The sequence below is a fragment of the Balaenoptera ricei genome, chromosome 3 (assembly GCF_028023285.1).
Source record: "Balaenoptera ricei isolate mBalRic1 chromosome 3, mBalRic1.hap2, whole genome shotgun sequence".
NCBI lineage: Eukaryota > Metazoa > Chordata > Mammalia > Artiodactyla > Balaenopteridae > Balaenoptera > Balaenoptera ricei.
The window spans coordinates 167,332,582-167,476,760 of record NC_082641.1 but is presented as its reverse complement, the minus strand read 5'-3'; the positions used below and the strand labels follow the sequence as shown (position 1 = coordinate 167,476,760).

Below are 144,179 nucleotides of genomic sequence, written 5' to 3'. Positions count from 1 at the left end.
GAATCAGATTTTCAGGGAACATGACCTGCAACAGTATGGACAGTGTCCCATGAGAGCTTATTTGTGATGCCTGGGGGTCTGGAGTTGGGAAGGGCTTCCCTTAGGAAGTGGCAGCTAAACTGAGGGCAAATTCAATGTTTTTTCCTTCCTTCCTTCCTTTCTTCCCTCCTTCTTTCCTTCAGAGGGATGACATAGATGTTTTACACAGTATATCTTTTAAAAACTTTTGCATGTGAACCCTGAACTTATTCATGACAAATAATTGATTATTTTAAGCAGGGTATTAGGGCTCAAATTATTAATATCATAGAACCATTATAGTGACAACTTGGATTGGAAACAATTAATTAGGAAAAATATGGAAGCTTTTTTAATAACAACTTTGATAAATAAAAAAGTTGAGAAATCAGAGTGTATAGGCAGAATCTCGGTTACTTGGGAAATTGTATCATAAAATGGATGGGCTCCACAAATTCTTCCATTTACTTGAAGAAAAGAGTGCTAAGTCAGTTTGGGCCGCTGTCACAAAGTACCACAAATGGGGCGGGGTGGGGGCTTGTAAACAACAAAAATGTATTCTCAGTCCTGGAGGCTGGAAGTCTGAGATCTAGGTGCTGGGATCATCACCTTCTGGTGAGGATTCTCTTCCGGGTTGCAGACTGTCCGCTTCTCATTGTGTCCTCACAGGGCAGAGAGCAGAGAGAAAAAGCCAGCTCTCTCATGACCCTCACAAGGGTAAGAATCTCATCATGAGGGCTCCATCCCGATGACCTCATCAAATCCTAATCACCTCCCAAAAGACCCACCTTCTAATACCATCACATTGGAGGTAGGGTGTCAACATGTGAATGTTGGGGGGACCCAAATATTCAATCTATAATAAGTACTAATGGGGAAATGAGAGCTTCTCTTGAGGATGTTAAGGGCTGCTACAAAGATCAACGGTACGTGTGTTTCCAGACAGAACTACAATATAGAATAAGTTCTATAAGGCGTGCGCAGAATAGATTCATCTTTCTTCCCCAAAACAATCCTTGGTATCCAGGGACCCATTCCTGGAAATTGACTTTTGCTCAAGGAAATCCATCCTCTCATTAAAAAAAAATCTTATGAAGCTACATGAATGACACAAAGGACTTTTCCCAGCTCTAAGATTCTGTGTGTAAAACCTGTTAGTCTAAATTTATTGCCAAAAGATAGACCCTCCGCGGGGTCTGCTCCTGCGGGGATGGTGGGACCCGCGCTTGTGCCGTGGCCCCCCAGGTGTGGCTTCCTCAAGTTTGGGGTGAAGCCCCAGCCCCCTTGGGCTCTGCAGCGCTGCGGTGGGCTCGGGGGAAGGAGCACGGTCTCTGGGGTTTCTCGGCAGGAGATGCCGGGCTGCCGCGCAGGAACCCAGCGGCCCTGGGTGGGGCGCAGACTCGCCAGGCCTGGGTGTCCCTGCTGCGCGGCTGCTGAGAACAGGGTCCGCCATGAAGCTCTGCCTGGCAAACGGGGGCTGTGGGCGGCTCCATCCTCCCCGTCCGTCGGCACAGCCCCATCGCAGCCCTCCCTTCCGACAGGCAAAGCCTGTGACGTGCGGCCGGACGGCTCCACACCCTCAGGCCCCGGTGCTCGCCCCACGCCGGGAACAGGCACAACCCCTGGGCCGGCCTCTCCGGACGGCTCGAGTAGGACGGCTTCTTCGGCGCGCCCGTCGCCCACCCCGAGCCCAGGGGCCGGCACGGAGGTCTGAGGGCCGCTCTGGGCGGGGCGGAGGCACGGGCTTCGCGGCTGGGCCGGCCCCCCTCGCCGCCTCCTGCCTCTGCGCCCCGGCCCGGCGCGGGCTTCCCGTGGCCCCGCCTCCTTCCCACCCCCGTCGCGCCTCTTGCCGCCTGGGCCGCGGGCTCCACCCGGAGCAGCACCGCGTCGTGAGGGTGCGGGAGGGCGCCCGCCCTCGGGGCTTCCCCGACACGTACCGGCTGTTCGGCCACGTCCCGGACGGGCAGCGGCAGGTCAGTGGAGCGGAGTCGGCCCGGGTCTCCTCCCCCCTGAGGAGGGGCGACCGGCACCGCGCACGAAGCGGCCCTGGCCGGGGGGAGACCAGGGGGGAGGGGGTCGGTGGGGAGCTTGACTCGCAGTCACTTCCGAGGGGACGCTGAGCCCCCAGAGCTGGGGGCTGACTGGCCTCAGCACTCCCACGAGGGGGTGGTCAGGAAGGAGGGACCCTGTCCCTGGGGCCCAGGGCGCTCCCGGGTCAGCCGGAGTCGCCAAGTGTGTCGGGTGCCCTGGACAGCTGAGGCACTTTTCGCCCAAAGGAAGGTTCCAGCGCATTGCAGAGAGCAGACGAAATACAAGGTGGTGAAAACTCACTGTTGCTAAGGGTTGAAACGAACCAATAATTCCTCCTGTTTCTCAGGGTGTTCCGTTTGGCTGTTCATGAAATGTATTTCCAAGGAAGGCAGGCATGTGGCTGAAAAGGCCAGCAGTGCCTCGGGGTCACAGCGAGACCCTCCCATCTCGCCCCCCTCGGCCATCCTGTGCTCTGGGAGCAGAGCTCTGAGCCAGAAGTGAAACATAGTGGCTTCCATATCCGGATTCTAAGATTTTCTAAAGCCCTTTCAAGGCCCCCTTCTCTGAGTGGTGCTTGACCTGCTGGTGTTTGGGGCGGGAGGGTGGGCTGGGTGGAGAGTCTGAGCGCCAGCCTGAGGGAAGGGCTTTGGAGGCCTGTGTGCACCTGAGACCGGGGGCTCAGTGCCCGTGTCCGAGGGGAGGCTAGCGCTGACTCCAGCCGTGCCGAGCCAGACGTCGCCCTCCTTCCCGACAAGCCAGCAAAGCCTGTCGCTCACCTTCCTGGCTGTGCTGCTTACACGTGCCCTCTGGGAAGGCCAGCCTGGCAGAGCTCTGTTCCTGCCCTCTGGGCTGCTGGTAACTGAGTACCTAGCCTGGGTGCTGGAGGGGAGGATCCATAGATGGTGGAGGCCCAGTGCCTGCCCAGGGTGCTACCCCTCTGCTGAGGGACGCTCGCCCAGCTGGTTACACCTGTTCGCACCCAACTGCCCACAGTCAGCACCCAGGCTAGGAACAGCAGCCTCCCCATTTCCTCGGTGTCTTCTAGTTTTGTTCCTTTCTTCTTTTCGCTGCCTTCCTCCCCAAAGAGGCAAGATACTCATCTTCAAGAACCAAATCAGGCCATGATTTTTCAGCTAAACTCATGACAGTTCTGCACTTCTGAATGACTGGGTACAAACATTTGCAAGGATGAGCTCTTGGGTGAGGCGCCAGCCAACTTTTCTAGCTTCATCTCTCTTGTGTGTGGGCACCGCCTGCTGCCCCAGATGCCTTGACTCCTCCATTTTCGTATATTCCTCCTCAGAATGCTGCCACCACCCCATCCTGGCCTTTGGGGATGTTAGCTGGCTGTTCCCCACAGCATCCTGTCACCCTGGTCCACTCTTTCTAACCTCTGTATGCCCTTCTATGAAATCTTGTCAGGTCCAACTGGAGGAAGACCACCTATGGGTCAATTAGCTTGGGAAGGAACCCAACTGTGTGACCTGCTTCCCCTTTCCCAGTGTCTTTAAAATAACGTTAAAAAAAAAAAGAAAGAAAGAATGTTGTTCTAGAGCTCCTATATCATCTCTTACCACCATCAGAAAACCACCCCCCAAAAGGGGGACCTCATTCATATAGAAAATAACTTCTTAACGTGCAGGCATTACAGTAGGTCATTCTAGACACTGGGGGAGGGAAAAACCATTGTACTTTTTTCTAACATTCATGTTGAACTTATTTCCAAAGTTCTTTAAACTGCGGTATTCTTACAGGTAGACAGTGTTGCTGAACAAGTGTCTGTTTCTTCCCTTTTCTTCCCCCAGGCTCAAAGATTTGGAAAGAGAGAGTTAACAGAAAAGGTAAGGTAATCTCCACCTTAACAAAATATACGATCAAATGTGACCATTTGACAGATACTATGTAGTTCATAAAAACAAATTTAAGTGGAATTGGCTCTCTTTTCCCTAAAGTTGAGGATAACGTGGATGTTTCTGTCTAACGTGCTGGACTAATAGGCTATTATGGGTTAGCTTTTGGTAACTCATCGAGTTTCCCAGTCTGGGTTCCGTACCATCAAGTCTGGATTATAACTTGTCCTGGTCACACTGTTTTTCAAAATCAGTTTTGTTCTAGTACTCTATTATGTGTCTGTTTCACCTCTAATCTTTCCATTTTTCACCACTCTGGAGATGGTGTGATACGATCTTAACGGAAACATCACGAACACGTCTTGTGAATATTTAGTTTTCTTTTTGGCCGACTCAGCATTGCCTGCCATTCAGTCATTGTTATGTGACCAGGCAGTGTAACTATTTGTGTATTAGTCCATTGGTTCCTACCTTGGGAATGTGGAGACTTGTAAACCTATATCCTTCCCTTAGGAATGCATGAAGGAGCAATGGAATCTCTTGCATGAATTTCTGCAGACAGAAATAAAGAATCAGTTATGTGACTTGGAAACCAAATTACATAAAGAAGAATTATCAGAGGTAAGTCGTCAGCATCCCGGCGGCTAGAAAACGTTTCCTCCCATGTAACTTGTCTGTGACCAGGGAGGCAGAATAATCCCACCTCTCCCTGTTACTTTATAGTTATAAAGGAAGCGCATGTGTTTCCTTATTCTCTCATGGCCCCTTGTTGACATTCACTGCTACTTAAATTATCCTTTCCTGCTGTAGCAGGGCTACCTGGCTAAAATCAGATCCCTTTTAAATAAAGATTTGTCCTTGGAGAACGGAGCTCATGCTTTCAGTCGGGAAGTGAATGACTGTCTAGAAAACGGGAGCCAGACAAGTGGTGAGGAGCGCAGAGTGGAAATAGCAGAGAAAAAGAAGTCCCCCAAACCTGTTTCCAAACTTTGCATGCCCAGGAGAAGCAAGTCTGATGGAGAAACACTGTAAGAGCGCTTGATTCGTTTGACCTCGTTGGAATCTGGTACCACCTAAGGGGAGGACAGACTTGGCGCCATAGGGTCTGTCTGTTCCCCCCACACACAGCCCCTCCACTGACAGTACTTGTTTTTTGTGTATCTTTTTTTTGGGGGTGTGTGGCTGTGTTGCTCGGCTTGTGCGATCTTAGTTCTCCGACCAGGGATCGAACCCCGACCCTCGGCAATGAGAGTGCCGAGTCTTAACCACTGGACCGCCATGAAATTCCCTCTTGTGTATACTTCTAACTAGCTTAGATATATACTTTAAATTTTTGTCTTCAACCAAGTTATAGAGCATTAGATCCCCAAATGCGGTTGAATTTATGAGGTATAAGATAACAGGAGCTGCTGATAATTATGACTTCTAAGTTACATTCCTGTTTAAGCTAAACATTTATTCTTAGACTCCTTCCCCACTTGTAGTCAGAGTAACTCTTCTGGAATTTTTTTAAAAAGAGCATGGGACTTGAGCTCAGGTCAGGTGCTTGGCCACTTCATCTTCTGATGAAATAAACGGAGGCTCTGTTTCCTTGTGCGTCTCGGAGTTGGGCCCCTCATACAAGAGCTTGTGTTAAAATGGCCCAGCAAACTGGCAGGTGCTAATTTGATGAGTTTATCAAGATGGTGGTTGCTTAGAATAAGAAGAGAAGGTTACTTAATCCTCAGAACCTGGTCTCTGCACCAGCTTGGTGATGCTGAAGAACTGTACCTTGGCTGTGAACTTTTTATTCATAGTGGCTTTTTTGTTTCTTTTTCTTTAAGCAGCTGAAGTCTCATCTAGCCCCAGGATTAGAAGGCAAACTACCAGGCAGACCACCATCACATCTCATTTCACAAGGGGGTCAGTATATAGTGAATGGACAGCCCCCATTTTAGGGGCCAACTGTTTTTGGTAAAACACATATAAATTAGTAGGATGTAACTTAGTAATTCTGACTTCCACATTGCTTAGGTTTTCCTTTTGATATTCTGTTATTAGACATTCATGAACAGCATTTCTGAAGATCTCATCCATTTTTACTCTTAACATAGGAAACTTCAAATGTACATACACAAAATACCAAGGATAGTAAAATGAACCCCTGTGTACCTATCACCCAGTATCAACAGTTAACAGCTCCTGGCTGTTGTTTCATCTATACCCCCATATGCTCCACGTGAAAATTATTCCAAATGGATTACAACTCCATACACACCCATATCCTCCCAGTTGGATTACTTTGAAACAAATCGGACATGTCATCTTATCCACACATACTATATTTCTAGATGACAAGGTCTCTTTCTCTGACAAGTTTTTTATTCATATTTTGCTATAATTGCTAACATCTAGCAAACAGTCTTTTGAAGAAGACAAAACATGCCTTATAAAGTGTAACAGTTCCTTACTAACAAATATATAGCAGTGTTCATTCTTCCCCTTGTGTAACAGAGTTTGGTTGATTTGCTCCTTAAGCCTTTCAAGTGATAGATTCCTTATTTTCTTGCCATTTATTTAAAGAAAATAGGTCTTTTTTCTAATAGCTTCTAGGTCTGGCTGACTGCATCGTTTTGGTGGTTAATGTGTTCCCTTGCCTCCAGTTTTCTGTAAACTGGTAGTTAGGTCTAGAGTCTTGATCAGATTCCAGCTTTATTTTGTGAGACTTCATTGACGGCATGGGGCTGTCGATCAGAGGCATGTAATGTCTCTTCGGTGATTCGAGCAGCCATTGATCAAAGTCTAGATCCATTATTTCTTAAGGTTTGCAAAATGGTGGTATTCTAAACCTGTCATCCAATGAAACATTAAGCTCGAAGCTTCTTTTAATGTCCTGGCAAAAAGGGCTTCTCATAGGGAAGAGGGGACCATGCCCTGAATCTTTCCAAAGAGAGGGTACTCTTGGTAGGGAGGAATATGAGTTGTTTCGTGCCCACTGGAGGTCTAGGGCCTGGTGAGCTAACAGTTGGCTTTACTGTGTGTGACAGCCCTGCCAAACGGAAACCTGAGGAAGACCCTGAAAAAAGCAAAATCAGATGATTCTGTCGATGAAGAAGAAAAAACCAGGTAGGGCTCGCATTTAAGTTTCTTAACTCTGCCTTTTTTTGGTACACTTGCTGGTAATTGTGAATTTATACTTGGTCTGCTATGGACCGTAAGTGACTGAGAGGGTGTTACAACACATCCCTGGACACAGGGCAGTACGAAGTGTATTATGGTTAGACCCGAGGACTCAGCAGGCCCATAACTTTGGTCTGTTCTCTCCTGTCTACCTTCCTACGTCTACAGCTGTCAAGATTTGACAGTCGAACCAGCAGATGTGATGTGTTCAAAGCATTTGCTTCTGATGTCACATAAGCTCCTTTCCCACATCTAATTTCTCTATAAAAGCAGAATTGTCGTGTTATTATGTGTATTGTAATAATGCTGCTTAGACTTTTTAGGTTAGAAAACTGGTGGCTTGCCAGAGACCTCCAATATAGAAAATGTCAGTCTCTAGCACTGTCCCATGTGACTTGAGGGGCAAACCTAGATAATACCAGATGGTCACATGCTATCTATTTCATTGTTGCCACAGGATTAGCTGTGTAAGTCAGGAAGTCTGTAGATTTACAGGTGGGTAGTAAATGCCCTGTTACCTGCTAAAGATGAGTATCCGTGGTTTGCTCTAAGGCAGGGTTTCTCAACCAAGGCATTGACTTTTGGGGCCAGATAAACCTTTGCTGTGGTGTGTGAGTCCTGTGCATCGTAGAGTGTTTAGCAAGGTCCCGACCTCTACTCACTAGGTGCCCGTAACATTCCCTCTCTCTCCTCCCAGTTGTGACAAACAAAATCACCTTTAGACTTTCCCAGATGTCCCCTGGGAGGCACAACTGCACTCAGTGAGAAGCAATGGACTCAAGGCTACCGATATCTTTGAGGTGGACTTGACGTCCTGTTGTAAAAGACATACTCATTCTCCTATTTTTATTTTGGAAATTAGATGCCACTGTTCATGATCCTTATTCAGATGTCTGTAATTAAGTTTAGTCAGACTACCCACTCACAGGTGGGACACTGAGACAGAGCGAAACAGCTTGTCCAAGTCACATGGCCACATCCCTTGCCTCCTAAGAAAACGTGTCACAAGTGAAAGCAAGCTGGCTCTTGTAATATTGACAAGTCTTTTTTTTTAAACAAATGTGCCAGTTTTAGAGTTGTTCTTTGCCCTTTAACCTTTTGGAGGGCTTACATAGCCTTCAAGCTTCTAAAGAAACGAACTGGGGCACTCTTTCCCAAGCAGGAAGCAGTTTCACTGGCAGTGTGTGAGAGGCCTTGGGGACTTGGAGGATGAACACTTGTCGAAACACGGTTTATCCCAATATGCTAGAGTAAGGCTCAGTGCACCACACCGGTGTTATCAGGTGGTGTTGGTCAAATAGGTAGTACTACGGAGAGAATCTTACTTTAGTCAATTTAAAGTTTTGAGATCTCACTATGTTTTTTAAAACAGGTATTAAATACATGCATTTGGTAAAACAGTACAAAAGGCTGTTTGGTACATAGCAGCCAAAGAAAAACAATGTGGCTATTCCGTGCTGAGCTATGCTGTGAGCGTTATCAGATAGATACTGGATTCTGAGGCCTTTGTTCAGGGACAAAAAAGAATATAAAATATCTCATTACCACAACTAAGGAGCTGGCCCGTGGAAACTAAGACCCGGCACAATTAACTAACTGACTAACTAACTGACTATTTTTAAAAATCTCATTAATAGGTATTTAATATGATTTTTAAAAATTTATTTATTTATTTTATTTATTTATTTTTGGCTGCGTTGGGTCTTCCTTGCTGCGTGCGTGCTTTCTCCAGTTGCGGTGAGTGGGGGCTACTCTTCGTTGCGGTGCGTGGGCTTCTCATTGCAGTGGCTTCTCTTGTTGCGGAGCACGGGCTCTAGGCGCGCGGGCTTCAGTAGTTGGGGCACAAGGACTCAGTAGTTGTGGCTTTTGGGCTCTAGAGCGCAGGCTCAGTAGCTGTGGCGCACGGGCTTCATTGCTCCGTGGCATGTGGGAACTTCCCGGACCAGGGCTTGAACCCTTGTCCCCTGCATTGGCAGGCGGATTCTTAACCACTGCGCCACCAGGGAAACCCGAGCTCTAACCTTTTAAAAAATGTGTTCCTTCCACCTTCATGGAGCAGGCGTAGGGGACGGGGAGGAGTGAGAACCCGGTTGGCAGGGGTCCGGTCGCAACCCCGGAAGGGGACGGGGGAGGATCTAAGAGGTGGCACTGGGCCACAGTCGACCCCCAGTGACAGCTAACAGCTGCAGTGCTGCCCCTTCCTGCCCCAGGACCTGAGCTCAGGTCCCGGGGCGGCTGGAGAAACGCACTGGTTTTGGTGAGCTGCTCTTACTTACTGTGTGGAGCTGCTCCCGCTGCCCCGGCGCCCACACCCCTGCAGGCCGTGTGCCCGTCCTCCCTGCCCCCTGCCCAGGGCTCGGGGAACAGCGGTCTCCGTGGGGCCACCTGCCTCCCAGGCCTTCAGTGACCTCGGAGGAGGGGGGACGGGCTGGGCTGCCGGAGAGCCTGGGCATGCAGCACCTGAGCTCAGCCCTGGGGGCTCACGTGAGGGCAGGGGCTGGGGGCGCGGGCGGTGAGCGGAGGGGCCTCCAGCCGGCGTCAGCCTGGGCCCTGGACCCGGGGAAAGGCCTCACCCTCTCAGTCCTGACCTGCCGCTCGGGAACCCTGTGGCCCGCCAGCACGAGGCCTGTGGCGCCCGCCACGGACTGCCTGGCACACGGCTGGGGTGCCAACGCCACACCTGGATTTTGCACGGGGACCATCCGGGGGCTCGGTGCACGGGGAGACGAGCAGCCCCCAGGCCTCGACACGCCCCTTCCATGTCCATCGAGAAGTGCCAGATGGAAGGCCGGCTGTGCTCCTTTTCGAGCCCCAGGGAATTCACACGGACAGCCCTCCCGGCCACGGGGTGCCTGCCCACCAGCTCTGGGCCTGCGACCAGCCCAGAACACAGAAGGCACAGAAGTGGGTGCAGGGAGCTGAGCCGGGTCTGCAGAAGGGCAGACACCACAGCCTGGTCCACAGCCGACTGGCCCAGGGTGGGTGAGAACGGGCTCGCAGGCTGAGGGAAGGACAGAGCGTGGCACGGCCTGCCCGCCTGGACCACGGGGAGAAGGTCGGGGCGCCGCCCGCGCCCTCGCTCCGCTGCCTGGCGTCCTTTGTGGGGGCGAAGGGCCAGAGGCAGGGCTCCCGAGGAGCTCAAAGGCCAGGGAAGGACACACGGGACGGTCCAGACCCACCCTAGCGCTCCAGTGGGGCAGCACCCTCTCTGAATTCCTAGTGCCACCAAACTGCATCCCTAAGGCCTTTGGGAAGAATCGCTAGGACCCAGGAAGGCGGCCCCTTGCTGTGGTCCAGACTTCAGCAGCTGCCGATGAGCGGAGGGAGCCAGCCGGCCGGCCGTGAGCAGGAGGACAGGACTCGGGGACAGGAACAGCCACAGCCGGGCTTCCCGCAGCTGTGCCCACCGCCAGAACCGGCTGCACCCAGTCACAGCCCCCGAGATGCCAAACAGTGACGGGCGAGAGGCCGGCAGGAAACTGACACCCCCTCACTGGAGAGCCTGCCCGGTCGGGGTGCGGGGCACCATCCCCGTCTGAACTCACCCCACAGCTCAGCCGTCTCCCAGTGACCCAGACGCGTCACCACGGCCCCAGGGCTGATCCCCGACCAAGGTCAGAACTCCCCCCAGTGTGACGGCCCCCATGCCACTCCTGTGGTGGAAGGGATGGCAGGCAGAGACCAGGAGTGGAGTCTTTTTATTAATGGCTACGTTTTCAAAGAACTGTTTTGTTACCAGGAAAGCTCCCCAGGAAGACATTGCATTAGTGCAACAAGGGGGAGCCTTGACGCCAGGTTCTCCAGACACTTCCAGGTGGAGCCTTTTGGCCTAGGCCGGCCGCTGGGGACTCAGGGGCTGGGAGGACACGCGGCCCCTCCCCCGCCCCAACGGGACGCTAAGGCACCCGGCCCGCCTGGGTGGGCAAAACCCCGTGCCGTCAGCAGGCCGGCGGCTTGCAGCCCTCAACCTGCAGCCCTTTGCTCAGGAGGAAGGCGTCCTGCGTGGGGTCGCAACCCAGGAAGAGCTTCACCATGCCCTTGGCATCCTCGGAGCCCCCGGCCTCAGAATGCAGCTTCTGTAGTCCATGGCAACCTGCCGAGAGGGGGCGGGGCTGCAGGAGGGTGGAGCACCCCCTTCACTGAGGGTGTGGGTGTGGCCACCTCTGCTCTGACTCAACAAAGGGCAGGGGAGCAGGGGGTCCAGGGCAGGGCCCTCAGAGCCTGGCAGGCCCAGGCGGGCGGCACAAGCATCTAGGCCCAGGCCAAGGACCTCCGTGGTGGTCTGTGCGGCAGGCCAGCCTCTCACCTTGCCACTCAGGACGCCCTCCTGCTTGAAGCGTGTGTGGAACGTGTCCGCGGAGTACACCTTGCTGCACAGGTAGCCATAGGACTGGGCGTCGTAGCTTCCTGCCAGGCGGCCGAAGGTTGCAGGCAGGTGGGTCCCTGGGACACACGCGGAGAGGCTCCTGCCCGGCCCCCTGGCCGCTCCGTGCCCCTTCCCCAGAGCGGGGGCCTCAAAGCAGCCCTGTCTGAGTCCCCCGCCACTAGAGGGAGTATTGGCCCAACACTTGTAGAAAACGGGGACCTTGCGGGCAACTCAGTGGAGGGACACAAATCAATCTTTGCCAACTTTCTGCTGAAGCTCACGAGGGTTCACCCCTGAGCTTCTTACAAGGACAGCTGCCCGAGGCTCCGAGGGATGAGTCAGGGCTCGCCCTCCAGCACGGGGAGAGCGCGGGTGAAAGCGCTCACGAGGGAGTGAACCGCGTGTCCGCACCGACACGCACAGGCAAACCTCGTCGACGAGTTTCGTCCGGGCTATGAAGCCCTCTCCTGCCTCTTGCAGGCTCTCCAGAAAGCATGTGCTGATACGCCCACCCCACCCTCGGACTCCGCGGGCCACAGCTGGAGGGACCAGCCCAGGAACCCAGGCAGGAAGAGGCCAGGGGTCAGCGGGCCTCGGCCAAAGCCCGTCAGTCGGTCCCCCTTCACACACCACCAGAGGATCCTCTTGACCTGGGCAGTAGCTGCCAACCGACCGCTAAGGTGGGCCCGGCGTGCGCTTGGCTACCTGGCGTAGCTGGGCCCCCGAGGATCTCCTGGCAGAGGCGGGCATTCTCCTGGGCCGGGTCCGAGGGCGTCTGCGTGTGCAGGGCCTGGTCCACCTTGGCCAGGACGATCTGGCACAGGTTGAAGAGGCCTGGAGGGCGGGAGGAAGGAGACGGGGGGCTGGCACTGTGTCCAGGCCGTGCTTTCAGCCGGGCGGTCCGGGAGCCCCTTTCCTTTCCCTCGGCCCGGCCGCAGCGGGGTTGGCCAGCCGGGACTAGATGAGCTTGTCCAGCAGCTCCTGGGGGATGGCGCTGCCCATGCCCCACCGAGACTGGCAGCAGCGCCAGGGCTTCAAAGGGCGCGGCGCTCCCGGCCCCACAGCCTTCCCTCTGGTTCTCATCACCGCCTGTCACCAGACTGGCAGGCAACGTGCCTTTCTTGTCGTTTGTCTTTTTTCCAGCCCTCAGCCACGCAAAGGTGTGAAACCCTGACATTCGCTGCTACGAGGATGCACCCTGAGAACACGATGCTCAGGGAGAGAAGTCAGACACAGAAGGACACACAGGGTGTGACCCCACTGAGGGGAAACATCCAGAACAGGTAGATCCACAGAGTCAGAGTGGGTTCCTGGTTGTCAGGAGCAGGGGAGGGGAGGGAATGATAACTAAGGGCGTGAGGGACATTTCTGGGGTGAGGGAAATGTTCCAAAACAGGGCAGTAGTGATGGTTGCACAGCTCAGCAAACTGTCCCCACGCCCTCCGGTGCAGCCTGTGAGAGCATCGCTCTCAGGACGAAGCGCTGACTGCAGGAAGAGTGAACGAACACTGGGTCCCGGGCCCAGACGCTCAGCTGGGGACCCCCCCGTGGGAAAGTCACTGGGACTTGCTGAGCCTCCACCGAGACTGGCAGCAGCCCCAGGGCCTCACAGGGCGCGGCGCTCCCGGCCCCAGAGCCTACCCTCTGGTTCTCATCACCGGCTGTCACCAGTCGCAGGCAACGTGCCTTTCTTGTCGTTTGTCTTTTTTGAAGGCAACTCTTGAATACATGTATTTAACATGCAGGTAATCAGTCCTGACTCCTTGATCTGGGGCTTCCAGCCTCCAGAGTCTCGAGGACATCCACTTCTGTTGTGTAAGCGCCCAGTGAGTGGGGTTTGATGAAGGAAACTGACACCGAGGGCGTCGCCACGTGCGGGGTGACATCAGTGGAAGAATCCCGTGGCGAGGGCCTGCCTGAGGACCACGGGAGAGCCTGGGCCCTCCCCGCCCCCTGCCTGCAGCCCCGCGCCCGCACCCTCCTGGGAGCGGAGCTGGTGCATCGCTTGCCAGAACTCATGGAAGTAGGTCTCCAGCTCATCATGCTGCAACAGGGAGGGCGGGTTGGGCATAGGCTTGGTGAAGTTGGCCACCATGGCCGCGATGGCAATCCGGCACCTCCCATCCTGCTGCAGGCAGCCCGGATGCAGGCCAAAGCAGGCCATGTGCCCGGACCTCCCTTCCCTGGGGAGGGACGTGGGTGAGGCCCCGCTTCCACAGAGGAGCCCCGGCCCATGGCCGACAGGTTCCCCCACGCATGCACCGAGGGTAGAGGTCCAGGTAGAACTTGCCGATGGATGACCTTGCCCGAGGCCACGTCCCGGACCGTGTAGAGCCTCACATCTTCGTGACACATGTTGGCGCCCTTCTCCAGGTCGAAGGTCAGCCCCAGCAGCTCCTGGGAGATGCCCAGCCGCCCGCGCGTGACCCCCTGCATGGGGAAGGACTCATTGAGCAGGTACTGGTCCACGTGGTAGCGCGTCTCCTCCCCCTGGTTCATGTAGTAGCGCAGGTCCTAGACGTTGATGGGCCCATCAAAGTGCAGGCCCCGCCTCTGGCACTCGGCCTTCTTTAGCTCCAGGATCACGGCCGCTCCTGCTCCCCGAGGGGCTTCAGCTTCTGGGCCAGCTCATCTGCGGGCGGAGGGGAGAGGCTCGGCTATGTCCCTGTGGCAGCCCCCCAGCCGCCCCCCACCCCACGCCCCTCGAGGCAGAATGAAGGGTTGGGGAAGGCGACCCCCAAGGGCTGACACAGTGGGGTCTCAGGCAGCACCACGTCCAGTCAAGGTCCGCCTGACTCCCGTCCCCACTGGGACTCAGGGAGGCGGGGTTACCTAGGAAAGTGTTCACCAGCTGGCTGGTCTTGGCCATGTTCATCTCCAGCACGGAGTCGGCACGCGTGCTGAACCCCAGCAGGCGGGACTTCTTAGCCTGCAGCCTCACCAGCTCCCCGAGGATCGCGCAGTTCTCCTGGAACCCAGAGACAGCCAGCGCTGGGGACCGTGGGCTACGCCCTCCCCACGAGCCCCGGGCCAGGTCTCTGCGGGCGGCCAGGGCTCTCAGGCCACTGGCGGGCACAGCCAATCCCCCTCCCTCCTCCTCCTGGCCCGGATTTCTAGACACTGTGGTGCTGTCCTAACACGTGGTCTTTATGAACACAGGTCCTTTTGGAACCAGAAACGGCGTGAACCGTGATGAGCTCTAAGGCCAAGGGCAGGAAGAAATGCGACCAGCCTCTCCAGGAGCCACCCAGGGGCCTCCCCGGGCTCAACAGTACAAACTCGGCTGCCGTGCAGACAGCAGCTCATGCCCACGGCGCCCGAACACCCAGCCCCTGGACGGCGAGAGGCCTGTTGCTGCAGGTGGCCCGGGGCTGGCTGGTGAGGCCCGGCCCCAGGCGTACGCCACCTTCTCTGGGGCCACCTCTCCAGGTCTGCGGTGGGGTTCTCCTGGGAGCCCCCAGTCACCACAGGACCAACGTGGCCTGTCTGCAGCCCAAGAAGGTCGGGACACAGGACTGTCCCCCGTGCCCCCCGCATCACCCGCGAGGCCGAGCAAGCACCAGTGGTGTCTGCGGGGAAGATGAAGGGCTCATGCACAGCCCCCATCTACTGAAGATGCTGAAAGGGAGAAGCCCAGACTGCAGCCACACGCGGTATGGAGCAAACGCAAGTGTCCTTGCAGGAACCGATGTCTGAATGTCAAGGCTGTACCCGGCCCACAGTGAGAAGGCCCAGGCCCCACGAAAGGCACAGAGAGGGGATGGGGGGAACATCTGCGAATCTGAGCTCATCGGGCATCACCCCAGAGGGAGAGGGAGCGGGAGAGGGAGAGGGAGAGAGCCAGAAGGAGATACGGAGAGAGAGGGAGACAGAGGGAGGTACAGAGGTCTCTCCCTTCCCTGGGGGTTCTCTAGTGCAGCCAAGCCTGAAAACCACTGCATTTCGGGAGATGGGTCCTCGTGGAAAAGTTAAATAGTAGCTCATGGCATTATCGACACATATTAAAAAAGCCCCAAATGTTGGGGAGTCAGGGAGGGGAGCTGGCGGCTGCCTCGTAAAGGAGGAGAGATTGGGCGTCAGAGGAGGTGCCTGTGCAGCCCGCCGCCGCCGCCCAGGGCCCCACAGACTTCATCTCCCAGCTGTGGTCCTGGGCTGGAAGGCAGCAGGGAGGTCAGGCCGTCCAAGCATCAACGTTGACTTCAGGGCTGATCTAAAGGGCGCCTGGTGTTTGTTGAAGCAGAAAAAAGAGAAAGCAGTGGGGAGAGGATGGGAGGGGGAGGGAGCCCCCATCAGCCCTTCTCCCTGTCTCCCTCTCTGTCTCCCTGTCTCTCTCCCTCCCTCCCTCTACCTCCCTGCCTCTCACTCTCCCTCTCCCTCCATCTCTCCCTGTCCCTCTCTCCCTCCCTCTCTCCCTGTCCCTCTTGCCCTGTCCCTCTCTCCCTCCCTCCATCCCTGTCTCTCTTTCCCTGTCCCTCTCTCCCTCTCCCTCTCTCCCTGTCCCTCTCTGCCTCCCTCTCTCCCTCCCTCCACCCCTGTCCCTCTCTGCCTCCCTCTCTCCCTCGCTCCATCCCTGTCTCTCTTTCCCTGTCCCCCTCTCCCTCTGTCTCTCCCTCTCTGGGAGGGAGAGAGGGAGAGGGAGAGGGAGGGAGAATGAGAAGGAGGGAAAGTGATGGAGGGAGGGAGAGGGAGAGAGGATGAGGGAGAGAGGGAGAGAAGGAGGAGAGAGGGAGAGGGAGGGAGGAAGAGACATCTCTCTCCCTCTCTCCCCCCTCCTTCTTCCTCTCCCTCTCTCCCTCTCCTTTGTCTCTGCCTCTCCCTCCGTCTCTCCCTCTCTGGGAGGGAGTGAGGGAGATGGAGAGACGGAGGGTGAGGGAAAGGGAGGAGATTGAGGAAGGGAGAGGGATAGAGGGAGAGAGGGAGAGACATCTTTCGCTCCCTCCGTCTATCCCTCTCTCCCTCCCTTTCTCCCTCTCCCTCCCTCCCTCTCCGCCCTCTCCTCCCTCTCCCTCTCCCTCCGTCTCTCCATCTCCCTCACTCCCTCCCAGAGATGGAGAAACGGAGGAAGAGGCAGAGACAAGGGAGAGGGAGAGAGGGAGAGGGAGAGGGAGAGGGAGGGGGGAGAGAGGGAGAGAGGTCTCTTCCTCCCTCCCTTTCCCTCTCTCCTTCTTCTCTCCCTCTTCCTCCCTCTCCCTCTCCCTCCATCTGTCCCTCCTCCTTCTCTCCCTCTCCCTCGTCTCTGCCTCTTCCTCCATCTCTCCCTCTCTGGGAGGGAGTGAGGGAGAGGGAGAGATGGAGGGAGAGGGAGAGACAGAGAGGGAGAGGGAGGGAGGGAGAGGGAGAGAGGAAGAGAAAGGGCGAGGGAGGGAGAGGGAAGGAGGTCGAGACTTCTCTCCCTCTCCCTCTCCCTCCACCTCCCTCTCTCCCTCTCCCTCCCTTCCTCTTCCTCTCCTAGAGGGAGGGAAGGAGAGGGAGAGACGGAGGGAGAGGAGAGGGAGGGAGCGAAGGAGAGGGGGAGTCGGAGAAGGATGTAGGGAGTGGGAGAAGGAGAGAGGGTGCCTGCTTCCCTCTCTGTCTCCCTCCCTCCCTCTCCGTGTCCCTCTCTCCCCCCTCTCCCTCTCCCTCTGTCTCTCCCTCTCTGGGAGGGAGAGAGGGAGAGGGAGAGGGAGGGAGAGGGAGGGAGAGTGAGAAGGAGGGAAAGTGATGGAGGGAGGGAGAGGGAGAGAGGGTGAGGGAGAGAGAGAGAGAAGGAGGAGAGAGGGAGAGGGAGGGAGGAAGAGACATCTCTCTCTCTCCCTCTCTTCCCCCTCCCTCTCCGTCTCCCTCTCTCCCTCTCCCTTGTCTCTGCCTCTCCCTCCATCTCATCTCTCCCTCTCTGGGAGGGAGTGAGGGAGATGGAGAGACGGAGGGAGAGGGAAAGTTAGAGGGAGAGGGAGGGGGGAGGGAGCGGGAGAGAGGGAGGGAGAGGGAGAGAGGGAGGGAGAGAGAGATAGAGGGAGGAAGGGAGAGATGTCTTTCCCTCCCTCCCTCTATCCCTCTCTCCCTCTCCCCCCTTTCTCTCCCTCTCCCCCTCCCTCTCCTGCTCTCTCTCCCTCTCCCTCCACCTCCTTCCCTCTCCAGAGAGGGAAGGAGGTGGAGGGAGAGGGAGAGGGAGAGGGAGGGAGGGAGAGGGAAAGAGGTAGAGGCACAGCGGAACAAGGAAACAAGGATAGGGAAACAGGCACAGGGAGAGAGGGAGGGAGAGAGGGAGAGGGAGAGAGGAAAAGGAAGAGGGAGAGGAAACAGAGAGGAAACAGGGAGAGGAAACGGGGAGAGGAAAGAGGCAGAGGGAGAGAGGGAGAGGGAAGAGGGAGAGGCAGAGGGAGGAGGGAGAGGGAGAGCGAGAGGGAAGAGGGAGAGAGGGAGAGGAAAGAGAGATAGGGAGAGGGAGGGAGAGGGAGGGGGGGAGAGGGAGAGTCAGATGGAGAGAGAGAGGGAGAGGGAAAGAGGTAGAGGGAGAGCAGAACAGGGAAAGAGGGACAGGGAGAGAGGGAGGCAGAGAGGGAGGAGAGGAAGCAGGGAGAAAAGAGAGAAAGAACACACCATCTACATTTCTGTCAAATGACACCGGGGATCCTTACACAAGCAGGAGAAAATAGCACAGGGAGGCTCTTTCTCAGCTGGAACGGGAACTGCAGACGGGGCCAAACACCACCAGGCTGGCCACACATGTCCAGCCGCCGCTCCAGCCCCGTCAGCCATGAGTCCGATCACCAGGGCTCTGAGTGTCTGCTCCAGGGAGCTGGGGTTCACCTTCTCACCCGGGAGGACGGGCCAAGACAGCAGGGCCCCGGGCTGGACACATAGGGGGAAAAGCATCCCCACGGGACAACTTACGCGAGCAGATTCAGCTGCCAGATTCTAGAGGCCCGGGACCACCCTGTGGCCCGTGAAACCCAGGAGCCACGAGGGTCTTGCATCGTGATTCCTGTCCGTTGGACTGTCAAGTTTATGTAGGGAATCTTGGAAAGAGTGGTAACAAGGCTGAATCGGAACGAGCTTTAGGCTATTATGGACACTCTTATGGAAGTGTGTGGGTTGCTAAAAACCCTCCCGGCTTCGCTCTTGTTGAACGTGAAGATCCCCGAGATGCAGCCGATGCTGTCCGAGAACTGGATGGGAGAACACTATGTGGCTGCCGAGTAAGAGTGGACCTGTCGAATGGGGAAAAGAGAAGTCGAAATCGTGACCGCCTCCTTCTTGGGGTCGTCGCCCTTGAGATGATTATCGGAGGAGGAGTCCTCCACCTCCCACACATCTCCGAGATGGAGAGCCTTCTCCGTCAGCCAGAGCAGGTCCCTTTCTAGATATAGGAGAAGAGAGAGATCCCTGTCCCAGGAGAGAAATCACAAGCCGTCCCGATCTTTCTCTACGTCTCCTAGCCGATCTAGGCCAAATGAAAGGAAATAGAAGACCACTTTGCAAGAGGAGTGGTGTACAGGCAATAACTTCATTTGGCAAGAGTATGTACAGAAAATTCAAGTTTTGTTTGAGACTTGCGACGCTTGGTGCACTTTTTAAATGTTTTAGCTGTTCACATTTGTTTGTCTCTTGACCCAGTGACACATAAAGGTGTCAATCTCTCTGGTTTGAAATGGGTCAACTCTAACTCCTGCCCACCTAAAGTGTGATGTTTACTATTATGGAAACATTGAAAAGACTTTCTGTAGCTGGGATATGGTATGCAGATGTAGTTAAGCAAGCAGTCTTTAAAAGGTGCTGTGAACACAAGCCAGCAGGTAAAAATGAAAGCCGCACCCTTACCCTATATTAGAGGTTTAGAAATTCCACTAGTCTTCACACTGGACAAGAGGTTGTCCAGGGAGTTTAGAATCTAAGAAGTTTCAAGGAAGTTGGTTTACCTTTGAGTTAGGTCATAAGTCCCCTCTGTGATTGCTGTACATGAATACATAGCTCTTTGTAATATTTTTTGGAAATTTGAGATTATCAGGATACCAATGTCCTGCCAGATTAAGAGTATATTGTAGAGCTGAACTTTGAGTTACTGTGCAATTTTTTTTTTCATGCTGTCATTTGTAATATGTTTTGTGAGAATCCTTGGGATTAAAGTTTTGGTTGCAAAAGAACAAAAGAAAACAAAAGAATCCGCCTGCCAATGCAGGGGACACAGGTTCAAGCCCTGGTCCGGGAAGATCCCAGGTGCCGCAGATCAACTAAGCCCGTGGGCCACAACTACTGAGCCTGCGCTCTAGATCCTGGGAGCCAGAACTACTGAGCCCCCGTGCCACAACTACAGAAGTCCGCACGCAACGAAGACCCAACGCAGCAAAAAAAAAAAAAGACGATACTGGCCATGTGATCAAGGGTAAAATCGTTTGTCATAAGTCCCGTTGATGGTGTGTATCCTTGATGTGACCTGAGGAGAATGGCATTTTTATCTCTGTCTGGATCTTCCACCCCAAACCCCATAACTCCAGACCAACCATAAGAAAACATCAGAAAACGAACAGACAAACAAATTGAGGGACAAAATACCTGACCAGTCCTCCTCAAAACTTTCAAGGTATCAAAACCCAGGGACGTCTGAGAAATGTCACAGCCCAGAGGAGACTGGGACAGAAAAAGGATGTTAGGGGAAAACTAGGGAAATTCTAATCAAGTGTGGACGTTAGTTAATAACAATGTATCCATCTTGGTTCCTTAGTTGGATAAACATGTCGTACTAACGTACTAACGTGTTGGAAATAGGGGAACTGGGTCAGGGCCCACGGCACTCTGTACACTCTGTACAGATCTTTGCAACTTTTTTGTAACTCTAAGCTATTCTAAAATTAAGCGAGTACTGAACAGAGATAAGAATGTTATTTCCCTGATTTGAACATGCCTGAGTTTCTTTTCATGGTCACATTTTTGCTATCTGGATGTGTCTTGGAATCAGTAGCAAAGGAGAGTTGCCAGCCCCCGGGAAGATGTGGGTGGTTTGCAGGTGGCTTGCTCTGGAGCTGAAGACCACGGTGGGAAGTCTGCAGCCTCGGGCTGCACTTAGAACCATGGGAGGGGATGGGCCAGCTCAGTTCGGGATGGAACCTATAAATAAAACTTTTTTCTTTTCCATTATGGCTTATCACAGGATATTGAATATAGTTCCCTGTGCTAGACAGTAGGACGTTGTAGTTTATCCATCCTATATTTAATAGTTTGCATCTGCTAACCCCAAACTCCCAATCCAACCCTCCCTCACTGTTTCTCCCCCTTGGCAACCACAAGTCTGTTCTCTATGTCTGTGAGTCTGTTTTTGTTTCATAGACGAGTTCATTTGTGTCGTATTTTAGATTTCACATATAAGTGAGATCATATGATATTTGTCTTTCTCGTCTGACTTACTTCACTTAGTATGATAATCTCTAGGTCCATCCACGTTGCTGCAAATAGCATTATTTCATTCTTTTTATGGCTGAATAATATTCCACTGTATATATGTACCACATCTTCTTTATCCATTCATCCATCAGTGGACATTTAGGCAACTTCCATGTCTTGGCTATTGTAAATAGTGCTGCAATGAACATTGGGGTGCATGTATCTTTTCTTTCTTTCTTCCTTTCTTTCTTTCTCTCTCTCTCTTTCTCTCTTTCTTTCTTTGTCTCTCTCTGTTTCTCTGTTTCTCTCTTTCTTTTTTCTTTCTTTCTTCTTTTATTGTCACACGGCATGTGAGATCTTAGTTCCCTGACCAGAGATGGAACCCATGCCCCCGGCACCGGAAGCACGGAGTCTTAACCACTGGACCACCAGGGAAATTCCAGGGGTGTATGTATAGTTTTGAATTCGAGTTTTCTCCGGATCTATGCCCAGGAGTGGAATTGCGGGACCCTATGGCAGCTGTATCTGTTCCTGCACGTCTCACATCAACCACCTGCACTCCAATCCTTGCTCTCAACGTCATCTTCGGGGAACCCAACCTGCGACAGGGACCTTGACAAGAAGAAATGGCTCAGGGAAAAGCTACCTGCACAGGGAGGAGATAGAGGCCATCGCCCCTGGGGTGCGGCGGGGAGAGTGGGCACAGAGATTTGTCATTTCACCCCCGATACTCATTTCAGCCCTCCTGGCTGCCCCACTCTAGGTCACCTCGGGATACAGAGGTGACCCGGTTAGAGCCCCTGCCTGTGCAGGAAGCTGGGGGCACCAGCGGGTCTGAATCATATTAGTGCAGGGCCTCCCCCGCGGCACTGGGGTTATTCGGGGCGGGTCACCCTCTGCTGAGGGCCCCTCCCGGGCACTGTGTGGGGTTTAGCAGCATCCCTGGCCGCACCCATTTGATTCCAGGGGCCCCTCCCCCCGAGTTGTGACAACCACAGATTTTCCCCACACATCACGGAAGAACTGGGTGAGGCGGGGGCAGGATGGCCCTGGGCGAGGACAGTTGTGTTGAAGCAACCAGCCTGGCCCAGGGCAAGGTCTGCCCCAATCCTGTCAGCGCCTGCATTTAGAACTGCCCCTTTCCTCTCCCACCTCCCCTGCCCTGCAGTGGTCTCCGAGACCCCTCTCTCATCCCCATGTAATAAATCACACCTTCTCAGTTTACTGTTTGCTGCCCTCGCTAGAACGTGAGCTCTTTGAGGACAGGGAGGCGGTTATGTCCCCAGCACCTAGAAGAGTGTCTGCTGTGTAGTAGATGCTTCCTAAATACTTGCTGAATAAAGGAGCTGAATAAAGGGATGAGTGGATGAATGAATGAAGGTTACAATGGAAGGAGGGGGGAGATGCCCTTTCTAGCTCTCGGGGGTTGGGAGATCAAGTGAAAGATCCGTCCTAAATAGGCTGACCAGCCTTCTGGGGTTCCCCGCGACTGAGGGTTTCCCCACAGTTCCAGCGCTCAAACCTGAGCGGTCCTGGGCAAACTGGGGGCGGGTGTTGGTCACCCTATCTAAACACAGTAACAATTCCAGCTGCAGTAGCAATGGCCAATGACCTCTACGGTCTTATTGACCATGCACAGTTCTTTACCTGGCGGGGAAGGGTGGGCCGGGATTGGAATTCTGGTGATCCAGGGCGGGTGAGGGCACACCCCGGGCTTGTGTAGGGGAGTCCAGGAAGGTTCTGGAGGAAGTGACAGTGACACAGGAGGGAGGGAGGAGTCGAAGGAAGAACGTCCCACATGACAACGTGTGCCAATGGCCCTGGGCCCAAGGTCACACCTGACCAGGGCTTGCTTTTTTTTTTCTAATTTACTTTTTCCCACATGGATATGCAATTGTCCTAATGCCATTTATTGAAAACTCCTTAATGTCCCCACTTTCTGTCATAGCAAGTTCTCATATATCTGTTTCTGGACCTTTATTCTATACCATAGAGCTATACGTCCCATCCTTGCACCACTAGGGCTGTCTCATCACTATAACTTTATTTTTTATTCATTTTTTTTTTTTTTTTGGCCGTGCCGTGCGGCATGTGGGATCTTATTTCCCTGACCAGGGATCGAACTCTCGCCCCCAGCAGTGGAAGCTCGGAGTCTTAATCACTGGACCTCCAGGGAAGTCCCCAGGGCTTGCTTTGACATCCGTCGAATGGTGGCAGGTGGGCGCGGGGAGCAGCTGTCTGTGAGCCATCCTGTGTAGAAATGCAGGGTGGAGGGGAGGACAGATGGAGCGGGAGGGGAAGAAGCAGAGGAGGGAGGGAGGGAGGGCGGGCGAGAGATAGAGAGTTTCCGGAGACTACAGCTCTGGCTGTGTCCTAGGGCATGAAAGCTGAAAATAGCTCCTAGTGCCAGAAGCCTTGGAGCCGGAGCCTGGGAGCCAGGGTGACTGGCTCTCCTCCCTGGTGTGTGTGTGTTGGGGGGTGGTGGCTCTGGGCTTCTCAGGCTGGGAATGGGGTGCACAGAGCAGGGACGGAGCGGGGACCCTTCTCTCTGGCACCTCGTGGGCCATCCTCAGCTCACAAAGCTGAGCCACTCCTGCCGTACGAGTGAGGGGCTTCTCCTCCCTGTCCCCTGGATCACACCCCCTCACACACAACTTCCCCGTGTGTGTTCCCAGCAATCAAGAGAATCTGTTTTTAAAAGATTTGGGGGAGGGGGGTAAACATACAAACAAGAGCAGAACGGATACTTTTTCAGAATGTGAATGGCTCTGTGTAAGCCCACCCCCAGGGTAACCACAGTCCTGACCTCTAACACCCTTGACGAGTCAGCCTTGGTCTGGGCTTGCGGACCCACGGAAGCTTCCTCATCCCCTCCTTCAGATCCCGTCGCTCCCTCGGCGTCTTTGTGAGAAGCACCCGGGGAAGTGGGACTGCTAGGCTGTACTGCTGCTAGAACTCCACCTGGGCTCCACCAGGCTCCAGCCCCCCGCCCTGTGCACTTCTCTGACCCTGAGGCACCTCAACTGGTAGGAGCCGCATCACCTTCCCTCCCGGGACTTGTGACACTTAAGGCAGACACCGAAAGGACAAGCCTTTGGCTCCCTGGCTGGCAAAGAGCAGCTACTCAATTGTCATAAGTGTCCGTATCAGTGAGGGTTCTCCAGACAAACAGAATCCATAGGGTGTGTGTGTGTATCTACACACACACGTACATATGTACACGCATACAAAAATATACAGCTGTGTATATATGCCGTATGCATACACACATATACACATATAGTATATACAATACACACAGACATATATACACACATATAAAATGCATAGTTTGTATATATACAGTATGTATACACACATATACACATAATAGATACAATACACACAGACATATACACTATACATACACACATATAAAATGCATAGTTTGTATATATACAGTATGTACATATACGTATAACACATGCAATATACACACCTAGGTACATATATATCATACATATATACACACATACAAAGATATTTAGGTGTGTATATAGACAGTATACATACATACACATATAATATATGCAATACATACACGTGTATATATATAGACACACATATACACCTACATATAAAAGCACATAGCATAAAAATATGTATGTACTGGATATATAAATTCATCGTATATATACATACATATATCATATATATAAGATATAGACACATACATATATACAATGTATACACACACATACACACCTATATGTAAATATGCGCATGTACATACACATATAAATACATACGCAAGTGTGTATATAATAGTATATACAGATATACATATAATACCCAGAAACATATACACATACAGGTATACAACATATATACACACCTATATATAAATATACACTGTATACATACATACATACAGTGTACATATACTGTATATATACACACACCCATAGATTAATATATGGGTGTGTGTATATATACAGCATGTTCACATTTATAATATGTATTCTATATATATACACAGACAATCATGTATACAATATATACACACAAATATATAGGCTTGTATGTATACTGTATATAGTACTTACACATATACTACAAACGCACGCACATATAAACATATGTGTATACATATATATAATATGTATACACACATATACAAATTAATAGGCTTGTATATATTCAGTATTTTTACATATATAGTTTTGTTTTAAGGAGTTGACTCATGTGACCGTGAGGCAGGCAAGTCAGGGCAGGACTCTGGGCTGGAGACACAGGCAAGAGCTGATGTCCCAAGGCCATTGGAGGAACAGTTCCCTCTTTCTACGGAACCTCATTTTTCTCTCCAGTCCTTCAACTGATGGACGAGGCCCACCCACGCCGCGGCATTGACAATCTCCTTTACGCAAAGTGGACCAATTTCAGTGTTCATCTCTTCTGAAAAATACCTTCCTGGCCACATCTGGAATAATGTTTGTGGCTGCCGGGGCCCCACGCAGTGCGCACGTGAGATTAACCATCCCCGTGGCGATGATGACACTTTATTTTCTCCCTTGACCATTGTCACTACTATTCTAATTAAAATGGCAGCGCCATGAGGGCAGAGCATTTCCTTTTTTGCCAGTACTGAGCGTCCAGGGTCTGGTGCCTAGCATAGGCGAAATACACGGCATTTTTGTGACCAGAAGCCGGGATTCCAGCTGTCATACTTAATGAGGAATTATAGTCTTATTATTGGGGGGGGGGGTGTCACGGTACGTCAAGGGCGGGAGTCGAACCCGCCACCCCAGGCCCCAAGGGGTCTCCCCGGGTCCCCACTTCGGGCCGGTGGGGGTGGCCGGGGGCAGCCGAAGACGTGCGTGCGTGCGTGAGAGGGGGCGTGTCCACGGGGCGGGCGGCGCTCGCCACGAGTGAGTGGTTCAGCTCGGCCCCGGCTCGTTGTGCTCGCCTCACACCGGCCGGAGTTGGCAGCAGCGCTGGAGGCCCCGGGCCGGTGACCACAAAGAGGCAGCCGGGGGCCGGACGGGAGCGCGGCGGCGGCGGCGGCGGCGGCGGCGGCGGCGGCTGAGGCCCAGGCCAGGCCCCCTCCCCTCAGCCTCCTGCCGGCCCGCCCGCCTGTCCCGCCCCCGCCGGCGGCGCCCCGCCCCTCCCCTAACCGCCAGACTAGCCTGGTGCGGGGGCCGCGCGCGAAGACATGGGGGAGAAGCTGAGGCTGGAGTCGCCCGTGGGGGCCGAGCCCGCCGTCTACCCGTGGCCGCTGCCGGTCTACGTGAGTGCCGCCCGTCCCCTCTTCCCGGACCCCCGCCCCTCTTCCCCCACGGCGCGCGCTGAGCCCACCGAGAAACGGAGCGACTCGAGTCGCCAGACCCTCTTTGGAGCCCCCCTTCCCGCCCCGCCGTGGTTCTCCGCGGCCGTTCCAGCCCCCGCGCGCAGAGAGGGCAGAGGGGAGCCGGGGCCGGCCGGGGGCGCAGACTCGGCCGCGGGGACCCCGTGCTTCCGAGGGGCGCCCGAGCCGGGCTGCCATTGGCTCTGTAGGGCTGGGGATCCCGGTCCCCCCGGGCCTGGACTGCCGGCGGGCTTGCCCTTCCGTACTTCATGATCTGACACGTCGGGTTACTTTTTCCTGACCAGCTTTACCAGCGTCCCCTGATAATGTGTTAGATATTCAAGTTTTAGGGCCCGGTCCCAGCCCTATGGAATCAGCAACTCTGGTGGGGCTCAGTGATCTGTGTTATAACAGGCCCTCCAGATGATTTTTATTCACCTTAAAGTTTGAAAATATCTGCATTGTCAGCTGACCAAAGCGTCCACCAGCAGGTGAAGGGGAGTGGCGCCTGCAAAAGATAGGGACTGGCCAAGGCAAGTACAGGAGCATTTGCCGTGGTAGTAATGGAGAATGCCTTTTCTCCACTGGTTGGCACAGACTAATATCTGGGAGCAGTGGCAGGGTTATTTAGGATGCTTTACATTGCAGGGTAGAGTGACCGCTGTCCTGGTTTGCCAGGGACTTCCCCTGTGTGAGCACTTAAAATCTCATCCTGGCAAACCCCTTAGCCCTGGGTGTGAAAGGCTTAGGGAATAACATGAAATTTAGGGGAAACAAGATGTAGGTTTTGGGCAAGTCACAAGTGCTAATTAAAGCTAAGCAAGTGTGGACAACATCTAGCCTTCTTTACCCCTTTGCGGGGAGGTAAATCTGATTGGGTGAAAGGACTTCTTGTTAAGAGATCTTTGTAGAAACATCCCCTTCTGCTTAGTCCGCTGGTTCTCAGTTCTGGCTAGACATTGGCATCGTCTGAGGAGATTTAAAATGATTTTATTGGTCTAGGATGACCAACCGTCGGTGTGAGGGTTTTTAAAAAGTGCTTCAGATGATTCTAATGTGCAGCCAAATTTAGGTGCCACTGCTTAAGCGTTTGAACCGCTGCTACATATTTTCACCTCATCTTCCTATGAGAATATCCAACTGTAGTTGAGGTTTGTTATTTTTCTTTTTCTTTTTTTAACTGTCTTATTATAAGATTTACTGTCTTAAATAAGATTGAATGTACAGAAAATCCTGCTAGTCCATCTGGTGTAGCTGGATACCCAGAATAATATCGTTAAGATATGTACCATTTAAGTATTGTGACTGGCCTTTTAAAAATTAACATATGCATTAAATTAGTGTTGATAGTATAGATCTCTTTCGAAGTTGTCATGTTGGGGAGCTATACCTCTAATCTGCTGCCATTGCTAAATATCTGGACACCTCTTATTAGGAATTGCTTTTAAAAATCTTTAGGGATTAAAACCAAGATTGCTGTACTATTTGTACTGGGACCACAAAAACCTCACAAAGTTCCCCCGCTGTACCTTCTACTCCCATCTCTAACCCTTGGCAACTTCTAATCTGTTCTCCATCTCCACAGTTTTGTTATTTTAAGAACAATATGTAAACATAATCATGAATTACTTCATCTTCGGAGATTGGCTTTTTAAAATTTTTCCCTCGGCATCATTCCCTTGAAGTTCATTTCAATTTTTGCATATATTAATAATTTGTTCCTTGTTGTTGCTCGGTAGTATTCTATCATAAGATTTTATCACAATTTGTTTCAACATTCACCCATTGAAAGACATTTGGGTAGTTGCCAGTTTTTGGCTATTATAAATAAAACTGCTATGAACATTTATGTGTAAGTTTCTGTGGGAACTTCATTAAGTTTTTGTTTCTTTTGGATAAATGCTCAAGAGGACAATTACTGCATTGTAGGGTGAATCTACTTTTAGGATTAAAAGAGACTGTCAAGCTGTTTCTCAGAGTGGCTAAACCATTTTATATTCCCACCAGTGATGTGATATAATTTTTCTACGTACTCGCCAGCATTTGATGTTGTCACTATACTTTAATTTTAGTTATTCTCTGATATGTCATTATGGTCTTAATTTGCATTTCCCTAATGGCTAACGACGTTGAACATCTTTTCATGTGCTTCTTTGCCATGTGTATATTCTCTTCCATGAAATGTCTGTTCCTGTCTTCTGCCTGTTTTCTAGTTGGATTTTTGTAAGTTGTTTGGAGAGTTCTTTGTATATTATAGATACAAGTCATTTGTCTCATATGGGATTTTCAAATATGTTTTCCCACTGTGTAATTTGAGTTTTCATCCACTTAAAAGGATCTTCTATGAAGCATTTTTAACTCATTTTGATGAGATCCAATTTATCAGTTTTTGCTTTTATTGATCATACTTTCGGTGTCAAGTCTAAGAATTATTCACCTAGTTCTAGATGCCAAAGATTTTCTCCTATTTTTTTTTTTCTAAAAATGTCCTGCTTTTACATTTAAGATTATGATCCACTTTGATTTAATTTTTGTGTAAGGTGTGTAAGGTTTAGGTTAAGGTTCATTTTTTGTTTGTTTGTTTTTGTCGAGGGATGTCCAACTGTTTCAGTACCATTTTTTGAAAAGTCTATTCTTCCTTGATAGCTTTTGCACTGCTGTCAAAAACAAGTTAAATGTATTTATGTCAGTCTCTTTCTGGGTTCTCTGTTCCATTCCATTGGTCTATGTATCTAGCCTCCATCATTACTGCAAAATCTTGAAATTGGGTAGATTAATTCCTCCCATTTTAATCTTCCTTTACAAATTGTTTTAGCTATTCTTCAGCCTCTTCTTACCATATAAATCTTAGAATAAGCCTGTCTATAGCCACAAAAACCTTGAGGGCATTTTAAGAGTAATTGTGTTAAGCCTCTTAACTTGGGGAGAATTGACATCTTTATTATGTTGTGTTTTCTAATCCATGAACAAGGTATGTCTCCCTATTTGTTTGGGACTTTTAAAATTTTCTTCATCAGCATTTTGTCATTTTCAGTATAGAGGTCCTGTAAATGTCTTATTGGGCTTATATTTAAGTATTTATTTAGGTCAGTTGTAAATGGCATCACATATTTTTATTTAAGCTTCTACACATTTGTTAGTAATACATAATTTGATAAAATTGTGTTGATCTTGTACTCTAAAACATTTACAAACTAATATTATTTCTCAAGCTTTTTGTGGATTCCTTGGTATTTTCTCCATTTAGATTGTCATCTCATCTTCAGATGTAGACAGTTTTACTTTTCCTTATTCAATATAATAGGATATATTACTATTCAACATTCAGTAGGATATATTCCTTCCTATTCAACATAGTAGGAATAGTCCTTTTATCTTTTAAATAAACTTTTTAAAAACTTAACTTTTGAATTTATGTATTTCTTTATTTTTGCTTTATTTTCTTACTAGAACCTCCAGGAATATATTTAATAAAAGTGGTGAGGGCAGATATCGGTGCCTTGTTTCTGATCTTACAGAGAAAGCATTCAGTCTTTCACAGTTAAATATAATGTCGGTATAGGTTGTAGATCATCTTTATGAGTTTCAGTATGTTCCTTTTCTATTCCTAGTTTGCTTGGAGTTTTCTTTCTTCTTTTTTTAAAATCATGAATGGGATTGGATTTTGTCAAATGCTTTCTCTGCATTAATGGATAGGATTACATGACTTTTCCCCCTTAATCTATTGGATATGGTGGATTACATTATTTGATTTTCAAATATTTAACCAACTTTGCATAACTGGAATAAATACCATTTGGTTATGGTATATTATTCTTTTTATATATTTCTGGATTTAATTTGCTAATATTTGGCTGAGGATTTTTACAGGCAATTTCATAAAAAATATTGGTCTGTAGTTTTCTTCTTTCTATACTATCCCTGTCTGGTTTTGGTATCAAGGTAATACTGGCTTCATAAAATTAATTAGGAACTGTTCCCTCTACTTCTATTTCTTATCAAGTCATGTAAAATTGGTGTTAATTCTTTAAGTCTTGGGTAAAAGTGAAACATCTAAGCCTGAATATTTCTTTTGGGAGTTTTTAAATGAAAAATCAGTGTTTCTAATGGTTACAGGAAAATTGAGATTATCTATTTCATCTTGGCTGAGTTTCGGTAGTTTTGGGTGTAGAAGCATGGGTCCATTTCATCTACATTTTTGAATTTATAGTGTAGACTTGTTCATAATAACTTGTCCCTTATTAACCTGCAGGATATGTCATGGTATCCCCGGTTGCATTTCTGATATCTGTGATTTGTGCCATCTCTCTTTTTATCTTGATCAGTCTTGCTACATCTTTGTTGATTAGATTGTTTATTTCAAAGAACCAGCCTTTTGTTTCATTGATTTTCCCCCCCTATTTTCCTGTTTTCAGTTTCATGGATTTTTGTTTCATCTTTATTATTTCCTTCTTTCTGCTTGTTTAGTGTTTTTTCCTCTTCCGTTTTTACTATTTTAATATAGAAAATTAGATTATTGCTTTGTAATATTTACTTTCCCAATTTAGTGCTATAAACTTCCCTTTCAGCATTGCTTTCACTTCATTCCACAAACTTTGATCTGTTATACCTCCATTTTCTTTTATTCTATGCATTTAAAATTTTTTCCTTGACTTTTTACCCATGAGTTATTTGGAATTGTGATGTTTAGTTTTCATGTGATTGAAGATTTTCCTGTCGTCTTTCTGTTATTGACTTCTAGTCTGATTCCATTATGGCTAGAGAACATACTCTCTATGATTTTAATTCTTTTAAATCTGCTAATGTTTTTTTATCACCCAGTATATGGTATATGAGTGAATGTTCCATGGACACTTGAATATGTATTCTGCTTTTATTGAGTGTGTTCTTTAAATGTCAGTTATATCCTGTTGATTGATGATGTTTTCAGTTCTTCCATATCCTTGCTGATTTTTCTCTCTGGTAGTTCTATAAATTGCTGTGTTGAAGTCTCAAATAATAATTGTAGATTTAAAATTTTCTCCTTTTACCTTTTTCAGTGTTTGCTTCATGTGTTTTGAAGTTCTTTTGTTTGGTGCACACACATTTAGTATCACTAGGTCATCTAGGTGGATTATTCCTCTTTATGTAATGACCCTCTTTGCCCCTAATAATTTCCTTTGCTCTGAAATCTACTTCATCTGATATTAATATAACCATTCCTGCTTTTTCTGATTAATGTTCATATGATATATCTTTTTCATCCTTTTACTTTGAACTACCGATATCATGATGTTTAAAGTAAGCTTCTTATAGACAGTATATAGTTGGATCATGCTTGTGATTTTTTTCATCTACTCTTCCAATCTCTGTCTTTGACTTGGTTACTTAGATCATTTGCAGTTAATGTAATTATTGCTATGTTAAAGATTAGGTCTACCATTTTATTTTTTGTTTTGTCTTTTACCTTAGTTTCTGAATCCTATGTTTCTCTTATTTTGCCTTCTTGTGGGTTACTTAAACATTTTTTAATAAGTCCATTTTAATCTAATTTACTTATAATCATTTGTGTATACTGTTTGTATAGTTTTCTTAGTGGTTGCTTTTGGCATTACACTATACATATGTAACTTATCATAGCCTACTGGAATCAGTGTTTTATTACTTCAAGTGAAGTTTCAAAATTTTACTTCCATTTAGGTCTCTTAATAGTCCCCAGTTTTAAAGTATGATTTTCTGTAGTATTTCCTTTATATACACTGAGAACCACATCAGATGGTGTCATAATTTTTGCTTTGACCATCATATAGGATTTAAGAAACTCATGAAGCTAATGATAGTCTCTTATATTTACCCCATTTGTTTTCACCCATTCCATTGTTCCCCTTTTCTTTCTGAAGTTCCCAGTCTTCTGTTATTGTTTTTTTATGTTTTCATAACAGTAGGTGATATCTGGGCTTTCCAGTGCCATTGGATATGAGTTTCAGGAAACACTGAGCCTGGCTCACTTAATGCTGCTGAGTTGGAGGGTTTGTATATGTTGGGCCTGTTGGCACAGCAGATGCTAGCAGATTAGACTAATGTTGATGGGACTAGTGCCCCAGGAGGATGCATTCCCATTCAGGCTATGCTGCTGCTACAGTTGATCCAATCCCCCTCTACCCCAAGTGTGGGGCAGTGACCTGCTGCTGTCACTGCTTCTTTATTAGGCTGCTTTTGCCTCAGGTGTGTGGTGGGATCCCTTGGAAGCTGCTGCTGCTGTCAATCACAAGGTTAAATTCATTTTAGAAATACTTAAATATAAATATGTAGCCTGGCTCTTGTAGGACCTCTGTATTTGTTTTTTATTGCTTTCATACGAATTACCACAAATTGAGTGACTCAAAACAACGTAAATTTATTACCTTACAAGTCTGACATTGGTCTCAATTGAGTCAAGTAAAAGTGTTGGCAGGATCGACAGATGAATGGACAAAGATGTGGCACATATATACAATGGGATATTACTCAGCCAGAAATGAAATTGAGTTATTTGTAGTGAGGTGGATTGACCTAGAGACTGTCATACAGAGTGAAGTAAGTCAGAGAGAGAAAAACAAATACCGTATGCTAACACATATCTATGGAATCTAAAAAAAAAAGAAAAAATGGTTATGAAGAACCTAGGGGCAGGACAGGAATAAAGACTCAGCCATAAAGAATGGACTTGAGGACACAGGGAGGGGGAAGGGTAATCTGGGATGAAGTGAGAGAGTGGCTTGGACATATATACACTACCAAATGTAAAATAGATAGCTAGTGGGAAGCAGCCACAAAGCACAGGGAGAGCAGCCCTGTGCTTTGGGTCCACCTAGAGGGGTGGGTTAGGGAAGGGAGGGTGGTAGGGAGACGCAAGAGGGAGGAGATATGGGGATATATGAATATGTATAGCTGATTCACTTTGTTATGAAGCAGAAAGTAACACACCATTGTAAAGCAATTATACTCCAATAAAGATGGTTAAAAAAAAAAACAGTGTTGGCAGAGCTACATTCTTTTCTGGAGGCTCTTAGGGGTGTTTCTGTTCCCTGGACTTTATCAGCTTCCAGCGGTCACTTGTAGTCCTTGACTCAGAGTCCCCTTTCTCCACCTACAAAACCCAAAATGTTGCATCTCTCTGATTCTGCTTCTATTAGGACATCTCTCTCTTTCTCTTTCTACAGTTGGGAATGATTTTCTGCTTTTACGGACTCATGCAATTAGATTTGTTCCATGAGGTAATCCAGGATAATCTTTCTATCTCAAGGTCTATAACTTCAGTCATATCTGCAAAGTCCTCTTTACCATGTAACGTAAGATATTAATAGGTTCTAGGGATTAGGGTGAGGGCATTTTTAGGAGCCATTATGCTGCCTACCACACCCTTAACAAGTGACCTTGAGAAAGTTACTGAGATTTTTAAAGCCTTACTTTCCTCAAACATAAAATGGAAAGAAAGATATCTAGTTAATATCATGAAAGTGAAACAGTATATATGAAATCAACTAATTCAAAAAGTAAGATTTCTTCTTTTTCTTTATGATTTACGTGATTCTCAGAGTTCAGGTACTTGAAGAGTTACTTTTTTTCAAACAGAGCTAAGGAATTTCAGGGTTCAGGTGCTGTAAGATTGCCTGAATTATCTGAGTAACAATTAGCTAAGCACAGGTGTAAAGCATTTGATTTACTCCCTGGTGTTCTTTATCTTCTCATCCCACTAAATCCATATCCCTTGTCTAGCTCCAGCCAGTAGAGTCAGAGCTTGTTTTACTGTTTAATTAAAGTTCAATTTAAATTCTCTCTACATCTCCAGATTCTCAGCCCTGGTTGCATATTACAATCACCTGGGAAGATTTCAAAAAGTACTGATGCCGAATTTCTACCTATCATGGATATTTGAGGAGGGACCTGGCATGAAGTGCTCTAGCTTATGGTTTGTGGAGCCAAATCATAGTCTACACTGAGCCAAATCATTTGCGGTATCACCTCTAAAAAGGAGTTTATCTGTGGTGACTAATGCTCTTCCTTTGTCAGTATGCTTGATTTGTCCCTCTTTGGAGGAAAAAAAAAGGGGGGGGGGGAACCCCAGCAGTTTGGCTCCCTGAATTACAACCTGATGCTGTGGAATTAGTGTTGGCTCAGAGCGCACATCTTCGGATACCCATTCTCTCTCCTGCTCCCTTGCGTGAACTTATATCCTTGGGCAGTTTTTCATCCACCACCCTCTTTTGCTTCTAATCTTAGCAAGTAAAGTCTCCCCTTAATGAAACAGCATTTCATGAGACTTGCTGGGAGCATAGGTCTGTTCCAGACCTATCATATGTTAGCTAAAGCAGATATAAGTGATGTGTTTTTGGCATTCATCCTTATGGGTTGGAGAGAGAAGACAGCATTTTATCCTTTTAGGTGTCATCTGACTGGGCAAATGGGCTCTTTCCCTCTGCTGCCTACCATGTCAAAAACTGAGGGTGTTACCTCTAGAAGGTATCTTCTAGGTATCAAAATAGTTCAGATAAGTCAAATTTCTCAGTAAAAGATGGCAAAACTATGGCTTAGGTGGTTAATTTTACATGTCAATTTGTCTGGGCCACCATGCCCAGTTATTTGGTGAAATATTTTTCTGGATATTTCTGTGATGGTGTTTTTGTGTTTTTTAAAATTTTGATTTTTATTTATTAATTTATGCTTTTGGCTGCGTTGGGTCTTTGTTGCTGCACGTGGGCTTTCTCTATTTGCAGCAAGTGAGGGCTACTCTTTGTTGTGGTGTGCGGGCTTCTCATTGCGGTGGCTTCTCTTGTTGCGGAGCATGGGCTCTAGGTGCACGGTCTCAGTAACTGTGGTGCACGGGCTTAGTTGCTCCACGGCATGTTGGATCTTCCCAGACCAGGGCTCGAACCCATGTCCCCTGTATTATAGCAGGCAGACTCTCAACCACTGCGCTACCAGGGAAGCCCAGGTTACTTTTGAACTGCAATCCCCACACTTGTAAAATGACATTAAAAACCACTCTTTCTGTGGGTTCTTAGAATTAATTAAGCAGGTTATGTGTGTAAAGTATCCTGGCACTTGAATGAGTTGTCAGAACCAAGGGCTGCTGGAGACGATGCTTATGCCCTAGGTCATCTCCCCTTCTACTGGGCGGCAAGTAAACACAGACACAGTAGTCAGTGCTCTGGAAGAAGTGAGTTCTGGTGCTGCAGAGCACAGAATCTTTTTTTTTCTTAATTTAAATTTTATTTTGTATTAGAGTATACTTGATTTACAATATTGTGTTAGTTTTAGGTTTACAGCACAGTTATTCAGTTATACATATATCCATTCTTTTTCAGATTCTTTTCCCGTGCAGGTTATTGCAGGATATGGAGTAGAGTTCCCTGTGCTATGCATTAGGTCCTTGTTGATTACCTATTTTATATATAGTCGTGTGTATATGTTAATCCCAAACTCCTAATTTATCCCTCCCCCCCCTTCCCCTTTGCAGAGCACAGAATCTTGGAAGGGAGAGTTCAGGCTTCTTGGAGGAGGTGTCATCCTTTCTAAGGATATATAGAAGCTCCTGGGGTGGCAGGAGGGAGCAGTGTGTGTCAAAGTTTGAGAAATATAAGAAAATATGGCAAAACTAAGGTACACGAGTGGAACTCAGGTTTTGGGAAAGAAATGAGAGTTGATACTGGAAACCTACTGGGGCCAAACAGAAAAGGGCCTTCTTTTGTCCTGTCAGAAGTTTTAATGTTTATCCTGAAGGCTGTGGGAAACGCTGAACAACAGTGAGATGGACTTCTGGTTTAGAGACTCACTCGGACCTCCATGTGGAAAGCACTTGATGGGGTGCAGGCCGAATTGTAATCTAAGGGTCCCACTTAAGTTGTAAAAGGTTGGACTGGATTTCGGAGATCCGAGAGGGAATGGGTGGGGCCTGGTGACCAGTTAGAAAAGGGAGGGCAGCAAGCGTGGGTGACAGTTTATAGCTGCATCTTTTTGTGAGATACACAGCACAGTAGGAAGGGATTGGGGCTGGGGAGAGGATCTTACTTCATCTTCAGTGCTTTTGAGGGGCCTGGTAGACAGGTCTGGGCCCAAGGTACAGATCTGGGCTTTTTGGGAGGACAGGTGTTTGAAGGCATGGGAGAGACTTAGGTTACCCACAAGAAGGTCCAAAGAGTCATAGGTGTGAGAGCTTTTTCAGTGGGTATATTGAGGATGCTTATAAGCTGAAAGAAAGTAGCCAGCAGAGGAAGGGTGTGAAGATCTAGGAGAGGAAATGATTGCTCATTTGTTTTCCAAAAGCTGAATACTTATTGTGTGCCTGGCCCTTTTCTAGGATCTGGGGTTCACACCGTGTGTTATCTCTTCTGCAAGGACAGTTCAACTCATCCCCTGGTGAAGAGAAGTCAGATTATTCTTTGCATCCCATTCAGGTGTAGGAACTGTTCTGTCCCTCTGAAGGGACTTTACTTAACCAGAGTAATAAGTTAGAAATCAAAAGAAATTAGAGCTGGAAGGGACCTTAAAGGCCACTGTACTTAATGTTGCCTAATATTTTACCTTGATTGTAAGAAAAATTTATTACAGAGCCCATTCTCTTCAGAGTTCCTTCACTGAACTTTCTTTGTGTTTTTCATCCAGTGGGTCTAGCTTGTAGATTTTGGCCTCCTCGTAAATTTGCTTCTTCATCCACATTCCATTTTGCCCGGACTATGGCAGAAGCTCCTGGGTGGTTTCGCGGCCCCTGGACTCAGTTCCTCTAAGTTCATCTGCCTACTCAGGTTGAGTGATCTTCTAACATGAAAAGGTACGCCTAAAATAATGCTGCTAATGACTTGCCCACACAGAGTTAGTGCGTACTAGCCGCCCAGCGTGTGCTCTGCCCAGAGGCGTGTAGTCTGAACTGTGCTTGGCCAAGCCTCCTGGGGCTCTTTGGCCCTGAGGAAGGGGAGCTTTTTGTGATCACTCCCTTTATCTAATCAGTCCTTCAGCAGCGGGGCGCCTTTTTCTAATCAGCGGAGGCACCCTTACTCAGCCTGTGGTAGCCCCAGGGCTCATCACCTGTGGGATACAAGCCATGCTCTCTCCCAGGCTTGCTTCGACCAACAGCTCTATTTTCTGTCCCTTCTCACACTTGGACCCCCCGGCGTTTAGTCATTCCCCACCTGCAGTATTTACAGTGCCCAGCAGGTGTCAGGCTTGAGTGTCTTTGCAGAGGTGCTCCCTCTGCAGTTACTGCACCTCCTCCTCCACCTCTGCAGAGCCTCAGCTTTCTCGATTGTACTTCAGGGTTATCATGAAGCCGTCACTTAGATATAACTTTTTGCCTCCATAGGAACCTCTGTGCATAAAGGTTATGGTTCTTTATCTCATGTGATTGAAATTTTGAGTTTATACATGTCCCTCCTTAACGAGGCTTTAAGGGCAGGAGTCGTTTCTAATCCTTAGCACAGAGCAGATGCTTTTTTTTCTTTTTAGATGCTTTTTAATGATGATAAAATGTACGGTTTAAATCACTCATTTTACAATAATTTTGCTTTAGGTTGTGACAGAAATAAAGTTTCCAGAAGTTGTGTTCCTGCAATAAGAAATAAAGATGTGACCTTCCAGTTGTGTAAAGCTCATGAATGCTGTGTAAGTGCGTCGGGTGCAATAAGGAACCTGGAGCTAAATGGGCTAGTTCTGAGAGAGAGAGACTTAACTATGTTAACAAAGGTAAGCCTTCATTGTGTCCTGCCAACATTTGATAGTTGCTTTTGGGGCAAACTAAACGGGTAAAATTTTAAACTGTTCTCCCCATTAAAGGGATTGAATAAATAGGCCACTTTGGTGCACCTGTGTCTTGCGAATTGTCCAATTGGAGATGGAGGTTTAGAAAGTGAGTTTCAGTCTTGTTTAAGTCTCTTCCCATCAGACTGGTCTCGTGATTTCCTACACACCATGTTACTTCCTGTCTACCTTTTCTTGGTGTTGTTCATGCCTGGATTGTCTCCTGTACCTGCTCAAACCTTGGTCCATTGTCATTTGTACCATGGAAGTTTGTCATGCTGGATGCTGTCAGAACGAATTTTACTTAAGTTTGTGTTAAGCCGCAAAGCACACATTTTGTATAATTTCTGTTTTTTGTGTTTGTTTATATTTTTATGGTTTCTCTTCAAGAAATATTATGAGAAGGGAAATAGCAAGATGTAAAGAGCAAAAAAGTCATCATTCTCTTTAAATTGTTAGAACATGTATCTGCAATCATAATTATAATGCACTGTGGTATGTGTTAAAATAGGAAATATATGTAATGTCCCGTAGGAGCAGCAGAGTCAGTGGTGTTAGTGGGGGTGTGTCACGGAAGTAATCACAAAGCAGGTGACTGTTGGTTGGGGTCCTGAAACATTAGTGTGTGTTCCCTGTGTCCAGTAGTGGTCTGGAGGGGTCAGGAAGCCTGCCTTTCAGTTTGAGGGAACAGAGGGTTTGAGGTCCTCTCTCTTCTATTGCTCCAGTATACTGCATAGCAGCTAATAAAATACTGGGTTTATAGTTGACATTTAAATCGCTGATTAATCATCAAGATTGGGATGTATCATTGGAAATGAAAATAGGAAGAGTCTTATGCTTTTTAGGTTTTTCTTTTTTTTCCTATGTCTCAGAAGGCTCTTTGACGGGAGACTTTTTATTCTCCCATACAATTCCATGAATACTTTTAGCCTGGCACTTATTTTAATGGCATTTTCAATTTATAAATGTCTTTGAAACACATATTGTAAACTATTTGAGGGTAATGACCATGGCCATTGGTGGCACATCTTAAATGTGCATCGTGTTAAGTTTTTTTTTTTAATTTTATTTATTTATTTATTTATTTATTTATGGCTGTGTTGGATCTTCCTTTCTCTGCGAGGGCTTTCTCTAGTTGTGGCAAGCGGGGGCCACTCTTCATCGCGGTGCGCGGGCCTCTCACTATCGCGGCCTCTCTCTCTGCGGAGCACAGGGTCCAGACGCGCAGGCTCAGTAATTGTGGCTCACGGGCCCATTTGCTCCGTGGCATGTGGGATCTTCCCGGACCAGGGCTCGAACCCGTGTCCCCTGCATTGGCAGGCAGATTCTCAACCACTGCGCCACCAGGGAAGCCCCATCGTGTTAAGTTTTGAGTGTCACGTGGTCTACCATCAGTGCTTCCCTCTTTCACCCAGTTTTCTTCCTCATTTCCTTCTCCAAATTTGTCTCATTTTTCTACTTTCCCTTTTGCTTCTCTATTCTTGCTTTCTCTTTCCCATTGCATCTGTCATTCTTCTTCTCCTTCTCCTTCTGACTTCATTATGGCCAACCGAAGCCTTTTCTAGTCTGTTCTCTATCTTCCTTGCCTCTTTATTGCCATCCACAAACTCTTACAGAGTATTCTTGGTTGACTCCCTTACTTCCTAGCATACCCATGTACTTCATGATCACTTTAGAACATTGAAAAGGGTTGGAATTTTTAAAAATAGGTAATTCTAATCAGTCTTCTTTCACCTCTGGTATAAGACTCTTCTTCCTCAATCTGACCATTCTCAAATCTAGAAGTACTCCAGCTCATTGGTCCTCCTTACCCCCATGTTTAGGCCAAAGAACTTGTGAAACCTTAGCCCTGTTTAATACTTGAATTTATCAAAACATAAGAGAGCTAATTCTGCCTAAGGGCACCAAAGAAGAATAAAGATGCCACAGATAAACGTTTAGTCCAGATTTATAATGGACTCTAAGTGCCTAGTTGAGTGCTGACCATTAACTCACTTGAACAACAGGGAGCTCATGACAGAAACTAACGTGTTAATTGTATAGACACTTCACCATTCCTCAATGTAGCTGATAAACTGCATCCAGTTAGCTTAAATAACATGAATGATGAATTTCCCTGTGTATATGAATTGGGAGTTTGTAAAGTTATCTTTTTCCCTTTGTACAACTACTGACTACCACCTCGCTTCGTCACGGCAATAGAAAATGATGACTAAGAAACACATTGTCTCTGGGCTTCCCTGGTGGCGCAGTGGTTGAGAATCTGCCTGCTAATGCAGGGGACACGGGTTCAAGCCCTGGTGTGGGAAGATCCCACATGCCGGGGAGCAACTGGGCCCGTGAGCCACAACTGCTGAGCCTGCGCGTCTGGACCCTGTGCTCCGCAGCGAGAGAGGCCACTATAGTGAGAGGCCCGCGCACCACGATGAAGAGTGGTCCCCGCTTGCCACAACTAGAGAAAGCCCTCGCACAGAAACGAAGACCCTACGCAGCCAAAAATAAATTAATTAATTAATAAAAAAAAGAAAAACAAAAAAAAAACCACATTGTCTCAGTATCAGTGGGCATAATGTCTTAGTATTCTACAAAAATCTCTAAATTCTTAATCTAAAAGATATATCTGCCAATATCTTATATCCTTATCCTTTGTTAATATAAATATCCAATCTATGAACGTCTCAGTTTCCTTACTTAGAATATGAGGTGGATAGATTTGCTAATATCTAGGGACCTTTCCAATTTTAACATTCCCTGGTTATAAGGGCTGAGCCAAATACAGTGGCTCCTGAATCGTTAACCTCGCTCACGATGAAAGTTATCAGCAAGATCTGCATGCAAGAGATCAAGTATTCATATCCGTATATACTGTAGCACATTGACTTTTACAGAACTCAAAGTAACACAACATAGTTACATTCATAGACTTAAGGTCACTGTGGTATACTTTACAGTTTTTCTTTTCCCTAGGAAGGAAATGTAGATCCCTGGGAAGGGATTTCTTTCTCTGCTTTTTAGTAATGTAAGCCTTTATTATCTCTTGGATCCTAAAAATGGGTAGGGTTTTGGCAGGTGGAGCTTAGGAGAGACCCATCAGGTGGCAGGCACAACATGAGAAAGGGCAGAAGGAAGAATGGATTTTGAGAAGGACCTGATATCTTACATGATGAGAGCAGCGTTTCACAATGTCTGTCCTGCAGAACACTGGTTTTAGATGATGTTGATGTAGTTACAAGACAGAAGCATATGGGAAGAGCCGTACTCTACATCCCGACATGAAATTCAGGTTTCACTTTGTTACATTACGTACTCTGAAAAGTTTTGGAGGAAGGAAGTGATTTCATTTTTTTAATTCAGTCTTACTCACAGTTACTTGAGAAACCTATATTCAGCTGATGGGACTGTATTTTGTGAAAGGCCAATCGAGAAATGCTGAGATGGAGCTTAAGATATTTCTGTGTGGGGACAGGCATGTGATTATTTTTCTTATAATTCTTTACTGTTTGTCCTAACAGTTGTTACTTTGCAAGGTTTTGGTTTTGGTTTTTTGTTTTTTTTTTTTTTTTACATCTTTATTGGAGTATAATTGCTTTACAGCGTTGTGTTAGTTTCTGCTGTATAACAAAGTGTATCAGCTGTATGTATACATATATCCCCAGGTTTCAGTTTTAAGCCTTCTGTTTTTACCTGAGTCATTGGGCCTCTTAGAAAGCTCAACAATTCTGCGGTCTTCATCTCTTATGTAGTTTCCAGAAGCTCCTGGCACTTACCAGTATTTCCTCTTGATTCTTTTCCTCCGACTTCAAACTTCTTACGATTATGAGCTGATTGTTTTCTCAGCCTCTAGTGTCAAAACCAGCCACGTCGCTCATCTTCATTGTCTCAGTTACAAGGTGCAATATTTCCCACGTTTATGTGTGTCAAAATATAAGTCAGGGATTGATACATAGCATATGCTCAATAACAATTGTATTTCCTTTTTTTCTTTGTTCAAAGGTATCCAAACACTGGCCAAGTTCTTAAATTGAAAGTAGAGTGATCTAATTTATTCAGCTCATCCAACCATCAATATTGAACATTTGTCTTTTTTCTTACACATATTTCTTGTATTCCAGTCGTGACGTTCTAGAGCACAGTGAGCACATGTATAACTTATTACTGCATTACTACCTTGGCTATTCCTTGACCAAAATTTACTTCATACAGCTGACAGCCTAATTAACCTACTAGAGTTTTTTTTAATGTATGCATACAAACCATAAACACCAGTTGCATTGCTAATAACTGAATTTTTACATCTCTATGCACCCATGCATCCAACACCAGGTCAAGGTATTATAAAATATTTGTAACACCCTACAAGGTTCTCTGTTACTTCTTTCTGTTCCATACTCCCCCAGGGCAACACCCAAGCTGACCTCTTTCACCATATATGACATACAGGGAATCACACAGTGTGTATTCTTTGGTATCTGGCCTTTGGTTACGTATCATTATATCAGTAGTTTATTCTTTTATTGTGTTTTCTTGATTTTTTAAACCTAGACATTCATACGGTGTCAAAGTACCACTGATTTCTTCATATTATTATGCTGACCTCCATCTTCAGAGGCTTTCCACAGTCTTCCATCTGTCTTTCCACCTACTTTCTCTTCCGCCTAATGATGTTTCATTTAACCAACCTCAGTCAGCCTTTCCCCCATATTCCCCAACACGTAGCACTCCTGTGTTCAGCCAGTTTTGTTCCCTATTCCATAAGCCCTTTGTGCCATTGCTGACACTGTGCCTGTGCCCTGCCCGGAAGGCCTGTTCCCTACCCTCTATATACTTGTTCAAGACTCAGTTTAAATGCTGCCTGTTCTAAGAAGTCTTCTCAGAAGAAGCCAGTGCTTTTTGGAATCCTTCTTTAATGAAATCCCATAGCAAGTGTCATCTGTCCTCCCTGATCTGGTAATTAATTATCCATTGTTCCTATCATATAGTGTTTGTTTTTCTTATGTGCTGTTATTATTTATTGAAGCAGATTATAGTGACTTGAACCAGGAACTGGGTCATTTTCCTCTTCATTTTAGTGCAAGTTTCTGTGATATGAAGTTAAACTCCTTTTCCCTCACTTCCCATTCACCCACTTGTTAAACACAAAGTACAAGTGAAACTTATTGGTTAACAGGTTTTTGTGGTCCTTGGTTCTGGTCCCTAGGTCTAAGCTGTGCTTCTGTAGTGCTAATTTGACTGATTTCTTATTGTCACATAACTCAGGAATTAACTAAATCATTACAAATTTAGATACATATAAGATATTATAAGAAAACCAGTGGATGTCACAGGTTTAGGCCTGGGGGAGAGTGTTGTATGAGTCCTAGTTTGGTGGGGCTCACACTGCATGATCGCGCCTTCCAGTATTCCATTGTAAGTAAGAAAGAGGTATGCAAATATATGCTTAACATTTAACAGTGTTGATAAAAAAGAGAGGAGAGAAAGGGATGACAGGTACTTTGAGGGCTTTTTGGAATTCATGAACAATTATGATTGGATGGGGAAAAAGAAAAACCGAGGGCTAACCTCCCGCAGGTGAGCTCAGGAAAGAGAGAAGGGCTCATCTGGTATGCAGGTAGAGAGGTTTGACCTACAGAATCTTAGAAAACCTCAACAATCTGAGCAGTGGTGGCAAGAGGCAAACTAAAGGGATAACAAAAGTCTGCAAAAGTCTCGCACCAAGAGCTTTGGCATGGTGTTCATCATCTCGCTAATCCTAACATGCAGACATTTATGAGAGTAAAGTCAGGTCTTTGCCAGAGTGGGTTCCTTATTTGGGCAACTGGGTCAAATGAAGAAAGGCAAATGTAGGCTGCCGGAGTAAATAAGGAGAGGAAAAACAAAACGAACGAGACCTATCATTCATCAGTGGTTTCCCCCCAATATTCTTAGCCTCCACCTCATCTCCATCTTACTGGTAACACAGGAACTAGACTGAACAGTCAGGTAAAAGGTCTCTACAGAAACTGAGGTAATATAGAAAATAAGAAAATAAAACATGAAATTGTAGATTTTCTTCCTAGGGGTAATTGAAATGATAGTTGAATAATAACATAAGATCAGGTGAAGTCTAAAGACATTTTAGAAAAGCTGGATAAAGTAAGAAAACATCTGTTCGCTGGCATCTGAATGTTAGAGAGACACCAAGACATGTGGGCCAAGTTCTGGAGAGAAGGGAAACACAGACGCAAGCTTGACATTTGGTGCAGCTTTTCTCCTTGGGGCATTTGCTGATTCAAATCTTACAGACTAGGAGCTGAAAAGCCAAGGAGTTCAAAAGACTCTAACCACAGAAGCCAAACGGCAAAAGCTCAAGCTAAAGGCAACAACTAATGGAATGACAAGCCAAGTGTATCTTTAGTCTCACAGGGCTGCGGAAACCATTACATTTAAAGCCTAACAAATACATGGGTAGTTGGGAATAGGGAGAATCCAAACGCTCATATGGTAATCCCAAAGGGCAACACCCGTAGAGGAAGGACAAGACAGAAATAGAGCAACCTTCACACAGACTGAAAAACAGCTTTGAATGAGCTCAAACTGAGAATGGACTAAGGTTTCCAGTCCCTATAGTAACTGTCTGCCATGGGCAAAAGGAAATCTTTTCAAGAGAACGATAACGACATCCAGAATGTGGAGGTATCTTTATAGTTTCCTAAAATAAGTTAAGCCCAATTTTAATATAAAAAATAATTTGATATACCAGGAAAAAGACTAAATGATCCAAAGCTCAAAAAAAACAAAAAAAAAAAACAATAAAAAACAGAACAAGAAAGAAAGAAAGAAAGAAGACAATATAAATAGACAAAGGAGGACAAGAGTTACCAGGCATTGGTTAAAAAAAAACAAAACAACTATGATTAAACAAAGAAAATAGACACATGGCAAATAAGCATATGAAAAGATGCTACACATTCCATGTCATCAGGGAATTTTAAATTAGAACAATAATGAGATACCACTACACGCCTATTCAAATGGCTAAAATCCAAATACTGAAATACCAAAGTTGTTGACGATGCAGAACAACTCGAATTCTCATTTGTTGCTAGCAGGATACTTGGCAGTTTCTTAGAGAACTAAACATACTTTTACCATACAGTGATCTAGTCATCATGCTCTTTGGTATTTACCCATAGGAACTGAAAAGTTATGTCCACATAAAAACCTGCACATGGATGTTTATAACAGTTTCTTTCATAATTGCCAAAACTTGAAATCAACCAAGATGTTTTTCAATAGGTGAATGGATAAACAAGCTATTGTGTATCCGTACAAAGGAATAGCATTCAGCAATAAAAAGAAAAGGCTATGAAGCCATGAAAAGGCATGGAAGAAGCTTAAATGCATATTGCTAAGTGAAAAAAAGCCAATATGCAAAGGCTACATGCATATTATATGATTGGAGCTATAGGAAATTTAGGAAAAGGCAAAAGTGTGGAGACAATCAAAAGATCAGTGGTTGCCAGAGGTTGTGGGGAGGGAGAAAAGGATGGGTGAAGCCCGGAATTGTAAAGGCAGAGAAACTCCTGTGTATGGTTCTGTAATGGTGGATACAGGTTATTGCACATTTGTCAAAAATCATATAATGTACAAAACAAAGAGTGAAGTGTAAAGTAAAGCATGGACATTAGTTAGTAATAATGTATCAATATTGGTTCATTAACTATAACAAATATATTATGCTAATGTAAGATGTGAATAATAGGGGAAACTGGGTTGAGAGGTAAGGAAGTATGAGAACTCTGTCCTTTCTGCTTAATTTTTCTGTAAGCCAGAAACAGCTCCAAAATAGTCTATTAATTTAGAAAACAAATGTAGACCTGCATACAAAACTTGCACATAAATCCAACCACAGCAACATTTTTCATAAGAGCCCCAAAGAGGAAATAACCCAAATGGCCATTTACTGTGAATGATCAATGAAACACAGTAATAACCACACCATGGAATATTATTCAGCCATAAAAAGAAATCAAGTACTGATACATGCTACAACATAGATGAACCTTGAAAACATGCTAAGTAATTGTATGATTCCACTTGTATGCAATGTCCAGACTAGGCAAATCTGTAGAGACAAAGTATATTAGTGGCTGCCTAGGGTTCGGAGAAGTGGGGGAGTGAGTGACTTATAGTAGATTATTTTTGGGGGGGGGGGTGGATGAAAGTTTTACAATTGATTGTGGTGGTAGATGCATAACACATTAAATTGTACACTTTAAATAATATGGAAAGTAAATTATATCTCAATGAAACTATTATTTAAAATTATGATTTTACAGAAATTCAGTCCTTAACTATTATGTATCTATCTAGCTAGCTATCTATCAATCTATCTATCTATCTATCTCTCTGTCTATCTATCCCTCTATCTGTCTATCTATCCATCTATCTATCTATCTCTCTGTCTGTCTGTCTATCTATCTCTCTATCTCTATCTCTCTGTCTATCTCTATCTATCTATGTCTCTATCTCTCTATCTCTCTCTCTCTTCTCTGTCTATCTATCTGCCTATCTCTCTCTCTCTCTCTCTCTCTATCTCTCTGTCTCTCTATGTATCTATCTATCTATATATCTCTATCATCTATCTGTCTATCTATCTATCATCTCTCTATGTATCTATCTATGTATCTATCTATCTATATCTACCTGTCTACCCATCTATCCTTATGTATAGAACAGTAACAATGGCTTATAAGTCACTTCCCTACATTATTTTATCCTTCCAAAACTCTTGAGAGGTCAATAGGCCATAGGAAAAGCACTGAGTTCACTGGAACACTTGAAGGTTGAGTTAACTGTTTGTGATCACTCAATCAGTAAATGGTGATGCAGGGAATTCCACACACATCTTCTCTGTCCTCCTTTCCTCCTTCCCTCCCTCCTACTTGCTGACTCTATTCCAGCCACATTATTTACTAATTCTTCCCTGAGGACACTGGCATCCTTCCTCTGGGCCTTGCAGAGGTTATTCCCATGATCTGGAATGCTTTTCCCTCAGATGTCTGACTCATCTGCCTCCCTCTAGACTGTTCAAATTCCACCTTCCCAGTAAAACTTATCCTGTCTACCGTTTAAGTTGAAAGCCTTGCTCCTCTCTGCCCACAATCTCACCTCACCTCACCATATACTGCTTAATCTCCATAGCATTTATTCCTGGCGAACCTACCAGAGAATGTACATGGGTTTCTGTTCTCCCCTCCAACTGGAAGATAGGCTGCACAGACTCAGGAATTTTGCCATTATTAAACCTAGTGGAGGCCCAGCAGAACTCTAGGGTCAGCCAGAACTGGGCACAATTATAACTCTTGTGATTTGATATTTTAGTGGGTTAGCTCAGAGCCAAGCCAGTTATTAAAGAGGATCTTTTCTGCTGTTTTAAGCAGCATGGTACATTTGAGGTCAACTTAAATTTTCAGTAATTACAGAGCAGGTATGAACTCTTCCTTTGTTTCTCCAGACACATGAACCTGGATGCCAAATCCATCCTCTCTGGGTGTAGTGGGAATGTATGAAGATGACTGGCCTAAGTCTCAATTGAATAAAAAGATGCCCCCAAAGACATTTCAGCATTTTCGAAAAGTTCAGTCATAAAGTGTGGTTCCTTATCACACATCAGGGATTATCTAGCCTCCAGTGTGGTTTTTGTTTTTTGCAGTAAACATGTGTCATTTTATATTTTAAATTTGCATTATGAAAATAAGTCTGTACACGAAGTAATACATATCTAACGAATATGAATCATGTAAATTTGGTCATGGTATTTAAAGTTGGCTTTGGCTTTGAAGTATTTTTAAATTCATAGAAAATATTGAACTTCTAATAAAATAAATAAAACATTGTAAGAATTGATATTAATAATCAACTTCAAAATTTCTTTGTCTGCATTTTCTGTTCAATTTTAAAAGAGAAGTCACTTTCAGTAGTGTTCCAAAGTGAGTGATTTGAAAAAAGATCCGATTGCCATTAGCTGTTCTTAAGTGCTGAACATAACTGAGAGAAATTGTAACAAGACACTCTCTGTCACTGGCAGGAAATCCATCTCCGTCCTTTGCGGGGGCAGTCCCGAGCTCATGTTTTAACGGACGCGAATGCAAACCGTGGTTCTCACGTGACTTTCTGAAGAGCCCCCGCAGCAGGCCCAGGTACCTTGAGTGAACTAAGTCTCACTTTATGGCAGTGGCATCAGATGGTGGCTACAGAGTGTTGCCGACGTCCCTGTGTGCTCTGACAGGCTCTGCAGACCGGGGGACGAAAGGACCAAGGAACTCTGACCGCCCTCGGGAATCCCAAGTGACTGGAGGGACACCGCGTCAGGGCCCCAGGCAGTGTCGCCCACTGTTCCGGAGGCGGGCGGGGGCTCCGCAGCCTCATTTCGTCCCGTCCCTTCCAGTATCTAAAATTGTTGTCAAGATGCTGGGTTAACTCAGGCAGGTCTACAAAGGCGTCCCAAGCAGCAAACATGTCTGTGATGAACAATGAAAGAGATTTGGGATTTGGGGATGCTGCAGGTATTTCTGTCAAAAACTGGCATCACCACAGGCAAGTCCTGTCGCTTCTCTTCATCAGTCTGAGAAAAACATTCTTCTGAGATACGTGCGGCCCACTCAATGCACTGCTCCACGGGTTGGCAGGGATTGGACACATCAGCACACTTAATCAGTCAGGGTGAGTCACCCCAACTCTCCCTCCTCTGGACCTTAGTTCCTCCTGATTGTCACTCGTTACACTGAAAACAGATTTCAGGAGTCAGCACGTGCAGCCATAATGTGTGCCTAATTCCACATCCCAGTCACTGGGACACAAAATTTTGGTGTCTTAAGTCTGGCTCCCACATCACCACTCACATGTGTCAGTTCTTCCTCTACAGCTGAGTCAGTGAGTAAAGACACATAAACAGAAGCAGATTAATACGAACAAGGTTTTATTGACATATATATATGTACATAAAGCTGGGAAAGAGAAAGGCCCATTGAGGCAAATGCATAGGGGGAGAGGAAGCATCTGAAAAGAGCAGTGGGCATCCTGCCAGTTCCAAGTCTAGGGAAAACTTGGGTCCGCCAAGTTAACAGTCAAGCCAGGGATGGCACAGTGGATGATACAGCCAGCTGTCTTCCATTCTCCTAACTGGAGCTTCTCAAGTCTGGTGTAGTTCTGAAGTGGGCTCATATGCTCCTCACCCTCCAGCACACACACACACACGCACACACAAACACACACACGCACACACACACACACACTAGCACACCCCTGAGGTGTGGTCCTCCGGCTTGCTGTAGGAAGAGAGGAGGTGAAGTTTCACTTCAAGGGGCTGAGCCACTTTCCAGTGAGGCAAAGTCCATTCATGGTGACACACAGTTTGCAGAATAAGATCTGCTCTTCATTTGTTGAGTTTCTTCATAGAAGAAAGGAATTCGCTGGTGGCTCCTATGAAGCCCTGGGCAGGTTATGAGGCTGCCAGACTCCTATGAGCACAGGCACAGCTGCCCTGACCAGGGGCCTGCAAACACAATGCTGGCTCGTCTAAGTCAGAGGGGCGTCCTGACTCGGGGACCCCAGTGTTCTTCCTGAGAGTGGAGGTTCCTCTCTAAGTATGGATGCTGCTCTCCCCCATGGCACCACCTGGGTTTTGACCAGCGGGGCCCTCAGGTGCTTTGTATGAATGTGGCACCAGAAGTGTATCCAGTCACAGCAGGTGTGGTGCTGTCCCCCATGCCACCCCCCCGTTCTCTGCACGGATGGGTTCCAAGTCTGATGGCAGTTATTGACACAGGGCCTCCCAGCACCGGTGAGATGTTGTGCCCTCCATCCGCACCACCTGTGTGTTGGCCAGGTGGGTCCCAGTTGTAAGCGGGAATAGCAGGTCCTCCAATCATGGGCATGATGTTGTTCCCTCCTAGACGACCACCACCTAGATTGTGGGCAGGTGGGCCCCTTGTGCTTGGCAATAAGGTAGAACTAGAAGTGTGTTGAAACCCACGGGTGATAACCACACTTGCAACTGCAACAGATGTGGTGTGCTCTGTTAGAAGGTGGAAACTGACATGTCCCTTGACAGATTTCTTCTCCTTGGTGATGGAACTTTTAAATGTAGATTTTCTCCGTCCAGATGGGCCCTGTGTGCAGTGACGGAAAGTGGGAACCCTAGGGCCTCCCATCGTGGGGATGGTGTTGTCCCCTGCCATCACCGTACCACCTGTACTCAGCCCAGGTGGGCCCCAGGTGTTTGGATTTCAGGTGGAATCCGGTATGTTCCCAAATGCTGGGATGGTGCCTGGCCCTCCTAGTGCAGCAGCCTTGCCGTGGTCAGGTAGATGGCAGGTTGTCTGGCCCGAAGTAGGAACAGAAGCGGTGCTGGGTGCCCCACTTAGTCCTGCCCCGAAGTTAAGTGGTCTGGATGCCTGTGAGTGAGTGAGGCCTGGGGCTGACACACCGACCCCAAGGCTCCCAGCGGCCGTAGGGGCTGCAGGTCCCATGAACAGTGGGCCCGGTGTGGTGTCGGCAGAGAGCGAGCCACTGTCCCCAGTACTGGGCATCCTGGTGGCAAGTCCGAAGCCAGTAGCAATGGACACAGCCCTGGGGAGAATGCCTGGCTTGTCGCCAAAGGCCGGCTGCGTGTTGCTGGTGGTGGCGAATAGGGAAGCTGGCGAAGCTGCCGGCATGATGCTGACTCGCGGTGGCTGGGCTGCAGGGGCGACTAGGACTTTATCTTGTGCTGAGGCTGCTGGGTTTCCCAACAGAAAATGATCGTTAGGCCTCTGCCCGTCGTTGGCCCCCAGTGTGGCCTGAGACGGGAGACCTGGGTCCAAGGAAGCTTGAAGTGTTGGTCTTATCTGTTGGCCACGTTGCAGGTAAATGTGTCGAGGCATGGGCTGAGGCATTGCTACTACTGGGAGGTGTGTTCCCAGAACTAGGAACAGCCCTGTGAAATGCCTATTGGTTCTGCCTGGAGACAGGCCGAAGGCTGGTGACGGCCGAAGTGACTGTGTAAAATTTTTCTTTCAGTGGCAACCTATAATCTTTAAAATATGGTGAGCATCTTGTCTGTTTTGAAGGGGATATGACAATAAATCTACCAGATGGAAAATCCTGTTAAAAGTAGAAAAGCTTTAGTAATTTGCTCAGTGTGGTGGTTTTATCGTTCTTTTCCTTTTTCTCCCTACGGTGACGGCCGAAGTCGTAACGGGGGGGCTGGGGAAAGCAGGAACCGAATGGAAAATGACAGCCTGGGAAGGAGGTGTGGTGTCCATAGGTACAGTGTCAGAGCTGCTGCCTGCTGAAGCATTGGTGACGGCCGAAGCCGTAACTGGGGGGCTGGGGAAAACAGGAGCCGAATGGAAAATGACAGCCTGGGAAGGAGGTGTGGTGTCCATAGGTACAGTGTCAGAGCTGCTGCCTGCTGAAGCATTGGTGACGGCCGAAGTCGTAACTGGGGGGCTGGGGAAAGCAGGAACCGAATGGAAAATGACAGCCTGGGAAGGAGGTGTGGTGTCCATAGGTACAGTGTCAGAGGTGCTGCCTGCTGAAGCACCGATGCTGGCCGGAGCTGTAACTGGGGGGCTGGGGAAAACAGGAGCCGAATGGAAAATGACAGCCTGGGAAGGAGGTGTGGTGTCCATAGGTACAGTGTCAGAGGTGCTGCCTGCTGAAGCACCGATGCTGGCCGAAGCTGTAAATGGGGGGCTGGGGAAAACAGGAGCCGAATGGAAAATGACAGCCTGGGAAGGAGGTGTGGTGTCCATAGGTACAGTGTCAGAGCTGCTGCCTGCTGAAGCACCGATGCTGGCCGAAGCTGTAAATGGGGGGCTGGGGAAAACAGGAGCCGAATGGAAAGTGACAGCTCCGGAAGGGGCAGCAGTGTCCATGTAGACGCTAGGCTGCAAGGTCACACTTCCAGATGCCGTGACCATGCTGGTGGAAGGGATTGCCACAGAAGTCCTGGGCTGCCCAGTTACAATAGGGGGATTGACGGTAGGGGCTGGAAGAGGGGTAGGTAAGTATAAAGGAGGGGTAGGAGCTACACAGATGGGTGTTGGGGGTTCTTTTTCATGGGACGGTGGCTGGACCTTCCTTACATTCTTGGGGATCTTTTTCCAGCGACACTGAATGTTCTTCTCCAGGGTGCCTGGGTGTTTGGCAGCAGCTAAGCACGGAAGCTTAGGAGGAGGGGGCAGCTCACCTCGATCCCACGTCAGTGCCTCGTTCCCCGACGGGGGCGACCTCAGCCCTGGCAGCAGCAGAAAAAGCGGCAGGGGAATCTTCCGCTTCCAGGACCTACTGCTGGTAGATAGCAGGGAAGGGGAGCTTCTTGTTGGGATGCGTGAAGACTCTTCACGCTGCAGCTCCTTCCCAGACGTCGGTGAGCCTGGTGATTTGGGCCGGTGGTCTTCACCCAGCACTTTTTTTGTTGGCCTCTCCAGCAGCAGGGAGCAGCATGCGGTTGGGGCAGAGGACAGCACGGCATGGGATGGGGCCTTCACCTCCCTCTTCTCACCTCCTTCCCGGGCTGTCATTTTGCATTCTGCCCCTGTTTTCCCCAGCCCCCGTCTCCTCAGTGGGAGGTGACTGGCTGGTACCGGCTTCCTGACGTTGACTCCCTGCTCAGGGCAGAAGGCAGGCGCTGGAGCAGCAGGGTGGTCCCGGTCAGATGTGGCAGCCTCCCAGGAGGGCAAAACCAGCGGGTGACAGCCCACCGGGGCCCCACGGCGGGGTGGGCGGCAGGGCCGGCGGCGGTGGGGGAGCCAGGTACGAAATTTGCATAGTAAGTTGCCCATGTAGGACCGGTTGTGCGCCAAGCGATCCGAGAACAGAGTGAAACTAGGAGAGCTTCTCCTTCGCTTCACCTCCTCTCAAGGTCTAGCACGCACTGGACACTGGATGGCTCAGCGTGGCGCTTGTGACATGTCCATTGTACTCGTCACAGAGAAAGGGCGGGCGGGGCAGGGCGGGGGGCGCATGCAAGCCCAGCCCCTGGAGAAACCCCGGCCCAAAGGCAAAGGGCGGGGCCCCAGAGCCCGACCCCTTCTGGACTTTCTAGTGGCTGGGACTTCTCGCTGTGGGTGGCAGGTGTTTGGCACCGGATGGGCCACCATGCGGAGACTGTTGGGGACTGTGGAAGCCTTCTCCTGCAGAGCTCACCCTGCCTGGGCACCGGCTCTGCAGGCCCCTCAGCCCTGCGTATGTATCGGCCAGCCCTTCCCCCCCAAGGGGCCCAGGGACCAGAGCCTGTTCAGAGCTGAGTGCAGGAGGCACCCAGAGCTTGCCAGGCTGTGGCCCGCCTCCTCCAGGGACCTCCCCAGCTTCTCTGCGAGGCCTGATGACGGGAGCACCTTCTCCAGGGCTGCTCAGCTGCCAGCATCACCATGAGCCAGGTGGCGAAGGTTTCTGAGCAGGGGATGCAGAGCCCTGACCCGCCTGGGTGCTGCAGCCCACGATGTCCCTTCCTGGCAGATAGGTTCTTTCTTCACTTCCTTTTCGAAATTTGGTAAAACAACATTTAAACCTTCGACTGTTCTTCAGGTTATACAGATGGTAGTGGCTTAGCTAGGATTCGAAGCAAGGCTGTGTGATTCCAGAGCTCGTGCTCTGGACTGTGGCGCCTCCTTATCATATATGCTTCATGTGTTACTTTTGTTTTTTTTTTCTTGTGGCCCTTATGGTACTTAGCCCTAAGTGCCATACGTGTGATGAACACGTACACTGCCCTGTAGGAGGTCTTCTTTTGTTCAACGCATGAATTGGTCATCCACCACACGGGGTTCTAGTCTCAGAAGATACAGGTCAGGGAGCACCAGCTGTCAGCATAGCAGCGCCCCACATTTCTAATTGAGGCTTGCAGCCCAGATTTTCCCTTTGGTCTAGTGTGAAGGATCCAGATATGTAAAGCTTATATTCTAGACAAATCATGGGCTATCCGGAAAGAAATTCACCAGTAAATTATTCCAGTTTCTCTGGCCTTCCTGGAGTATATCCAGTAAGGCATCTCATTCATGTCTGGCAAGCAAATATATCATTTATTGCAACTTCATCGTGGAGTGATGTATTGGTTTAAAGTACGATCAACACAATTTGGTCATTGTGAGTATGCCAGCTGGGTCCACTGTTTACTACACATATGTAACTCTAGCGATTCTTATGCCCAAGAGAGGAGACATACTCTTGGGTGTCTAGGGCAAGGGAAACATGTGTTGTTATTCAGGAGCTGGAAGCTTCAGCATGACGGGAAAGAATTGAAAAATCCTGGTCTACACATGACTTTACCTTGTTTGAAACTTGTTTCTTTGGCTTGCTTCATTGGAGTGTTTTCTCTCTCCTGGGGCTGACATTGTGTGTTATGTATCACGCATGTGACATGTAGAAGTTTCAGAACCCAGAGTCATATAGATCAATAAAAATGTATTTATATATTTTAGTTTAAAATCTATTGAAAATAACACTGGGCATAATTCATATATTCCAAAATTAGTTTGACCCTCTGCCCATGAGATTCTTTTTATGATATGTGACAGCTAATTTGGACTTCCATCCCCAATAAACTTTGAGGTTTGCGGACACAAAAGGTTTTGCTCAGACCTAAATTCTGTCTGAAAAAAAGGGCTAAATATTATAAGCCCTTTCTAACCTCTCCAGGAGCAGAAATGATTTACAGCTGTGGCATTGAACCATAGTTCCTTGATCTCATTTGAGAAGAGTTCTGTAAGAAACGATGTCTTGATTTTTGTTTGTTTTGTTTGTTCCCTGTTTTCTTGTCTTACTTACCAACAATCCATTGTAATTCATGAGTTAGTATGGCAGCAGGCTGAGTGTTCCCTGGAGCTCATTAAATGAACTTTTGTTCCTAAAATGATGTTTGTCTCCTTGTTTTCAGCCCCTCTTCTTTCCTCTGCCCTTTACTATAACCAGAGCTCAGCAAAAGCTGACTGGCTTTGTGCAGACCCTACTTAGGGTAGTCTTTTCTTAATTATTTTATTCATGGCTCCTCCATTTCATTGTTTGCCTTCTCAAAATGTGTTGAAATCTTTCTGTGGTTGATGACTTCCACAGTGTCTTGGCTTTTATTGGTTGCTTAATTTTGGTATTTCTACAGTTTTATTTAAATATGGTTTCAGGAGGAAGAGAAAGTAAATGTTTCCTAGTCTGCCATCTTGCGCTGAAAATCCCTGTTGATTTTAGCATCCAGTGTTCCCATGGGAAAACACCCAACCCTGGCATTAATAGATGTAACACTCAAGATTTCAGCTTTTCTTGAGCAATCACTAAGGATTTAATATGTGGTCATTTCTAATGGGAAAATAATAACTGTCTCATGGAGTTGATTTGAGGATTAAATTAGATAATGAACATGAAAATGCTTTGTAAGGTTTAAAAATCTATAAAAATGTTTTGTGTTATTATTTGATTGTTTATGTTCTGTTCTGTTCATTCCACAGAATCATCTTGAGAACACATACTGTTTTTTATGTACCTGGTCTATATCTCAATTAGTTTGAAGAATTTCCCAGATACCTGTTAATATGTAGTTCTCCAATTCCAATCTTGCCACGTCCTGTACCACATAGGAATTTGATTTCTCTTTCTTTCTCTGGGTTGTTCAGAACCCAACGAAAGAACAATGGAATGGCATCAAAGAGATCAGGGTTCTTGACCCAGATTTACCATAAAATAATTGTGTCCTCTTGGGAAAATTATAGTTATTCTAGGCCCCTTTCCTTTTCTTTACTTTGACAGAGCTGCACTAGATGACCCCAAATAACATTGCACTCTTTCAGTCGTAGCTTAGATGTGATTGGTTTTCTGAAACAAATGAAGACAATGACACGTGAAACTGTGCAACATCTCTGTAACTATGTTTCCTTAGAGTTGCCTCCATTGTACAGATGATAAGATGGCTGAGCACAGAAGCAGATGTTTTGACCAGAGGTTCCAGAGTAAATGGAGCTAAACCACAAGTTTCCTTCTTTCCTGACGCTCACTTAGCCACAACATAGGCTTCTGAATATTAAGCTGTAAAGCATATTATCAGTATAGTTTAAAAGAAGCTGTTCTTCTAGGATTTCCAATTAATAGCGGGAGGTTTTGAAATCCTTAAAAGATCATCTAATTTTGTGAGATTTACGGCTCTATTTTCCTGTCAAGCAAGTTGTATTAGTGCCAGACAATCATCTGAGCTTCTGGATGCTTCTCTGAAACTCTTGAATTTTTCTTCTTGCTCTCTGAAATTCATTCCAGATAAGCCTTTTTGTAGAGAGTATGTAGAGACTTGTCTATTTTCATGTAAGAAAGCGATGCAGTGAGTCAGGATGGGGGTTAAGCCCTCATTCTCAGAGTGGTATTGAGCTCCTGGTGAAATATAATGATCATTTCCTCAGAATAGAAAAGCAGTTATCTCAAGTTTTTAATGCCATTAACTATTTATACATTTATGTATAATACATATATTTATTGTACCTACGAGGTGTGTTCTCTTCGGGAAGTACAAAGCTATTTGAGACATAGGTTGTTCATTTTTTTGTTTTCCCACAAATACTGTGACCCTTTGAGCAGGAAGGTCTATATTTTACTAACATCTAGAACAAGCAGCTAACACGGTATCTAAGATGTAGTCAATAAATATGAAATAGATAAATGAACACATTTTAAAGGAAGGGCCAGGACATGAACAAATAGAAAATTTTCATGTTCAGTCACAAAGCCACAACAGACATAAAAATGATACAGACAACAAGTGCTACGGTCATTCAAAGAAGGCATAGAATAGATACAATGAGGATCTCCTCTATGGCACAGGGAACTATACTCAATATTTTGTAATAACTTCTAAGGGAAAAGAATCTGAAAACGGAATCACTGTGCTGTACACCTGAAACTGACACGACATTGTAAATCAACTATACTTCAATTAAAAAACAGACAACGACCACAACAAAAAACCAAAGAGGTCGTAGAAGTTCTTATGAGATTCCATAAGAGAAGAGAAGCCAAATGAGGACAGGAGAGAAGGCTTTTGAATCAGTTCAGAGGAGAAGTCACAGAGGAACTAGTGTTTGACCTGAACTTGAGATTAAGATTAAGATGAATTAATCTTAATTAATTAAGATTGCAACACAGGGATATTACAGATGAAGGCAATCACATAAACTTACTATACTGAAACTTGCAGAGGTTATGAGTGTTGTTCAAGATCCCAACGCAAGTGCATTGTGGAATCAGAATTTTAAGTGAGGCCTAATGAACTAAAAACAAACACAAAAGCAAGCCCTTCCTGTGATAACCACGTTGCCTTTGAAGTCTTTTTTTTGGTGGGTTGGTAGAAACTGGTTCCAGTGTTTTGCACAGCTGTACAGTGTTTCTTGCAGGAATGACTAGTTCTGTCCCCCCGCGGCCCCCCACCCCCGAGTTGATCCTCAAAGTTTCCTTTAGAATGGACTTGCTAAAACGCAGACATGTAAGTATTCATGACGCCTGTGTCCAATCATTTCTCCTGCCATTGCCGACTTCGCTTCTGGATTATAAGAACAATTCACTGTCTTCATTTATGCTTTTCCCTCCTCCAAGAATTCCTTTCTCCCTATGGGGCACCTGGGAAACCCACTTCATTTTTCAAAACTCAATTTACATATTATGTCTTTTGTGCACTCTTCTTTTTACTGTTGTGATCACACGCTCCTTTTTGCTACCCTTGCACTTCTGCATGCCTGATTGTTGCACTCGCTACACTGTATTGTGACTGTATTTTTTACATATCTCTGTGTTCTCCTAGGCAACATTCCCTGGGGCCAGGGACTACCTTTTTACATCTATTGATGCTGCCTTAGCATGTTACTTGTTGTGAAGTAGTTAGTTATAAAAATGAGATTGGAATAAATTAAAAATTGTTATGTACATATTACTTATTATCACTTTACAGATATAACAGGAAAAAATATTAATGTTGGTGCTGAAAGTTCACTTCTAGTAAACGGTGGTGGTACTTGACTCTACTTATAATATTTTCCCCACTATTTTATATCTTTCTACCTGATAGCTCTTCTTTATTTCCATGTATGTTTCTTTATTGCTAAACCAAGAAAAACAGGTATGAGGGTAGGGCTAGGCCATACTTAGCTGGAATAGTAAAGAAATTGTGTGGGGTTTTGGTGAGAAAATCCTGAAGCATACAGGTCTGCATCTTCCCTTTGAGGCATGTGGAGGGGTCTGCTTCTAAAGAGTTTTATTAGCAACTAGTCAAGATGCTTTTGCACAAGGCTCCTGATTAGCTGTTGGTATACTAAGAGTGAATCAGAGTTAGCGTAGTTTCTGATTTCTTTTACATTGTCAGTGTGGATGATCATTTTTTACTGCTGGGGGTGGTGGTGGTGGGGAGTGAGGGAATGTTCCTTTCCTGCTCCTGATGGTTCAGTCCCCTCAAGAGAGCTCTTAGGGTCATTTCAGCCCTGCTTCTTTACTGACTCTGCCCCAGGGTGATCAAGTGACTTATATAGAAAGCTTGAAAAGAATTAAGTGAGCATGCTTGCCTTGACTAATTCTGTTCTCTCCCTTGAGAGTGTGAGTGAGTGTCTTCTGTTTCTCTCATTCTGTGTATTACGAGTTAGTAAATCTGCCCAATTCTGGGGTTCCGTTATGTGATCATTGCGTTCAAACTGGATTCTCAAGCCAGGGTTATCAACAGTAACAGGAATATTCGGCCCTCCATCTTTTCTCTTTTCTCTTATTTCCTAATTTATTCCAAACCAAATGGAATTAAGGCATTGTACTTGCTGGAAGGTAATGAAAAGACCCTAACATTTGGTGCATTACCTGGGAACACTGAGAAATAAAAAGAAAGGAGCAGGCATTTTGGAGAGGAAAATGTCCATGTGGAAAATATTTTGGTACTGCCAAGGAAGGTAGTCTAGTGCCTTGGTCCTTAATGTATGGTGGGGAGTTGAGACCTTTGACTGTTTGAAAATATTTAGGTTTGTGCAGTAAACTGCTGAAGCCTAGAAAAGGTTTAATGCATGCTGTATAAGTGTCCTCCGTGCTTGCTGGGAGACTAACAAAGTTGGAGGCTTAACGCAATAGAAATTTACTACCTCACAGTTGTAGAGGCCGGAAGTGTGACATCAAGGCGTCAGCAAGGCTGCTCTCCCTACAGATGCTCTAGGGGAGATTCTATCCCTGCCTCTTTCAGCTTCTGGTGGTTGCCAGCTTCCTTGGCTTGAGGCCACATCACTCAGTTTTTGTCTCTGTCTTCACATCACCCCCTTTCTGTGTCTGTATCTTCTCTTTTGTCTGTCTCAAATGTCCCTCTGCCCTTCTTGTATAATAAGGACAATTGTCATTCTATTTAGGACCCATCCAGATAATACAGGATGGAAATCCCATCTCAAGATCCTTAATGACATTTGCAAAACCTTTTTTTCAAACGAGGTAACAGTCAAGGATTAGGACATGGATATATACTTGTTGGATGGGGCCACCATCCAACCCACTATACCAGCCGTAAGATACTTTGATTTTGGCTGATGGCTGCAGCTTATGGCGTGGGAGAGGGGCTGTTTCTTTAGGGCCACTTAAGTAAAAGTCTGACATAAAGAAAAGGGGCGTTAGGGAGTTGCAGGTGACTGAGCAATACCTGGAGCGAAATGAATAAGGCACCTGGAGGATCTTTAGTATACAGAGACCTTTACCTGGCACTTGACTTGAGAGTGTGCAGGATTTTACAGGGCAGGAAAGTCTCAGGCAGCCGTCCACCTTGCCTTACTCTTCAGGTAGAGGTTTCCCAAGCAGGCTTGACTGAGACAAAGACTCAGTTGTAAGGAAAACATGTTTTGTAGAACTTGTCGGCATTGACACATATGGTCTACCGTAGGCTCAAGTGACTCCCTTTACATGTGGACCCAAGCTGACACTGGATTTGTCAATTATGTCGGAGAAAGAAGTGTTCTCTTAAAGGCAGCCGCCTTTGGTCTATGCAGTTCCATAGCAGGAGGCAGTGAAAATGGCCGTGGCGGCATAGGATTGTCAAATCTACACATCAGAACTGGAGGTGTAATGTCACTCGACAGAAGCCATAATCAGTTCAGTACTGCAGTGTGAACCACAAAGTCATCAAGGAGGAGGGATAACTTAAGAGTCCACGTGTGACAGATGCTCAGGGCTGTGCACTGCACATGGCAAATTCATAGTGACAAATCAACGTGAGGCTAAAAGATTCCTCCTGGTTCGAAGTTGGCAGGTCAGAAATTTCAAATAAATGGCATAGACTAATGGACATCCTAGTGAGGCTAAAACGAAAGAGACTATCTTTCTCTCAAATGCCATTGAGTTTCTGCTATGTTCTTTGATCGAATTCTGTACTGGATTCTGGGAACAAAAATGTGCCTAGTTTCACTCTTCTAGGAGTCGGGGATTGGCTTGCTTTTGAGATTGTTTTTAAATTTTGGGGATAGTGCTGTAAAATCAAATTGTATCTTAGGAACTCTTTAGACTCTTTAAAAGCATGCTTCATGAGGGACTTGATAAACTGATAAAACAGCCAAGGCCCTAAGAGACCCACACCCGTGTCAGTGACAGAAGTCCAAGCTACAGATACTGAAGGAGCCCTCAGTCCCATTCAGGCCATTAAAGCCCTGTCACTGAGAATGAACCAAATGTACATTTGGGAGGATTGTTTATGGACATTTAGGACTTTGGATTTTTAACCCACAGTAACAAGGACACTTGATTTCAAAATTGGGCTTTAATACTTTGGGACCTTAATTCATAAGAGCGTTTAATGTGTGCCCTTTTAATTTCTCTGTGAAGAATTTGATACCGGCAAAGGTGTACTTTCAAATTTGCAACATTTCTATGATTTCTGAATTGTATTACTGGATGCTTTTATGTATTTAACCTTAGTGTGTCATTTAACCTCATCAGCTTTCTGTGGTTAGCTGTGCTGTGGACGGCTGGTCGAACAAAAAGTTGTTTCTGATCATTGGATATGAGTAGCCCTGGAGTTAATTTAAATTAATGCAATTTCTCACCCATATCAGAGACTTCTGGGATGAAACTCTAAGTCGTCCACCAGCAGTTCCCGGAGGCCACTCAAATGAGTAGCCCCATAAAAGTGTGAGCAGGACTGTCCTGATAAAGGTCTATTCTTTTTCCTGAAGGGAGAGTGATATTCCGTTAATTACAGGTTTAAAGGCATAGTTGAGTGGGTTAAGAGATTGAAAAAACCAGGGAAGCATTAGTGACAATCTCCCTTCTCATTCCTAATGGTACCTCCATGTGAAGGGAATTTGATTAGAATAACTTTTAACTTCCCTGCTCTTATATTCACTGACACTGGTTGGGTGAGGTGACCTACTTGACTGGCAAAGTTAGGAAGAATAACTGGCCATGCTTTGCTAAGCTCTTCTTTCCTTCATCTTGGGAGTGAGTCTGGTGATAGAGAGACAAAAGTTCTCTGCTCCACTGTGGACATGCCCCTTTCACATGGGTTTGCCTGGAACCAACTTGCTGCAACAAAGTGTGTAAGTCTGGATAATTCTAGAATTCAGTTGACAGACTCACTTGGCTGCCTCATGAAGCCCCTTTTTCCAACATTGGCTCTAACAGTGAGAAGTGACATAATGTGTGGGCTCCAGTGCAAAATGAAACTATAGTGCCTCTTGTTCAAACTGCAAAGAAGAAGTGTTGTTGAAAGTATTTGCACTGGGGTGCATAGTGTCCTTCCCAAATTCATGTTCACCTGGAACCTGTGACTGTGCCCAAGTAAATTCTTTTTTCAGATAGAATCGAGATAAGATGACATCATACTGGATTAGGGTGAGCCCTAAATGGGTTCTGTGGGCTGTTCTCTCTTCTCTTTTTCAGCTTTTTCAGCCGAAGCGTTTGACTAATATTGGGAAGTAACACGAGTAAGAAAGGATATGATAAGATTCCTTGGACATTCTTGTTTCTTAAAAAAACAACTGCTTTCTTTCTGTGTTAGAAGTAAGTTCAGATTCAGATGGAAAGCGTGGCCTCCCGGAGCTGTTAACACCTTCACTTAGTCTTGGATGTGACCAGTAGCACAGAATTCTGGTGGAACTCAGTAAGACTCCAAATGGGTACGAAATAAGCATGTCATGGAAAGCACGCCATAAGCAGGGTGAAAACTAGATGGGAATGGGGCAGCAGGAATGGTGGCAGACACACATATTGCACATGTCTCCTCTGCTCATGCGTATATTTTATTGTCCCATAAATTTTACTTACAAAACGTAAGTTCAAAGATAAAATCATTAAGAATTTCAAGACAGCAATAGCAGAGCATGAAAGCAAGCAAGCGTGGGGCCCTTCTGAGCATGGTTCATGCGGGACTTGATCAACTGGTAAAAGAGCCAAGGCTCTGAGATACCCACACCATGTCAGTGACAGAAGTCCAAGCTAGAGATATTGAAGGAGCCCTCAATGCCACTCAGGCACTGAAAGCCCTGTCACTGAGAATGAACCAAAATGTAAATTTAGGAGGATAATTTATGGACATTTAGGACTTTGGATTTTTAACCCACAGTAACAAGAAAACTTCATTTCAAAAGAAAATGTGAGGTCTTCAAGTTTGCTTTGGTTATTGAGGGTCCTTTGTGGTTCCATATCAATTTTGGAGTCGTTTCTTCTATTTCTGCAAAAATAGGGGATTTTGATAGGCATTGTATTAAATCTGTAGATAGCTTTGTGTAATATGGACATTTTAACAATAGTTCATGAACATGAGATGTCTTTCCATTTATTTATGTCTTCCTTAATTTCTTTCAGTAACACTGTAGTTTTCAGTGTACAAGTCTTTCATGTCTTTGGTTAAGCTTATTCCTAAGTATTTTATTCTTTTTGATGCTATTGTAAATGGAATTGTTCTCCTAACTTCTTTTTCGGATTGTTCATTGCTAATGTGCAGAAATGCAAGTGATGCGTATATGTTGATTTCATATTCTGCAAACAAACTTTGCTAAGTTGTTTTATTAGTTCTAATAAATTTTTTGTGAAATATTTAGCATTTTCTACATCTTTTCCAATCGTTTCCCTTTCAGCCTAAGTGTATCCTTCAATCTAGGGGACCTTTTGACCTCCATCTTAGGCTTTCATCTTAATTCTCAACTTATTCAGAGTCTTAGTTGGTTAGTGTTCTCCTTATTGTTTGCCACTTTGGAGAATCCAACAACATGTTCTACTCAAGGTGAGACCTCTTTTCTCTTCCACCTCTGAAGCTGAATATCACTTATTACTTACTTCATTCTCTTAGAACTTAGCATTCGAAGTTTCAATGGTGATCTTTCTTAAAGGAGGTCAATATGCTCACTGAATTCAAGACCTCTGGTGAGTTGTGTCAAGTGTGTAGGAATCATATTAACTTGTTGGCTGTCAGCACCCCTGGAAACATTTCTCAAGTGGCGTTTCAGCTTGATATTCAGGTTTATTGGACACCGCATTAAAGAGTTTACCAGAATAAGAGTAGGCTGGTCTTTCCTAAAGCAGAGTTTATCCAAGGGTGACCTTGTAGCCACCTGCATCAGGCTCATCCCCGTTGAGTCATTGAGTGCCCTCAACCCCCCTAAACTGTAAACTCCTTATAGACAAGAGTTATGTTTTATAGCTCTTGTTCCCCTTCCCTCTACCTAAACATGCCTGGAATAGAAGGTGCCTCTACGAACAGGTGTTGCTTTATTTTAAACTACATTAAGTACATGTATATGTTCATTTCCCTGTGGGAAAGGAGGCTACATTCCACAGGATTCAAATATCAAGCCTTTAAAGTTCCTTAAACCCACAGATATATAAATAGTTGCATTAACTATCCTCCCTCTATACAACTCTAAGATGATCATATCAAAGTATGGTCATGAATTGTTTTTCATTGCAAACAGATAATAAGCAAAGTGAAAGGAACTTCTTCCACCAAAATAAAGGCCAAAGTTCAAAAAGTCAAATGAATATGGCATTTGTTACTATTCTAATTAGTAAAGAACACTGACAAGAAATATCACAGTGCTGGTTGCTATTATCATCTTTTCATTTTCCATTCCAGTTGTTTATATTATCTTCATGGGATTTCACTGAAGTTATCAAGGTTTTTTAATAGTCAAATTAAAAAACGAAATCCGGGCTTCCCTGGTGGCGCAGTGGTTGGGAGTCTGCCTGCCAACGCGGGGTGCGCGGGTTCGGGCCCTGGTCTGGGAGGATCCCACATGCCGCAGAGCGGCTAGGCCTGTGAGCCACAGTTGCTGGGCCTGCGCGTCTGGAGCCTGTGCTCCGCCGCGAGAGAGGCCGTGATGGAGAGAGGCCCGCACACCGCAGTGAGGAGTGGCCCCCACTTGCAGCAGCTGGAGAGGGCCCTCGCACAGAGACGGGGACCCAGCACAGCCATAAATAAATAAATAAAAATAAATAATTAAAAAAACAGAAAAAACAAACAAACAAACAAAAACAGAAATCCCTTGAAATGCCAATACAAAGAAAATTGAGTCAGAACATGAAAAAATGTTTTAGACAAGTTGACAACATATATTCTTTGCTCATTTCTCTTTTTGAGACAAGTTCCATCTTATTCACACCCACATGTACAATAGACTGAATAAAATACAACCCCATCACTCGATGGTGATAAAAAAAGGAAAGACAAGCTGGTTCCAGGAAATTCCTCTGTTTATTCCTACCGTCTTGTTGCATCTGGCAAAAAAGAGCATTTTGAAATATTCTCTAAAGTTTTGTATTGTATTTTATAATAATTTGCTTATTTATCTCAATGTAAATATTAAAAACGCATGAGAAATATTTTAACATTTGGCATTTGACTATTCCTATCTATTTCCTTAATGTTTCCTTTGCCTCGTATGATGATCTTTTGGGATAGACAGCACATACCACTCTCATACTCCCCAGACTCTACAGCCCCATACACATGCAAAATAGCTCGTGCGGATGTGTTAACATACACTTGGTTGAGGCAGGAAGGCTGTAGGATACATAGTTCTTACACCTCAACATTTTAAGTGTTTTTGGAAAGTAACCCTAGTTTGAGTGCAAGATCCATCGATTTATCAAATGCATTTCAGGTGTACCTAGGTATGTCCAGTCAAATGGTAAGGCTATATTACTGGGAGACTATTTACATGAGCAAGTGAAAAGACATCAGTGAAAGAATGTATTATAACCAAGAGTCAGATATAATACGTCAGTCAAATAGAATGTAGATCCCAGAAACATATGCACACATATAAGGACAATTGATTTTTCAACAGAGCTGCAAAGCCAATTTTGAGGAGAAAGGATAGTCTTCTTGACAAATGTTGCTGGAAGCATATAGCACACGGATATTGTGCATAGATAGCCATATGCAAAAGTATGACCTTTGATCCCTACTTCACATCATATAAAGAATTAGCTAAATGTAGGTCAAAACATAAATCTCTAAAACTTGGACAAAATCTTTTTGACCTTGGGTTAAGCAAAGATTTCCTAGAGATGACACCAAAAACAAGATCCATAAACGAAAAAAAGTGATAAATTGGGTTTCATCTTTCGAAGCCATTATTAATGAAAGAAAAGCCACAGGTTGGAAGAAAATATTTACAAATTATATACCTGAAAAGACTTGTGTCTCTAACACGTATAGGACTCTCAAAACTCAGTCATCAGAAAAAATTTTTTAAATTAACAATATGGGTAAAAATATTTAAAAAGAGATCCTGCCAAGGAGGTGTACGGATGCAAATAAGCACATGAAGTTGCCCAATGTAATGAATTATTATCTAAATGAAAATGAAAGCCCCAGGAGATGCCACTACACACCTACTGAATGGCTAAAATTAGAAAAGTCCAAGCACACCAAGTATTGGTGAGGCAGTGTAGGAACTGGAAGTCTTTTGCACTGCTAGTGGGAAGGGAAATGGTACAGTCACTTCAGTCAACAGTTTGGCTGCTTCTTTATAAGTTGAACATACACCTACCGTATGATCCAGCCTTTCTGCACCTAGATATTTATGCAAGAAAAATGAAAGCATATGTTCATACAAAGACTTGTACGTGGATCATCATAGCATGTTTATTTTTAATAGACAGAATTGTAACAACCTCGAGCACCCATCAACAGGCGAATGAGTAAACATACTGTGGTATACTCATACAGTGAAACACTACTCAGCAAAACAAAGTGATCAACTATTGATACCCACAAAAATATGAGTTACTCTCAAAATAATTACATTGAGTGAAAGAAGTCAGATAAAAGAGTCCTCACTGTGTGAATCCATTTATATAAATTTCTAGAAAACTGCAAACACATCTCTAACGATAGAAAGAATATCAGTGGTCACTTGGGGATGTGGAGGGGTGGAATGTGAGGGAAAATAAGGGGCTTTATGAATGAGGCTTAAAAACACTTGCAAGTGATGGATATGTTCCTTTTCTTGATTGTGTTGGCAGTTCCATGGGTATATGCATATTTCAGAACTTAAATTGTGTTCTTTAAGTATGTGCAGTGTACTGTGTGTCTGTTCTGTTTAACAGAGCCATTACAAAAAGGCTAAGAACAGACGTTTGTCTCAACAAATAAATGTAGCAAAGAACAGAAAAGTCAAGTACAGTATGATCTCTGTCAGTTGAATTTTCCTATAGTTGAGTTCCCTCAAAAAATAGATCCCAGTTCTTAAAAGAGGTGGGACTCTTAATAAAAGGTAAAAAAAAAACGGCAAAGCCATCAGCAGGGTGAACTCCAGCTAGTTTTCAATTGTGAGACACTAGGTGCACGGTGCAGACATGCTAGGACGTTTGTTCTTCCTGCCCAATATTTTAGAGAGGATATTAAACACCCCCGTTAAATGCCTGCAAGTGATGGCCAGAGTGGAGTTTGGAGAATGATGGCTGTGATCTTTAATATGGTTGTGCCTTTGTAAAGAGGCTCACTCAGAATTTCCACGATAATTTTGGAGTCAACTTTTTTTTTGTTTTTTGGATGATATATATGTCTAACTCACCTCAAGAATATATCCACGTAGACTTCAGGTTAGGGACCAGCTGGTGTAAATTTGTGTGGTTATCTCCTGACCTAACCTTTTAGCTTCTCTTTGTTCCTTGATTGTAGTTAAGCTTCATCTTGCCTCAGGGCCTTTGTATTTGCTCTTCCCATGTTTTGGAAATATTATTTCCAGAAAAATTGTCCATAAATGATTCCTTTCTATTCTTTGGCACTCATCTCTTAAAGATATTTTTTCCTTGATTGTCCTACTAGCCTAACTTAGTCCCAATTTATCAGATTACCTTACTTCTTTCACAGAATAATAATCAAAACAAATATTATCTTTGGTGTCTCTTTGTATTTAGGTGAACTTCTTCCCAAAGAGCTCAAGCCCCACAGTGACAGAGGTTGTTACCTTTCTTATCCCTTATTCTGTGTCTTAGAACTGTGTCTGGCATGTAGTAATCACTCGAGGCCTGTTGACTGGGTAAAGAATATGTGAGTAGATGAACAGATTTGGAGTTATTTGAGGTCGCTCTTAATGATGGCTGGTGTTGGTGATTAAATTAAAACTGTAGGTTTTAGAGTTGGAAGTGATCTTCCTGAGTCTCACAGCTACGGCAAAACTCTCCCTACCGTAGCATCCCTGACAGATGATCAAGTGTGAGCTTGAATAACTGTGTATGAAAGACCCTAGCGAGGGCAACCTCCTAGCTTTCTTCCAAGCAGGCCACAACCTTCCATGGGAGTTTGCTCCCTATTATTCAGCTGTAATTAGGAGAAAACGGTTTGATTTACCCAGAATCATCTTCTCTCAGTCTCCTTGTTCTAGTTCCTAGAGAATAGACAGGACAGAGTTTCCTCTAAATTACATCCTTTGGGTTTGCATTCCTGCTTGTAACAAAATAAGCACCGTGCTATGGCAAAATTCCCCTTGATTGTCTGCCACTTGTTGCTACATTGCTTGTTAGTGTTTAGAAATAATTTGTGTTAATGTTCCACATTACAATTGATGGAGTACAGAAATAAAAGAGATCTTGGGGTTATGTCAGAAGCAATCAGACAGCTATTTCAACTTACGCTTTTAATGTATTTAATGCTGACACTGTGAGGAATTGAGCAGTATAGTCACCGCGTTATTGCCATTGCTGAAAAAATGTATTTATGGTGAAATTTATGGTAACTTTGAAAGCATTAGCTGATGGGGGAATTGTCAGCTACATCTTAGAGCTCTGAGCATTTCTTGAAAAGTTGTGATACGAAACACCTCTGCCTTTTCTTGTATTTCTGTTATGTTCAACTACTTCACAAAAAGCATTCTTCATATTCCTGAAATAATGATGGGCTTAGTTGAGATTCCCTTGGGTCATAAGGGACCAACATGTGTGCATAATAGTGTTGAGTTACACAGAGCCTGGATGTTTGGCTCCAGACTGAAAGCCCCATGGAGTCGTTTATTCACATCTGTTCACCAATGTGTATGAATGGGAGAAAACCAAAGTTCTGGTTTGTTCGATCAAGGGGAGCCACACTCCTTTTACTTTTGCTGTGACAAACAAGAGGTGTAAAATATCTGAAAAGAGCCTCTTAGGGTTTGGTAGAACGCTTAAGTGGGATGTAGAGAGTATACAACAAAAAGAAAGGCAAGTGAGTACTGCTGGCAAAGTTTTTCAAGGACAGCTAACAAAATAATAATAGTAGTAACAACAATAGTAAGATTGATTTTAAAAGACTTAAGAGTGGCATGGATTCCTAAGCACTCTACCTGTATTAAATCCACGCCACAGCTCTGTAAAATGGGTGAGGTTATTAAGAGGAGGTTGTTTTTCAAAGAGGAAGTGAAACAAAAAGAAGTAACACTCCTGAAGTCCCACCACTACTAAGTGGTGGAGCTGGGGAAAAAAGATCCAGGCAAATTAATTTCAGAGTTAGTGCTCTTAACCAGTAGGTTATGTCCCACAGGTAATATTTGCACATTTTGAAATCACTTTACAAATACTATTTTTACCCCTAAAGTACACAGGGAATACCCAGGGAAATTGGCATTATAATCATTTTTATTTCTTTGTCACTAATCTGTTAACTTTTGGCAGTTCAGCATGCTTCCCCAACTTCTTAAAAATTCAGCCTACAATCCAAAACAATAAGGGCTAGTGAAAATAAATGTCTTGTAAATCCAGTTCAAGAGAGCAACTAAAAACTAAGGCCCCCAAGGATGTAAAAGAGAAAGCAAAAGAAAAGAAGAGACAAGAAGCCCAAACCTTATGATTAAGCTCCACGTTGTTAGGTAAAGGGGCATTTAATTAATGCTTCTTTAATACCTTGTGCACAGAGGCATGGCTCTACAGAAGCCAAGGAGTCTCCCTTTCATCACGGATTCATGGTATGCTTCTGGCAGGGTCACTTCCTTCTTTGAGCCTCAAAGCTTTTCATCAAGACAGTGAGGGAAATGGAACAAGGTTAGCTCTCACAAGCCAGCTCTCATGTTCTCTCATGTTACCTGTGAGTCTAGGTAAGTGCCCAATGATTTTAACATGACAGATTATATTTTTTCTTAACCATTTCTCTTTTCCTGATTTTCACGTAATTTCTAATACATAGTAGAATAGTAGAAAAGAAAACATACCACACTGAAAAGTAACTGATACACTAACTTTCCATTCCCATTTCACTGCCAGTTCAGCCAAAAGCCTTCTGTAGAATTCTGATGCAGACCATGAAAACACACTGTAAGTGTTCCAAAGTCTTTTCCATATTTGGTAGTCCTGTGATTTCCATTGGCAGAACTATCTTGGACTGTCATCTGAAAATCTATCAAAAAGAAATTGTCATAGGAATTCATATCAATGATACTGGAGAAAGAAATCCTTGACCTTATCTTACTGTGTGAACCTTCATCCATGTACAAAATCAACAGGAAGGAAAGGTTAAACTTTAAAGGCAACATATTCCCATGAATAGAAGGGAGAACATAACACAAATAATATACAATGCTAACATTATGTACATACACGTATATACAAGTGGTCTTGAAATATATTCCCAGATATTAATTGGATTAAAGTTTGGGGCAATAAAGCATTTTTTCTCATAGAGAACATTATTCTTTAAGGCACATACAGACACACATATCTGCCCTGCTGTCCTCTCACAGTTTCAGTTGATTCCAGTCATGTCCCCAGTTCATTTCCCCATATATTTATTCTCGGATTAGTAATTTTTGAACAGGTGTTCATCTCTTTAGAAATACCTGTGCCATGACCGCAGAGTACTCAGATTTCTTTTTGGCATTTGGTGGCATATGATGGGGAAAGTGACGAGTTGTATGACAGGAGAGGTACAAGGTGAACCTTAGAGTAAGTAGGACTTTATGCATAGTTCTTAATCCTAAAAGGAAAAGAGAAGGATAGCAGTGAAAGTCATTGGAATAAAGGACCTCTCAGATGAATCAGCATTAGGATAATTCATTGGTTACTGGCTGTCCAGTCGGTTTAGGTTATAAAGTATTCCTGAGTGACTGCATCACTTTATGAAAGGATCTACCTAACTATAGCTTTCTTTTGCTGGAATTAGTTTATATGGCAATAATATGCATAGAGAATGGCAATTGTGAATTCATGTCTTCCCCAAATTGAAGACACTCGTTAAGGTACAAGTTTCCCCAAGACTGCAAATGATTTATCCATACTATACTAACTGAGACTGTGTCTTAGCACTCTTGTTTGTTAAAGGAGATAACAAGGCTAACTTTGAGTAGAGTAATAGCAAGATACTTAGAAAATACTTTCAGGTTAAGTTTTGTAAACAAAGTTCAGTGTTTACCCACCAAAAGCAAATCAGCTCATTTAGTATTGCAGGAAATGCCTTCATACTTTTTCACTGCCACTAAAGGAATTTAAAACACCTGTTGGATATATTCCCTCCTAGAATGCCATTTGTACACTTATTCCTAATAGGACCTGTTATTTTAAATGCAAACTCATATTAGAAGGCTCAGAATTGATACTCAGTATTTTTAGTGACCACATGGTTTAGGGTTCTCAGATTTGGGCTCAGACTTGCATTTCAAGCATTGCAATCTGGGCTTGTTAAATGATTTCCTTGCAACCAGGAAAAATTGTTTATCTGAATCTAAAGTCCAATTAAAGAAATGTGATAGTGGTGTTAGTTTTTGATGAAGCAGACTAGCATAGCAGCTAGGGCAATTATGGACAAGTTACATTTAACCTCTCTGTGCCTCAGTGTCTTCCTCTGAAACTGAGTTTCTTCATCAATGGTGATAAATACTGGTACCAATTTGACAGAGTTATTGTAAGAAATGAAGGAGTTCACAAATTTCCTAAAGGCTTAATGTTTGGCTTGTCATTACTAAATGCTGGTAATTATTAGTAAAACAATATCCCTCTATTATTTATTATATCAAAATAATAATGATAAGGGCCTGTTATTTTAGTAGTTCTATTTTTTGGTCATATAGTTTAGACTAACTCATATTGTTTAAATGTGATACCAAGAAGAAAAACAGTTTTGTTTTGTTTTTTTAACCTGGTCAAGGAACCCAAATCACCTAATTCAGAAATGTTTCTAACTTGGCATCTGTTTTGAATCTGTCACAGCCAGAGAAAGTTTATTGTCTCAGAAAGTGACATCCTTGTATTTGTGTAGCATAAAAAAGAAGATACATGCTAGATAAGATACATACCCCTTATCATAGTCATACCACATAGAGTGCAAAACTATTCCTGCTGGGTTCAAACATTGTGATTCAGAGCCTGCCATTGCCTATTATCAGGAGCAGGAAAGCGTAAGAACTGTATGTGTTTGCCCTTAAGTTGGTCTACAACACAGATACTGTCAATCAGCCTCTGATAGTACCCTCCCCGTGGACAACCTTCTGTGCTCTTTTGAGCATGCTCAGATGGAGTCTACCATCAGTGTGGTGGGAGTTCACTTGACTTCAAGTGTGTCCATGTTGAAGGGTGAAATTAACAAATACTAACCAAATTTGTGGCTGTCCAAACTAGGAAAATAGTTAAAGAATCAAGACATGAAGAATCAGGCAAATACTCATTTGGCATCAACCCAATAAAAAAGCTTCTTGGTGGGAAAAAAGTTGCCAAAGATGAAAGCCCAGAATAGTGCTACCTTAGCCTAACCACAGTGTCAAAGCAAATAACACACATACACACAAACGCAAAAGGAAGCCCTCTTTACACTAATGCCCCAAAGTCCTTTATGGGTCTTCAAATTGAGCAGATTAGGTAGGTTGATGGTTGTCCTTTACGGACTGGGTCCACCTAACAAGACTGGTTACTAACAGAATATCTCTGTTTTGTCATTTAATAGACATCCCAAACTTAATATACCTTGCAATCAAATACACACATAGTCACTCATGCTTATCCTGTAGACTTTCCAAAACAGAAACGGGCAGCTCCATTCATCCTGGTGCTCAGTTACAAAATGTGATTCATCTTTGACTTTTTTCTTTCCCTCTCCTTTCACATCCAATACAGAACCAAAATGTGTCACCCCTATCTTTGAGATAGAACCAGAATTTGACAATTTCTCGATTTTTCCACTATTACCACTCAGGATTAAGATTTCGTTGTCTGTCATCTTAATTATTATCCCTCTGAAATGTGTCCTTAACACAGTGGCCGGAGAACCCTTTGAGAATCTAAGTCAGAAGAATTATGTGACTTCAGTGTCTTCCCCTTCATCATAGTTGAAGCTGAAGTTCTTAAAATGCTGGAAAGTTGCTACATGATTACCCTCCACATTATATATTTGATCTCATCTCCTCCACCTCTACTCCTTGCTTACTGTTTTCCAAACACCTTATACTCTTTAGTCCTTGATGTTCAACAAGTATAGTAGGCAGACATTTTCATTTGCTGTTCCCTTTACCTGAATTGCTATTCTCTTAACTATCTACAGTACTCATCCACTCACTTTTTTAGGTCTTTTCTCAAATATCACTGTCTCCATTATGAGGCCTTGCTTGGATTCCCTGTAATAACCTGCAGCCCCACTAATACATCCTACCTCCTTAGAAGCCTCCCTTCTATTGTAGAATCTGTTGAATGAATGAATGGAGTGAGCTATGTCTAATTCCCAAAAAAATAAACATCAACAGTAAACACTTGTTGAGAGACGGGTTCAGGGTATAAAGAATAAAAGAAGTGTAAATTCAGGCCTTACCATTCACCATCCATTCCCTCAGGGTTCTGCTATGGTGTATCTTTGAATAAAAAGCACAATTTGATAAGACTAATTAATAGCTTAAATTCATTAGAATCCCAAACCTTTTATAGTAGAAATGTGATAAAAATTGTGTCAGAGATTCTCAACAAAATGTTAGCAAATTGAAGCTAAAAAAGTATAAAAACAATTATATACCATGACCAAACGGGATTTGTGTCAGGTATATAAGGCTGGTTCAACATTTGAAAATTAATTAATATCCATCCAAGACAAAAAAGGAAAAAAAAACCATATAAATACATGCGGAAGAAGCATTTGACAAAATCCAGCGTGCACTCATGAGAAAAACTCTCAGTAAACTAGGAATAGAGAGGGACTTTCTTAACTTGATAAATACGATCTACAAAAAAACCAATAGCTAACATCATACTTACTGGAGAGAAACTCAATGCTTTCCCGCTAAGATTAAGCACAAGGCAAAGATGTCCTCCTTTATTATAACTTTTCAATATTGTGCTGCAAGTCCTTGCTAATGCAATAAGGCAAGAAAAGGAAATAAAAGGTGTACAGATTGAGAAGGAAGACATAAAACTGTCTTTGTTCACAGGTGACATGATCATCTATGTAGAAAATCTTAAAGAGTTGACCCAAAACTCCTGTAACTAATAAGTGATTATAGCAAGGTTGCAGGATCCAAGGTTAATATACAAAAGGTAATTGCTTTCCTATATACCAATAATGAACAAGTGGAATAGGTTAAAAAAAAACCCACACTATTTACAATAGCTCTGCCAGAAATGTAATACTTCAGTATAAATCTAATAAAATAAGTGCAACCTCTATAGGAGGAAAACTACAAAACCGTGATGAAGTCAAAGAATAGCTAAATAAATAGAGAGATATTGCATGTTTATGAATAGGAAGACTCGGTATTATCAAAATGTCAGTTCTTTCTGACTTAATCTATAGAAATTCAGTGCGATCCCAATCAAAATCCCAGCAAGTTATTTTATGGATATTGGCAAACTGATTCTAAAGTCCATATGAAGAGGCAAGAGACCCAGAATAGCTGTCACCTCATTGAAGAAGGACAAAGTTGAAGGAATGACACTACCCAGCTTGAAGACTTATTATGAAGGTGCAGTAATCAAGACAGGGTGGTATTGGTGAAAGAACAAATAGATAAATGGAACAGAATAAAGAGCCCCAAAATAGACCCACATAAATACAGTCAACTGATCTTTGGCAAAAGAACAAAGACAATACAATGGAGCAAAGATAGTCTTTTCATCAAATAGTGTGGAAACAACTGGATGTCCATAGTAAAAAAAAAAAAATCTAGACACAGACTTTATATCCTTCATAAAAATTAACTCAAAATGAACCACAGACCTAAATGTAAAACACAAAACTGTAAAACTCCCAGAAGATAACATAGGAGAAAATCTAGATGACCTTGGGTATGGCAATGACTTAAAATATAACACCAAAGGCACAATCCATGAAAGAAAGAATTGATAAGCTAGACTTCATTAAAATAGAAAATTTCTGCTCTGTGAAAATCACTATCAAGATAATGAAAAGAAAAGCCACAGAGTCGGAGAAAACATTTGTAAAAGATGCATCTTGTTAGGGTAAAGTGGCAACTTGCAAGCTTCTTACATGTGCAACTGGTGTAATTTATTTTGGTATGTAGGGTGTGGTACAGACTTTAGTTTTCAATGGGTGTGTAGTTTTCTAGGCATCAATTTTAAAGATTATAACTTGACTTTATCACAATCAAACTTCCCAGACATACTTAGAACTATTTGTGGATATTCTTTTCTGTTTAATTTGTATATGTGTCCATTCATGTAGTAATGCTACAATGTTTCAATTGTAGTGGCTTTATAGTTAAGTTATATAGCTGCCTGCTAATTAACAGATACTCAACTTCTAGTAAAATTTATGACTTGTACCTGAATGCCTCCAGATTATGTTCTTCATTCAGACTCTTTACTCTTCACTCAATATAAATTCAGAGCTGATATACATTAAAAACTGAACTAAGGTGGCTAACATGTTTTAGTTTTCATCTATATTCCTAGATTTAAAATATGAGAAAGTAATAGAATGCAACATTTTTAAAAACCTCTAATGACTCACATTTTCTATCTCTAATTAAAACAATACCCTGTGGAATATCTTTGCATCATTTACCCGGTTTCATTAATTCTGGCTGCTGAAGTTAATTTAAATTCACTCTGGTAAAATGAGAGCTCAGTATAAGCTTTTAGGATACTCAGTGAGACTTACAAATAGTCATCTGCTAGATGGTAAACAGTAAACAGTCTTGTTTATTGCAAATAATCTTAGCCAATAAATGTTATTTATGCTCCATTTAAGAATAAAGATGTTAATCTGAGATCACAAAACGATCTTTTTGTTAAAGCTAAAAGCAATTCTGCTTTGATTAGTTGAAAATGCAAATATTACCCAACTTCTTTCTCCTTCTTTGACAGCTGTATAGAAATAAAACTAAATATAAGAATGTAAGCCAAACCCACTACAAATGAAACTGCACTACAGGCCCAGTATCTTCAGTGATTTCTAGATGATTTCTATGCTCAAACCTTCATTCTGTCCTCTCTTCCTAAACAGAATTGGTTTTTTTTCTTTTTTCTTTTTGGTTTTGAGTAACTTTTATTACACAAGAGATTCATATTCTTTATAGAGAAATCATATAATCAAATAATCCAAAAATAGATTAAAGAGCAGCCATAATTCCACCTCTCATATATTATCACTGTATCTATTTTATAGTATAGCTTTCTTATATATATTTTTAACATCTTTATTGGAGTATAATTGCTTTACAATGTTGTGTTAGTCTCTGCTGTATAACAGTGCTTCAGCTATACGTATATATATATCCCTATATCCCCTCTTTTTTGCGTCTCCCTCCCACCCTCCCTATCCCACCCCTCTAGGTGGTCACAAAGCCCCGAGCTGATCTCCCTGTGCTATTTGGCTGCTTCCCACTAGCTATCTATTTTACATTTGGTAGTGTATATATGTCCATGCCACTCTCTCACTTCGTCCCAGCTTACCCTTTCCCCTCTCCATGTCCCTAAACAGAATTTTAAGAAGTTAGCCAAGATAAAATGAGAAACTGATTTAGACTTAGGTCCCAAATTTACAGCTTCAACGATTTAGGAAAATTCCTTGACAGCTATACTGAGCCTCAGTTTTCACATTTGTAAAAGGGTGAGGATGTAAAAAACTGAACTTCTGGAAATGCCTGTCATTCTTTTTTTTTTTTTTTAATTTTTATTTATTTATTTATTTATTTATGGCTGTGTTGGGTCTTCGTTTCTGTGCGAGGGCTTCCTCTAGTTGCGGCAAGCGGGGGGCCACTCTTCATCGCGGTGCGCGGGCCTCTCATTATCGCGGCCTCTCTTGTTGCGGAGCACAGGCTCCAGATGCGCAGGCTTAGTATTTGTGGCTCACGGGCCTAGTTGCTCCGCGGCATGTGGGATCTTCCCAGACCAGGGCTCGAACCCGTGTCCCCTGCATTGGCAGGCAGATTCTCAACCACTGCGCCACCAAGGAAGCCCTGGAAATGCCTGTCATTCTGATTGGATATTTTTAAAATGTTAACTGAAATTTAAATGTATAAATTATAAAAAGAAGAAGACAAAAAGGCCTATTATCATTTTATTACCCTGGTGGTCCACTGATAGGAGAAGGGGCTTCTCTAAGTAGTTTTCTTCATCCTGATTTCTGGACACTCCCTTCTTTAATCTGCTTTTGGTTGGCAGCGGGTGACATTTTGGCAAGTTTTATTCAATTTCTTTATGCTTTGGTTTTAGGAAAGAAGAATAGTAGCTGTGCTGAGCTCTGCCAGGTCAGATAGAATTTTGGAGTATTCTCTTGCTCTCTCTTATAGACAGCCACTGTCATTTGGTAAGCCATAAGCCTTCCTTTGCTTTGACTGTGGTTAGTGTGTTTGCTGGATTTCTAAAATATATTTTTAGTGTTTACTTGTTTAGATTGAAAAGATTGGGCTATATTTTTAAAAGTTTATCCCTTCATTTTGGAAGGCCTTTTAGGTTGTGTTATTGCATGCAAGAGAGCTAATGGAATTCTGGACTCCATATTTTCGTTTTTACATTTTTTTTTTTTTTCTCAGACTTTGAACCAACAATGGCTAAGAATGAAAGGAACTCAGACCCAAATATTTTTTTTCCCTTGTAAAGCACAGAGAATATGGGAAAAAATGAAATTGGGAAATTGTTTTGCTCCTCTTCCTCCTCCTTTTTGGTCAGTTACCTTAGTCGTCCACCTCAATTTGTATTTCTAGCCTGGCTTCAGAAAGACATGAATTTGATGAACTACACACTGTTGGAGTAGTAGTTTGCTAGCAGGAACCAAGATCCAGACAACCTTCAATGGAGGCTTCATGGAATTATATTCAAGAAGGATGGTCCAGCCAATTTCCTCACTTCCATTGTGAAAGGAGTTCCCTGTTCCTAAGAAAATGGACCTATGTCCGACTTACACAGAAGATGGAGATTTATCCCAGTGCATTTATATATGTATATATATTAAAATATATATATATATATATATATATATATATATATATATATATATATTATGCCTAATGGTCTATTTTGTGTTTTTTCTTTAATTTTACTTATAAAATTGTGACCATTTTTTAACTCAAAAGAGGAGAACTTTAAAAATTAATTAAAAAGACATTCTCAGTAGTCTAAGGTTCAGAGTGACTTGGCAGAGAAAATTGCTGAATGGTTAGATAAGAGCGCTGGTATGCTTGGCTATTGTAACACTTTCCATTTGAGTTTCTCTTCCTTGGAATTACAAGAACTATATGACTCAAGAGAAAGATTGATAATTAGGAATATTCTGCTTGCTTTTTATATAGCCGAATGAAGAACATTTTGATTAATTATTTGGAGGTCATAGGAAGGAACCTTCATGATCTAACTTTTGAACAAGTAGTGTTGCAACACAAAGCTATGACTTCAAATTAAGAAGGAAATTTGAAATGACCTATTTCTTTTGGCATCTCAATCCAGATATCTATCAGTAAAATGAGTCACTTTTCAGTCAAATGGGTGGTCAGCAATATAATTTTTTATTGGGAAGCTGAAAGACACCATTGCCAAACAGAGCATCTGCAGTGTTAACATCTATATTTGAGCATCTTTCGTTTTCCCAAGGGGTGCAGATGAGAAGAAGGAAGGCAGAGAAATGCACTTGAATAAAGCTTTTCAAGGTGGCTAGAACAGAGAGCATTCCCAGAGGCAGGTCAAGGTCAACCCAAGAACAACTCTCTCAGTGCTTTCACAACTAGTTAAAATACAAGACCAGTAGTAACTCAGCTCTCAAATCAGTGCTGAAATCAAGCAGAAGGTTGTTAGTATTGATACGGTTAACATACATCAAATAGGATTACTGAATTTTCTAAATCGAAAAGTTCTCCACAGTGTTGACATTTCCTTACTGAACTCCCAGGATTGTTTGGTTTCAAAGGCTGTTGGGCTCAAGACGCATTTTGTTTTAAATAATCCTTCATAAAAAGTTCAGCTTTCAGTCTAATATGATTGAAACCCAGTTTGAGTGCGTTTTATAATGCACTGAACTGGAAAGACAATGGTCATGGAATTATTCAAAACATGGTAGGCGAAGGAGTGATATGTGGGGAGGAGGTGATCAAAGAAATCAGTGAGACTTGGTATGTCTTGTTATCTCATTTTATTTACCTTTTAGAACTCTTCCAAATATTAGAGGAAAGAAATCAATATCAATTTTCACCTGTCACGTTCCACACTTCAATTATTAATGAATGTCAAATTTGACCACAGTTTTCTGTACCACCTGCTCTGCAATAATATTTCTGAGCCTTTATTAAAAGTGTAAAATTGTCATTGAATTTCCAAATATGATTCTGCAGTGGCTAATTCAGCTTGTTTTATTAATAAGCAAGTTCTGATGAGTAATACTAATTTAATACGCCTGCATGTAAGGTTAAAGTGTAAATTATTCCCGACGAAGGTGATGAGACATGACTGCGATGTGGTGGTAGGGCACTCACCTTCCTGAACGAACGCTGCGAGCACACAGTTCTTGGGAGAAACCAGTACTTCATATAATAGCAAATCTGATATTATTTTGCATGTCTCCTGTAGCAGTGGAATGCACACACACACACGATCATGGGTGAAAAAACATACATGCGCACCTTAGATGCTTACAGTAATTTCTTCTTTTTTTTTTTTTAACATCTTTATTGGAGTATAATTGCTTTACAATGGTGTGTTAGTTTCTGCTTTATAACAAAGTGAATCAGTTATACATATACATATGTTCCCATATCTCTTCCCTCTTGCGTCTCCCTCCCTCCCACCCTCCCTATCCCCCACCTCTAGGTGGTCACAAAGCACCGAGCTGATCTCCCTGTGTTATGTGGCTGCTTCCCACCAGCTATCTATTTTACTTTTGGTAGTGTGTATATATGTCCATGCCACTCTCTCAGTTTGTCACAGCTTACCCTTCCCCCTCCCCATATCCTCAAGTCCATTCTCTAGTAGGTCTGTGTCTTTATTCCCATCTTGCCCTTAGGTTCTTCATGACCATTTTTTTTTTCTTAGATTCCATATATATGTGTTAGCATATGGTATTTGTTTTTCTCTTTCTGACTTACTTCACTCTGTATGACAGACTCTAGGTCCATCCACCTCACTAAAAATAACTCAGTTTCATTTCTTTTTATGGCTGAGTAATATTCCATTGTATATATGTGCCACATCTTCTTTATCCATTCATCTGTTGATGGACACTTAGGTTGCTTCCACGTCCTGGCTATTGTAAATAGAGCTGCAATGAACATTTTGGTACATGGCTCTTTTTGAATTATGGTTTTCTCAGGGTATATGCCCAGTAGTGGGATTGCTGGGTCATATGGTAGGTCTATTTTTAGTTTTTTAAGGAACCTCCATACTGTTCTTCATAGTGACTCTATCAATTTACATGCCCACCAACAGTGCAAGAGGGTTCCCTTTTTTCCACACCCTCTCCAGCATTTATTGTTTCTAGATTTTTTGATGATGGCCATTCTGACCGGTATGAGGTGATATCTCATTGTAGTTTTGATTTGCATTTCTCTAATGATTAATGATATTGAGCACTCTTTCATGTGTCTGTTGGCAATCTGTATATCTTCTTTGGAGAAATGCAAAAGTTTTAAGTTTCATTAGGTCCCATTTGTTTATTTTTGTTTTTATTTCCATTTCTCTAGGAGGTGGGTCAAAAAGAATCTTGCTGTGATTTATGTCATAGAGTGTTCTACCTATGTTTTCCTCTAAGAGTTTGATAGTCTCTGTCCTTACATTTAGGTCTTTAATGCAGTTTGAGTTTATTTTTGTGTATGGTATGTTTGTGTATGGTATGGAGTGTTCTAATTTCATACTTCTACTTGTACCTGTCCAGTTTTCCCAGCACCACTTATTGAAGAGGCTGTCTTTTCTCCATTGTATATTCTTGCCTCCTTTATCAAAGATAAGGTGACCATTTGTGCGTGGGTTTATCTGTGGGCTTTCTATCCTGTTCCATTGATCTACATTTCTGTTTTTGTGCCAGTACCATACTGTCTTGATTACTGTAGCTTTGTAATATAGTCTTAAGTCAGGGAGCCTGATACCTCCAGCTCCGTTTTTCTTTCTCAAGATTGCTTTGGCTATTCGGGCTCTTTTGTGTTTCCATACAAATTGTGAAATTTTTTGTTCTAGTTCTGTGAAAAATGCCAGTTGTAGTTTGATAGGGATTGCATTGAATCTGTAGATCACTACGGGTAGTAGAGTCATTTTCACAATGTTGATTCTTCCAATCCAAGAAAATGGTATATCTCTCCATCAGTTTGTATCATCTTTAATTTCTTTCATCAGTATCTTATAATTTTCTGCATACAGGTCTTTTGTCTCCTTAAGTAGGTTTATTCCTAGATATTTTATTCTTTTGTTACAATGGTAAATGAGAGTTTTTTCTTAATTTCACTTTCAGATTTTTCATCATTAGTGTATAGGAATGCTAGAGATTTCTGTGCATTAATTTTGTATCCTGCTACCTTGCCAAATTCATTGATTAGCTCTAGTAGTTTTCTGGTAGCATCTTTAGGATTCTCTATGTATAGTATCATGTCATCTGCAAACAGTGACAGCTTCACTTCTTCTTTTCTGGTTTGGATTCCTTTTATGTCTTTTTCTTCTCTGATTGCTGTGGCTAAAACTTCCAAAACTAAATTGAATAATAGTGGTGAGAGTGGACAACCTTGTCTTGTTCCTGATCTTAGTGGAAAGGTTTCAGTTTTTCACCATTGAGTACAATGTTGGCTGTGGGTTTGTCATATATGGCCTTTATTATGTTGAGGAAAGTTCCCTCTATGCCTACTTTCTGCAGGGCTTTTATCATAAATGGGTGTTGAATTTTGTTGAAAGCTTTCTCTGCATCTATTGAGATGATCATATGGATTTTCTCCTTCAATTTGTTAATATGGTGTATCATGTTGATTGATTTGCATATATTGAAGAATCCTTGCATTCCTGGGATAAATCCCACTTGGTCATGGTGTATGATCCTTTTAATGTGCTGTTGGATTCTGTTGGCGAGTATTTTGTTGAGGATTTTTGCATCTATGTTCATCAGTGATATTGGCCTGTAGTTTTCTTTCTTTGTGACATCTTTGTCTGGTTTTGGTATCAGGGTGATGGTGGCCTCATAAAATGAGTTTGGGAGTGTTACTCCCTCTGCAATATTTTGGAAGAGTTTGAGAAGGATAGGTGTTAGCTCTTCTCTAAATGTTTGATAGAATTAGCCTGTGAAGCCATCTGGTCCTGGGCTTTTGTTTGTTGGAAGATTTTTAATCACAGTTTCAATTTCAGTGTTTGTGATTGGTCTGTTCATATTTTCTATTTCTTCCTGGTTCAGTCTCGGAAGGTTGTGCATTTCTAAGAATTTGTCCATTTCTTCCAGGTTGTCCATTTTATTGGCATAGAGTTGCTTGTAGTAATCTCTCATGATCGTTTGTATTTCTGCAGTGTCAGTTGTTACTTCTCCGTATTCATTTCTAATTCTATTGATTTGCGTCTTCTCCCTTTTTTACTTGATGAGTCTGGCTAATGGCTTATCAATTTTGTTTATCTTCTCGAAGAACCAGCTTTTAGTTTTATTGATCTTTGCTATCGTTTCCTTCATTTATTTTTGATTTATTTCTGATCTGATGTTTATGATTTCTTTCCTTCTGCTAACTTTGGAGTTTTTTGTTCTTCTTTCTTTAATTGTTTTAGGTGTAAGGTTAGGTTGTTTATTTGAGACGTTTCTTGTTTCTTAAGGTAGGATTGTATTGCTAGAAACTTCCCTCTTAGAACTGCTTTTGCTGCATCCCATAGGTTTTGAGTCATCGTGTTTTCATTGTCATTTGTTTCTAGGTATTTTTTGATTTCCTCTTTGATTTCTTCAGTGATCTCTTGGTTATTAAGTAGTGTATTGTTTAGCCTCCATGTGTTTGTAGTTTTTACAGATTTTTTCCTGTAATTGACGTCTAGTCTCATAGAGTTGTGGTCGGAAAAGATACTTGATACGATTTCAATTTTCTGAAATTTACAAAGGCTTCATTTGTGACCCAAGATATGATCTATCCTGGAGAATGTTCCATGAGCACTTGAGAAGAATGTGTATTCTGTTGTTTTTGGATGGAATGTCCTATAGATATCAATTAAGTCCATCTTGTTTAATGTATCATTTAAAGCTTGTGTTTTCTTATTTATTTTCATTTTGGATGATCTGTCCATTGGTGAAAGTGGGGTGTTAAAGTCCCCTACTATGATTGTGTTACTGTCGATTTCCCCTTTTATGGCTGTTAGTATTTGCCTTATGTATTGAGGTGCTCCTATGTTGGGTGCATAAATATTTACAATTGTTGTATCTTCTTCTTGGGTCGATCCCTTGATCATTATGTAGTGTCCTTCTTTGTCTCTTGTAATAGTCTATTTTAAAGTCTATTTTGTCTGATATGAGAATTGCTACTCCAGCTTTCTTTGATTGCCATTTGCATGGAATATCTTTTTCTATCCCCTCACTTTCAGTCTGTATGTGTCCCTAGGTCTGAAGTGGGTCTCTTGTAGACAACATATATACGGGTCTTGTTTTTGTATCCATTCAGCCAGTCTATGTCCTTTGGTTGGAGCATTTAATCTATTTACATTTAAGGTAATTATCGATATGTATGTTCCTGTTCCCATTTTCTTAATTGTTTTGGGTTTGTTATTGTAGGTCTTTTCCTTCTCTTGTGTTTCCTGCCTAGAGAAGTTCCTTTAGCATTTGTTGTAAAGCTGGTTTGGTGGTGCTGAACTCTCTCAGCTTTTGCTTGTCTGTAAGGGTTTTAATTTCTCCATCAAATCTGAATGAGATCCTTGCTGGGTAGAGTAATCTTGGTTGTAGGTTTTTCTCCTTCATCACTTTAAATATGTCCTGCCACTCCCTTCTGGCTTGCAGAGTTTCTGCTGAAAGATCAGCTGTTAACCTTATGGGGATTCCCTTGTATGTTATGTGTTGCTTTTCCCTTGCTGCTTTTAATATTTTTTCTTTGCATTTAATGTTTGATAGTTTGATTAATATGTGTCTTGGCATGTTTCTCCTTGGATTTAACCTGGATGGGACTCTCTGCACTTCCTGGACTTGATTGACTATTTCCTTTCCCATATTAGGGAAGCTTTCAACCATAATCTCTTCAAATATTTTCTCAGTCCCTTTCTTTTTCTCTTCTTCTTCTGGGACCCCTATAATTCGAATGTTGGTGCATTTAATGTTGTCCCAGAGATCTCTGAGACTGTCTTCAATTCTTTTCATTCTATTTTCTTTATTCTGCTCTGCGGTAGTTATTTCCACTATTTTATCTTCCAGGTCACTTATCCCTTCTTCTGCCTTAGTTATTCTGCTATTGATCCCTTCTAGAGAATTTTAAATTTCATTTATTGTGTTGTTCATCTCTGTTTGTTTGCTCTTTAGTTCTTCTAGGTCCTTGTTAAACGTTTCTTGTATTTTCTCCATTCTATTTCCAAGATTTTGGATCATCTTTACTATCATTATTCTGAATTCTTTTTCAGGTAGACTGCTTATTTCCTCTTCATTTGTTAGGTCTGGTGGGTTTTTGCCTTGCTCCTTCACCTGCTGTGTGTTTTTCTGTCTTCTCATTTTGCTTAACTTACTGTGTTTGGGGTCTCCTTTTTGCAGGCTGCAGGTTCATAGTTCCTGCTGTTTTTGGTGTCTGTCCCCAGTCGCTAAAGTTGGTTCAGTGGGTTGTGTAGGCTTCCTGGTGGAGGGGACTAGTGCCTGTGTTCTGGTGGATGAGGCTGGATCTTGTCTTTCTGGTGGGCAGGTCCACGTCTGGTGGTGTGTTTTGGGGTGTCTGTGGCCTTATTATAATTTTAGGCAGCCTCTCTGCTAATGGGTGGGGTTGCGTTCCTGTGTTGCTAGTTGTTTGGCATAGGGTGTCCAGCACTGTAGCTTGCTGGTCATTGAGTGAATCTGGGTCTCGGCGTTGAGATGGAGATCTCTGGGAGATTTTCGCCATTTGATATTATGTGGAGTTGGGAGGTCTCTTGTGGACCAGTGTCCTGAAGTTGGCTCTCCCACCTCAGAGGCACAGCCCTGATGCCTGGCTGGAGCACCAAGAGCCTTTCATCCACATGGCTCATAATAAAAGGGAGAAAAAATAGAAAGAAAGAAAGAAGAGAAAATAAAATAAAGTAAAATAAAATAAAATAGTTATTAAAATAAAAAATAAAAAATAATTAAGAAAAAAATTTTTTCAGGTAATAAAAAAAAAGAAAGAAAAAGACAGAACCCTAGGACAAATGGTGAAAGCAAAGCTATACAGACAAAATCTCACACAGAAGCATACACATACACACTCACAAAAAGAGAAAAAGGGAAAAAAATATATATATCTTTGCTCCCGAAGTCCACCTCCTCAATTTGCGATGATTCATTGTCTATTCAGGTATTCCACAGATGCAGGTTACATCAACTTGATTGTGGAGATTTAATCTGCTGCTCCTGAGGCTGCTGGGAGAAATTTCCTTTTCTCTTCTTTGTTCGCACAGCTCCCGGGATTCAGCTTTGGATTTGGACCCGCCTCTGCGTGTAGGTCGCCTGAGGGCGTCTGTTCTTCGCTCAGACAGGACGGGGTTAAAGGAGCAGCTGATTCGGGGGCTCTGGCTCACTCAGGCCGGGGGGAGGGAGGGGCACGGATGCAGGGCGAGCTTGGGGCGGCAGAGGCTGGCGTGAAGTTGCACCAGCCTGATGCGTGCCGTGCGTTCTCCCGGGGAAGTTGTCCCTGGATCACGGGACCCTGGCAGTGACGGGCTGCACAGGTTCCCGGGAGGGGAGGTGTGGAGAGTGACCTGTGCTTGCACACAGGCTTCTTGGTGGCGGCAGCAGCAGCCTTAGTGTCTCATGCCCGTCTCTGGGGTCCGCGCTGATAGCCGCGGCTCGCGCCCATCTCTGGGGCTCCTTTAAGCGGCGCTGTTAATCCCCTCTCCTCGCGCACCAGGAAACAGAGAGGCAAGAAAAAGTCTCTTGTCTCTTCGGCAGCTGCTGACTTTTTCCCGGACTCCCTCCCGGCTAGCTGTGGCGCACTAACCCCTTCAGGCTGTGTTCACGCCGCCAACCCCAGTCCTCTCCCTGCGATCCAACCGAAGCCCGAGCCTCAGCTCCCAGCCCCCGCCCACCCCGGCGGGTGAGCAGACGAGCCTCTCGGGCTGGTGAGTGCTGGTCGGCACCTATCCTCCGTGCGGGAATCTCTCCGCTTTGCCCTCCGCACCCCTGTGTCTGCGCTCTCCTCCGTGGCTCCGAAGCTTCCCCCCTCTTCCACCTGCAGTCTCCGCCCGCGAAGGGGCTCCTAGTGTGTGGAAACCTTTCCTCCTTCACAGCTCCCTCCCACTGGTGCAGGTCCCGTCCTTATTCTTTTGTCTCTGTTTTTTCTTTTTTCTTTTGCCCTACCCAGGTACGTGGGGAGTTTCTTGCCTTTTGGGAGGTCTCAGTTCTTCTGCCAGCGTTCAGTAGGTGTTCTGTAGGAGTTGTTGCACATGTAGATGTATTTCTGATGTATTTGTGGGGAGGAAGGTGATCTCCACGTTTTACTCTGATGCCATCTTGAAGGTCCACCTCTACCACTTCTTACCTGAGAAATTTTTGACATATTACCTAACTACTATTTTCCACTTCAGAAAAATAGTGGTACTGATACAGCCTGCCTATAGGACTTATACATCTAATACAACAGCATTAGATGATAGATAGATAGATAGATAATCAAAGTCCAAATATCTAAACCCAAAATAAGCAGGATAGACTTGCAGGCTGAGACTCAGGAAGAGTTGATGCTGTAGTTGATGTTGGAAGACCTTCTGCTGGCTGATTTCTCTTTCTCAGGAGACATTAGTCTTTGATTGCTCCACACCTTCAAAGGATTGCCTAAGGCCCACTCACATTATAGAAAAAAATCTGCTTTTTTCCAAGTCCACTGATTTAAAAATTAAAGATTAACATCCAAAAACACCCTCATAGAAACATCAGAATAATGTTTGGCCACATAACTTTTCACCATGGCCCAGATAAGCTGACACATAAAATTAGCCATGCAATTTCCTTTCCAGATCATTCACTGCTGATGTATAGTAACACAACCAATTTTTATATCTTAATCTTGTACCATACATATTTGCTGAATTTTTAAATTAACTCTAGTAACTTTTTAATGTACTATTTGGGATTTTCTATGTATATCAGTTAATATCTGCAGGTATAGATAGTTTTCCATCTCCCTTTTCAATTTGGCTGCCTTTGTTTATTTGTTTGCTTGTTTAATTGCTCTGACTAGTATTGATATTTCCAGTACTACATTGAATAAAAGTATCAAAAGTGAACATCCATATTTTGTTCCTGATCTTAGGGGAAAAGCTTTCAGTTTTCATCATTGAGTGTAATGTTAGTTTTTTCTTTTTCAATATATAGTCTTTGTGATGTTATTATGTTGAAAATGACCTGTTATATTCTTAGTTTTCTGAGCGTTTATATCACAAAAGGGCATTGGATATTGTTACATGCTTTTCAATGTCAATTTAGAAAGTATTTATTTCACTAGTTCGATTAATGTAATACATTACCTTGACTGATTTTTTTAGTTAAAATATCCTTGCATGTGTAGGATACATCCCATTTGGTCATGATGTGTAATCTTTTTAATGTGCTGTTGGTTTCAGTTTGCTATTCTTTTGTTGCATCTGTAATCATCAGGAATAATGGTCTATGTTTTTTTTTCCTTGTCTTTACTTGTCCTTGATATCAGAATTAATTTGGCCTAATAGAATGTGTTAGGAATTCTTTCCTCCTCTTTAATGTTTTAGAACTTTCTGTGAAGAATTGGTGTTAATTCTTCTTTAAATGTTTGATAGTTATCACCAGTGAATCAATCTTTCCTTGGGCTTTTTATTTTAATTGGGAGCCTCCCCCATTATCAACATCCCCCACCAGGGGATTGAATACTGATCCAATCTCTTATTAATGCTCTGTTGATACTTTACATTTCACCTTGAGTCAGTTTGCAGAATTTGTGTATTTCCAAGAATTTGTCCATTGCATCTAGGTTATCTAAATTGTTGGGATAGCTTTTTGTTCATAGTAATCTATTATAATCCCATCTGTTTCTGCAAATTTAGTAGTAAATCTCCACTTTCATTTCTGATTTTAAATATTTGTTGATTCTCTCTATTGTTTCATTGATTCTCATTTATCTCCACTCTAAACTTTATTATTTCCTTTATTTCTGCTATCTTTGGGTTTATTTGATTTTTTAAAAACATTTTATTTCTTCAAGGTGTAAAATTAGGCTATTGAAATGAGATTCTTCTTTTTTAGTGTATTCATTCACAGCTATATATTTTCTTGTTAACAATGACTTAACCTTATCCCATAAGTTTTGGTATGTTGTGTTTTCCTTTTCAATCATCTCTAAGTGTTTTTTTTAATAGATTATTTTTTTTAGAGCAGTTAAAGGTTCAGAGCAAAATTGAGCAGAAACTACAGAGAGTTCTCATATACTTCCTTCTCCTCCATATGCATAACCTCCCCCATTATCAACATCCCCCATCCGAGTGATACAACTGTTACAAACATGAACCTACAATGACCATGACTGTCATCCAAAGTCCATACTTTAATTAAGGTTTACTCTTGATGTTGTGCATATTATGGGTTTTGACAAATGTATAATGACATGAATCCACCTTGATAGTATCATAGAATATAATTTCATTGCCCTAAAATATCCTCTGTCATTCATCTATTCATACTTCCCTCCTCCTAACCCTGGAAGCCACTGGTCATTTTACTATCTCCATGAGTTTTCCTTTTCCATAATGTCATGTAGTTGGAATCATACAGTAAGAGCCTTTTCAGATTGGTTTCTTTCACTTAATAGTATGCATCTAATGTTCCTCCATCTCTTTTCTTAATAGTATTCTTTTCCTTTTAGCACTGAACAATATTCCATTGTCTGGATGCATCCCAGTTTGTTTATCCCTTCACCTACTGAAGAATATCTTGGTTGCTTCTCAGTTTTGGTAATTATGACTAAAGCTGGTATGAACATGTGTGCAGGACTTAATTTTTCAACTCCTTTGGGTAAATTCCAAGGAAAGTGATTGCTGGATTGTATAGTAAGGGTATCTTTAGTTTTATAAGAAACTGCCAAGCTGTCTTCCAAAGTACCACCTTTGCATTCTCACTAACAGTAAATGAGAATTCCTATTGGTTCATATCCACATCAGCACTTGAGTTTGTCGATGTTTTGAATTTTGGCCATTTTAATAGGTATGTAGTGGTATCTTATTGCTCTTTTAAGTTGCAGTGTCCTAATGATATATAATGTGGAGCATCTTTTCATATGCTTATTTTCCATCTGTGTATCTTCTCCAGTGAAGTGTCTTTTCAGGACTTTTGTCCATTTTAAATCAAGTTGTTCAGTCTCTTATTGTTGTGTTTTAAGATTCCTTTTATATTTTGCATTATAATCCTTTTTCAGGTATGTCTTTTGCAAATATTTTCTCCCAGGCTTTGGCTTGTCTTCTAACTATCTTGAAAGTGTCTTTCGCAGAGCAGACATTTTAATTTTAATGAAGTTCATCAATTATTTCTTTCAGTATCGTTTCTTAGGTATTGTATCTAGCCAGTCATTGCTTTGTCCAAGGTATCCTATTTTCTCTTACGTTAACTTCTAAAAGTTTTATGATTTTGCTTTCAAATTTAAGGCTTTGACTCATTATGATTTAATTTTTGAAGGGTATAAGGCTTGTATCTAGATTCATTTTTTTTTTCATGTTGATGTCCAGTTGTTCCAGTATTATTTGTTGAAAAGACTGTCTTTGATCCATTGTATTGTCTTTGCTCCTTTGTCAAAGATCAGCTGGTTTTATTTATATGAATTTCTTTCTGGGCTCTCCATTCTCTCCCACTGACCAATTTACCTACTCTTTCACCAATACCACACTGTCTTGATTACTGTAGCTTTACAATAAGACTTGAAGTTTGGTAGTGTCCATCCCCTAACAGTGTTCTTCTTCAATATTGTGTTGACTACTCTCTGTCTTTTCCTTTGCTGTATAGTCTTTAAAAATAGTTATTGATATCCACAAAATAACTTGCTGGAATTTTTATTGGGATTACATTGACTCTATAGAGCAAATTGGGAACTACATTTTGGCAATATTGAGACTTTCTATACATGAACATACAATACAATATTTGAGGTGATGCCAAGATATGTGCCAATATGAAAGAAAGCAAAAAAATTCCAGAAATGCCAACTCTGAAGCTTCATTTTTGAGACTCTAAATTAACATACCATGGAAACTTCCCCGAATGAAGGTATTAAATATTTTTTATATTTTACCCATCTTTATTTGGATGTTCTTTTTTACACATAGCTGGACTCATTCTATCTGACTGAGCAAAATATAACAACAGTCCAGTAGAAATAATGAAAGGCTTAGTGTCCTGGACAAGGAGAATTGAGAAGAGATGAGTTTAAAAGGTATTATAGATACAAATACAATAAGCCTTGTGGAATAATTCCATGAGAGATAAGATGCACATAGAAAAGACAAAAATGTCCAGGAAGTATCTGTCAAAAAATTTAAATGTTCTACAGGATACACAGCTCTTTGAAGGACAGTTTCCTAGACTTTGCAATTTTCATCACAGTCTTGAAGAAATAATCAAGGATGGCTTGTTATCTTGATTTGTTTGATTGGAGCTGAAGGTAACTGAGAGACGATCCTCCTGCTACCCAAAAAAATGTCTTTATCTTTAAACTATTTATAATTACGTATAATAATGGTTTGTTACTTACAAGGCAATTTTAAAGGGCTTTTTGTCACTCTAGATTTTCTACTCTTATCAAACACTGGGTACCTCAATGTTCCATAAATGCTGGTAATTTTTGTTACTACCATGTATGACAACTCTCTCTACCTAAAGAGCAAAACTTCTCTATCTAAATCTCTTCCAAGACTGCCTCCTTCTGTTCTTCAAGATATATCACCGTGGCATGTGTGTGTGTGCAGAAATCTGTGTGTATACATATAGGTGAGACACACATGAAGATATGTATCTTCTCATCATTGTTACGTTTCCTGGTGCCCTCTCGGGAGTCAAATATCATCAGAAGTGTCTCTTACTGTGATTAAAAAATGCAAACACTGCAGTGCCCAATATAGTTAATTTCTTTCAATTTTCATACTAGTTTCCCACAAAAATGAGAAAATTTCCTTTCCTTCATTTTGAAGAGGAATTGAAGAAAAACTTTTTGTGCCCCCAAATCTGACAGAGGTACAAGAAATGTAGGTAGAGCTACTGAAGCTATTGGACTCACACCAAATGTATGTGTCAGTATCTGAAGGCAGATACAAAGTCACCCATCCCCACTCTTGTCTCATTTGGCAGCTTTTACTCACTCAACAAACACACTCAGACCTGCCCGCTCCCAGATTTTATTCATATGTGACCTCTCACCATATGTATTATAGATTTTGTAGACAGAAATCAGCTGTCTGCCTAACCTATGATGTTGCTCTGGATTGCACTTGAGTCATAGTCTTCTTGACTCCTCTACCTGGGTTAGCAACACAGGAAAAAATCACACAGTAGAAAAGACTGTTGCCACTCCCATGTATGATCTCTTACTCTGGTTGGGTTCTCAGTGTGCCCTGTAATCTTTATGCTCCTGTTACCTCTAAAGCATCCCCCTAACAGAAGTTCTAGGTTTTCACCACTGTCCACAAACCATCCCCCCTGTCATTGTCTGTTTATTCCCTAAGATTGATTTTTATCTCCTGTTTCACAGGGAAAAGAATGAACAGAAGTACAAGAGGTAGGGATTTCTTCTCATTTATGTTCTTTCAAATTACATGTGTTTCTGTGTCTGTACCTTGTATTACATCCTGCCTTCGTAAAAGGGGTCACTACTTTTTCCGTGGGTATTCTTGGACAAGTTTCTTTCTGCCTCCTCAGGGGCTTTGCTGCCACATCAACTTTATTTCTTTATTCTAGTATCGTGTTCTCTACTGGCTCTGTCCCATCAGCATTTCAACACACTTAAGCTTTCTAAACTTAATTTAAAAATATCACAGGACAAAACCAGGCAATATTCCATTGTGTGACATTTTTTTGAATCCTCTGGATAGCTTTGCAATCCCACTCACAAGCTGCAAGAAAAGTTTGCATACACTATCTGCTCTCTGCCCGCATTTCCTCATCTAAGTTCTCAGTAATGTGGACTCCTCCTTTCTCAATCCACTATAAGTTCTGTTATCAAATCGCAAATGATGTCTCTATTTGTAAATGCAATATATAAAAAAGTGGCTGTTACTTAATACCCTAATAGTTCAATTTCCTAGATTTTGACCTTTTAGTTCTATATTTACTCTATATTTCTAGCATTTCCTTTAATAATAAATTTTCTGACTAATGAGCTTATGTCAAAGGAATATTCAGTAAGATGTCTTTTTTCTACCTCACATTTTTAGTATCATTATGAATTTATGGATATCTAATATATTTAATTATTTATTTCAATATTTATTTTGATACTCAAATTATCCAGTTTTTTTCCAGTAGTATTTATGTATTTTTAAAACATGATTCTCATCTCAGGTGCCCTCAGACTGCAGCGGCTTGAAGCAGGGTTTCAGTTCCCGACCAGAGACTGAGGTCTTGTCTCAGCAGTGAAAGCACCAAATCCTAGCCACTAGACCAGTAGTCAGTGACAAGGCCCTGGTCCTTTGGCTTTGCAGGAAAGAATTCCCACAAAGACAGAAAGTAGTGAAACAAGTAAAGTGTGTATTAGGAGAAAAAAAAGAGTAGCGTATGTGTGGATAGACACATGGGCAGACTCAGAGAGAGAGTCGCACTCTCATGGTAGTTTAAATTACTTATATGTGGCATTTCTTCCAGGTTTCCTTTGGCCAATCATTTAAATTTGCCTGGTTCAGAGTCCGTATTTGGTATAGCTCAGGATCCTTCTGTGTTTGTGTGCATCTCTCAGCCAAGATGGATTCCAGCGAAGAGGCCTATGGGTAGTTGGCATCACTTACTGTGTGGGGGGGCGCCCCCTCCCTTTTTGACCTCCAAGGAGCTTTCTTGTCGAGAAGGTTTCCTTGACTTCGAGAATAAGAAATATGTAGTCTCTTATCTTCTATCTGGGCAGGGCCCAGCCTCCTCTCTCAGTTGTCCTGCTATTCTCATCTCAGAGTATTGGTCCACAGGGAACGAATCTCCAACTGCTTACCCTGGGGGGGCCATCTACCTCCTGCCTCAATTCCATTGCCTTTGACAGCTCCTTACCAGCTATGTAACAAGATATCCCAGGCTCGTTCTGCACTTCCCTTCCTCAGACATGGAATTGGCCATTTTTTGTGTTTGCGCAAATTTCTTTTGTTTATTTTTTATGAAGGATTAGATGGAATTTTGAGATTTTAATCTGCACTGTTATGTGTGTATGTGCGTGTGTATGTTTATTTTTTTCTCCCCTACTGCTACGAGATTGTCTTTGCTTCTAAGCTTTTCAGTTAATGAAACTAGGAAATATGTGTTTTTGAAGATAAGTTATTATACATTCTCATTAATATTTCCAGTTGGAACTTAAGATAGGATTTCTTGCTACCTTCTTTGATCATGTGTGCTTGTTTCTTTTTTTCTTTTTATTACAAAAATCTTGCTTCCTATAATTCTTAATGTAATTCCTTGTTTGATTACGCTAAAATAGAAGAGCTTCACAATCCCATTGACAATATTATTATAATAAGTAAAACTACTTCAAATTTTTGAACATGTCCTTGTAATTATTTAGCCCTTAAACAAAATAGAATGGGTAGCTTTATAGATCCAAATTGCATGTGACAATTATGGTACACCCCATCACTGATTTGAATCTGTCATAAATGTAGCCTAAATAGAGCAGTTATCACATTTTTTAAAGAGCTGATTGATGTTTATCCTGTTGGTCATAGAGCATGAATGAGATCCACAACATATGGAGAATATAGAAGTCTTATCATTTTTGAAGATATTAAAAGACTAGTTCCTGATAAATTAACAGATCTGATCTGATCTGAAAGTAGGTCAGATTTTTCACAATTTTTTGACAATTTTTTGACACAAGATTTCCCAATCAGAATCTGAACAAAGAGTGGCAAGAACAGACATGGTCAAGCCATAGGAATTCTCCATAGGTGTTCAGGAAGAGCCATTCAATTGCTTAACATCTATTTGACCACATGCCTTCTCTTCCCAAATTAATAACAAATATATGCTAGTTTGTTTGTTTATTTATTTATTTACGGCTGTGTTGGGTCTTCGTTTCTGTGCGAGGGCTTTCTCTAGTTGCGGCAAGTGGGGGCCACTCTTCATCGCGGTGCGCGGGCCTCTCACTGTCATGGCCTCTCGTGTTGCGGAGCACGGGCTCCAGACGCGCAGGCTCAGCAATTGTGGCACACGGGCCTAGTCGCTCCGCGGCATGTGGGATCTTCCCAGACCAGGGCTCGAACCCGTGTCCCCTGAATTGGCAGGCAGATTCTCAACCACTGCGCCACCAGGGAAGACCTATGCTAGTTTTTTAATCCTGATCCTCACTATGGGGTCACCCAAAGCAAAGGCTATTTAGAGGATCAGATTATTTTTTGTAGTCTATTAGATTCTAAATTGAATTTGTCTGTTTATAAACACATAGTGGCTTGTGCAATCCATTAAAAATAATTTACATTGCTCACCTTCAAGTTAATTTATTAAGCTGTATCATCCTCTGTATAATATCCTCAATAACCTTTTTGCTACGTTAAGTGCCTTGCTATTTCACTAGATACTAAATCAAGCTATCAACTTGATTCTGCTGAAGTGTTAGCTGTTCTGTTGTTTAGGCACCTTCTCTACTGATTACGCAGTGCTGTGTATCAAGCTCCCACTATTGCAATCATCATTTTGCTTTGTGAATATGTCTTGTGAATCTAACAACTTCAACTATATTCTGAGCTTCTAGAGGCTACCTATGATGTGTTCCTTAACTCTTTCAGAATCTAATATAGGTTTTCCCCAGATTAAAGTCACATTGATCATATTGAATCAAAGAAAATAAGTGAGGCAATTGAGCATCTGAAAATGGTGGCCAATATTCTCAGGAATGTCTTGAGAGTTCATTCAAGAGTAACAGATACTTAGCACTGGATATTTTTAGTAGACTCCACAGACTAGAACCAAATGCTATACAAATATACAGTTATAATTTTTCTTTTAATTTTTTGATTAGCCACTAGAATTGTGCGGTTTCATTTTTTATGGTGTTAACAGTGAAAGTTTTTGTTTGGTTGGGGTTTTTTTTTTTTGGTTTTGTTTTCCTTTTACTTTATTTTGTTCATGCTTCAGTGTATGCTATGGTGCCTATCCACACCTAGATTCCCAGAACTGAAGCATTCATTCCTCCAGCTGCTGGAAATGCTGGAAACTGACAGGTCTCAGCTGACGCCTGTTCTCCAGGAATTTTCCTTGACCGAAAAGAATGCTTTACATGAGGGGGCAAGGTTACGCCCCTACTTGAGAACAGTTGGTTCCCAACAACTGGTCATTGGAGGGCAAAAGGTCCATTCTTCAAGCCTCAGTTTGGGATCACTCTGAAGAGCCATCCCAGATCCAGACCTGCCTATTGGACTGGTTAAATTTTCAGTGTTGTAGCTTAGCTTCCCCCTTTGCCCAATTCACCTTCATTTACCCCTCCACAGGGATTAATCTCAGAGAACTCCCCAATAAACATCTGAAGGCAAATCTCCATATCAGGGGCTGCTTCCCAGGGAAACTGACTTCATTTTTTCCTTATTTTCCAATTTCTCATGATCTGATACCTTCATTAATCAGTAGGTTTACTTTGTCCAGGTACTCTATTATTATGAGGTATATATGATATTATCTTCATTTCTTATATAATATTTCATGATGCATGTTTCTTAGAAGAGAGGATCAAGAGAAATGCAAGGGATGCTGGGAGGTTTGAGAGAAAGTTAAGAAGGAAAGGAGTGAAGGAGAAAGCATGGAAGGGAGGAAGGGGGAATAAGGGAATACAGGAAAACATGGACAAGAAAGAAGGCAGATGGAAGGCAGAAAGAGAACGTTTCCATTCACAGAATGTATTTACTGAGGAGGACATTGGTGTTTATTTAGGGGGATAATAAATACCAGGAACTCACTGCTGGTGCAAAATCATGTGAGGATGGGTGGAAGTTGCCTTGATGAAGCTTCCAAATTCTCTACATAAGAGAAGTAGTACTTTTCTTGAATTCTAAAAAATGTGTCAGTTGCTCCCATCAGATCCGGTACCACAAGTTTCTACTAGAAGAAATGTTATAGTTGATATCAGAAATTCTGTGAAATAAAACACTGGTGCAAATGGCACTTGTGGGGCAGAACTTTCATTCTAAACTTTTGTTGACAAACTTACTCTACATGTTTATCTCTGCCCTCTTCCATGCCAGTCAGGCTGTCTTTTTCCTGCAATCGCCGTCACCAGTAAAAAGTCAAGGAAGAGTATGGACCCTGACAAGAAGGCATATGACATGCTGCCATAACTGAATCTTATCAATTTCAGTGGCCTAGAATATTTGATACTGATAGAAGATCACAGAGGTATTTGAAGTCAAGCATTGTGATGAAACTTTCCTGTGCATGCTTACTTTGCATAATGATGATGATGATGAAGATGGTGATGATGCCACATATCTAGCAACCTACTTTTTAATATGAAAATATTTTCCATTTTTATACATGCATACACAGAGAGGTCTATATCTTTAGAATAATTGATCTATTAGTTATTTTTCACATACGTCTGAATATTAAAGCAGTTTCATTTAATCAAAGACAAACATTGTCATTCTTTAAATGTTATTTATTTAAGATATTAATTTTACTAATTCACCAGTCAATTTACATGTGTTATTTGACAATAGGGAGATTTGTTAAAATTCAGGAATTGCCAGAACATTAAATTCTAAAGCCTAATGCTTTAAGATATTATATTGTGTTCTAGATGCTAGAAAACTTTGGTATTATATTTTGTATATAAATATAAGCATGTATACAAAGACTAAAGAAGGAAAAGGGAGAATACCATCACATGACATATTGCCATGCATACATAATTTGGCCACATTTTTCCGACCATGTACTATGTAACTTCTTTCTGTTCCCTTTTTCTGAACCAACTCATCTCAGCCCCAAGGCCTTTGCACTTGCTGTTCCTTAGGTCTATCTCTCTTTCCCTGCTACCGTCCTTTCTGATCCTATTCACCAGGGTTTTCTTACCCTCAGGATTTAGATTAAATATCACTTCCTTGGTTCTGATGAAACAGGATTTGCCCAATGCCCCTTGGCACACCAGCTGTTGTTCAGGTGCAAAAAATTCCATAGGAATATTATTACTAAAGGTAAAATGCAAGAATCATTCCTACTAATGCAGAAATGAAACATGTATTATTATCATTAAATTATTGAACATTGCATTGGATGTCCTGGCCAATCTTATAATTCAAGAAGAATAAATTTAAAGCATACAAAAAGTATATTACCTTCTACATGAAGCTTCTCTTGACCTAAGAATATATTTGTTTTTTTCTGTTACAAAATGTTGAGTACTGTGCATTTTCTTTTTAAACTTCTTACTCTTTTACTTACAGGTTTTGGGTAACTATCTTAATTTCTGAGTTCAGAGAACATGGTTAATTTGTTCATGACTAAATCTGCAGCTCCTACCAGAAACAAATCTGGCAAGGAGAGGAAGCTCAATGAAAATTTGTTGAATGAATTAATTTTTTCCCAGTTTCTCCTGGTATATTCAGTAGATATATTCAGTATTCAGTAATCATAAAACTGTGTCTTGGTACCCTGTATCCTTCTGTATGATATTGGCAGGTGACACTTCCTTTGGGAGGTGCTGGGGCCTCAGAGGATACCTTTCCAGAGGTCCTTTCTAACGATAAATTCTGAGAATAATTAGGTCATTGTTCTTGTTACCCTCCGACTTTCAAAAACTTGGAGCATGAACATTACATCTTTGTGACATATACATTTCTTCCTCTGGTAGAGGGGTGAGCACTGTCAGCTGTTTCTGCAGGCATTGCACTGGGAGGTACAGTTAGTGCAAGATACATATGTGTGAATCCATCAGATAGTCCTTAAACATGTAGTTTCTTTATGTGAGTTCCTTGATTTAAAAAAAAAAGAATATTCACAGTGAGATACTATTGACAAGAGTTAGTAACTCTCTAAAATACTAAACATAATTTTCTATTTATTGGCTGTAAAATACAGGTGGGGCTTTACACATGCTTTTTTTCAATTTGAATCCTTTTACCTGTTTAATATATTTAAGCCTTTGGCATTTGGAAGATATACTAATAGCTTAACACTTTATTTTACATATCAGTTCATGGTAACCCAAACATTAACAAAAGATAGGAATGTAAATTTTACCTATTTAATAAATTGCTTCCCAAGGATCATAAATATTTCAACACAGTATCTCAACAAGTGAATAAGCATTCTATATTTAAATGCTTCTTTCATAAATGTATGAAGAAAGAAAGAATGAATAAAAGATGAAGGAAAGTGAGAGAGTGAGAGAGAAAAAAGACAAGAAATGGGGCCAAAATAAATGTGGAGAAAAATGTATTTAGAAAACAGTCATTCACAAGCAATTAAAAATTAAAATTAGAGCACAGAGAACCTACTTACCGGTAGATGGGCACCACATCTATTTTGACTTAACTCCTTTGTAAACCTCAGTGCTTTCACAGAGAGTTATACTATGTTAAATTTGAAGAAACTTAGCAATAGTTAATTTAAAAATTATGTAATGACAATAAACTAAATTTTAAATTTCCACTTAATTTTGCCCATGAATTCATAGGTGACAATGAATACTGAAGTGAATCCCATACATGCTGATCCTGGCACACTCTTCTACTTTTCAAGAGTCCTATTTCTAAGGATGTCCAATTACACAATGGTGATTGAATTTTCCAAGCTCTTTTTACTCATTTATCTGGCTGCTGTGCTGGGAAACCTCCTCCTCATCACCTTGACTAGCCTGGCCCAGTACCTCTATACACTCATGAATTCTTTTTTCTAAAGAACTTATCATTTTTTAATCTCTCCTTCATCTCTGCTACTGTCCCCACATCCGTCCACAATGCCCTGACTCAAGGCAGCTTCATCTCCTTCCAAGGTTGTGCCTCACAGGTGTTTTCCATCAGTTTGCTGGCAGCCACGGAGCTCTTCCCCCTCACCTCCATGTCCTATGACCACTTTGCTGCCATCTGCCACTCCCTGCACTAAGAGGTCATCATGAAGCCAGGGTCCTGCTTGGGCATGATGCTTCCTGTTGGTTCACTGGAGGTTCAACTGCCATCATGCACACAACTAGAATTGTCTCCTTAAGTATCTGTTTGTCTAACATCTTCCAGTTCTTCTGTGACATCCTTCAGCTAATCTCCATCTCCTGTCCAGGTCAGCTCTCCTGAGAAACTGTGCCCCTACTCATCCATGTGGTGTTGGCTCTGGGCTGCTTTATCTGTACCTTTGTCTCCTATGGCTACACCTTCTCCATCGTGCTGAGGATTCCATTAAAAGCAGGTCAATCAAAAGCTTTTTCTATCTGCCTGCCCTACCGGCTGTCACGGGACTTCTTTTCCTAACTGGTTTTATCATCTATTTAAAGCCAAAGGCACAGGCTGCTGGCATCAGAAACCTGGTATTGTCCCTTTCCTACACGACTATGACCCCAACTCAAAACCCTGTCTTCTGTAATCTGAGAAACAGAGACATTAAAATATTCCTGCAGAGGCTGATTTAGGGCAAACTTTTCTCAAAGAATAATTACTACTTTTATTTCAAGCTTATACATTATTCTAGCCAGAGGTCAAAGTGAGAAAACAAAGTATCTCTGTAGAATACACATTGTATTACGAGCAAGACAGATCATCCCTTGTTAGGACCGCTCTGTTGTCCAATTTCTTATTTTTAAAAGTATTTTATCAGTTTTTTAAATGAAAATCTTATGTTTGAGGAGGGAGAGAGAGAGAGGGAGAGAAGAGAGAAAATATCCACTTTAGCTGAAAATTTAAATTCCAAGAATTAAAAGTAAGCAGGTTAAAAATATTTGATTCATCTAACAAAGAATGTTAATTATATGTACAATGCTAATCTTTATTTTGTCATTATTTTCTTTGTTTTTGAAGTTAAATTACCTTTAATTTTATAAAACTTTATGATAGATGGTAGTATTTTTATATCAGTACTTTATAAAATAAAATATTGATAATAATATGCCAATCCAGAAGAAAATTGTTTGTTTCTTTCTTTAAAAAATACGTTGTCCCTGAAATTCAAAGGGGTGAATGTTGTTAAATTAGTAAAATCTTAAGCTATTGTGATAAAAAAGGACATAATTTTATCAAAGAAGATAAAGATATGTGGGTGAAGTTGGGACCCAGGATGTCTCAGCATTGGTGTCAGCCTGCTGGTTTGATCAGCCGTAGAACCTTGAAGCGTAGAAAGATAGAAGGAAAAATTTTCCTTCCTAACAGCTTATATTACATTCCAATAAAAAGTTTAATAAAAAGTTTAAAATTTTTAAAAAGATAAGTCTCACACAACAGGGGATTAATATCCAGAAGGTAATAATTTTATGTAGAATTTAATAAGTATCAATAAAATATAAACACCTATCATGGACCTAGTAAAGTAAATGAAAATAAATTTCCTGGAAACAGAGGAAAAATGGTCCATAAATATACTAAATGGTATTCAATCTCATTTCTAATGAGAAAAGTACAAATTTAAAGCATGTTTTTATAATAACTATAAATGGAGTGTAACCTTTAAAAATTGTGAATCACTGTATTGGACACCTGTAACCTATCTAACATTGTACATCAATTACACTCAATAAAAAATAAATACAATAAAATTGTTTTGGAAAACAAAATAGCACACTGAGATACTGTTTTGCACACACCTTACCAGAAAATTATTTGAATGTCAAGTATTGACAGGAATGCAGATTACCAAGAGCATTAATAGAATATGCAAATAAATTCAACATCTTCCCTAAACATTTTGGCAGTTACTTACTAATGTTGAAGATGAGCTTAACTTTTGATGCACTAATTCGACTCCCAGGTCTCCACCCTAGAAATATTTTTCACATTGTCCAGATTGGCTTGCTTATAAAAGGATGAAGCAAACCAGTTTGAATTGGTAAATATATATTTTTAATTAATTAATTAATTAATTAATTAATTTTAAATTTATTTTTAGCTGCGTTGGGTCTTCGTTGCTGTGTGCGGGCTTTCTCTAGTTGCAGTGAGCGGGGGCTACTCTTCGTTGCAGTGTGTGGGCTTCTCACTGCGGTGGTTTCTCTTGTTGTGGAGCATGGGCTCTAGGCGTGCGAGCTTCAGGAGCTGTGGCACGTGGGCTCAGGAGTTGTGGCTCATGGGCTATAGAGCGCAGGCTCGGTAGTTGTGGCGCATGGGCTTAGCTGCTCCGCAGCACGTGGGATCCTCCCGTACCAGGGCTCGAATCCGTGTCCCCTGCATTGGCAGGCGGATGCTTAACCACTGCACCACCAGGGAAGTCCTGGTAAATTGTTTTTTTTCATATTCTTAAAATGAAATTGTGAACAGCAGTGAAAAAATAAATTAGAGTTATACTTCTCTACATGAATAACTATCTAAAACTGTATTTTAATTAAAAGGAAGAAGTAAAAGAAAAATGCAAAAATATGAATGTATTTACAAAAAGTTCAAAAATAGACAACACTACACACTATATTGTTTAGGAATGCATAGGTAATACAATCAATGAAGCTATGAGAAAAGAAAGGTTATATAACAAAATTCAGAATAGTAGTTACCTCACTAGGGTAATAAAACTATTGTTCTTTAAAATAAAACTGTGTTATAAAATCAATAAAGACTATAGAGGCTTTTACAGCCAAGTTTATAGAGGCATACTGTATGTACAGTAAAATTCACTCTTTTCAGCCAAACAGTTCTAAAAGTTTTTACAAATTTATAATCATGATATCATCATCATATCAACCAAAAGAATGCAGGAAGCTGCAAATACAAATAGAATTTATTTGGGGTCTTTAGAATTGAAATTCTGGAAACAGATTTGGGTAACCCCAAGAAAGTGTTCTGAGGAAGAGAAAGAGTCAGAGGCTTATAAAGGCAAAAATCCAGGAGGTTGTTAAAAGTTGCCTGCTGAGAATGGTGACTGACTTTGACACAAGTCAGAAAATACTTACTTAAGGAATCACAAACTGTTTTAGGGTAAGGGCTCGGTAAGTAAATAGACTGTCACAAGTTATTTTAGGGTAAGGGCCCAATAAGTTTCTTGAGTTTCTGTCAGATGTTCTGATGACTTCATCAAGTCAAAGGGTCAGATTCTATCCAGTATAAGACATACAGAAGTCACACTTCCTTAATGGCTTCCTGGCTCCACTTTAGAGAGTTCCCTTAGCCATACCAACTCCATTTTGATTTTCCTTTCACAACCACAGTCAATATACTGATATTTCTAGCACATCAAAAAATTTCCCAATCACACACATTCCTCCTCTTATTCTGACTGACTTGATACTTGATTCCACAGTTTTGTTTTATCCAGTGTATCATATAAATAGAATTCTATAGTATGTAACTTTTGGGGATTGCCTTTCTTCACAAAGTATAACGTTTTTGAGATTAGTTCCATCTTGTATGTATTCATGGTTTATTCCTTTCCATTGCTGAGTAGTATTCTGTTGTATGAATATTCTGTAATTTGTTAATCCTTTCATCAGTTGATATACATTTGGATTTTTCCCAGTCATAATGAATACACTTGTTGTAAATGGTTTTATACAGGTCCTTTTATAGATTTGTATCTTAATTTCTCATGAGTGAAATTCTAGGAGTGGGATTGCTGAGTTGTTTGGTAAATGCATGTTCACTATTTTTTACTCTCACCAGCAAGGTATGAGATTTTCAGTTGCTGTGCATCTTCTCTAATAATTAGTATTAATATTTCCTTTTAACCTTACCTATTCTCCTAGGTATGTTATGGTATGCCACATACCATCCAATACCATGGTATTGTGTTTTCCTAACAGTTAATAATATTTTATATTTTTTCATGGACATATTTGCCATCCTATCTCTTCCTTAATAAAGTGTTTTATTCAAGTTTTTTGGTCATTTAAAAAAATTGGATTGTTTATCTTTTTATTAAATTGTAAGCATTCTTTTTACTTTCTGGACATAAGTTCTTTATCTCATATGTGATTTGCAAATATTTTCTGTAATCTGTGGCTTGTCATCTAGGTTCTTAGCAGAATAACTCAAAGATGAGAAATTTTACTTTTCACTAAGACCAATTTATCTTTTTTGTGTGTGGTTTATGCTTTACATGCCTGTCCAAGAATTGTATACATTACCAAGGTCTAAAGATTTCTTCCTATGGTTTCTAATAGAGGTTTTATAGCTTTGAGCTTTGCATTTAAGCAATGATCTATTTTGAAATAGTGTGAGATAAGTGTTCAAGTTTTTTTTTTAATATGGATATCCAATTGTACCTACATCATTTGTTGAAAAGACTATCCTTTCTCCAGTGAATTATCTTGACATATTTGTCAAGAGTTAATTGTCCATATATGTTTGAGTCTAGATCTGGACTCACTAGTACGTCTCATTGATCTGTGTGTCTATATTTATACATTCGCCACACTGTCCTAATCACTGTAGCTTTTTATTAAATCTTGTAATTAAGTAGTGCTCTTCTAGAAACTATTCAGTGTCATACATTCTCTGCCTGTCCACCTGGAAAATCCCTAAAAACTGCAAAATCAAATATACTTTGATTGAAAATATGATGTGAATAATAAGATAATAAACATAAGAAATAAAACTAAATTAATCTTGTGTTGCGTTTGCTTCCTAATTAAGAAAATAATCCCAGAAACTAAAAGACAAAATCTGGTAGATTGGGTACATAAAAATTAAAGTTTCTTATAAAGAAAATCATCATAAAAAGTGAAAGTAGGAAAAAGTATTTGCTCCACATTTAAAAAACAAGAGATTGATATTTCAAATGTTCCTAAAGCTTGACAATTAGTAGTGTTCAACTACAGAAGAAATAAATAACAATATAAATGTGGAAAAATTCAGACAAATGACAATCTCTAACTGCAAGAGCTAGAGTATTTATAACCTCTGTAGAGACAGGCAGCAAAGGCATGTCTAGCTGTCTGGAGAAATTTTGAAGAGTATTCATGTGATTCTTTGGTGTCTGGTTCCTTTTGGTGGGGAAGGGAGGTAGCGATTTGCTGGGAATGTTTACAAACTCATTTTTTTTAAATACAAACACACACACAAAAAGCATCAGTTGGCTTCCATAGTGTAAAGCTTTCTACCATAGCATAAAACTACCAGCAATTTAAGGACAGGGCCAGCAAAATTCCTGAAATTTATCCATTAGCTTTCAAGCAAATAGGAGCCAACTCCAGCACACCACTGCAGTTGGCTCTTTGAATTCAAATTCTGATTAGTCTACTAACTGATTAGTCTATGAGGTTTTCTGCCATTTTTAAGAATGAAGGGGTTTACAGCCTGCCACCCCAAAATACAACACTTTGGCATGAGGATTACATTGAGCTGAAAGCAATCAAGACCCAGCAGACTAGAAAAAGCTTTTAACCTCCACTTTAAGTGCCTAAAAAAATATACATTTCCTCACTGTGGGAAAATCTGCAATTATAAAGGACATTTACATTAGAAAGTGGGCTTATAACAGTGAAAGAGCTATTATCAGAGATAACTTTTTACCTAAGAAACTTATCTGTATATTAGTACACACTTTGTTGAGCAAACATTCCTTCCTCTCACCTTCCTGTGAATACACTCCTCCAATCCCAGGAGCCCCAAACTCATATCCCTTTCCTAAGCTCAGATGGTATATAAGTCTCAGTCATCTGGGCTCCTTTTGGGTCTCATATCTTTGTTTAAAATATTTTTTCTCTTGCTAATCTGCCTCATGCCAAGTTAATACTTAGACCAGCCATAGACCCTACAAATGTAGAAGGAAAAAGTTTTCCTTCACTTTAAGGGTAAGTTGTTAGCTTTGTGTATCTTTTAGGGCCAGCACCCAGTTAGAAGACAGATATCCTGCCAGTTATTTTAAGAGAGAATAAAAAATTATTGTTTTTAAAGTATGAAGTATTATTAACTGGGTAACTGAATAGGAAAAGCGGGTCACTAATGTAAGTAACATGGAGTTAGCACCTGCAGGGAACATCTAGTATCCCAATAGCAACGAGAAGGTGGAATAATAAAATCTTACAAGCATGGGCTCTGCACCAGCCTGCTGCTGGAGTCTCTAAGTTATAGTCGCTGACCTAAAATAAAAAGACTTCCAGCTATTTCTCTAGCAAAAATTGGTTTATGGGGGATCAACAGAGAATAGCAATTTGGTGTCTGCAATCATGGTGGTCCATGTGCAAGTGTCCGCATGGCAAGGGGAGGAGAGCTCTTTTATAGGGGAAAAAGGCAGCTGGGAGGTTTATAGTGAACAAAGAGTCCAAGGCTTTTCATTGGCCCAGTTGTTGCCAGGAAAGAAAAGGAGGTCTTTTTCCTGTTGGGCTCTATTACTGCCACAGGGCATGACTCTTCTGGTGTCTATTGAATTGAGCTGTTTGTTTATTAATTAAAAAAATTGTTTCCCTTTTGATCAAGAGCTTTCTCTGAAAGCATAACTGATCAAGCGTCAGGTTTTCTAGCACCTTTTTAACCCTCAGTGCAGGGAAGAACCTTTCCTGGGTGTAGTGTCTCACTTTGGAGGGTAGGTGCACAGATTGAACACTGTTCAGGTCACATTCAAGTCACAAGGAAGGGTAGGACGGAGGGCTCTCAGGCATTCTATCTAAAGTTCATATATCTTCAAGATCATAGACACTGGAGATCATCTGAAGTGTTATGTCATCATCAAAAGCTTGTCAATAAACTTCCACCAGGGCTGCTTCAGATATCTTGGGAAAGCTGACTTGTCAGATGTCATGTGGGTCACGAGATGATGTGCAGGTCCAGTCAGTGTTTGATACTTCTTTTAGGTGCATCACATGAATCCAAGAGTCTATTCTCAATAGTTTGGGGGAACACAGTTTGGTTAGCAGTACCTGATAGGGACCTTTCCAGTGAGGTTGAAGAGAGTCTTTCTGGAAGTGTTTTTTCCATTAGACAACATCTCCAGTTTGCAAGGTGTGATATTTAAATCTTTGTCTCCCAAAAGTGCACTGTGAAAAAGGTTGCTGCACCAAAACATGATTATTTTTAATAGAAGCAAATAGGTCTTTGCAATATTGGAGTACCTCTCCTTTTTATATACTGTGGGTCAAAAGGGAAAGAGCCAAGTGCATTGGGACTCCTGTGACTATCTCAAAGGGAGAGTTTATGAGTTCTCAAAGGGGTAGATCTGAGATTTGGCCAAGGTATTTGGAAAGCCTCTACAAATTTTGCTACTTGAGTTTTAATAATGTCATTAAGGTGTTTGATTAAACCAGAAGATTGAGGGTATAAGCACAGTGAAAGTGTTGTAACTGGACAAAAAGCACAGACTTGTCAAAGTACCTGACCAGTAAAATGGATTTCTTGATCACTGTGAAATTCAAGAGGAATTCCCCAGGTAGGGATATGTGTGTGTGTGTGTGTGTGTGTGTGTGTGTGTGTGTGTGTTTTCCAAAAGGACTTTAACCACAGAAGAAGCAGTAGCCTGTCTGTAAGGGAAGTCTTTATTGTGAAAACATACAGACCATGACTAAAATATATTTATATGCATTAGATGGAAGAAGTTGTATGAAATTCATTTGCCAGACCTCAAATTGTCCATTAGGCAGTTTTAAGTGTCCAGGAGCAGTACAAACAGGCTTCCCAGAATTGTGTTTCAGACAAGTGGGACAAGTGAGGTAGGCACTTGTTGTGGTCTTGTTAATGCTTCCCCACAAATATTGATTCATGAAGGCTATTTTTTGGTCACTAGACCAATGGTTTAATGAATGTACAGTGGTGAGGAGTAGACATTTTAGAGTGTCCAGAAGGATTGGGTTGTTATTTGGTCCAAACCAGAGCTTTCTTTCTTTCTTTCTTTTTAAATCAAACCAACAATTGTTGAATTAATTTCCAATCTTGTTGTTTTTTCTTCTGAGGCCAATTGTTGGACTTCTCTAGCTATTTTTTTTTCTAAGTTATTATTTGGGAAAGTATCCTTTTGGATCATGACAGAGTTCTGGCTGCTGTTGTTTCAAGGGGAGCATTTCTTGTAGAAATATCATCAAGGTGATTTCCCTTAGCTTCCAGAGAGTCAAGTTTATAATGCCCTGGAATCTTAATAATAGCTAATGTGGCAGGTAAAAGTATTGAATCTAATAATTCCTTAACATAGGGACAATTTTTAATTTTATTTCCACTGGAACTAAGGAAGCCATGTTTCTTCTACAACATTCCAAAATCATGAGCTATTCCAAAAGCATATCTACTATCAATATAAATATTGACGTTTTTGCCTTTGGCTAAAGTACAAACAAGTGCAAGAGAGTGTAATTCAGCCTGTTGGGCTGAGGTAGCCATAGCTAAAGATGCTGTCTCAAAAATATCAAAAGAAGTTTTAATAGCATACTCAGTACAATATTTGCCACTGTCATCTTTTAAAGGAGAATCATCAGTGAACCAGGAGAAGTCAACTTCACCCAAAGAAATTTAATGTAGGTTGAAATGAGGAGTCAGGTTGTGGTCCATCAGCATTACGCAGTTGTGAGGAGCTTTGTCTGTGATGGAGGGGAGACAAGTATCAGGGTTAAGGTTACCGCAGTGTAAAAGAGTTATGGAGGAGACATTAACAAGAAAACTTCATAGGAGGTGAGGTCACTGACTGATAAATGTTGAATGTGATGAGAATTCAGGAGAGCTTCTACTGCACGATGCACAACAATGGCTAAAGGGGATTCCACAACAATTTTCTTGATGTCTTTAACCAAAAGAGCAGTGGCAGTAATGGCTCTAAGTGAAAGGTGATGTCCCTGTGTCACAGAGCCCAGTTGCTGACTATTACACCCTGTGGGCAGATGGTAATCCCCCTGTGGCTGAGTTCTTCAATGGCAGTCTCTTCCATTTCATACATAAAAATTCAAAACTGATCACTGGAATGCCCAAGGGCAGGAGGGTTCATAAAACTCTCCTTTAAGGCCTCAAAGGCTGTGCTGTCAGTTCTTCCCATAAAATTGGGTCAGGGTCACATTATTGTTTAGTAAAATATACAGAGGTTTGCTGTAAGAGAGAAATTTGGAATCAAATTTTGGCAGTAGCCAACTAACCCAAGAAAACCTCATAGTTGGTGCTTAGTTTGGGCTTTGGGGAAACTTACAGAAATATGAAGCCTATCTGGATCTAGGTAGAGCCCTTGTTCTGACATCAGATACCCTATATATTGATCCTGGGTTTGGGCAAACTATAATCTTTCCATGATGACTATATGTACTTTTAAAGCTAAAAGCTCTAGCAAATGAATGCTCTCTTCCTGTGAGGAGGTTTGAGAAGGAAAGCAGAGAAGCAAATCATCCACGTATTGCAACAAAGTAGAAAACCCTTAGGGAACTCCAAATCATTCAGATCAGCCTTCAGGGCTTGTGAGAAATAAGAAGGACTCTCAGTAAAATCCTGTGGCATTACTGTCCAGGTGATTTTTTCCCCAAGTGAAGACAAAAAGGTATTGTCTAACTTCATCAACTGGATTACTAAAGAATGTGTTGCATAAGTCAAATACAGGAAGGAATTTGCATCCAGTGGAAACGGATGTTAATTGAAGATGAAGGTTAGGAACAACAGGGTGTAGAGGGATAACAATGTTGTTTATTGCTCAGAGGTCCTGGAGAAACCTCAGTCCTTGGTGCTTAGGCTTTCTCACTGGTAAAATAGGGGAATTACAGAGAGTGAGGCAGGAGACAGATGGGCCCCAAGATAGACATTTACAACTGGCCTCCTGTTTACATTTCATGAGGCAGAAAAAAAGTGGGCTTCAGGCCGGACACTTACAACTAGTCTCCTGATTGCATTTCCTGAGACAGGAGATAGGTGGGCTGCAGCTTAGACATTTACAATCAGCCTCCTGATTGCTCTCCAAAATGGAAGTAATGACAGAGACAGAGTAAATAGCCAAGCTTTGCCTCTTGTGGATGCCTTAAGGTAACAGTCATGGCAAGAACCAAGAAAACAGTCATGGTAAGAACCAAGAGAGGTAAAACCTTGTTTGAGTAAAGGATCAAGGGATCTCCACTTCCCCCTCCTTGGGGTGAGGGAGACACTACACATGTGCAGAAAGTCTCCTTGGGGGTCAAAAGTCAGGGGGAAACTCCAGGCCATGGTGACTCTTGTTTCTCCCAGACACCTTCACGTCAGGATCCATCTTGGCTGAGCGGTGCATGTGCACCTAAGAGGAGGGTCCTGAGACAAAATAGCCAGGGGAGACAAAACAAGATGATTGGCCAGAAGGAAGACAAAGACCAGGAAAACTGCCCCTTTATAAAGAATTTCCCAAAGGGCGACTCTCCCTCTGAGTTCGCCTGTGTGTCTTTCTGCATGTACTTTGTTTTTCCAATAAACTTTTTTACTTTTCTCTTTACCTTCTGCATCCTCACCTGAATTCATTCTTGACACGGCAGGAAAGAACTAGGGGTCCAAGCCATGGCCACTGGCCCCTGTGGTCTAGTGGTTAGGACTCCTGGTCCAGGAACAAAGATCTTGCTTCCAGCTACTGCTCGCTGCTGCTTGCTGCAAGCTTCTGCTTACTGTTGAGTGCATCTGAAATCAAGAAGAGTACAAGGGATAATGAGCCATGAGCCTTTTAATCTTCTATTATGAGCTTTGTATCTTTAAGGGCTTCTTTACTTTTAGGGTATAGTATAATTCTGGGGAGATGTTTGTGAAGGATCTATTTAAATCTTGATGGCAGATGCACTGTGAATTTTGCCAATATCATTTGGAGATTTTGCCCATAAGGAGAGTGGTAGGACTCGATAAGAACAAATGCTCAGTGTTTCCAGAATCAAAAGACAAAACAAATATGTAAGGCTGGATACTATAAAACTCTTAGAGGAAAATATAGGCAGAACATTCTTTGACATAAATCACAGCAAGATCTTTTTTGTTCCACCACCTAGAGTAATCAAAATAAAAACAAAAATATACAAATGTGACCTAATGAAACTTAAAAGCTTTTGCACAGCCAAGGAAACCATAAACAAAATGAAAAGACAACCCTCAGAATGGGAGAAAATATTTGCAAATGATGCAACAGACAAGGGACTAATTTCCAAAATATACTAACAACCCATGCAGCTCAATATCAAAAACACAAACAACCCAGTCAAAAAAATGGGTGGAAGACCTAAACAGACATTTCTCCAAAGAAGACATACAGATGGCCAACAAACTCTTGAAAAGATGGTAAACATTGGCCATCATCAAAAAATCTACAAACAATAAATGCTGACAAGGGTGTGGAGAAAAGGGAACCCTGCTACACTGTTGGTGGGAATGTAAATTGGTACAGCCACTATGGAGAACAGTATGCAGTTTCCTCAAAAATACTAAAAATAGAGCTGCTATATGACCCAGCAATTCCCCTCCTAGGCATATATCCAGAGAAAACCATAATTTGAAAGGATGCATGCACCCCGATGTTCATAGCAACACTATTTACAATAGCCAGGACATGGAAGCAGCCTAAATGTCCAACGACAGAGGAATGGATAAAGAAGACGTGGTACATATATACAATGGAATATTACTCAGCAATAAAAAGAAATGAAATAGTGCCATTTGCAGAGATGGGGATGGACCTAGAGATTGTCGTACAGAGCGAAGTAAGTCAGAAAGAGAAAAATAAATATCTTGTAATATCACTTATATGTGGAATCTAGAAAAATGGTACAGATGAACTTATTTGTAAAGCAGAAATAGAGTCACAAATGTAGAGAACAAACTTACGGTTACTGAGGGGAAAAGAGGGTGTGGGATGAATTGGCCTTGACATATATACACTACTATGTATAAAATAGACAACTAATGAGAACCTACTGTATAGCACAGGGAACTCTACTCAATGCTTTGTGGTGACCTAAATGGGAAGGAAATTGACAAAAAGAGTTGATATATGTACATGTATATCTGATTCACTTTGCTGCACAGCAGAAACTAACACAACATTGTAAAGCAACTATATTCCAATAAAAATTAATATTAAAAAAAGTAATGGGGGAAAAAAAAGGGTCAAAGGGTTAGGTGATTCACCTGGTGAATTACTTTGATAAAACTACTGTTAAATTCTAGAATTATTTCCCCCTTTTGGGAGAAAGACATTCTGGCATGATACTTATCTAGGAAGCCTCAGCCTGATAAATGGATAGGGGCAAAGGAACTAGAAGAAAATGGTATGTATCTCTAAAAAGACCTAAACAAAAGGGACTCAGTTCAGAGACAGGAATCTGTTGAGGTTCATTAGAGTTCACCACTATGTGAACTGTTTTAGTACTGCAAGGAAGGGGCTGCTTTGTAGAAGTGAAGTTCAGTACTGAAAGTGTTGCTCCAGTGTCAGTTAAAACTGGAAAAGACCGATCCCCAATATGGAGAAACGTTTCTAGAAACTGATTAAGTGGGAGGATTGGAAAGAGCCCCTAGTTCCTGGGAGCCCCATCATTGAGAATTGGGAGGACGTTGGAAAGGCTAGTTAGAGGGGCTAAATGTGCCTGAGACACTTAAATTTGAAACAATCTTATATATCCTTGTTAATATGAAATAATAGCAGAATCTGGGAGGGTTTGGTTTTGTTTAGGAGCTGCATTTGCAGGAGTTGAAGATTAAGAATTTTAGAATTCTTCCTTTTATGTGACTCATCAAAAATGTGAGACAGCTGGTTTGCCAGATTAACTAAATCTGGAGTGGACATAGTTTCCCATTCCCTTCTGGTCTTTTTTACTAGAAGGGAAAGGTCCCAGCAGAGTACATTAATAAGTATAGAGTTAAAAGCAACCCAGGTAGAATCAACATCTGTAGAAAGACCAGCATTTTCTTTAAAAAACAATCTGAAGTCGATTATTATACTCATGAAAAGGTTTATCAAATTTTTGTGTGCAATCCTGAATTTTGTTCTAATCAAGAGGTTTTGGAAAAGCCCTAGGAACTGCCCAATGAAGTTGCCTAGCAATTGTTCAAGCCTGATTATAAGTTAGCAGGTTGGTCTCCCGGTTGTAATTCTAGAGACATTTCAGGATTTTCCCAATTAGCAGTTTTTATTCAATGCTGATACTGGCTTTCACTGACAAGCATATGAACGGGCTGATAGAAGTCAGAGAAACCAGGTTGATTAGTTTGAATGACTGTATTAAATTCCTCAGCAAATCTGTGAGAATGTTGGGTTACTTTGGGAAAAACTTTGACTATGGTTCAGGTTTAGTCCAGGGAATATAAGTATTTAAATGTTTTGCCTCAGGGTACTCAGAAGGCTTAGTTTTAAAGGGACAGGTTCTGACAAGATCAGAGAAAAAGGAATGGTATATAAGTAAATTAGCATGGGGTAACTGAGGGTCTAGAAGAGCTGGCAGCAGTATAAAAGAGAAGGAGGAAGATGGCACCTGAGGAGGGTCTTGAGCAGGCGGAGCCAAGGGAGAGGACCAGATGGTGCTGGAGCTGGAGCCTGAGACAAAGGAGCCAAGGAAGAGGAGCATGAAAGCTTCAGAAGCCATTTTAGCTTTCTTTAATTTTTTATTTACCTCAGTTAATCTTAAACTTTAATTTCGCAGAGAGACAATTTTAAGCTCCTGACAATGTTTGGAAGCCCCCAAATACTGATTGAAACAGGAATTTCACTCAGTTTTGGACATTTTAAAGCTATGGCAGTCCAATTCTGTTTTAGAAAATTAAGTTTGAGGGCTTCAAATTTTTCCCACCATGGGCACTGATATTCTAAATTGCCTTTGGTCATATTGGTTTATTTAATTAGAAATGCACATGACGAAGGACCTTGGTTTTATTTATTTATTTATTTAGGCCACCTTGCGGTGCGCGGGATCTTAGTTCCCTGGCCAGAGATCAAACCCATGCCCCCTGCAGTGGAAGCACAGAAAGACGTTGGTTTTCAAACGTAAACTTGGCCAGAGGGGGTTGGGAAAACCGCAGTCTGGGCCTACGGACCTACGCCTGGCAGCGCGTGGCAGCGGTTTCTAAAGCCCACGCTGCAGCCTCCGCCCGCCACTGGGCTCACGCTCGCACTCTCCCTGCCACCGACACACGGGCCCAGCCTCTGGCTCACGGGAGGAGCCCCCACAGACCCTGCTCTGCGCTATGAGGCCTCGACCGAAAAAAAAAAAAAACAAAAAAAACCTTGACCAGAGTCCCTGGGGCAGGGAAGGGGGAGGATCAGGGTGGGGGTGAAGGGTTGGGTGTGTGCGTCAAAATAGTTAGATATCTGAGATCCCATTTCTCAGAGGTTTTTGTCTAGAATAATAAAAAAAAAAAAATTCAAATAGCTTAAAAGCTTACAGCTCAAATAGTGTAAACAGCTCAGATACACTGTAACTCAAACAGCCTGCAGGCATTATACCAGCCAGTTCTAAGAAAACATGTTGGTCTGGGAGGAGTCAGACTGAGGCTTCTCAGTCCAGTTCCCATAGAACAGCCCCTGTTCCAAAGCAATGGGCCAAAGACTGAACCAGCACAGTTCCAATGAAAAGACACTTGTTTCTGAATGAATGCGCCAAGGGCTGGTCAGTTCCTGGAGCAGCCCCTGATGCCAAAGAAATGGGTTGAAGGTTAGTCAGTTTCAATTGAAACAGTCTGATGTCAAAATCAGACTGAAATGCCAAGTGAATACTCAAAATACATAACAAGGCCTTAATCAGAAAGGATAAAACCTTAAAATAGATCCCAAATAAAGCTTGGAGAGCTTCAAAATGCAAAGGGGGAGAAAGCTCAAATCCAGCAAAAGTAACTTCAAAATCCAGGGTCAGTGAGTAAAACAGTTGTTACTGAACCAAACTTGGGTCCTCTCAACCACACGCAGTAAAGCCAATCTACTGACACTGGGTGGTGGTGAGGGAAAGTGCAACGTTTATTGCAGGACATCAAGCAAGGAATCCAGGGCAGCTAGTGCTCAAAACACCTGAACTCCCTGAGGGGTTTCAGGAAAGCATTTTTAAAGGAAAGGTTCAGGATGGGGCGTCCCAGGGTATGTAATCAGCTCACGCACAATTCTCTGATTGGTTGATGGTAAGGTAACAGGGTGGTATCACAAGGGTTAACATTATCAAGCCTTAGGTGCCAGTATGTCTGGGAGCTATGTGCTCAGGTTCATCAAGTAGTTAATTTCCTCCACTTGGTGGTGTTTTAAAAACAACTCAGGGAATGTGCATCAGATACTATTATCTAGGTACTTCAGAGAGGTGCTAAAGTAGAGGATATGGGGAGGGGACTGTCCCGGGAAGGCCCCATAGGGTCTGGAAGTAACAGTGGGCTCAATTGTGACTACTGCCCCTTTTTACTCACCAGCTCTGGAGCCATGAGTGTCTTCTCCATTTACCCAGAGAGTACACCCAAATGTTAACCTAAAATAAACACACATCCAGCTATTTCTCCAGCAAAAACGGGTTTATTTGAGATCAGCAGAGAATTGCAGTTCAGGGTCTGCAACCATGGTGAGGCACATCCAAGTGCCCACACAGCAAGAGAAGAAGAACTCTTTTATAGAGAGGAAAAGGAAGTTGGGAGGGCTACAGTAAATAAAGAGTCCACGGCTTTTCATTGGCAGAGTTGTTGCCAGGAGAGAAGAGAAGGCCATTCTTCTTCCTATTGGGCTCTGCTATTGTCGCAGGGTGTGAGAGCTCCCCTTTTCTGGTCTCTTGACTCTATTTAACTGAGGTTTCTGCGTATTACTATTGTTATTATTATTATTTACATATTGTAAGTTAAATAAATCTCCCTGCTCTTTAATTGCCTGCTGGATTATTGCTTTGAACTATACAATATAACCCTTCCTATCCAGTTTTTAATGTGTTACTTTGGATTCCATTTCTAAAACTGATTTTTTGAGGGAACATGAGGGAGATGTTAACTGTTTACACATTGTACTGCCAGCCCACTCAGCCACACATTCTTTCATGACAGCACGTGATCTATCAATCTCCTTCACAAAACACATATCTTTTCATCATCTGCATATACTTTTTAAACTCCTATAGAATTTAAATATATGAGTGTGATTTCATGGATACTGTGTTATGATAGAAAAGCTATTTTCCCACATTGTGTGAGGTCCTATGTGTTCCATTCTCTGTTATTCTCCCCCCTCCCTGTTTTACACCACCTGGAATTGGTATATCCACCACTGTGTTCTGTTTAGTGGTGGTTCTCTGGGTGGTAGATACTGGGACAGGAACTGGGGGATTGAAAGACTGTTGGAATCCCTATTAGGAAATGCACTTATAGAAAGTAGGAAAGGCAGACACGGGCCAAGGGTGAAGCTGCCACACAAGGCAGTTGTGTCTGAGGCCTCATGCATTTCATGAAGAACTAGAGCAAAAGGGAGGTCTTTGTATCCAGTCAGTGGCTACAGGCTATTCCTGGGAGCAGCCCATAGGTGCATGCAACTGTGAGCCATCAGCAGTGAATGGATGTTTTGGCCTGAGGAGAAAACCTAGGTGGAACATCAACATATCCAGTCCACGTAACAGTCCAATAGTTATTGGTTATCTAATTATGCAGAGTTCTCTCAAGGACTTTACATAGAAACCACTATGGGGTGGATATTATTTTCCTTCTTTTAAAATTTAAATTACTTTTTTTAAACATCTTTATTGGAGTATAATTGCTTTACAATGTTGTGTTAGTTTCTGCTTTATAACAAAATGAATCAGCTATACATATACATATATCCCCATATCCCCTCTCTCTTGTGCCTCCCTCCCACCCTCCCTATCCCACCCCTCTAGATGGTCACAAAGCACGGAGCTGATCTCCCTGTACTATGCAGCTGCTTCCCACTAGCTATCTGTTTTACATTTGGTAGGGTATATATGTCAGTGCTACTCTCTCACCTCGTCCCAGCTTCCCCTTCCCCCTCCCCACGTCCTCCAGTCCATTCTCTATGTCTGCGTCTTTATTCCTGTCCTGCCCCTAGGTTCATCAGAAACATTTTTATTTTTTAAGATTCCATATATATCTGTTAGCATATGGTATTTGTTTTTCTCTTTCTGACTTACTTCACTCTGCAGGACAGACTCTAGGTCCATCAACCTCACTACAAATAACTCAGTTTCATATCTTTTTATGGCTGAGTAATATTCCATTGTATATATGTGCCACATCTTCATTATCCATTCATCTGTCGATGGACACTTAGGTTGTTTCCATGTCCTGGCTATTGTAAATAGAGCTGCAGTGAACACTGTGGTACATGTCTCTTTTTGAATTACGGTTTTCTCAGGGTATATGCCCAGTAGTGGGATTGCTGGGTCATATGATAGTTCTATTTTTAGTTTTTTGAGGAACCTCCATACTGTTCTCCATAGTACCTTTATTAATTTACATTCCCACCAACAGTGCAAGGGGGTTCCCTTTTCTCCACACCCTCTCCAGCATTTATTGTTTGTAGATTTTTTGATGATGGCCCTTCTGACTGGTGTGAGGTGATACCTCATTGCAGTTTTGATTTGCATTTCTCTAATGATTAGTGATGTTGAGCATCCTTTCATGTGTTTGTTGGCAATCTGTATATCTTCTCTGGATTTTTGGATTGGGTTGTTTGTTTTACTTAAGTGTGACGTTAATTAAATCGTACATGACATGCTATGCTCCCTGTACATGGAAGAGCTGGAATTTCAAAGAATGACTCTCTGATTAAACAGCATGTCTTTTTGACCACTGTCTTATATAGTAAGTGTTTACTTTTTTTAAAATAATTATTTATTTATTTATTTATGGCTGCGTTGGGTCTTCATTTCTGTGCGAGGGCCTTCTCTAGCTGCGGCAAGTGGGGGCCACTCCTCATCGTGGGGCGCGGGCCTCTCATCATTGCGGCCTCTCTCGTTGCGGAGCACAGGATCCAGACGCGCAGGCTCAGTAATTGTGGCTCACGGGCCTAGTTGCTCCGCGGCATGTGAGATCTTCCCAGACCAGGGCTCGAATCCGTGTCCCCTGCATTGACAGGCAGATTCTCAACCACTGCGCCGCCAGGGAAGCCCAATAAGTGTTTACTTTTAACACCATGCCCTAAATGAACTGACGATCTAGTCAGCCCAACTCCATTGACAAATATGGCAAGGGTTACAAGGCAATGAGTCAATGCAACACCATAAGCTGATATGGGGCCAGCATTATCTTGTCCCTCCTGAGCATTCCATCGTGGTTCTTCATCTGCATCTATTAATTCGCTGTCCGTTGACAACAAAGCTATAAGTTAAAGACCAGGGATAAAAAGCATAGTCCTTGTTCTCACAGGACAGATTTAAGGGTAAATAATCTTCAAGAAAACCTATATATGACATATGATCACACAAACATGTGATAAATTCTAGCTGTAGTTAGGGGTTTTATGGGAGATGATTTTCAACTATCAGAAAGTATTTTTAAGGATCTAGACTCAAGTTAAAAAATATACAAATTTGGACGCATTCTTTAAGACATAGACTAAAAACAAGGACAAGAAGGGAAAGCTTTAAATGGGACAGAAAATAGATTTTGAATTACATTCCTCATTCATTTTAATCAGTTAAAACGAACACAGATTGAAGGAGAAAAACCATATGATCATCTCAATAGATGTAGAAAAAACTTTCAACAAAATTCAGCACCTATTTATGATAAAAACCTTCCAGAAAGTAGGCATAGAGGGAACTTACCTCAACATAATAAAGGCCATATATGACAAACCCACAGCCAACATCGTTCTCAATGGTGAAAAACTGAAACCATTTCCACTAAGATCAGGAACAAGACAAGTTTGCTCACTCTAACCACTATTATTCAACATAGTTTTGGAAGTTTTAGCCACAGCAATCAGAGAAGAAAAAGAAATAAAAGGAATCCAAATCGGAAAAGAAGAAGTAAAGCTGTCACTGTTTGCAGATGACATGATACTATATATAGAGAATCCTAAAGATGCTACCAGAAAACTCCTAAAGCTAATCAATGAATCTGGTAAAGTAGCAGGATACAAAATTAATGCACAGAAATCTCTTGCATTTCTATACACTAATGATGAAAAATCTGAAAGTGAAATTAAGAAAACACTCCCGTTTACCATTGCAACAAAAAGAATAAAATATCTAGGAAGAAACCTACCTAAGGAGACAAAAGACCTGTATGCAGAAAATTATAAGACACTGATGAAAGAAATTAAAGATGCTACAAATAGATGGAGAGATATACCATGTTCCTGGATTGGAAGAATCAACATTGTGAAAATGACTCTACTACCCAAAGCAATCTACAGATTCAATGCAATCCCTATCAAACTACCACTGGCATTTTTCACAGAACTAGAACAAAAAATTTCACAATTTGTATGGAAACACAAAAGACCCCGAATAGCCAAAGCAATCTTGAGAACGAAAAATGGAGCTGGGGGAATCAGGCTCCCTGACTTCAGACTATATTACAAAGCTACAGTAATCAAGACAGTTTGGTACTGGCACAAAAACAGAAATATAGATCAATGGAACAGGATAGAAAGCCCAGAGATAAACCCACGCACATATGGTCACCTTATCTTTGATAAAGGAGGCAAGCATATACAGTGGAGAAAAGACAGCCTCTTCAATAAGTGGTGCTGGGAAAATTGGACAGGTACATGTAAAAGTATGAAATTAGAACACTCCCTGACACCATGCACAAAAATAAACTCAAAATGGATTAAAGACCTAAGTGTAAGACCAGACACTATCAAACTCTTAGAGGAAAACATAGGCAGATCACTCTATGACATACATCACAGCAAGATTCTTTTTGACTCAGCTCCCAGAGAAATGGAAATAAGAACACAAATAAACAAATGGGACCTAATGAAACTTAAAAGCTTTTGCACAGCAAAGGAAACCATAAACAAGACCAAAAGACAACCATCAGAATGGGAGAAAATATTTGCAAATGAAGCAACTGACAAAGGATTAATCTCCAAGATTTACAAGCAGCTCATGCAGCTCAATAACAAAAAAACGAACAACCCAATCCAAAAATGGGCAGAAGACCTAAATAGACATTTCTCCAAAGAAGATATACAGATGGCCTACAGACACATGAAAGAATGCTCAACATCATTAATCATTAGAGAAATGCAAATCAAAACTACAATGAGATATCATCTCACACCGGTCAGAATGGCCATCATCAAAAAATCTAGAAACAATAAATGCTGGAGAGGGTGTGGAGGAAAGGGAACTCTCTTGCACTGTTGGTGGGAATGTAAATTGATACAGCCACTATGGAGAACAGTATGGAGGTTCCTTAAAAAACTACAAATAGAACTACCATACGATCCAGCAATCCCACTACTGGGCATATACCCTGAGAAAACCATAGTTCAAAAAGAGTCATGTACCAAAATGTTCATTGCAGCTCTATTTACAATAGCCAGGACATGGAAGCAACCTAAATGTCCATCGACAGATGAATGGATAAAGAAGATGTGGCACATATATACAATGGAATATTACTCAGCCATAAAAAGAAATGAAATGGAGGTATTTGTAATGAGGTGGATGGAGTTAGAGTCTGTCATACAGAGTGAAGTAAGTCAGAAAGAGAAAAACAAATACAGTATGCTAACACATATATACGGAATCTAAGGAAAAAAAAAAAAAAAAGGCCATGAAGAACCTAGTGGCAAGACGGGAATAAAGACACAGACCTACTAGAGAATGGACTTGAGGATATGGGGAGGGGGTGGGGTGAGATGTGACAGGGTGAGAGAGTGTCATGGACATATATACACTACCAAATGTAAAATAGAGAGCTAGTGGGAAGCAGCCGCATAGCACAGGGAGATCAGCTCGGTGCTTTGTGACCACCTAGAGGGGTGGGATGGGGAGGGTGGGAGGGAGGGAGACGCAAGAGGGAAGAGATATGGGAACATATTGTATATGTATAACTGATTAACTTTGTTATAAAGCAGAAGCTAACACACCATTGTAAGGCAATTATACTTCAATAAAGATGTTTAAAAAAAAAAAAAATTCAAGTGTATGGAAGTCTGTCTAATTAAGATCAAATTTATTAATATTTCTAGTTAAATGAAATTTGTATCTTTTAATTTAAAATAAAATATTAAACGATTGAACAAATTAAAAAACAAGTTAAAATTGCATTTATTTTGGATAGTTTATGATGATCCATTTAGTCAGCACATATGCATTTAGCACCTACTATGTGCTTGGGGCTCATGCATGCATTGGGATTCACCAGTGAATCACACAAACACCATAGCCTGATGAGGTAGGCTGACATAATTCCTTATTATAATTTTTTTAAATTTTTTTTAAAAATTTATTTATTATTTTATTTATTTATTTTTGGCTGCGTTGGGTCTTCGTTGCTGCACGTGGGCTTTCTCTAGTTGTGGCGATCGGGGGGCTACTCTTCATTGTGGTGCGCGGGCTTCTCATTGCAGAGGCTTCTCTTGTTGCAGAGCACGGGCTCTAGGCGCACAGGCTTCAGTAGTTGCAGCACATGGGCTCAATGGTTGTGGCTTGCGGGCTCTAGGGCACAGGCTCAGTAGCTGTGGCGCACGGGTTTAGTTGCTCCACGGCATGTGGGATCTTCCCGGACCAGGGCTCGAACCCGTGTCCCCTGCATTGGCAGGCGGATTCTCAACCACTGCGCCACCAGGGAAGCCCCATAATTCCTTATTTATTGATGTTTGATTTAATTAATATAATTAAAAATATATTCAAAATAATATGATTTCAAAATAATATGATTCATGCATATATATATTTTAGGAAACTTGGAGAAGAAAATACAGACAAAAATACATCTTTTTAAATGTCTATTGTACTGTCTCCCAGAATTAAACGTCTCATATCTTACCTTCCAAACTTTTTTGTGTGTGTCCCACACGTGGGGTAGTATAACTGCATTACTACTTATAGCTTATATCTTGGCATATGTGCACGTAATTTTTTTAGCCTGTATCTTGCCCTTTTTTTGCAGATAATTTTACAGCTAATTTGCATCATAGGTCTTTTCTCGTGCTGTTGAATTTTGGAAGAACCATTTATGGACTGCATGATAGTGCACTCTTTGGGGTGGGGTTTTTATATCTGATCCCAAATCCAGATCTTGTAATTCCTACATGTTTGCAGAAAGAATATGAGAGCCCTGATAGGGCCTGCAGAGCACACCAGAAGCATCACTGAACACAAGACCTAGAACTAGAGGTAAGACAGGGCCCATTTCTACAACCCTGCATTTGCTCACATCTCGAATTTCTCACGTTTAATATATGGATGTGGTTTACAACAGCTCCTTCAGAGAGTGTTACAAATCTCACACAGGACCTTGCATGTATTAATTTATTCCGGAAGCTATAGTGGCCCCTTACTCTACGCAGGCCCAGAGTGAAGGTACTTTGGAGTAAATATTTGAATAAGACAACATTCTTGTCCTTGAACCCATCAAATCACTTAAAAAATTCTTAACGTAAATTCATTTTGAATATAACATTACTGAATAAATCTATTTTTATTAACATGTACATGTGCTGATTGGAGCTCATATGCATGGGAAACAGGCCAAGGGCCAGCATTTTTCCTACTGCACTGATCAGTGTCGTAGAGACCTTCAGTGATCGCCCACAGTCACAAGGAGCCTTCTGTACCCCCAACTTTCTCTGAATCCCCTCCATAGAAGCACAGAGGTACACTGGATGTGGGCACCCCTTACATAGCCAGTGAAAGCTGAAGCTGTGTCTACAGAGGACATTAGACAACCTTAAGCTCAGTGAATTATCAATATAACCTCAGGGGAAAAGGAACAATAAAAATGCAGGATACGACTGCTGAAATGAAAACCAACAGATAATGGAATACTACTCAGCCATAAAAAAGAATGAAATAATGCCATTTACAGCAACATGGATGGACCTAGAAATTATCAGGCTAAGTAAGTCAGACAGAGAAAAACAAATACCATATGATATCACTTATACGTAGAATCTAAAACATGATACAAATGAACTAATTTACAAAACAGAGAGAGACTCACAGACATAGATAAACTTATGGTTATCCAAGGGGAAAGATGGAAAAAATTAGGAGTTTGGGGTTGGCAGATACAAACTACTATATATAAAATAGATAAACAATGTCTTACTGTATAGCACAGGGAACTATATTCAATATCCCATAATAAACCATAATGGAAAATAATATTAAAAAGAATACATATGTATATACATATACATATATAGACACACATATGTATGTATAACTGAATCACTTTGCTGTACACCAGAAACTAACACAGCACTGAAAATCAACCATACTTCAATTAAAAAACAATAAAAAAGAGGAAAAACTGAGGAAAAAAACAACAACCAATAGAGATCCTTTTAAAAACCACAAGCAGGAAGGAAAGTGCTGTGTCAGTTGCTTTCGAGGTTTGTGCTGGCTGTTTTTTTGTTGTTTTCATTACAGAGTGGGCTGAGCTTGGGGCTAGGAGATTATAAATTCCCGAAGCTGAGGCAAAGGTGTGGTCAAGAGATCTGAGAACCTTGTTGAAAAAGACTCAGGCTAGGAAAGAAAATAAGGATGTCCTGGAGAGATGGTTCAGGAGCCCAAAGCCACCATGTCAAAGTAGTTAGGAAAGGTGAGCAGGGAGGAATGGTCAGAGGAGGAGAATCCTGTATTGTCAGAGAAGGCAGAACACACATGAAGTGGAGTATTAGAGAAGGATGATGGCAAGGGGTGAGGATATTAACTAAAAGATTTAGAACTATGCAATCTGCCAATGAATCAGAGAAAGGAGTCAGGGTAAGGATCCAGGAGTGGGTGCACCAAAATGTGATCATATCAGCACAAAGATGTGTTTTACTCACCGCAGAAGAATGATCATGAGAAAACACAAATTTAATTTAAACCAATCCTATTAAACAAGAAAGTGCTCAGGAAGGCATTTCACATAGCATTTGTAAATACAGTGACATCTACTTATAATCCAGTCCGCTACTTACCTGCACAAATGGGCTGTAAGGAAAATTTGTTTTTTTAAGAACAATGGTACAGAGGTCATTCCTAGCCTCCCAATGCTAGAGGCAAAACCGAGCTTAAATTCAGTGACCCTAGAACCAGTCAGGGAAGAAGTGCCATCTGATGTCAGCTCACCCACTCCATCTCACCCTCCTGAAAACCACTTTGACCCCCACATCCAAGGTCAGTGACCTTCCCTTAGCCTTTTAGGCACTAGGAAATCTGCATTCAAGTGAGCTGAGCTATTAATTGCTCCATACATTTGAGCAATATGTTGCTTTATTTTGTCTCCAAATAACATAGAAATGCGTTCTAGCATCTTCGAGAGTCACAGCAATATAAGTCAAAATCATATATGTAAAATGTAGAAAAATATGGATCTCACATTTGACATAATACAGTCACTGAAATTTTATCCTCCATTAGCTTCTAGGATAAACTGTACTGATTCTGTTCATTCATTCCCACACTCATTTATTCAGCCAGTATTCATTGAGTGTCTTATGTGTCAGTTACTCTTCAAGTTACTAGGGATATAATATTGAAGAAAATAGAAAAAAAGTCTCCTGCTTACATTCTAATTATCCATTTATTTTGCTATTTCTTCTCTTTTTCTTTAATTAAATAGAAATACTTACTACCTGCCAGAACCTGTATCAAATGTGTGACATCTATTAGCTTATTCAATCCTCTGAACAGCCCTGTAGGAGTGGCACTAACAATGTCCTCATATTTTAAAGGAAGTTTGGTACAGAAACTTGTCTAAAGCCCCTTATCTAGCAAGTGGCACAGTCTTCAGCCTGGGACCAGGGTCTGCTTTTCTATTGTTGAGACTTTTGCCCTTTTCCTTTCCTTTCTAAATTCACATCTTTGATGTTCTGCTCATAACTGCCTCTTCTTGCTCTCAAAGAATCTCTCTGTTTTAATTATCCACCTAATCTTTAGGTAGACAGCTTCAAAACCGTTTAGACCCTGCCCTCCACCAAAGCTCCAGGCCAAGCCCTGGGCCTTAGAATAAGGACCCACAAACCACACAGGAGCTGCAAGGACCTGAGTCATCTGTCCCTGCCTCTCACTGGGACCTTATCTACTGCCACTCATCCTCACCTTGCACACATACCAGCCTGGCTGGCTGTCTCATGTCCTGGGGCGCATCCTGCTCCCTCCAGCAGCAGTTCATCTTGTGTACCCTGTGCCCTCTGACTGTTCTGCTTGATATGCTTCCTATGCTCAGCCTGTAGTCACCCTTCCTATGCTCAGCCTGTGGTCACCCTTCAGTTATTAACTCAGAGACTCCCAAGGGCCAAACTCCAACCCCACAGGCTAGTTCAAAGCCCTGTTATATTCTTGCAGCACTGGTGAGTGTCCTTTCCCCCAGGTATTAGTTTATACTTGTATGAGTCCTCCTGATGCATCTTGAGGTTCCCTTGAGAGCTGGGTCATTTGTCTTTTGCTTACCCTTGTGTCCGAGACTTGCAGTTTGTGCTGAGGAACACATATGGAAGGATTGAAGGATTTGCTACAGGCACGACATGCCCATTATTGCTTCAAACTCAACAAAATGAAAATTACATTTTGTGCAGATGACAGACACTTTCCACATTTGTCTACTTTCTGGCTGACCTAATGACCTCACCATATTCATCCCAAGTAGGGATCACATCCTTTCTGTCAAATCATCTCTCTTCTTCTGTATCTTTCTCAGCCTTTGCCACCTCACAGGTGCCACATATGCTTGAATTATTTCTTATAACCAATGCCTTAACCTACAGCTTTGCCACCTCCAAGATATGCTTTGCAACAGTCACAACATGTGTGCAGTCATTATAGGACTCACTGAACTGGGCCAGGTATTTATTTAAATGCTTTGCATTGTTGTTGGGCTATAGAACCATCATTATTATACACACATTTTTTTTTGGATCTCCCTATCAACCCATCTACCTAAATTTTTTATCATGGGCTAATAGGAGGTAGAAAAAATAAAGTTTGGAAAAAAAAAAAAACTTTAAGAAATCATTATGCCGTATAAGGATAAGAAGGTCATGGGGTAGTTTAGAAAATAATGGAAGGAAGGAGCTAAGCAATTCTCCAAATTTACTGACACTGAAAACATGAGAATTCGGGTTCCAATAAGGTATATACTATGAGGGATTCTGTTAGAAATGATCAGTTTCCTAGGAGGCTAGGGTAACTAGAATGTTAATTTTATCCTTGTGGTTGAGGGTGCCTGAGTTACAATTGTTCCCCGGGAGTAGCTCATTTGGACTCTGGCCAGCAGATAAAACCCATCTTGGGTCTGCTTCTCATGAGGCTGTGGGGTTCCTCCCTTCTGTGCCAGACCACCACGGGAGATAGCGCAGGCAGCTGGGGAAGGCAGCTCTGCTATCAGCAGGGCCAGGCGAGGCCCGGCCGGCCATGGCCTCGGGGGGGCCCGGGGAGCGGCTGTGCGAGGAGGCCAGGTGCCCAGTGTGCCTGGATTTCCTGCAGAAACCGGTCAGTGTGGACTGCGGCCACAGCTTCTGCTTCAGATGCATCTCCGAGTTCTGCGAGAAGTCCGACAGTGCACAGAGCGGCCTCTATGCCTGTCCGCAGTGCCGGGGTCCCTTCAGGCTGGAGAGCTTCCGCCCCAACAGGCAGCTGGCCAGCCTGGTGGACAGCGTGCGGCAGCTGGGGCTCGGCGCGGGGTCCTCGGGGGCGCGCCTGTGCGTGAGGCACGGCGAGGAGCTGAGTCGCTTCTGTGAGGAAGACCAGGAGGCTCTGTGCTGGGTCTGTGACACCACCCCAGAGCACAGGAGCCACCGCACAACACCGCTGCAGGAGGCCGCCAGGTGCTACCAGGTGAGAGGTGTTACCGTGGCACGTGGAGGGCCGCGATTCCTGGGTTTGGAAATGCGGATCTGTAACAGAGGAGCCGACCGAGTCAGAGGTGTGAAAAGTGCCTTGCTAGGGACAGAGCCAAAAGATACCACCTGATCTGAATGACCTGTGCCGTCCGCACCAACCACCCTCCTGGCTCACATTCACCTTGAGGTCTCCATGCCTTTGCTCCGTGCACACCCCACCTTTTGGGACCCCTGTTCAGGAGCTCACACACACCATTATTTTAGGTTGCCCTCCTCTCCCATGAAATTCTCTCTGGACATTTAATTTCATGCTGGTCTTAATTTCCCTGATGTTGATAATCTGGGTTCCACAGCTAGAGCTCTGGTGTAGAGGGCTGTGCTGTCCAATGGGCTCTTAGTTACAGGTGCACATAGTTATTGTAAACACTTCCTAATATTGTAAACACTTCCTAATAACTATCATTTGTATAATGTCTTGCTTTTGCATAGTGTTTATCTCTATGTTAATTAATATTGTCACCAAAACAACCTTCATTTTAAAAAAATTTTTATTTTATATTGGAGTATGGTTGATTCACAATGTTGTGTTAGTTTCAGGTGTACAGCAAAGTGATTCAGTTATATATATACATATATCCATTCTTTTCCAGATTCTTTTCCAATATAGGTTATCACAGAATATTGAGTAGAGTTCCCTGTGCTATGCAGTAGGTCCTTGTTGATTATCTCTTTTATATGCAGTAGTGTGAATATGTTAATCCCAAACTCCTAATTTATCCCTCCCCCCAACTTTTCCACTTTGGTAACCATAAATTTGTTTTTGAAGTCAGTGAGCCTATTGCTGTTCTGTAAATACATTCATTTGTATCATTTTTTTAGATTCCACATATAAGTGATGTCATATGATATTTGTCTTTCTCTGTCTGACTTACTTCACTTAGTATGATAATCTCTGGGTCCATCCATGTTGTTGTAAATGGCATTGTTTCATTCTTTTTTATGGCTGACTAATATCCCATTGTATATATGTACCACATCTTCTTTATCCATTCATCTGTCAATGGACATTTAGGTTGTTTCCATGTCTTGGCTATTGTAAAAGTGCTGCAGTGAACATTGGGGTGCATAAAGCAACCTTCATGTTTGAACATTTGCTAAGAATAGTGTCTGGATGGGCACAGGGCTCTGATCACCTTTAAAGCCTGCCAATGCATGTTACTCTGAAGTAGAAATCCAGTAGCTAAGCACACAGGCCCTTCTCTAGTCAACTCATATTTGTGGACTTTTGATGTGAACATCCTCAATGAAAAGGTGACTCATATTGGAGTACCTGGCCCACAAAAGTGACATCTGTGAAACCCTATGAATAAGATTCTCCCTGCTGGTGCTCATCAAAAGTTTTTGGACATATTCTGAACACATTTAAATTCTCAACATCGGGAACGGCTGCTAGCACAAAAGGGGTTAAAGTCATCTTTAATCTACCGACCTTTACCTGAAGTACTATCACAATGAAATAAAGTGCAAATATCAACTTTCTAAAATAATAATATTAATTAATTAAATTAATAAATTATTATTAATAATGTATAATTGATGTTTTGCATATTTATATTATGTATTATAATTTATAATAATACAATAATTAGTAATAATAATTATTATTTTAACTTTGATTGTTCTAAATCAAGGTTTGTGATTTTTTTCCCCTCAACTTCCCTCTGGACCTACCAAGAGATATCTTTCTTAGTGTTTCTTCTTGATTTTGGTTGTCTTCTGCAAAATTCAGTTGCTAGCTACTTTCTAGCTAGACTTTTGAAATATATTCCTGCCTTTTTTTCTTTTAATCCATAAGGTGCTATATATTGCATGGATAATGTCATATTTCTAAGGAAGTTTTCTCTATTTCAGTAGCTCTTCAACTAAATACCAAATAAATATCTTCTAAACTCCTTAGCCTATCAATCAAGACATTCTAAGGCCCTAAGTTCTCTTACTATAGCTCTTGTCTAAACCAACCATTCGATCCAGCAAAACTAGCCTAATCACTGTTGTCCCCAAACATGCCACAGGTTTTTACCTCCTTGCTTTTGCTTACAATTTCTTTTGTCCATAAGTGTTGAAGTATTCTATTCCTTCCAAACACTAAAAAAATTGCTAGTTTCTTCATCTTTTTAAATGCCTCCATGGATTCTACTGCCATTTTATGTGCTCTACCTTAGAATATTATCTTTAAAAAAGAACAACATTGATGTGTAGGACTTGTTCAATGACTTTGGGAAGAATTTCGTTTTTTGTTTGCTAGTTTGTTTGTTTTTTTTTTTCTGAGACTTATTGAATGACTTTGGGAAGAGTTTTAAAATGTGTGTATGTGTCTATCTTTGTGTGTGTTCTCTGTAAATAAAATACATGTGTTTACCTCTAGCAGGGGTCCTAGGGTTGAAAGAGATTTACTTTTCATTAAATTATTTTTCTACCCCTTGTAAGATTTATGACACTCTGTATTTCTTTTTCATTTAGTAAATATTAACTTACAAGTTTTCTTCTGCCAAATATAATAAATACACTTCTGATTATACAGTAATAAATAACTGTAAGCAGTTGAAATATATAGATATAAGGAATAGCATCACTTTTCAACCAAGAATTAGGATATGAGATTTTGTTTATTGAATATATTTTCATTGGTCTCTGCCTAGTTTTTATATATTCATCATAAGCATTTTTATTTTTCAAACTTGGTGCAAAGTTGCATGAAGTATACTTATTTTAATTTTCTTTATACTTGTATTTCTTGTCATTAAATATTCTGCAACGCCTTATTTTAATTCCATCCTGTGAAAATAAAATTTTTCTCACTCCCGTATTTTTAACATTTTGGTTAATTAGAGTTTTACTATTTAAAATACAATGAACACACTTTTAGATACATCTTTGATTCCATCTGGCATCAACATTTAAAAACATATTTATGTTTAACAGTTATTAATGAGGTCGAACATTTTTATATGTTTTCTAGGGCCTGTTTTAGCTCATCTTTGTATTTCCCCCCACACCCAGTCAATATTAAGTACTGAATGAGAGTATCTGTAACGGCTGCAGCATATCTTCCCAAACAGGTAAAGCTCCAGATGGCCCAGGAACATGTGAGGAAAGAGATGGAGGAAGCCTTGACTCAGGAGGCCAATGTGGGAAAGAAAACTGTCATTTGGAAGGTGAGAGAATATTGGGGTTCAGGAGCCTAGCCTATTTGAAGGATCCAAATTTGGGTCACTAAATCATTCTTCCACCAGCACTCCAGCACTTTTGTTCCATCTACATAGGTACTCAAGAAAAAATCTCAGTTTCACCCTGGATCACCTCATCCCCTCAGATTATATTGTACAGTTGTGTTCTTTTTATCTTTGTTAATATTACCCCAATCCAATTTGTAAATAAACTTTACTGATCTTGATCTTACTCACTCACTTGATTTTACTCATCTTAACTCACTGCATCACCTAGAACAGAGTTCTAGTACTGTCAGTACTAGTTTAAAAAATATATATTTGTTAGATGAATGAAATAGTAAATATTTCACATCACTTATATATATGAAATACAGGCTAATAGTCATCATCTTACATATAGAAAGACAGTCTGAATTTTCAGTCTTTTTCAGTCATTCATAAATATTTTTTCTCTTTTTTATACCTCATCAGCTCTCTTATTTATTTATTTATTTATTTGTTTGTTTGTTTATTTATGTATTTATGGCTGTGTTGGGTCTTCGTTGCTGCGCGCAGGCTTTCCCTAGTTGTGGCGAGTAGGGGCTACTCTTTGTTGTGGTGCGCGGGCTTCTCGTTGCGGTGGCTTCTCTTGTTGCAGAGCATGGGCTCTAGGCATGCAGGCTTCAGTAGTTGTGGCACACAGGCTCAGTAGTTGTGGCTCACGGGCTCTAGAGCACAGGCTCAGTAGTTGCAGCGCATGGGCTTAGTTGCTCCACGGCATGTGGGATCTTCCTGGACCAGGGCTCAAACCCATGTCTCCTGCATTGGCAGGGGAATTCTTAACCCCTGCACCACCAGGGAAGCCCCTCATGAGCTCTTTTTTTCTCTTACCTATTTATACATACACACATACACACACACAAACATAAACAGAGTGATTCTGAACCTGGCGCAAGTGTTGCCTTCCAAGAGATATTTTGTTATATCTGTAGATGTTTTTGGTTGTCACAACTGGGAGGGGGTGGGTGCTCTACTAGCATCTCATGTGTAGAGGCCAGAAATGCTGCTAGACACCCTGCGATGCACAGGACAGTCACCTCTCCCCCCAAAAAATCACAGCAAAGAATCACCTGGTCTAATGTCAATAGGGTCAATATTGAGAAGCTGTATATAGAAATTACATAGGTGTTTTTATTTATATAATATGTATTATATATAGAATCTATTTTATAGAATATTTCTCTTCTCTGTCCTTCTCCAAGGAACCCTTTTATTTTTATAATTCTTTCTTCTTTTCTCAAAAATTTTGTCTTGTACTCTGTTTTCTGACAATATTTTCATAAGGATTATTTTTGCCATATTTTTCTCCTGTGATAAGTCTTATCTTTTCCCATAGTTATGTATGTTATATGTAAAGTTCATTGATAGTGATGTTTATTGATAATTTTTATTCTTTTTATGCTAACAATCCAAGTCAATTGTTTTTAATCCTGACCTGACCACAAATTTACAAAATCAGAAATTCCATATCTGAGATCTGGGTTCCTTCATTTTTTGAACCCTCCACTGATTATTCTAAAGTAGAGATGATTCTAAGATCCCTGTCCTAGGCCAAATAAACTAGCATGATTTTTACCTTTGAGAATGTATCTATGTGAGCCAAAAGCAACAAGCATGGGCTTAATAAAATAAACTCTAAATTCTGTGAAAACCCTTAGCCTTTCTGTATCTGTAGATATAATTGTAGTACTCAAAAGGATGATATGAGAGAACAGTGAATTGCAACTAAAACCCTTCTGGACCATGTCATCTCTCATGACCCAAACATAATTCCACTTTTTTTCAATGACTGAGTTATTAGCACCACTCCTCAATAGCACAGCCTCCAACACGGAGAATGGGGGAGAAATTCAATGAGTTGTACCTTTCAGAGCAGAATATGGAATTCACAGTTGGTTGACTTTAAAGAGGTCAGAATTATATGAATCTAGTTGTTTAGAAAGTGGCAGAAGGAGGCAGAAATGGGAAATTGGAGGAAAGAGTTGAGTCTTATGAAATTTGAGGAAAACCGTTATTAGAATTCTTTTAAAGGCACTAGCTTGTGTTCTTAAATTGAACCAAAATCGTGTAATGTTTAATAATGGACCAGAGAATTCAAAATATGGAGAGACTATGGGAGGGCAATTTGCCTCTTATTCTTAGTTTAAAGCTACTTTTCCACATACCAGTCTCCAGAGAATAAAATTTAGATATATTAATGCTGTATCGAAATGTGTTCCTTAGGTCTATTAAAAAATTATAGAGGTGAGATTTGGGTAGAAATCAAGATGAATTCCCTGAACCTTTGCAATAAGTGGCCTGAGAATAACTTATTTCTTTCTTGGCTCTGCAGAGAATGTTAGCCTTATAGTTTCATGATTACCACATTATTGAGGAATATTTTCTAATCTCTAAACCTTTTCTTATTCACATTTACAAATCCAGGTCTCTTTAATCTCTCTTCATAATTCAGTTATTTCCACACTGTTCTCATTCCAGTGACTGATAGTAAATTTTAACTTCTATTGAGCAACTACTCTATGTTAGTCACTGTGCTCAACAGTTTGATATTTAATTCTAATTCCCAGACCCTTCTTTTCCCCCATTTTACATATGGTACTGAAACTTGAATATGAAAGTGCCTTGTCCTCAAGTCCATGGAAATGGGAACCCAAATCCAACAGTATTTCTCAAACTCTAAGTTTGAAAACTCTAGCAGGCCACTTCTCATGAGTAGTCTCTGGCTTCTGCATGTTGTTAAAATGCAATGGGTCCGTTCATAGAGTTATGAAGATGAGATCACGCCAGACATTGCCTTCTCCAGCTTCGTCATCCCATCCGTGAAGGTGGAAGCCAAATGCTCTGCCCCAACTGCTGATCATTTGATGCACTGTGTCACTCCAGGAGAAAGTGGAAACGCAGAGGCAACGCTTCAGGTTGGAGTTTGAAAAGTATCGTGGCTTACTAGCCCTGGAGGAGCAACTGCAGCTTAGAAGACTGGAGGAGGAGGAGCGAGCCACCCTGCAGAGACTGCGGGAGAGCAAGAACCGGCTGGTTCATCAGAGCAGGGCCTTGAAGGATCTGGCAGAGGAGCTGGAGGAGAGGTGCCAGCGCCCAGCCCTGGGTCTGCTGGAGGTGGGGCTGGGTGCCTGGGAGGGGAGGGATGGGCAGACCTGAGAACAAGGGGACAGATAGCAGCTTTCAGAGACAAACACCTTAAGCATTTATGATCTTTAGGAAAAGGGCACCCTAGAATTTACTTGGAAAGCATCTTAATTCTTAATCCTAGCATCAGAATCTGAAGGGACCCTAGAGAATCATATAAAATAGTTCATACTAAAGACAAAACTTAAATATTTTTAAAACTAAAATCAATTTAATGATTTACATATGATTAAACAGAAAAAGGACAATCTATAACCTCAAAATCGGTCAATGATGATATTGCTGTATTTCAGTGATGGCCAATCCAAAAAAGTCTAGTTAACCCATTTAAATGCCAATAGCCAAAAGTATGAGTAATATTTTAAATTGTCCACCTTGAAATTTGCATGTTAATTTTTAAGACAAATGCTAATTTTCTAGCCCATATTGCATGACTGTTCCAGGTGTGGTAGGGAGAGATTACCTGGGCTCTATGCAGCTTGCCCACAATATATTTGAGATTATAGAGCAAAGAGACAAATAACAGGGAAAAGGAAATATTTCCTTTTAATCCTCCTTGAAGGCATTAAATCCCAAGTGAATTGAGAAAGTCGTCGTTGTTGCTGGGTGCATGCTATCATGGTAGAACTCATTGCAATAGAAATTTTCTGGGCATGCTTCATTGTATCTCATCCCCAATGCCTCATTTAGGGATTTCTGAACTAAGCAATTCCTATCCTCATACAAGTACTGTGATAAATAGCACTGGTTACAGAGTGGGGGGTCATTAAATGAATGCATTTACAAAACATTTTTATTTAATTTGTCCCATTTTGTCTTCAATATATCTATATATCAGTAAAACTTGTGTTGTTGTTATTAGTATTGTTATTATCTTTATTATTATTGCTATGCCCACTTCCTAGTGAGCAAACTGTCAGAAAGGAATAAATTTTCTAAATTTCAGACAGTAAATAAACACAAGAACTCTGGCATTTTCAATAATATTCATTATCTCATCTTACCATATCTCAAAACACAATGTATATAAAGTTATCATTTATTAGCACTGAAGAAACGTTAAAATGTCTTATAATATAAATCTTAGGGAGAATATATTCTCAAATAATTTAGTTTCATTTTTATACCCACTTTTCCCTTTCTTTCTCAGTACCAGTAAGCTATATTTCACCCGCAATGGCCAAAAACAAGGCCTGTCATTCCGATGAAAAGTAAAGCTAATCATTTCCCTGTTTTTATGCCCTGTCAAAATTAATCTGACAGGTGGCTATTTTTTAGAGGGAGAGGGGAAATGCAATGCAGGTGATTTATTTAATAATCTACTCTGAGATAAAATGTTGCTAGATATTAATGACTTCTATTTTTATCCACTTAGGTAATTTAGACATGGTATGTTGGTTCAAGGAATGAGGAATTTAGGGTTTTCTTAAAAGGACATTGAGAGCAACATTTTATGTCTAACCTTTCACTGTTACTCAAATAAATTCTGCAGATACTTAGAATCTCTTTTTACCCTAATTACATTCACAGAATGTAACTCTTTACTAAAATATCCAAATGTCAGAATTATCAATTCAGAAAATAGATAAACCAATAGATGTTATAGGAATTAATCTAAACTTTGTGTGGTCTGATTTTATTTTAATAGAGGCAAACTGATTATATTATTTTAAATTCATGAGAAAACTCAACAACAGCCTGTTTTTAGTTTTTATTAAGACAGAGTCATGTCGCTTATAGTTTTACCTTAATAATTAATGATTTCCAGTAATTCCTAAAAAGATATTCATGGTGTGTCCCCAGTCTGTCAAAAGCAGTTCAGAGGTCTAACTCACACCTACTTGTGTTTCTCTTTCACTTTCAGGGTGCGGGAGGAGCCTTGAGCCGGTACGTTTACTTTCTGAATCAAAGAATGGGTTGGGAGAGGCTGGGGAGGTTGGTGGATAACCTACTGAGAACTGTGGGTTCTGCGCTCTTCTCAGAAGTAAGAGTGTTACACGGCTGGATCCGGAGACCATCCCCATGGAGCTGAAGACGATGTGTCGCATCCCTGGGATGAGGGAAATGTTGAGAAAGTTCCAAGGTAGGCTGCATTTTAGAGCTTGAGGAACTATGACACCTGGAATTTGGCTCTTATTGCAATTTGTTACTGTAGCAGTCAGGCTATTGTAACAAACAGAACCCAAAGTTTAGTGGCTAAAATCAGAAAGGTTTATTTCGAGATCATGTTTTAGGTTGATTACTAGATTGTGGAGGCTTTAATTTCACGTAATCTCACTCTGGGAACCCGTGCAGACAGAGCCCCACCTCCTTCCTGTTGCTGGTAGCCATGGAAAAGGGCAAGGTTATGATGAATCAGGCACTACTCCGAAGTGGCACACATGGCTTTCCTGAAGATTTTGTCGATAGAAGTGAGTCACACGTTTATGCCAAACTATAAGGGAGGAAGGGAGATAGCACCGTGCGCAGAATAAAAAAAAAAAAAAAAAAAAAGAATGTTGGGATACTTCTGAATAGTATGAAAGAATATCAGAGTCACTGACACCCATATAAGCTACATTTGGTTAGAATGGTGGGCTTGAAAGTGATATTAGCTGTGATATAAGTAACATTATTTCTAATCAATCTCCATTTCCTTGTTTATAAAATGCTAAAAATTTGTATTGTTTGGAGGACAAAATGAAACATATTTGAAAACAAAAAATCATCAATATATGAAAGCATTGCAGTGTATCAAATAATATAAGGTTTGGATTATTTTATTATCTGGCAATTTGATGAATTTCTTAAATTAGATAGTTAATAAAGCCAAAAATATTCAGTCAATTATATTTAAGTACTCTCTGTAGGCTCTGTGGTGTTATAATTAGTTTGTTTGGTCCTATTATGTTGTTTTTTAAAACAGTAACGGTTCAATACTTTTAATTTCTTTTTTATATTCAATTTATACCAAGTAATGAAAACAGACAGTGGCTAAATAGTGGCTTTATTACTTACAGGGAAACCACCTTGTCCCATGATGAGAAAACCCATTTCATCAGTCCTGTTCAATGATTTAATCAATGTTCTGATGGGCAAAGTAATATGTACTAACTGCATGAAATGTTGCAAGTTACTACACTCTCATAATCAGTGTCTCCATATTCCCAATTATTTTTACTGAATTAACTAATCAATTCCACAAATATTGTGTATTTTATGACAGCTACTCTTCTAAACATTAGAATATAAAATTGAACAATAACATCAACTTACAAATCTACAGCTTCATGTTGCATATATTTGCTTAAATTATGCAAAATACACAGAATGTTAGAAGATGATACAGAATATTGAAAAAAAGAATAAATTAAGGGTGGCCAGAAGTTCTGGGGTTAGAGCATCTAATTTGGAATTTGATCATCAAGGAAGACGTCACTCAGTAGGGGATAACTCAGCAAATATCTGATCTGGAGGAAAGCATTCCAGGCATCAGAAATGAGTGCCAAGGCCTGAGATGGAAGTATGGAAGATGCATTCCAGGAGCTATGAGGAGTTCTGTGCGGCTGTGGTGGAGTGAGTGAGGGGAGAGCTGGAGAGGCCAAGAAAAGTCCAAGTAGCACAGGACCCAACAGGCAGGCCACTGTGAGCAATGCTTTACCTCCAAGTGAAATAGAACATCAGTTAAAAGTTGTAAAGGGAGGAATAGGATGATTAGATTAATGTTTTGTGGCGATCACTCTGTGTGCTTTATTGAGAATAAATTACAGAGGGGGCAAGTCTTGATGTGGGAAAGCCAGTTAGGATCCTTTGTAATAATTCAATCAGAGACGATTGTCCATTGGACAAGGGTAGTAGTACTGGAGGTGCAGAGAAATGGACAGAATCTTGGTATTTTGAAGGCAAAGCTGGCAAGATCTGCTGTTGGATTAGATATGAGGTGTCAGAGAAGGAGAAAAGTTGTGAATGATTCCAAGGTTTAAATCTCCAGAATTGGGTAATGAAATTGCTGTTTACATTGACAGGTAAAGCTGCAGGCGAGGCAGAAAAAGGGAAATGGGTTTTAGACACATCAATGTTGTGATGAATGTTAAATATCCAAATGTTGATGTCAGGTACACAGATGAATTTACAAATATGGAGTTCCAGGAGAAAAGTCTAGGCTAGATATATATATTTGGAGTTAGTAAGCGTATGAATGGAATTTAATTAATGCAATGTGCCTGCCAGCCCCAGAACACATCAGAAGTGATCTGAGAAAGAGGCAAGAGGTCCCAATCCTGAGACCATTGGCTTCTCGAATAGCAGTGATGGAGGAGAAGAGGAGAAAACAGCAAAGGAGAGCAAGAAGGGGAGGCCAGTGGAGAGGGAGGGAAAGCATGATGACTGGTGTCTTTGGGAAGGGGAAGTGACGTTTCCCAGGACAAAAGGATTCTCAATAGGGTTGAGTGCTACAGAAAAGTCATTTAAGGTGAACTTTAAGGACTGATCATTTATCAATGCATGGAGCACTGGGAAGAAGGAGTAGTTTGCTTAAGATATTATTCTATCTTGGTGAGCAACTGAGTTTAAGAAAGAAGAGGTAGGGAGAGGAACTGGAGATAGATGTATTAATAACTATTTCACAGATTTACTTTCTTATAAATGGAGCAAATAAGTGTGCTGGAGTGGGAATGATGCATGATGACATGACATCTGTTAAACAGGCCTAACACAATTCCACGGAGACCCACTTTTCAATCCCCATTATTTATGACAGGAAAATCATACAATTTGGGAAAATCACATAATCTCTTGTTGGACTCTGAGTCTCCTCATCTACAATATGAGGATGATAATGGCACCCTTGAGGGTGGTTCCATGGGATAGTATAGATGATGTACTACTTATGTGACCCATTCAGGTTTGAGTATCAACAAAAGATAGCTAGAAGTGGTTTAGAGACAAATAAGAATAACAGTCAGCATATTAGTATTTGTTATTAGTATATTAAAAATTAATATATGATTAATGAAATTTACTATTTTTGAATGTTTACCAAAAAAAAAAGACACTGAATATTTTACATCCTCCCTTCTTCACTGAGGTCATTTCATTTGTAGATTTATTTATTAATTATATGTACAAATAAAATTTCATATCAATCTCACTGGGCCTTCACAGTATCAGTAGTAGTTTTCTATTGCTGCATAGCAAATTACCACAAACTTAGCTACCCAAAACCACAGCCATTTATTGGCTCACAGTTCTTCAGATCAGATAACCACATGGGATCAGCTGGCATCTCTGCTTAAGGTTTCATAAGATGAAAAATCAAGGTGTTGACCAGGCTGGGCTTCTCTAAAGGGTCCAGGGAAGAGTCCACTTGCAAGCTTATTCAGTGTGTTGACATAAAGCAGTTCCTTGCAGTTGTGGGACTGAGATTTCCATCTCCTTGCTGGAGGAGATGGAAATCTATCAGTTGGAGGTCACTCCCCCTTCTCCTCAGCTGTGGCCCACTCCATCTTCAAAGGCAGCAATGACACATCAAACCCAAATCTCTCTGATTTTCACTTCTGGTGGCAGCCTGATAGCCAAAGAAACCTCTCTGATTTTATCATATATATATATATATTTTTTTTTAATTTTAGCAATTTCATGTATCTTTATTTATTTTATTTATTTATGGCTGTGTTGGGTCTTCGTTTCTGTGCAAGGGCTTTCTCTAGTTGTGGCAAGCGGGGGCCACTCTTCATCGCGGTGCGCGGGCCTCTCACTGTCGCGGCCTCTCTTGTTGCGGAGCACAGGCTCCAGACGCGCAGGCTCAGTAATTGTGGCTCACGGGCCCAGTTGCTCCACGGCATGTGGGATCTTCCCAGACCAGGGCTCGAACCCATGTCCCCTGCATTGGCAGGCAGATTCTCAACCACTGCGCCACCAGGGAAGCCCAACCTCTCTGATTTTAAAAGGTGATTTTATTAGACCCACTCAGATAATCTCCCTCTTGTCACATTCTGTTATATTAACAGAATCATGAGAGTACCACCAGGGTCTGAAGGTCATGAGGCTCATCTTAGAATTCTTCCTACCATAGTAACATAGCTTTGAAAGTGGTGGATTTTATACCAATGAATTTTTCCTATAGGCTTTGAGGAGAAAAAAAATCCCAAGGGAGTTGTAAATTTTATTTTAAATGCAGATTTTCCAAAGAGCACCAAAGATCTTCCAAAGTTCTCTGGATAGAGATAAAAGGAATCTAAATGGTTATGCACATGGTTTGTCTTATCATCAATGGTTATGTTTTAATTGGGGCAGTAATGAGTCCTGGATTATGCAGACATAGCAGTGGAATACACTCAAAAGCAATAAAGCATATACTCATCGACCTGCAAGGTGAAACACATATTTTGTTATCTCCAGGAGTGATTAGAGGGAGAATGAGGCATGGCGTGACAGTTCTCAATATCATGGCTTCCTAAGTTTTCACCAGTCTTTTCTGTTCTTTTACATGTTCCACAAAATTCTTTCTGCAGTTGACATAAAACTGGATCCCGCCACAGCACATCCTAGCCTCCTCTTGACGGCTGACCTGCGCAGTGTGCAGGATGGAGAACTATGGAGGGATGTCCCCAACAACCCTGAGCGATTTGACACATGGCCTTGTATCCTGGGTTTGCAGAACTTCTCTTCAGGGAGGCATTACTGGGAAGTCGTGGTGGGAGAAAGAGCAGAATGGGGGTTAGGTGTCTGTCAAGACACAGTGTCAAGAAAGGGGGAAACCACACCATCTCCTGAGAACGGGGTCTGGGCCATGTGGCTACTGAAAGGGAGTGAGTACATGGTCCTTGCCTCTCCATCAGTTCCTCTCCTCCACCTGGAACGGCCTCGCTGCATTGGAATTTTCTTGGACTATGAAGCAGGTGAAATCTCCTTTTACAACATCACAAATGGGTCTTATATTTACACGTTCAATCACCTTTTCTCTGGTTTTCTTCGACCTTATTTTTTCATTTGTGACACGACTCCTCTTATCTTACCACCAATGACAGAAGTGGAGTTAGAAAATTGGGCATCCAGGGGTCATTTTCACCCTGCTTCTAACATTACAGACGATCCTTCCTAAAATTCTGTTGCTAAGATACACCCCAAGCCTAGCAAAGTTTCCTGGAGTAGAATGGAGGGTATACATATGTGAAGGCTCAACAGATGGCCCCATTTAGGTCAGCACTTCATTCCTTGTCACTATGGACATTTTCCCATGGGGCAAAAGAGAAAATATAAAATATTTGTGTTTGGACAAGGATTGTATAGAATAGTAATTTTAGAAATGGCGCAGTCTTACCACTCTTTTTCCCAAATGGCTCCACATACTTTCTTGATGTGTTTTCTTCAAATGAATGGACCTCGTATTAAAGATATCTATACATTTATTTTAATGTCTCATTCCTTTTAAAATCTCTTCATTCCAATCTTCCATATATTAAAAATTAGAAATGGCAATTCTTAAATTGGTTCAGAACAGTCCAATATTGTTCTAGCATCAGCTCCGTAATTCTTTTTCCTCCTCCTTATTTTCCTTCTCTTATTCTCTCCTCTATCTCTGTCTCTCTGCCTCTGCATCTTTCTGTCTCTGTCTCTCTCACTTTTGCTCTTTATTGCTTCTTCTTTTCTTGCTTTATACCTCTTATTGCTTAACCTTCCATTTCCTTCTAGATTAATATATTCAGAACCATCTCTTTATATATTCATGATTCCTATGACTATTCAATTACTCTTTAAATCCTCTTCACTCAGGGGTCAATTTTTGAGAATGATGAAATTCATTCCTCTTATTCTAATATCACTGAGCCCCATGCCTTATCCCTTACAACTTTTTCCTTTATCTTTGGATACATTTTTTTTTAGTTGAAGCATAGTTGATTTACAATATTGTGTTAGTTTCAGGTGTACAGCATCGATACATTTTTTTAGAGTAGAAATTTCTCAGAATTCTGATTCAACTAATTCTTTGACCTAGTCATTTACTAGTTGTAAGACTTCAAACAAGCAACCTCTCTCTCTCAGTCTCAGCTACTTAGTATGATTCCTGTACATGGAACAATGATATTGACCTCCCAATGTTTTGGGAAATAAGTAAGGTTGTGATTTATATGATTGGTTTAAATTCAACTTTACTACTTAAATACAATGTAAAAATGACCAGAATGATGAAATGATAATAATATTTGACTTATTTTTAAAGTATATTCTGTACATTTCCAACAAAATTCTTAAAAATTATTGAAAGCTAACTCTGCTACCATCTTTCTCTATATCTATGTCTAATAAATAATTGCTAACCAAATGCTAAAATGCTTAAATGCTAAATAATTATTAATTAATAGAAAATTTAGATAACCTTATCCTGATAATAATCCACCAAGACTTTAATCCTCGACTTTAACTCTACCTTGACTTTTTTTTTTAAATTAATTAATTAATTTATTTATTTTTGGCTGTGTTGAGACTTCGTTTCTGTGCGAGGGCTTTCTCCAGTTGTGGTGAGCGGGGGCCACTCTTCGTCGCCGTGCGCGGGCCTCTCACTGTCGCGGCCTCTCCCGTTGCGGAGCACAGGCTCCAGACACGCAGGCTCAGTACTTGTGGCTCACGGGCTTAGTTACTCCGTGGCATGTGGGATCTTCCCAGACCAGGGCTTGAACCCTTGTCCCCTGCATTGGCAGGCAGATTCTTAACCACTGTGCCACCAGGGAAGCCCTCTACCTTGACTTTTAAGGAGCTTTTCTCATCTAGAGAGATTTCTTTGACTAAAATCTTTCACATACTTTGCAATAACATTACTAATATAGTTTTCTTTCTATATTTTTTAATATATTTCTTTTCAGACTTTTTACATTTGGAGGAACATTATGGAGTATAATAATTTTAGAAATAGCAAAATTTTATCAAACTGTATTTCCAGATGACTCTACATATTTTATTGAAGGGGCCTTGTATTAAACAAAGATTTCTGTATATTCATATTTGATACATGTATGTTTGATCATGAACAAACAATTCCCCTCTTTGTCTCTTTTGGAAACAGAGGTAATAATAATGTACCCTTACATCCCTCTTGTTGATATTTTATATACCATGAATTCTCTAGGCCTTTTCTATTCATGATCTAAGTAGAAACTGGCTCATGCAGTGGGTCTCAGTTCATGCTTCCCCATCATCAGGGCTTAAATGAGGCATGACAACTTATTGTAACACCTGAGTATTCGTATCACTATAGGGCCAGCAATTATGACAGGAGTCATGACAGAGAACATACACTCAGAGCAGTAGAGCCCCTTCCTCATAGAGATCAAGAGGATCACTGGTCTAAGATCATGTCACCCCTGGGGGCTCCACCCATTCACCAGGACAAGGAAGCCTCATGGCCTCAGGCCTGCTACCCTCTTCAAGGGGTGAAAAGGGAATCCCAAGAATGCCTCCTCCCTACCAAGAAAACTAACATCCTAGTCTCCACTGTCACCCTTTAATCCTGTTATCTCAATGTGCATCTTATCATGATGTATGTTAGTTACTAAACCAACTTAAATCTTTCTTCATCCCTTGCATTCCAAGTTTCACAAAGCTTTGTGCATCTCCTATTATAATCCATACTCCTTCCCTTCCCAATTCCATACACACACACACACACACACACATACACACACACTCACTCACACACATTCACTCATACACAATACACAGAATCTTTTCCAGTGGATAAAGACTCCATTTTTTCAGTTACTCAGGCCAACAATCTGACTAACTCCTTTCTTGATTTTACTTTCTCATATCTAGTCCATCAGTAAGCCCTGCTGGCTCTACCTTCAGTATATATCTAGAGTTCAGCCAGAGCTAACCTAACCACTCTGCTGCTATAACCATCATCTTAACATCCATTCTCTCCCTCTGGGTTATTACATTAGTTTCCTAACAGTAATCCTGGCTTTACCTCAGCCACTTCTGTGTCCTTTCTCAATGCGCAGCCAGGCTGATCCTTTTAGCACCCAATATTGTAGTACCATTGCAGTTACCTTCCATTCAACTTATAGTTATTGCCAAAATCTTTGCAACAAACCCTCAGACCCTAGAAGATCTGAGCACAAGTTCCTGCTCTGATTCTGACTCCCTCCCCTTACTTCCCCTTTTATTCTTCTCCATCTATTCTGGCCTCCTGGCTGGGTTTACACCACCAGGCACTTCCTACTATTGGGCCTTTCTCCCAGCTGTGCCTTCTACCTGCAATTTCCTTTTCCCAGATGCCTCTTTAATTCATTCCCTTTCTTTCTTTAAGCCTGCTCAAATCCAGCTTCTCACTGAGAACCATACAACCTGACCTACCCCAGAACCCACCCAGAGCTTACCCGCCCACTCCCCTTCACTGGGCCCAATGGAGGCTCTTTTCTTCAATACAGTACTTATCAGCTTCTACTATATTTTATTGTTATCCTATTTATTGGGTTTATTTTTATTTATTTATTTATTTGTGCTTTTGCCTTTTCTGGATAGAATGTAAGCATCCTGAGGGGAGGGATCATTGTCTATTGATAATGATATATCTGACATATCTCAAACACCTCAAGTACTGGTTTGTATGTGGTTATTACTCAATGCATATTTGTTGAATAAATAAATGATTAACTTTTGGTGGACAGAATTAAATTCTGGGTCTGAAAATATTTTGTGAAATGTAATATAGTGGTATTATTATTATTATTAATTTATAACTAGACAACTACTGACATAAAGCTTAATGTCAAGTTCTAAATGAGTAAAATCAATGCTTAAGTGTAGAGGAAATTTGAATAGAAGGCTAAATTTGAATAGAGGAAATTTGAATAGAGGTAATGATTCTCGTGGCATGATGAATTGCTGTGCCCAGGCATGGTTCCACTGAGCCTCCTGTAGCTTTGATTCCCTATGACAATAGGACACCTTTGACTCATGCATTGCCTTGTATGCGCTCTGTATGCAAATTCGCATACTCACTAAGAATGTGGGGAACGTTATATAAAACTCTATGGAATAAAAAATGTATAGAAATTGACTCTTTCATGCTTTATGAACCCCTCTTCATCTTAACTGCAAGGTAGAGCTACCTCCTCTCCCTACAGGATGTCTTTGGTCTGCTCTCCCCACCATCGCTCCCCTTCTTCCAGGCATCCCTCTGTTACAGCTGGACTTTTTTCTAGCACAAATCATTATAAAGAATGACTAAAATCATAAAGAATGATTAAAAAGTCATTCTCAAACATTAGTTTTTCCAAAGCTGTAACTCTCCAGAGCTATGTTTATAGTTTACCAAAAGACTGGCTGATTTATTCAAATAACTAATTTGATCATTTTCCCCACCACCCAATCATGTGACTGATTTGTCAAGTGAATTAACTAACTAAACTAGTTATCCTAGCATGATGGAAAGGCCCTGAAGGAAGGGGACTAGGAGGAAGGTGATATGTGGGGCTGGCTGGGAACAGGAAGTAAAATAGCTTCATCAGCAGGCAGAAGGAACTGAGCTAATTTACAGTGGTGATTTGGCACTTATTGTCCCAAAGGGCAGAGAAATTGGGAACACTGGGATTTATTAAATCTGTCTGCTCTCCGAGAACCGACCCCTCCATGCATGTTTTCTGTGTGCTTCTGGGGTCTTCTGTGGATTTACTCTTTTATTATAACAGGGAAGGATGGAGGTGGTCAGCATATAAACACATGTATGTATATATGTCTGTATAAAAAACATATTCTACAAATCTACAAGTTCTAAACATTTACCTATATGGTAAATTTTTACTCCTTTACTCCTTGACTCTGTAACTGTGTGTATTCCAAAGAACCCAGTAATTATTTTGATAAATCTCTTAGCCAATTGATTCAAGCTAGCCTGTTTTTCTCT

The 144,179-nt window shown here is 41.9% G+C and overlaps 1 protein-coding gene, 1 long non-coding RNA gene and 1 pseudogene across 5 annotated transcripts; 2 read left to right on the top strand and 1 right to left on the bottom strand.

The window, feature by feature from the left end:
• Positions 1-10,996: 10,996 nt before the first annotated feature.
• LOC132363449 (thimet oligopeptidase-like) lies at positions 10,997-12,507 on the bottom strand (annotated as a pseudogene).
• A 64-nt stretch (positions 12,508-12,571) lies between these two features.
• Positions 12,572-16,058, top strand: LOC132362868 (uncharacterized). Its single transcript, XR_009502513.1, has 4 exons — positions 12,572-12,707; positions 13,170-13,447; positions 13,798-13,881; positions 14,584-16,058. It is a non-coding gene; the product is annotated as an uncharacterized LOC132362868 (long non-coding RNA).
• A 9,831-nt stretch (positions 16,059-25,889) lies between these two features.
• Positions 25,890-139,679, top strand: TRIM58 (tripartite motif containing 58). 4 transcript variants are annotated; one of them, XM_059917979.1, is made up of 7 exons: positions 25,968-26,047; positions 37,629-37,801; positions 129,002-129,097; positions 132,035-132,265; positions 134,160-134,182; positions 134,278-134,378; positions 138,787-139,679. In XM_059917979.1, exons 2-7 carry the CDS (start codon positions 37,790-37,792, stop codon positions 139,374-139,376), a joined length of 1,053 nt encoding a protein of 350 aa, XP_059773962.1. In that variant the 5' UTR covers positions 25,968-26,047; positions 37,629-37,789; the 3' UTR covers positions 139,377-139,679. The 4 variants fall into 4 exon arrangements, 3 of the variants coding, with proteins under 3 accessions (XP_059773961.1, XP_059773962.1, XP_059773960.1); XM_059917978.1 differs by lacking the exon at positions 37,629-37,801 and having other exon boundaries at positions 25,890-26,047; XM_059917977.1 differs by lacking the exons at positions 25,968-26,047; positions 37,629-37,801 and adding an exon at positions 125,455-125,877.
• The last annotated feature ends 4,500 nt before the right edge of the window (positions 139,680-144,179 follow it).

Coding starts and splice junctions, on each gene's coding strand:
- TRIM58 (XM_059917977.1), top strand. CDS start 125,455: ATGGCCTCGGGGGGGCCCGGGGAGCGGCTGTGCGAGGAGGCCAGGTGC. Junction 134,183..134,277: donor GCGGGAGGAGCCTTGAGCCG/GTACGTTTACTT, acceptor CGCTCTTCTCAG/AAGTAAGAGTGTTACACGGC. Junction 134,379..138,786: donor AATGTTGAGAAAGTTCCAAG/GTAGGCTGCATT, acceptor TTCTTTCTGCAG/TTGACATAAAACTGGATCCC.